Source organism: Saccopteryx leptura, chromosome 3 (genome assembly GCF_036850995.1).
Source record: "Saccopteryx leptura isolate mSacLep1 chromosome 3, mSacLep1_pri_phased_curated, whole genome shotgun sequence".
Taxonomy (NCBI): domain Eukaryota; kingdom Metazoa; phylum Chordata; class Mammalia; order Chiroptera; family Emballonuridae; genus Saccopteryx; species Saccopteryx leptura.
This window is the reverse complement of record NC_089505.1, coordinates 23,043,401-23,187,579: the sequence shown is the minus strand read 5'-3', so window position 1 is coordinate 23,187,579 and position 144,179 is coordinate 23,043,401. Positions and strand designations below refer to the sequence as shown.

The window sequence follows — 144,179 nt, the reverse complement described above, 5'->3', positions numbered from 1 at the left end:
TTTCAAATCCCATTCTACCTTTTAGTTGCTAAATGTCTTAGGCAAAATATTTAACCCAACTAAGCCCCTATTTCCTCATCTGTAAAATGGGAATTGAAATAACAATTTCAAGAGGATACTATGAAGATTAAGTGATATAATATCTTTAAGCTTTTGGTGCATTTTCTAGATTATAATAAATACTCATAAGTATTAACTAATATTAATTCACTGTCCCGGACAAAATCTTTTCCCTCTCTAATGTTCTTTCCTGGCTTAAAAAATACAAATATATGTATAATGGCCAGAAATAAATACCCATGTTCTCATAATATAATAGAAAAAATTTCATAAATAATATCTGTCTGTAAATGTTTGCATATAAATGCAAATAAGCACTTATCTAGCTTCAACAGCCGGTGAATTTAAGCAAGAAGAACACAGCTAAATAACTGGGATTTTGTCCATTACAGCAATACATTTTGTAACATGTTGTTTGTATTTTAATTGCAACACCTGCTACTAATTTCTGAATAGAAAATTTTTGTTTACTTATGCTTTAATTAAGTTAAGCAGATAAATATTGCCATGTTGCTACCCATCATATTCTATAGTTAATTAGTATTTCTAGCAGAATATTTTTTATTTTAAGAAGATTAATAGAAAAATTTAACTCAGTAATTCAATCAAGCACCTTACTAGAGAAGTGGTTATCTAGTCCGTGTAAAGATACAGAAAAGTCATTGCCCTGTCCTAAACCTCAGGAGATATTAGCGTAAGGGAGACTAACCAAAAAGCTTTTGCAACAATTACTAAAGGAAGCTACATGGATGAACTAAGGAAGGACAAACTTAAGGAAAAAGGGGATATGGATGAAAAAATGTTGATAAAGTAAACCAAGGGAATTGAGAATCAACTGGGTGTATAGCATGAGGAAGAATAAGGAATAAAAATGCCTTTCTATTTTTCTTATCCAGGACCAATGAGTCAAGTCTATCAGTACAACTCTGAAATCAGATTTAAAAAAAGAACACAATCCTTTCTAAGTTAGACAAACATGTCTTTGCATCTCCGTACTACCATTTGTGATCATCACAACTGTGGGAAAACTTAATTTCCTTGATATTTGATTATGTGGATGGTACAATAGTGATGGTAATTGGATTTGGTTATCTCTATCTCTTAACTTGTTTGAAGCTCAAGTGAAAATATGCAAAAAGAACCACTTAGATTTTATTTTATTTTTTTAGAAAGATGGTGGTGGTCATTGGTTGCAAGTGTTATCAGAGGTAGGAAAGCAGATTTCTGGAGAGTTTTGAGGAAGGTGAGGAATTCAGATCATGGCATGTTGTACCCAAGAAAGCAGCTGTATGTGCAGGTGTAAATTTCAAAAAGAACATTTGGAGATAGCCTTGACACTCAAGAAAACAGTCATGGCTCACTAAACAAACCAAAATATAAAAAAACAAACAAACAAAAACAACAACAAGAGTTAAGAATCATCAATACAGCACTGCTGGTTGAAACTATAGAAGAATATAAGATGGTCAAAAAGTTTAAAGGATTTGTCTTAGATTTAAAAAGGAGAATAATGCAATGACTATTTCTTTACTCGTTAACTTCCATTTATTTATTAATTTTTTTAAAATTGAACATCTGCTAGATGTTAAACACAGAATTAAGCCCTGCCTACACAAACATAATTAGGACATATTATTTTCCTACAAGAATCTTATCTTTTAGCCTGACTACATAAGGACTTAAGTTAGAAACTCCAAGATTGCCAGCTTGAGCTCAGACTCATCAGCTTGAGTGTAGGTCACCAGCTTGAGCATTGGATTATAGACATGACCCCATGGTCACTAGTTTGAGCCCAAAGGTTGCTGGCTTGAACAAGGGGTCACTGGCTCAGTTGGAGGAGGACCCTGGTCAAGGCATGTGTGAGAAACTAGTCGATGAACAACTAAGGAGTTCCAGCGAAGAACTGATGCTTCTCACCTCTCTCGCTTTCTGTCTGTCTGTCCTTATCTGTCCCTTTCTCTGTTTCTCTTTCTCTCTCTCTCTCTCTCTCTCTCTCTCTCTGTCTCTCTCAAATAAAAAATTCCATGTGAATGTCAAGCATGTACCTTTTGCACTTCCACTTTCTCTGGGAATCCTGCTACCACTGTGTGAACAAGTTCAGGCTGGTCAACTGGAAGGTAAGAGACATGCAGAGAAGACATGTGTTGAATCCATCTTAGACCATCTGGCCTTCAACTAACCTGGCCACTGACCACAATCATATGAATGAGTTTAGCTAAGACCAGACTATCAAGCCAAAATTGCCAAGCCATAAAATTATGATCAAAATAAAAGATATTATTGTAAGCCACTAAATTTTGGAGTAACTTGTTATATAGCAAAGAAAGTAGAGACACAGCATGGCAATTCTATATCATTAAATGCAATGTTTTCATAAATAAATGTCTTCATTTATTGGTCTTTCTACAGAAAACTTGAATTGCACCATTTTGTAGTCAATCATTCATGTTTAGTTATTCATATACACAATGTATCAAATTTAGTTAAGTTAGAGTCCGGTCATTTGAAATTATATCATTCAAACATGGACAGTGCTTATTTTGACTTGATTTCAAGAAGCCAGTGAATAACATAAATAGGATTGAGATGCAAAATATATCCTACTTATTAAAATAGTTTTCAAGTACCTAGAACTTTTGTTAACATACAAATAGCAGAAAAACTAATGGGCTAAGTCAAATCATTCTTATCTTTAAAGCAGTTCATTAGAATAGAATGTATTATTTGTGCGATAAAGCAGTAGAATTACATTTGAGAAAATGTTCTGCTTCTTACTTTGTTGATTCAAGTGGATGTATCTCTCATCTGCTATTAAATTAGTGAAAGGTTTCTGATATTTGACAACCAATAATTCTACCACTGACAAGCAGACATGTACATATTTCATTCTTATGATAATTTATCTCTGTATCCACAAATCTAAATCAGTCTCCTGATGTGTGTTAAGCTCCTTGCATTTTTTAAAACTAAATACTCTAATGATTGTCTCCCAACAAAAAGCCCATGATTTAAGTTCACCATTCTGCGACCAAATTCTTTCATCTAACCCATTAAAAGGAAAGGATTGTGGTAATAATTATGAACTTTGATACCTCAATAAAAAGGAAAATAAGTATGGGAGGAAGTCTTTTTGAATATTTAACCATCTAACATGGAAGTGTTATTTATTGTTTTTAAATCATTCATACCTTCTTATAGAATGTATTTTTTTTTGTATTTTTCTGAAGCTGGAAACGGGGAGAGACAGTCAGACAGACTCCCGCATGTGCCTGACCGGGATCCACCCAGCACGCCCACCAGGGGGCTATGCTCTGCCCCTCCAGGGTGTCGCTCTGCCATGACCAGAGCCACTCTAGCGCCTGGGGCAGAGGCCAAGGAGCCATCCCCAGCGCCCGGGCCATCTTTGCTCCAATGGAGCCTTGGCTGCGGGAGAGGAAGAGAGAGACAGAGAGGAAGGAGGGGGGGGTAGAGAAGCAAATGGGCACTTCTCCTATGTGCCCTGGCCGGGAATCGAACCCAGGTCCCCCGCACGCCAGGCCGACGCTCTACAGCTGAGCCAACCGGCCAGGGCCTAGAATGTATTTTATCAGCAAAGTCTGAAATTTTCTATTGTGTTGTACCTTTTAAAATACCAGAAATCATGACTGTTAAAAACATTTTCAATTCTTAAGTAAAATGTGATATTTTAGTATTTCTTTAATTTGCAATCATTTTTTATCAGTGAGGTTGAATATATTTTCATTAGTTTATTTGAATTTTTTTTTAATGTTTTCCTAGTCACACCCTTTGATAATATCTCAAATAATTAGGTTTATTTTTGCCTCAAACTCTCTCATCTCTATTTTTCTCCCTTATCTCCTTTATCTTCTTATTTCTCACTTTTATTTTCCTTTAAATATTAGCTTTATAATAATAACTAAAAAGCATAAGTACAGAGCAGGTAACACTGGGGAGAAGATCTATACCAGGAACAGGAAATTTTGGAAAATTTCTTCTTCCAAGTTTTCTCTTCAGAAGACACTCAGTTTTGCCAAACCTCAAGAATGGATCACTCTTAACATTGATATATAAAGATAAATGTAGCCTCATGTTCATTGCAGCATTGTTCACAGTGGCCAAGACATGGAAACAACCAAAAAACCCTTCAATAGAAGACTGGATAAAGAAGATGTGGCACATATACACTATGGAATGCTACTCAGCCATAAGAAATGATGACATCGGATCATTTACAACAAAATGGTGGGATCTTGATAACATTATACGAAGTGAAGTAAGTAAATCAGAAAAAAACAAGAACTGCATTATTCCATACATAGGTGGGACATAAAAACGAGACTAAGAAACATGGTCAAGAGTGTGGTGGTTACCGGGGGGTAGGGGGAGGGGGCCGTGGGAGGGAAGGAGGGAGAGGGGAAGGGGGAGGGAGAGGGGCACAAAGAAAACTAGATAGAGGGTGACGGAGGACAATCTGACTTTGGGTGATGGGTATGCAACATAATTGAATGACAAGATATTCTTTGAATATATGTACCCTGATTTATTGATGTCACCCATTAACATTAATAAAAATTTATTTATAAAAAAAAAAAAGAAAAAAAGAATGGATTACTCTTAAGGAAGACTTTTCAAGAATCGTCATTCTGGAGACATCAGAGAACAATGAGAAATGACTTAGGATCCAAGATGGCCATGAAGTAGATGGAAGTTACACATACCTCCTAGCAGGACCAAACTATAATTACAACTAAAATATAAAATAATTAACCTGAATAACCAATTGAAGACTAGCTGAACAGAAGTGTAATAACCAAGGATTTACAGGAAAAGCCATATTGAGACTGTAAGAAGTGTGGATAGCTCAGCTGCAAAGGTCCTCCCCTCTGAGGGGCATTGAGCATCAATGTAACTAGGAATAAATATGCTATATAACTGATTTACTGATATTAGCCTGACTAGCCATAAAAAATAGCTAAATAAGAATGTACTAACAAAGTAAATTTACAAAAGAATTTCTGTAAAACGTTTAAACTAGCTTATTGTTCTTCTAACCATGATTCCATATTACCAGATTATTTATCACTGTTATATATTCTGTAACAAATCAAAAATATATATTCTGTCTTATGCTTTCACCTCTGGTTAAGTTCTTGTTACAATTAAAAGGCCCGTTCCCCTCTGGCTGACAAACATCAAGGGTTAACATCGGAACAGGAAGACTAAATCCTCAGGCCCCTTCCTCTCTCTCTCCCACCACACTGCCAATAAGGTCAAAAGAACAGCCTGACAATGGGAACGTGTGCAAACCAGTTACATAGAGCAACATCCGCTGCCTGCAGAGGAAAATGGGTTTTTGAGGACAGGAATCTCCCCATCTTCTGAGGTGGCTGGCACTTGAATAAACCTCTTTCCTTTTTCCTAGCACTTGTGTCATGTTATTTGTTTTCATGATGACAGGCAGCTAGACCTGAAGGTCATTTTTCCAGTTACATCAAGCCCATCCCAGCCCCTTTGCCCAGAGCACCAGAGCTGGGAAAATGAGCCCACATCGCATCTGACTGTGAAACTCAGCAGGGATTCTGTCTGCTAGAAAAAGACAGGAGTCTGCTAGAAAACCAGGGGCCTTTTAAACAGCCAGCACATGAAATCTCATTTGCAGCTATTCACCCTGGGCTCTCGCAGAGAGGACGCTGCTCAAATCAGAATAGATTTATGGGAGAAGAGACTAAATGCAGGGGTCCCCAAACTACGGCCCGCGGGCCGCATGCGGCCCCCTGAGGCCATTTATCTGGCTCCCACCGCACTTCTGGAAGGGGCACCTCTTTCATTGGTGGTCAGTGAGAGGAGCATAGTTCCATTGAAATTCTGGTCAGTTTGTTGATTTAAATTTACTTGTTCTTTATTTTAAATATTGTATTTATTTCAGTTTTGTCTTTTTACTTTAAAATAAGATATGTGCAGTGTGCATAGGGATTTTTTCATAGTTTTTTTTATAGTCCGGCCCTCCAACAGTCTGAGGCACAGTGAACTGGCCCCTTGTGAAAAAAGTTTGGGGAGCCCTGCTAAATGTGTGGGTCCAGAAAAGAGAACTAAAGGGACAGCCACCATGATTCATGTGCTGATTCATTTCCACACCACAGAGGTCATCTTTCTTGGGTGGGCACGCCCCTTGCATACAGCATCAGCCTGGAGAATGCAATGGCTCCACCCTCGCAACTCCCTGTAGCACTGTGCCCAGTGGAGCTCACACCAAGCAAAGGAGTCAGGTACCTGGGCCTGTGGTATGGTTATTAGCACCTCAGTGTAAATTGTCTTTGCAGTTCACTGGTTTTAGTGCAGTGAGACGATGAAGAACTTGAGTTGGAGAAAGAGCAGTTTTGAAAGAAACCTTAATAGAGAGATTTAGTGTGGGCAGAGAACTCATGAGAGAGGAGGAAGACAAAGAGAGGAGCAAATAAAAATCGGTGGAAGAGAGAAGACAGTGTACTTAGTTCAATTCACATTTTTATTGAGGCTGTCTACTTCTTCAAGGTGAAAACTGTAAGCTACGTCATGCCTAATAAATTTAAGCACCTAAAATTTTTTGTAACATCTTATGAAAATATTCAAATATGCAGCCTCATTGAAAGAATTTTAATATAAAACTGGTATACTCCCTTCACAGATTCTGCCATCAACATTTTACTTACATTTTTTTAATCATATATCTAGTCATCGACCTCGATAGAAATCTAATTTTTTTTTTTATGTATTTTTGAGTGTATTGCAGGATCTGTGCACTTAAACTTAAGTCCTTCAGAATGAATGTTATGAACTCCAGGTCAATATTTTTTTATATAGTTTCTTTTCTTTAAATGAAAATTTTATGTTGTAAGATACCTTTATCTGACAGCTAACCTGGACAGCTCTGTGTTTATTTCCAGAAATGCCAAGAAGTCTAGTACCAAGATAAGGAAAGGTAGGCTAACTAACAATTTATAATGTGTTGTTTAAGAGTCAAACTTTAAACTTTATATCCAGAACCAACTGGTTTATTGATTACTTACACCTAGTATAACAGGATAACCACCCTGGCTTGGCTATGGGGCTGGGGGACATAAAAGATTCTGCTGGTTATTTTTTTTCACGGACCCTAGAAACTAGGATTCCTTACTCACATGTCAGTGACTCACAATTCACAGGCTAATTGGCTTCTATGAGACTGAAGCGGACCCCTGGGGCTAAGCCTGAGAGTCTCTCTAGCCCCCACACTTGTCTATACTGGGAGCATGCCATACCATTCTCCTTGCTTTGACTAAAGCCTTAGGTGACTGTGCTCTGTGAAGTATCGTAAGTACTTCTGTTTATCTAACCCTGTGAAACTGTTACATTTATATACAATGAAATACATAAAATTTAAGTGACACTTACTGAGTTTTGACAAATGGATAGAGCAGTGTAACCCAAACTCCTATCACAACACAGTATAATATTATCTACCCCGGAATGTTCCCTCATGCTCCTCCCCAGTCAATCTATAGCCCACCCCGAGGGACACCTATTTTTTTGTTTGTTTTTTCCACTATGGATTAAATTTGCCTATTGCAAAAACTTTATATATATATGGAACCACACAATATGTGCTTTTATGACTGCCTTCTTTTCTTGGAAGTTAGAGTATACAATTAGAATATAATTGTAAGAGTCTTTTCTGTTTTCATAACTTTTAGATAATACCAAACATAGAAAGTACTGGCTCATAGGATAAGTGTATGTTTGGTTTCATAAGAAACTGCCATTACTTTCCCAAAGTGGCTATTGCATTGTTCGTTCCCATTAGTAATGTATGGGATTTTAGTTCATTCATATCATTGCCAACATTTGATGTTATCAGTTGTTTTGATTTATATTTTCCTGAAGACTAATTATGTCACTAGTTTTACACATGCTGAATGAACTTCTATAGATCTTCTTTTGTGAAGTGTGTTAAAATATCTTGCACAGTGTTTAATTGGATCATTTGTCTTTTTATTATTAATCATGAGAGTTCATTATATATTTGGGGTACCATTCTTTTTGCAGTTATATGTTTTACAAATATCATCATTGAAGCTATGGTTTGCCTGTTCATTTCTTTTATTAATGATGTCTTTTGATGAATAGAGGTGTTCAATTTTAAAGAAGTCTAGTTTATCAATTCAATCTGCAGAATCATGAAGAATAATAAATCATTGTGGTTTTAAATCATAAAATTTGGGGGGCAGTTTGCTATCCAATAATGTATAATTACTAGCCTATGTTTGCTATCCAATAATGTATAATTACTAGCCTATGTCCACAAATTAAAAGTGAAAATAGAGGTCTATGTCTCATTTATCCCCTAAAAATTACTGGACAGATACAAAACTGAACATATGTAATAGAATAAATATGGATCATGACTTTCTGGTCTATTCCCCTATCCATGCATGAATACTGAATACAAATCCTTCATGCATTATGCAAAGGCTGTCACAGAAACACTTAAAACCTCACAATAATGGAGCTCCACTTAATAATTTTGATTAGTACTTTTTTTAAGTGCTGGCTCTTGATAATTTACTTGACATAACCAACAACAGCTCTTCAAGATGGAAAAGCAGTTGACTAAAATTATGTGAACCACAAAAAACTGAGACTAAAGTTATATAATTATGGTTGTCCTAGCTATAATGAAAAACAATCAATTATAAAGATTGTAAGAGTGTCTTTCTTCATACACACCAGGGGGTAATACTTAATGATATGATAGGCTCTTACTGAAGGTATTAACTAATGTCAATGAGAAGTGTGATTTTTTTTCCCCTAAGATGACAATTACAAACTATAAAGATGTCTTTGACTCATTATATTTTAATACAGAGATTAACATAAGAAAACATTCAGTACATAAATTATATTATTTTGATTTTTTTAAAGCTCCATGACTTTTAGTTAAAAAGAAATAAGTGATCTTAAAAACAGGAAGGCCCTGACCAGTTGGCTCAGCAGTAGAGCATCAGCCTGCATGCGAAAGTCCCGGGTTTGATTCCTGGTCAGGGCACACAAGAGAAGCAACCATCTGCCTCTCCAATGCTCCATCTTCTTTCTTTCTCTTCTCCTCCTGTAGCCATGGTTCGAATGGTTTGAGCAAGTAGGCCCCGCGCACTGAGGATGGCTCCATGGGATCTCTTCAGGAGCTAAAATGTGTCAGTTGCCAAGCAATAGAGCAGCAGCCTCAGCTAGGCAGAGCATCGCCGCCTATTGGGCTTGCCAGATCTGGTCAAGCGCATGCGGGAGCCTGTCTGTCTGTCTCTCTGCCTCTCACTTTAAAAAATAAAAAGAATAAGAACAGAATGACAGTCTAACTTTTAGGGAGAGAAGAAAAGGAAGCAATTTTCTTTCAAACTCAAAAATTACAAAAACATATAATATAATTAAGAAATAATTATTTTTCCCTGGCCAGTTGGCTCAGTGGTAGAGCGTCGGCTTGGTGTGCAGGAGTCCCAGGTTCGATTCCCTGCCAGGGCACACAGGAGGAGCGCCCATCTGCTTCTCCACCCCTCCCCTTCTCATTCCTCTCTGTCTCTCTTTTCCCTTCCCGTAGCCAAGGCTCCATTGGAGCAAAGTTGGTCCGGGCACTGGGGATGGCTCTGTGGCCTCTGCCTCAGGTGCAAGAATGGATCTGGTTGCAACAGAGCGACACCCCGGACCAGCAGAGCATCACCCCCTGGTGGGCATGCCGGGTGGATACCTGTCGGGTGCATGCGGGAGTCTGTCTGACTGCCTCCCCATTTCCAACTTCAGAAAAATAAAAAAAGAAATAAAATAAAAAAGAAATAATTATTTTATAAAGAGGCTAAATTTCTAAAAAGTATTCCTTTATTCAGGCTAGATTGGATCCTTTAAGACTTGGTTTTTTATCTTGAAGAGATAGCCTAGGATCTCTGTCCATTCTTTCATTCCACAAATATTTACTAGATACCAGCTACATATTACATATTGTCGAAAGCTCTGAAAATATAATAATAAGAAAATTGAGAAAAGGGTGTGAAAAATTAATTAATTTAGCTTGCTTGAGAAAGGTGATCTAAGAAAAGGAAGAGAAAGGGTAAATTCTGTGGTGAGGTTATGCTCCATCTTCTAGGAATCCAATCAGGCTGCAGCAGAGTTCATTAGGAGCATGTAGTTGGCGCCAGCTCAGCTAATGTCTTTAAGGTTACTGTAGACTTCTGTTTTTTTCTCTGATTGAGAAAAAAAGCCATTCCATGATTCTGAGCAGAGGAGCGATATGATATGTTTGATAATTCACTCTATCTGGTTGACTGGAAAGATCATTGAGGGTAAGAGTAAAAGAACTGACAATAGTTTGAGGACAAAACAAACCAGTTGAGAGATCATTTTGCCTTGGACTCAGAGGGAGAAACATTGGACATGATCAATAGACAGCTGAATAATTAAATCAGAACTTCAAAGGAGAAGACTAGATTACAGGTACAAATTTGAAGGATTATAGCCATGTAAGTGATATTTAAATCTTCAAAAAGGTGGATAAAATGACTTTCTAAATGAGTGTAGATAGAACAGAAAGAGTTGAGAAAGACAAAGAAAGGACTAATTAAGATATTAAGAAGTAAAACCAGGTTGTAGGTAAACTAGAAAAAAATGTTGTTTTTCAACAAGGAAAGTTTATCAGGAAGAAAGAATAGAGAGTTCAACCATGTCAAATGCTAGGTTAAGCAAAGTAATGACTAAGAAATGACCACTGGATGTGTTAATATGAAGGTCACGGGTGACAGGAACAATAATGATGGCTTGATAGGGGCAAACACCTAAAAAATAGGATTAGAGGTAGCAAATAGACATAATTCTTTCTTGAACAAGAAAAGAAAATATAGTTATTTGTTAGGAAATTCTGAAATCAATTGGACAGTCTTTGGGAAGACACACTAGATATCTCACTTTTCCTAGACACAGTCTCTTCAACAGGAGGTGATCATTCTCCTCAGAAGCAGCACACACTAATCTCCATAGTATCATTATTCCACTCATTTTCCTAACACCTTTCTCTTCCTCATATGTTCCTTTTGGAAAAAAGGGGGAGGGGAAGCTTCTCTGAGAACAAAATAAATGTACCTTCTCTGTGGAAAAAAAATATGCTAAAGAATCATAGTGGGGGAAAACAAAAAGAAATTACTCAAATTTTTATCTCTCAACAGTTTGGATTCACTTTGCTATTGCTATGCAAACTATTTGACAAACACATAAAAATTGAATTTAAAATGATGCAGCCATGATTTCCTAATGATAATAAAATACTAAAACTATTTTATATGTGACATATTTTTTCACTGTATAGATACATGGTAGTTGAGTTTGAAGCATTCAAGTATTGGCTGACTTTGTGCCATTTAAAAACAGGTGTTTTTAACTCTTATTCTATAAATCTTTATCTTCTTTTAGGAATGTACCTTAGAGTATACACTCAGATATAGTATTTTTGGGTCAAAGCAGGTGAACATAGGCTCTGAGTCATAGTAACAGTTTCCAAAAAAATTATTTCCTAGTTTATACAACCCCAGCACTAAATAGTAGGGTATTTATTATATCTTTCATAATTGCTGAAAATGGAATATCATAATTATAATTTATTAACTCACTATCATTACCAGTAATCTCTTTTAATTATTAATTAACCATTTGCTTTTTTATTTTTGTAAATAGTCCGTGTGCCTTGTTCAATTATCTGTAGCTTACCTTTGTGCATTTTCCCCATTGCAAAGTGGGTTAATGTCTTTATAAATTAAGACTACTAATAATGTCACATTTTATTTCAAATACATTTTTTAGTTTTTTATTTAATTTAGTTTTGTGGTTTTTTAATTTTTACTTTATTGACTTAAAAGAGTTTACCTACTGTAAGATGTGTTGATTACTCATTGGTACTTGATTTTATTCAGATTCAAAAAGCTTGTCCACATTCACAAATTAGATGAATAGTCACCGATATTTTCTAGTAATTTTTAGTTTTAATTTCTTTGTTTAGCTCTTTCATCATTTTATATTTTATTTTGATGAAATAGAGTGAAGCATAATGAAAATGGATTTTTTAAATTAGCTCCTCAGTACTCTCAGCAATACATTTGAACAATTCATCTCTTTCACCTGGTCCATCAGGACTTATCTATCATGCATTACATTATAGGATCTGGTTCTGTGATAGCTACTCTGTTCCATTTATCTGTCAGTCTGTTTTCCACCTACTAATTATATAGTTTAATCATTTCAATTGCACACTCAATTATTTTAGTCTTATAGAAAATCTCACCTTGTAAGACTAGTCCCATGTACTACTCTTTCTTTCCAAACATTTTTAAATGCTACACATCTGCTTGCTCTTTGGGATAAGATTAAAGTACCCTTTTTTGTTGTAGTGACTTAAGAGCATTGACACTAAACCTAGTCTCCATAGGTTCAAAATCCCAGCCCAAACACAATGATTAAATATCTATAAAGTGCTTGGAATAGTACCTAGCGACATACTGTAGAATAATATAACAAAGTGTTTCCTATTATTGTTTAGTAACAACCACTTATCTAAGCTTTATATGAATTCTATCATTGAATCCCTGCTTGGGCTTAACTATCTCCTGAGTTAATGATCCTACAAAAATCAATCAAGGTGAAACAATTTCATGTTTGGTTGTGAGCAAACAGTCTCATAGGGGAAAAAGAATCCAAGAATTATATTTCCATTTCTTTTTAAATTATTTTCGTAAGTATTGTCTCACTTGAGTTTACGGAATCTCTTGATTTTCTAACCAACAGGATGGGAAGAAAATGACAAATGCAAGTGTTTCTATGTATTTTTAAAATCATTCTTAACTTATTTTTGTTGAAATATTTTAAGAAAGACCCTTTTCTGTTAATAGCTTGTCCCAAATGCACACCTATATATACATGATATGATCTTAGTCAGGCCTGTGACACGGGCCCAATAGTGTGGGCATCCAGTTACTGAGAGAGAGAGAAAAAGTTTATCAAGAGTGCAGGTTAAAATGAAAGATTCCAGAGGTACTCACTTAATAAATTTATACATTTAATAAGTGCTCCCCCTCCCCCAAGTGATAGAATACAGATGGTCCCAAGGAGGCATATTTTGAGAATTTTACCCAAAGGAGGGACACAAAGGGAAGCATCGGACAAGACAGACAGCATTGCCTCTAATTGTGGATACTTATGAACACACAAAACCAACTTCTCAGATTCAGAGAGATGTTAACAGATCACAGTGTGAAGTCGAATGAGTCCAGAATAAAAACAAGATCTAGACACACCTGGATATGCTGCTGGTGTTGTGAAAACAGCTTCTGAAATCAACAGCTGCATTGTCAAGAGGGTCTTGAGATCAATTCTCATTTTCTTTTCCAAAATGTAAAATTCCTTCCTCAATGTCACTTCTCTGGTTTAAAAAAAAAAAAATCCTGAGACAGTGGCCTGGGAGGAAAAGTTCAGAGAAGGTCTCAACACATCCCCTGTTTGGATTGCATCTTTCCATATTGACCTCAAAATTTGGGATGCAGCTTCTGTGTTTTCACTTCCTATAGCTGACTGCTCACTATGGCCAGTTAGGGGGAGAAGGGGAAATCATTAAATTCTCCTATACGTCAACATAAATACATGACATAAGAATTTCTCTTCCAAAACGTCTCTCTTACTTCTCTAGGATCATTCATTCAATGATTTTACACCGATTGAGATTTTAACTCTATAAGCATCATCACCAACATACTATGTATTATGAATTAGACCGTCCACTTTTCCAATTGGCCAGTAAATATCTTCTCTTGTATCTATTACCTTCCTCTCACCAGTCGCTTCTCCCGCTGTCAGCACTTTATTGTGATGAATTCTGCACGTTAGTTAGATCCGTGGTATTTTAAGATCCATTCTAAAGATTAATGTTTCAGAAAGTTCAGAAAAAGTACAAAATTTGAGTAAGAAGTATGAGAGAAATGAGTTCCCAGAGAAGTATTAATCATCTTTAACTTGCAAAAAGTTAATATTTCTATGGTTTAACATGCTTTGATTATATGATAAACTTTTACAGACAGAAAATTAAGCCCGGTTTCTTTTTTCCTAAAATTGGTTATAATTCACTGAGTTTCTTTTATAGCTTAATATTTGCTTAGAGTTTTACACACCATTCATTGGTTTCTGTTAGAAATATTCATCTTCAAATGATGCTTAAGGATGGTAGCAGTTAATACAATCAGTTATCTGGACAGTAATAAAACAGTCTTAGCTAATAACATTCATCATCCTCAATTCACTGAAGGCAGTTGGTTTTGGTGAATGAGTTGTACATTTCACTGACCAATTTGCTTCACTTAGGGGACAATCTCATTGGTAACATAAAGCCTATGAAGCACACCTTTAAAGAAATACCAAATTGGAAAAAAAAGAATGGCATGAAATGACAATGAACCAATATCTAAGAACAAAAAAAATAAAGAAAGAAAGTAGGATTCAGTGAACATTAAAAATCTGAGCTGTGAAAATAATTGGCTCCTAGTAAGAATAAAAAAGACATAGAATCTCTTTTTCCTAAGTAATTTCAAAAATATTTTTATGATACTAACTATATCTGAGAATAATTTTCACCATGGCAAATAAACAATTAGGAACCAATAATTGACAACATTTTTAGATGACTGTAGTACCATTTAGGGAGCATAATGTGACATTTTAATATCCTGAAAGCTGTTCTTATAAGCAGGAACCATTCCTTGGATGCTGCCATAGCCTAGTCATTCATATATATGATAATCTTTTACTCTCAGTGACCATGATGTTCCTTACCCCTGTCCTCATCTCACAGAATGGATTAATGCAAATGGATACTATGAGACTACAAGGCTACTACCCTAGACCTCCAGGGGAACTTTAGAGTTGAAACACGAAGAAGTTAGCCCAGAAACACCACATGGTGACATTGGAACACCATATTCTGGCACAAGCAGAATAACCCCAGACGTGGGGTCAGAAGGTCCAGGTTTAAATTCAGGTTCTTGTGTGCAGTCTTGAGCAAATCACTCTACCCTCTAAGCCAGGGGTCCCCAAACTACGGCCCGCGGGACGCATGCGGCCCCCTGAGGCCATTTATCCGGCCCCCGCCACACTTCCAGAAGGAGCACTTCTTTCATTGGTGGTCAGTGAGAGGAGCATAGTTCCCATTAAAATACTGGTCAGTTTGTTGATTTAAATTTACTTGTTCTTTATTTTAAATATTGTATTTGTTCCCGTTTTGTTTTTTTACTTTAAAATAAGATATGTGCAGTGTGCATAGGGATTTGTTCATAGTTTTTTTTTTTATAGTCCGGCCCTCCAACAGTCTGAGGGACAGTGAACTGGCCCCCTGTGTAAAAAGTTTGGGGACCCCTGCAAGTCTAAGCCTTAGTTTCATCACTGTGGAACAATGATAATTATAACCAAATCATAAGAATAAATGTGGCAATGCATGTGAAACTGTCTAGCACTTGACTCTAGCAAGTATTCCGAATTGCAGCTGGACCTAAATATCAGTGTTGAGGCAACCCAGAACCCCACACTTCATTTCTGCTTTCACTCAGGTAAGGTCAAGATGGCAGCAGAGATAAATGTGGTATGCCAATCCTCTCACATCCACATCAAAATCACAGCTTAACTACAGAACAATCATTATTCAGAACTGCCTGAAACCTCACTGAACGGAAGTCTTATAACTAAGGATATAAAGAAGCGGCCCCAGCCAGTTGGCTCAGGGGTAGAATGTTGGCCCAGTATGTGGACGTTCCCGGTCAGGGCACAGAGGAGAGGCCACCGTCTGCTTCTCCACCCCTCACTCTCCCCCTTCTCTCTCTCTCTCTCTCTCTCTCTCTCTCTCTCTCTCTCTCTCTCTGGCTCCTTGAAACCTTCTTCTCAGGCACTAAAAATAGCTCGATTGGGAGCATGGCCCCAAATGGTCAGAGGATCAGTCCCAGACAGGGGTTTCTGAATGGTTCCTAGTAGGGGCATATGTGGGAGCCTGTCTCTCTATCTCCCACCTTTCACTTGAAAAAGAAGAAGAAGAAACAAAGATATAAAGGAGTCACGTTGAGACTGGTAGAGTAATGGGGAGATGAGGAATTATTGGGCCCATACTCACATATGAGAGATAAAAATAGGGAAAGAGCCTGAAAGAGCCTGACCAGGCAGTGGTGCAGTGGATAGAGCGTTGGACTGGGAGGCAGAGGACCCAGGTTCGAAACCCCGAGGTCACCAGCTTGAGTGCAGGCTCATCTGGTTTGAGCAAGGCGAAGAGGTGAAGGGATTAAAAAGCTTGGGCCCAAGGTCGCTGGCTTGAGCAAGGGGCCACTTGGTCTGCTGTAACCCCCCGGTGATTCTCCTCTCTCTCTCTTCCTGTCTGTCTGTCCCTTTCTGTCCCTCTCTCTGACTCTGTCTCTCTCTCTCTCTCTCTCTCTCTCTCTCTCACACACACACACACACACACACACACACACACACACACAAAATTGGGAAAGATATCTCAGCTGCAGAGGTCCCCCTGAGGAGCAAGGAGTCCCAGAACCACACCAGACCCCGCAGCCTCAGTTCCACCGCCAGGAAGATCTGACCCCATACTTGCAAGTATCGGAGATCGTGGCTACGTAACACGGAGGGCTCCTAGAGTCCCAGGCGTTCCTTTTAAAGGGTCTGGGCACAGACCTGCTCAGACTCACTTCCTCAGAGGGAGCTCCAGCGCTGGGGCAGCAATTTCAAAGGTGCCAGGGACACAAGGAGACGAACTGAGTTGTCTGACATGGGACCAGAGCTAAACGGGAAGCTTTTTCCCAGACAGAAGTGCTGGCAGAGGCCGTTGTTCCTTTTCTGAGCCCTCCCCCTACAGAGTGGCCGGTGGGCCCCGTATCTGAGTCTCCATCAACCTGGCTAACACTGTTTGCCACACCCTGCTGGTTTCTTAAGACTCCTCTCCACCCAACTTACAGGCCCAACCCGAGACATTTCCAGTCGCTTTTCTATATAAATGGCCCATCCTGGCTCATACTTCAGACTTTCCTAAAATCTCTCAAACAAGCAGCATCTGGCCTCTGCAGGCCATATATCTCTCACTAAGTGGCCCCAGGCTCAGCACTAGCAGCAGCCAGCCTTGGTTCACAGCTTGGCCTCTTTGAGACAATTTAAGCCCAGCACAGGGAGCAGCAATGTGTAGGTTGCTCTATGACTCATGCTGGGTGGCCCGGGGCAAGGCACAGTTGGGGCTAACCTTGGCCTGCACCTCCCTGGCACCTCCTGGGCCAGGGCAACCAGTACAGCTTCAGACCACATCAAAACACTACCCGACCTCCTCCACAAGGGACACTGAAGGGGAGGCAGATTCCACAGGCTCCAGAGCTCCTTCCTGAGCCCCAGAGTAAGTGCTGCCCATGGACTCAGCATGTGCTATCTACAAAAGACTCAAAGACTCACTTCAGCTCAAAAGACACCACAGACTAAAAGTAAAGGAATGGAAAAAGTTATTTCATGAAAAATGGAAAAAATAAAAAGCTGGTGTAGCAATACTGATACCAGATAGAATAGACTTTAAACAAAGGCTATGTAACAAGAGACAAAGAAGGATCCAGAAATTCCACTTCCAGGTATTTATTTGAAGAAACCCAAAACACTAAATCAAAAAGTCATGCGTTCGGCCCTGGCTGGTTGGTTCAGTGCTACAGCGTCAGCCTGGCGTGTGAAAGTCCCGGGTTCGATTCCTGGCCAGGGCACATAGGAGAAGTGCCCATCAGCTTCTCCACCCTTCCCCCTCTCCTTTCTTTTTGTCTCTCTCTTCCGCTCCTGCAGCCAAGGCTCCACTGAAGCAAAGTTGGCCCGGGCCTGGGTGCTGAGGATGGTTCCATGGCCTCCGCCTCAGGCGCTGAGGATGGCTCTGATTGCAGTGGAGCAATGCCTCAGATAGACTGAGCATCACCCCTTAGTGGGCATGCTGGGTGGATCCCAGTTGGGCATATTCAGGAGTTCGTCTGTCTCCCTCCCCCTGCCCTGACCTACTTCTCACTTTGGAAAAATTAAAAAAAAAGACATATGTTCATTGCAGCATTATTTACAATAGCCAAGATATAGAAGGAACCAAAGCGTTCATCAATAGATAAATGGGTAAAGAAGAAATGGTGCACATATACAATGGAATATGACTCAACCATAAAAAAAGAATAAAATCTTACCATCTGCAACAACATTGATGAACCTAGAGGATATTGTTTTGAGTGAAATAAGTTAGACAAAGAAAGACAAAAGCCATATGATTTAATATCAATGTGGAATCTAAAAAACCAAAATAAATAAAAATGCAGAACAGAAACCGACTCATAGATACAGATATTTTGATGGCTCCCAGATGGAAGGGGGTTTGGGGGTGGTTCAAAAAGCTGAAGGGATTAATAAGTACACACTGGTAGAGCCTAGTCATGGGGATGTAAAGTACAGAATAGGGAATACGGTCAGTAATATTGTAACTATGTATGTTGCCAGGTAAGCACTAGATTTATCAGAATGATCCCTTAGTAAGTTATACAGTGTCTAATCACTAGGTTCTATACCTGAAACTAATATAATATTTTATGTCAAAAAAAGTAATTCAAACAAAGAATACACTTGTAAATGTTTAGTGGCTGGAAGCTGCAGGCTATAGGCTGAGATGCAATAGAACAGAAATCTTAAAAAAACAAAACCCTATGAGTTTATTTCTACACCAACTGTGGGTACTGCTTCTCCAGTGCAAACACAGCTTTAGTGATAGTTATACATCAGGGGTCTGTGCAGTCCATTTAGTGGCAGGAGAAGTAATTTCATTAATGTTCCTGACTTGAAGAGTATAAGCAACAAAGAGAATAGAATCCTTTATGTCTTAGAAATGTTTCTAAATAATGAGAAGCCTGATTTTGTGCAGCTGTTGTTTGGATTTGCTTTGGTCCAGGTATTGTTTTTTATTTATTTTATTTTATTTTTAGATTTCAGGCATCACTCAAAATCCAGGAGGCAGAATTCCATAAAAATGATCCAGGTGGCTGGCTTAAGAAAGGTGCATACAAGCCTGACCAGGTGGTGGCGTAGTAGATAGAGCGTTGGACTGGGAAGCGGAAGGACCCAGGTTCGAGGCCCCGAGGTTGCCAGCTTGAGCACAGGCTTATCTAGTTTGAGCAAAAAGCTCACCAGCTTGGACCCAAGGTCGCTGGCTTGAGCAAGGGGTTACTGGATCTGCTGAAGGCCCACGCTCAAGGCACATATGAGGAATGCAATCAATGAACAACTAAGGTGTCACCAATGAAAACCTGATGATTGATGCTTCTCATCTCTCTCCGTTCCTGTCTGTCTGTCCCTATTTATTCCTTTCTCTGACTCTCTCTATCTCTGAAAAAAAAAAAAAAAAAAAGAAAGGTGCATACAGAACAGCTAGAATTATAAACTGTTGGAGCTAAAGAGGAAAGGTCAACCTAATTCAATCATAATACCATTAATCGAAACAATTTTTCCATAAATCACCAGGGATTAACAAGGTTAAAAAATTTTTTTTTACCTTTCACTTTTTACTCTTTCTTGATTTTTTGATGCTCAATATCAAGAACTTTTTTTTTAAATCCCATTAATGGCTGGTATAGTCTTTCCTCAGATTCTAGCAGATGGTTGAAATTATTTTTAAAATCTCATTCTAAGGCCCTGGCTGGTTGGCTCAGTGGTAGAGCGTCAGCCTGGCGTGCAGAAGTCCCGGGTTTGATTCCCGGCCAGGGCACACAAGATAGCGCCCATCTGCTTCTCCACCCCCCCCCTCCTTCCTCTCTCTCTCTCTCTTCCCCTCCCGCAGCCGAGGCTCCATTGGAGCAAAGTTGGCCCGGGCGCTGGGGATGGCTCTGTGGCCTCTGCCTCAGGCGCTAGAGTGGCTCTGGTCGCAACAGAGCTATGCCCCAGATGGGCAGAGCATCGCCCCCTGGTGGGCGTGCCAGATGGATCCTGGTCGGGCACATGCAGGAGTCTATCTGACTGCCTCCCGTTTTCAACTTTAGAAAAATACAAAAAAAAAAAAAATCTCATTCTAAGATGTCAAAGAAAAAGACAGGCTTATGTGGAGACTATTCAGCTGCATTTAGTACATTTTCACCTTTGAAAAGCCTGTGCTTCTTGTTTTCTTTTTTCCACTAAACTTGCAGGTGTGATATAAATGTTTGCTGGGGTTCAAAATTTTTTTTTTAATTTTTTTTTTCTTTTTTCTTTTTCTGAAGCTGGAAACGGGGAGAGACAGCCAGACAGACTCCCGCATGCACCCGACCGGGATCCACCCGGCACGCTCACCAGGGGGCGATGCGCTACGACCAGAGCGACACTCTAGCGCCTGGGGCAGAGGCCAAGGAGCCATCCCCAGCGCCCGGGCCATCTTTGCTCCAATGGAGCCTTGGCTGCAGGAGGGGAAGAGAGAGACAGAGAGGAAGGAGGGGGTGGGGGTGGAGAAGCAAATGGGCACTTCTCCTATGTGCCCTGGCCGGGAATCGAACCTGGGTCCCCCGCACGCCAGGCCAATGCTCTACCGCTGAGCCAACCGGCCAGGGCCTCAAAATTTTGCTTTAAAGTGTAATTTTTTTAAATTATTGAATCATCTTCAAGCAATAAGCAAGACTTATTATATTTATACATTTTTAAAACAAGCACTTCAAAACAGACATAAGGCAAAGACATTCACCAGAATATATAGGTACAATGATTTTAGAAATCAACATATTTTGAAAGGCTGACTATATTAACTTTTCCAGTATGACAAGGTGACAGTGTTTCTTCTTCTCTTATATCTCTTTTTTTATATGAAAATTTCAGTATATGATTTTTCTATTTTCAAAAATACAAAGTTGCCCTGGTCGGTTGGCTCAGTGGTAGAGCATTGGCCTGGCGAGCAGGAGTCCCGGGTTCGATTCCCGGCCAGGGCACACAGGAGAAGCACCCATCTGCTTCTCCACCCCTCCCCCTCTCCGTCTCTCTCTTCCCCTCCCGCAGCCAAGGCTCCACTGAAGCAAAGTTTGCCGGGGCGCTGAGGATGGCTCTGTGGCCTCTCCCTCAGGCGCTAGAATGGCCCTGATTGTGGCAGAGCGACGCCCCAAGATGGGCAGAGCATCACCCCCTGGTGGGTGTTCCGGGTGGATCCAGGTCGGGCGCATGCAGGAGTCTGTCTGACTGCCTCCCCGTTTCCAACTTCAGAAAAAAATACAAAAAAAAAAAAAAGAAAGAAAATACAAAGTTCATTTTTTAGTTGTTTTCTTTTTCATTGCATTACCCTAATACAAATCCAATAACTATGTTACTAGGTTGCCAATGCCCGTGTTTCTACCTCAGTTGGGTTCTCATTCATTACATAATCAATTTTTAAAAGGGAAAGTGTGTTCTTGCATCTGTAAGTTGATCTGGTATTACTAAAGATTTTGTCAGCCCTATAATTTAAAGTAATTTAGGGAGGAAATATCATTTTGACATTAAGAATAAAGTGATTTTAATTGCTTAAATTATTCTGAATCAATATGATATATAATTATATTTACAAGTCACTTGAAATATAACAAGTTAAGAATTTTAAGATTATGCTAAATAAAATAAAACAGGGTCATATTCCACCCTGGACATGCAATTGTCTTTAAAATTCTGAATTATAAAAATGATTATGCCTCACTCTGATTTAAAAGAGGGACATTAAAATTTGAAGAAATAAATGTTTAGGCAGAGGAAGACAAAGAAAAGAGAGAAAACCTCAAGTGCTGGCATGTGCAAAGGGCCAATTACTGAATAAAACATGACTACAAGTAGAAAAACAGAGTATTTTTTTTTTTAATTTACTTATTGATTTTAGAGAGAGGAAGGGAGAGAGTAACAGAAACATCAATCTGTTCCTGTATGTGCCCTGACTGGGGATTGAACCCACAACCTTTTGCATGTAAGGAAGGTGCTCTAACCAAATGAGCTATCCAGCCAGAACTGAAAGTATTTTTATACTGCAAAAGCAGAAAATTCAAGTTGGAGAAAGATAAAAGAAACATAGGGAAGAGGTAAATCAGCACAGGTTTTTAAAGACTATAACTATTAAAGGAGTTTGAAAGCCGTATTAAGTCAATGGGTCTCGGCCCTGGCCGGTTGGCTCAGCGGTAGAGCGTCGGCCTAGCGTGCGGAGGACTCGGGTTCGATTCCCGGCCAGGGCACATAGGAGAAGCGCCCATTTGCTTCTCCACCCCTCCGCCGCACTTTCCTCTCTGTCTCTCTCTTCCCCTCCCGCAGCCGAGGCTCCATTGGAGCAAAGATGGCCCAGGCGCTGGGGATGGCTCTGTGGCCTCTGCCCCAGGCGCTGGAGTGGCTCTGGTCGCGGCATGGCGACGCCCAGGATGGGCAGAGCATCGCCCCCTGGTGGGCAGAGCGTCGCCCCCTGGTGGGCGTGCCGGGTGGATCCCGGTCGGGCGCATGCAGGAGTCTGTCTGACTGTCTCTCCCTGTTTCCAGCTTCAGAAAAATGAAAAAAAAAAAAAAAAAAAGTCAGTGGGTCTCAAGCTTGGGTGTAAATTGGAATTACCTAGAGAGCTTGAGTTTCCAATATAAATAGGTCTGGGATTAAACTTGAGAATTTGCATTTTTAGCAAGTTCCCTGGAATTCTTAATGTCTATGATCTACACTTGCACTATGAGAACCTCTGTTTTGAGAAAAACCATTGAAGGACTGTCAACAGGGGAGAGACTTGCTTCTAGAAAATTCACTTTTACTCTAGAGTGGAAAATGGACTCCAGAGCGGGAGGTGTGTGGTATATCATGAAGCTGTTGCTACGTGATGGGCAAGGCAGCAGAGAAGGAAAATGGCAGTCAGTCAGCAGCTTTCAAAGGTAAGTGTTAAAGATCATTCTTGAGGTTCTGACTTGAACCTCTGGGTGAATCTGATATTTTCTGCAATAATATTAGCAAAGTATCACTTTGGGGGAAAGGTCAATACTGGTCATGTGAGAGTTGAGGAATAGTAACATTCTGGTAATTGTTTAACACCCGATCTTCTGGGGTTATGGGGAGAAAGCCTGGTTTTTAGGGCTCCCCAATTCACATGGGTAAGTTCTGCCACCAGCACTGATTTCAAGCTACCAATGTAATATCACAGAATATGGAAGAAATGTATAATAACATTATGTAGCATTTCCACTTATAGCCACAAAGTCAAGTTCTGGAACTAAAAGTGCTGCATAGGAGTTGTGGGCACAACTTAGGAGCACATTAAGTTGCAAGTACAACAATAAGATTCTATTAGACAAACAAGACACAGGCAAGGATCTGTTTGTGACATCAAATCAGAGTCTAAGTGAACCCTAGAGTGACCATGGCAGTGGGGCATGGATCTAAAGAGAATGGGAAGAGAGTTATGGAAGGGGGGATAGTCCTCGAAGAAGAGGCAGAATCACTGTAAGTGTAGAAGGGGTCAGCCATTAAATAGCAGGCCATTACCAGTGACCCAACTGTGATTCAAGACCAGGGTTCTTGTCTCCCCAGAAGAGCAATAGCTAGAATAAAGCAGTGATTTAGTATTAATAAATAAAAATATTAGATTACCTAAACAAGGGTTATGATATGAGGCAGGAAGGATCCAGATAATAGATGAGGGACACTCCATAGGAAAGATTTTAGAGAAAGCAAAAAACAAACAAACAAAATCTAGTTATCCAGAGTGGTGCTCAAAGTAAGAGGCATGCCATCAGCAAAGGGAAAAATGCTGAGCTATACAACACTGGGCTCAATCTGGACCTTGGATCATGATAAATTAGGGTCCTAAAACATTTAGAAGAGGGTTATACCTCCCAGGTAAGAGAGGGTTTTAGAGGCTGGGAGTCTATCAGAGTTAAATAGTTTTGTTTTCACTAGCGCCTCTTCATTGTTCTATACATCTCTTCCTCATGGATTGTCACTGTCATGGATGACGTGACAATTGTTATGATGTTTTTTATTGGTAGTACAATCATGTGATTGTTTACTCCCAAAATGTAGAAAAAAGTTGCTTTATTAAAATGTAGGTTTTTATATGTAGTGTTTATGATCACTTGTTAGTTGCTTCCATGTGAAATTTAAATATAATAAGACAGAGGCCCCAGCAAATCCTAAATAAAAGGAGAGTTCTTGAGTGTCCTAATGTTAAATGTTCTAATTAAAGTAGTCAAAAATGATCTTTGCCCCTTGTAGATCATATAGTAAATAAACTCAATGAAAGCAATTGCAATACTATCTGAATTATTAATAACTTTAGGAGGAAGAAGAAACAGGACAATTTTGTTTTCTAAATTTAACACTCTTTTAGATTCTTCTTTTATTGAGATCTCTATACGCAACTAAAAAGCATGAAGAGTATCCTGGTCTATTTCCTGTAGTGAAACAATTCATTTCAGTTTTCTGCTCATATATTTATTGCACTTCACAGCACTACAAATTAACTTAAAATATTTTAAAGAAATAGACACCCTCAAAAGCTAAATTGAATATACTTTTTAAAAAATAATAAAAAAAAAGAAAATACATCTCCAAGAGAACTTTTAAGGACCAAGGATTTCACAGTGCTGCTATAAGAGGTAAACATTTATTTGTTTTTCCTGGTACCTTTTATTCTAGTAGTGTACTCTATTATTTTTACCTGATTTTTGAGACTGTTTCTTTAAAAAAAAAATCATACATTCCACTTGGTTTCTATAGTAACAAAAACTAATTTCTGGGTTCCTTCATGAGCTATAATCATGTTGAAACCAAAGAGGACTCGTGGGTCTTGCAAAATTCATAAAGTCCTGAACAAATAGGACTGCCATCTTCCGGCATTTGTCTGAAATGACAGCTAATTGTATCAGTTTTGCATGAAAACCATGAGATGCCCTCACCCCATATTTCCTCCTGCTGTTTCTAACAGCATAATGACATGGCACACATTCAGACAGAGCCTGGGTGACCTCATCAAGTTGCAAATAAGCCTTTTGTCCCAAAGTGAACATGAAAAAATGACTATGTCATAATGCAAATATTTGTTCCAGAAAGTTGAAAGATGACTACACCGGGGACAGAAAGGAGCAGAATCTTCCCACTTCTTTCAAGAGGCTATTTAACTGTATTCATTAGAGAAGAAAATTTAAAGCATAGAAGCCATGTAGTTCAAAGGAAAATTCTACCAGTGATTACTATGACAGAGTTTTTCTGTTTAAGAAAATAATGGAAGGAGCAGTAATAGAAGAGGGCATTTGGATCTGAGGACTTCCTCCCACCCTTTGCAGCTGACAGCAGTGAGTTATGAGGTGTTACAGAGTAAAGCCGAGTTACCGTAAGAGCTGTCCAAATAACTTATGGCAGGGAATCACAACACCATCTCTCGGAGATAATTCATGTCACCAGTGAACGTTTAGTAATATGGATTTTCTCCAAAACACCATATTTAATAAACAACACTATTGAGAGGTGAATTAAGTGGCAAATTAAATTATTTAATAGAACTGAACTATATTTCAACATGGAACAAGAGCTGATTAAAATGTATGCAAAGTTGATAAAGTCACTGAAACTAAATACTGCTTGTGCGTAACAAATAATAATCAGTCCAAAACATTAAGATGCCAGCAAAACCAAAGATTAAAAGAGTAAAAAGTAATTTAATTAGTGTTTATATATATTTCAACACTGAATTTTCATTATTACAGACATAATAGTAAATTAAAATTTTAATGCATAAGGTAGATATTCTATCAGAATACTTATTATTGCAATATCTGCTCTTTACAATATTAAGCACAAGAAATAATTACTTGAATAAATGATTTACTTATTATAATATTGATATTTCCATTTCTACAAGAAAATATTTCTCCATGATTAAGACCAGTGCAGTTGTGGGATTTCAGACTCACAAAATAAAAATGGTTCCATGAAATCTTTCATTTATAAATTGAAAAATTATATGTAGGCTGTCCTGAATGTGAGCTAGAGTGTGCTTTTCAATAAGAGATTAACAGAGATAACTATGGGGCACTATAATATGCAGTGATAGTAGTAAAATGTTATCCATTTTATTTGAACACAATCACTAACACTTGCATTAAGTAAAACTAGCTTACAAACACCAAAATGGGACTTTAAAGCAATTATGCCCAATCATAACTCAATGAGAAGAATTGAAATATTATAGTTAGCCCTTGGTTTTGGCTGCATGGTCCCAGCCTGAATCCCCAACTCTGATCCATTTCTGATTGTATCTGATTTGTCTACCAAGCAGATCTTCAGACATTTCTCTGCATTTGGTAACGCTATGGGATTTCTCTGCACCGTGTAGACTTCAGGTTTCTCTGAAAGTTGAGTCTCAGGCAAGGTGCCCTTGCTCTCTTTCCCAATCAAGAATTCCACATCACACATTCCCTGTGTAACAGAGCTAATTGTACCAGTCAGATATCTTATATACAGACAATTATTAAAGTAAAAAACTAGTACCTAGTACAACTCTATATACACTATTGAATTCCCAATGGGCTCAGTTCATCTTGAAATAATTTTTGACACTCGCCATCTTCATTCTAGTCCTACTTCCAAGACCCTAGCTTAGGCTTTCCCAGTTTTATTCTGCACTACTCTAAGCAATCATCTCCAACTTGTTCCCTAACAATTTATCGCCTCTGCACCTAAAGGAACAACTCTGGTTAAAACATTCCTTTTCTCCATGTCCATAATTGTCCTTAACTCCCAACACAAAATTCAGTTGTGCCGTGCCTCTCACTCTGTGCAGTCTGACACCAATTTACTTTCCTAACTCCTGCCTCTACGCTTCCATTTGGGAAGCTCATCCTCATAAGTATTTAGCAGGATTTCAGTTTTAGGTTGAAAATTATATAATTATCTTAACCTAAAATTATACACATAGTGATATTTAGATTTTGAATAATTTAAGGAAATGTTAGTAAAAGAAAGCATATAATTATGAGGTAATTTAAATATAAAGTTCCTACTTGGCACCAAAATAATGTTCTAAGAAGACTGTAGAACTTGATGCCAGAACATTGTGATTTTTTTTCTATAAATGTGTACCTTTTCCATCCTGGTTTTATTAAGTAGTATTTTATTCTAAAGAGAAGCTAATCTGGTATTCTAAAACTGAGGCCAATATAAACTAAAAAATGAAAACACATTAAAATTGTTCAAATATTTCTCTTTATTTTCTATTTCATTCACATAATATTTTTTTCTAAAGAATGCATCCTCCTATCCTATGCAATGAGATAGGCCAGATCTTTTTTTGTTTTTTTTTTTTTTTCCTTTCAAAGACTGATACACTTCATTAATATACTTCTTGGAAAACTGCCTGGAAAGGAAAACCGATTCTAATTTTTAAATACTCTTGACAGCTTGTTATAGTTTTGGCTGAAATACAAAACTAATGCTGGCAGTAAGCACACCTGAAATCCAGTGTGCTTTTTTTTATATGGTCCTTGATGATTCCAAGAGATTTATTTGATTAAACACATAAGCTGAAATAATACTAATCTTGGTAATTCGTATTTGGGTAAATTTGTGTTCTTAAAATAAATTAGAAGTGTACACTAAATTCCACTCCCCATTGAATTGTACTAAGTATCTGCAAGATATCATAGTGCTGTTTAACAAAACTCTTCTTGCATTGCCATGAAGAAGCCTTACCCATTGAAACCAAGGAATTTGGGAGGATAAAATAAGTCCAGTTCAGACAACATAATCATATTAAAATAAGTCATGGGTTTTCCTTTTCTCCTACTTCTGCACTCTGATAGGACCATTTTTATATACTCTTTTTCCTTTTATACATGCACCTACAATAAATAAGCATGAGCAAATTGTAAAAGCTGAGTCACACTTCTAAGGGCCTACAATTTTTTATTTAAAGAACATAGCAAAATACCACACACTCACAGCAAATAGATACATTTCTAACATTCATCAGAAAATAGAAGTTTGAAACAAAAACTCATGTTTCCCAATTAAATTTTTGCAACTTTTACAAATAATATGATTATTCAAATATTTGATTTTCAGATTTGATTATCTACAATGTCAAAATATGTCAAATCATTTTTGGTTTCTCATTTTACATAGTTCTGTTAAGTACCATTAAACATTTTGTAAAATAAATTTTTAAGTCCCAAAGTTGGTTAAATTTATATATATATATATTAGTTTTTACTATGAGAAATAATGACTGACTATTATCTGCTTATTGCCCAAGAAGAGAGTTATTTCCTTGAAATGAAAACTTGCTTAAATTTTTCTGAACACTACTTCAAACACAAAGTACCCACCACAGAATAAGAATTGGCTCTGTATATTTCTGTTCAAATTTTTGATAAAGACATAATATTTGGGGGGGGGGGGAATAGAGCTCTTAGAATAACTTTGTAAAATTATTTAGAAAATAAATTGGTGGAAAACGCTACAACCAGATAATGTTTTTCCAATAATCACTGAAGATGCAGTTACACCAGACTTTCTTTAGCACTCTTCTTTTTATTCCGTTATAACTTTTAAAAATGGCTTTCTGCACCAAAACCTACCATATTTATTCACATTTTTCCCCCTTATTTTGAAAAAGTATGAGAAAAATAGTCACACCTGTTAATTTATTTGAAGTAGAAATGCATATGCTAGCTCTATTTTAAGAGAAGCTTGATGGTTGAAACATTTCATTTGTTAGCAGCTTAATAGAGATATTTCTTAAGTGTGCAATGAAGCCAGTAATAAAATATTAGTAAATGGAATATCTGCTGTAATGGAGGAAAATATCACCATATTATTATTTTTAAGGTAAGAATAAGATATATCCTTTAATGTCAATCTTCTCTTTAAAGTGGGCATAGTGCAGAACTACAAAAGGTTCTTGTTGGAAAGCTTGAACCAGAGAATGTTGCTCCTAATTGTTTGTAAAATGGACTAATAACATTTTGTGTTAAATTAGATAAATATTCATTTACTGCCTAGCACGTCAGTAAGTTTCCAGTGAAGTAAGCTTTTACCATTGTTTTAAAGTTGTTTTTTCCTCATGTAGCAAAATAGTAATAAATTTTATTGAACGTTTACTCTGTGCCGATTCCTGTGTTATGTCCTCTACAAGAACACCACTTCTCAGTTTACAAGGCAGGCATTATCCTGACTCCCATTCTATGAATAAAGAAACTGAAGGCAATAAGCATATAATATAAAGATGGGAGAACTTGTGGTTGAACTCTTGTTTATCTGAATTTAAATTAATATATTGCATCTATAGTCAAAACTTCCAGGAATCTGGAATTTATATAATTCATTGGAAGATAGAAATAAGCATGTCAACAATTTCCTCCCTGAAATGTAAACGTTACCTGATGAAAAAGAACAAAAAAGAAAGGTTCTTTGAGATTATTTTTATCATTATTAGGGTAAGAATAATAGCTTAAATTCTGGGTCACCCATGAGCATAGTAAGAAGAGGGAATCAAATTTTAAGATTAATAAAACTGGGAAACCTGCTTCAGTAGAAAGCTACATTATACCATTTACAAAGAAACTAGAGGCATATTCACACACACTCCAGGAAACCACCATGCCCTCCACCCTTAGGACTTAATCCTTGATTAGCAAGCAAACTTGTTTCAAAGGAACCTTTGGCAAAGCCAGCCCAGGACTTTAATCACTGAGCTGTTTAGGAAGAATTTCCTCAGGGTACAAGCGATTCATCCTGAGACTATGTGATGTGAGTTGCATCCACTTTGAGGCATGCATAGTAAAAAGCAAGATGGCAGCCATAGAAGCCTGTCAGTCTAGCTTAGAAGAAGGATCTGATTGCTTAGTGGGAGAGACCATGAGAAGCCTGCAGTAGCTTGAAAAACTGGTTGATTTAAAGAAAACTAGTCATTCCCATCCCAAAATATAAACACTGGCCTAACAAAAAAACCTTACCCTCTCTTCTCTTGTTTGGAGGTTCACATTAGCTCCGCTCATTTGTGAGTTCTCCATGCAGCCATGCTGTGTGGACCAGAAGCCCACCTGTGGGCAGGCAGCCTCACAGTCTCCCAAGTACAGGTCTTCTGTATGCCCTGGATTCAGCAATACAGTGCCTGGACTGGACTAAGCTTTGCTATGGATTGAACCTGGGCACAGAATCTCTGGACTCTGATATTTATGTTGGGCTTAATGAAGACTAGGCTGGACTTCAGTGACAGAATGGACAGGGATACGACTCCAGTAACCTGTGGGAAGCCTTATACTTCAACTTTGAATAAATCTTACTGTAAAAACCTTTTTCCCTGCATGTTTGAGTCCAGTAGAATGACTTCTCTGTGAGTGTAAAAAGAATACCATTGCTACCAGAAATATCAGAACTATATATTTAAATTAAGTTGTACTTATTATGTTCCTTAGCTTCATATATATGTTTATGTATGTATATGAAAAAATGTACATTTATATACACTGTACATGAAACTAAAAACTAAAAAGATCTTGCAAGATGTATATATCTTGCAACCTTTCATATGTATGTTTCTACCATAATCTTAACACCTGCAAGAAAAAAGGTTCTGCATTTTCCAAAGATTACTTTGGTTCATTAAATTTTAATGAATGAGTCTTAAAAGATTTATAAAACACCCCAAATCAATACGAAATGTGACTGTATTACCTTGCACCTTTCTGATGAGTGGATTTATAACATTCCCAACAAATGAGAACTATTCAAGATCAAAGAAAGCCACAACTGAGTGGTGGTGAGTAGTGGGTGCAGGCGCCGTGGTGTGGTATCCAGTTTTAAATCCTAACTTGTCATGGCTGTGGAATCCTCATTAAGGTTTGGAATATATTTGAGTCTCAGTTTTCTCATTTTAAAAATAAAGACAATAACAAGACATATTTTAGAGGTGTATTTACCACAAGGTCTATAAAGCTTAAGTTCAGGGCCCTGGCACTGTGCTTATGTCAGCAGACTTTTTCTGAAAATTTGCAGCATTGTGTATTTTTTTTATTTGAGACATCCCTAATTGTGTAACTTCATACCCTATCAAAATTGGATCCTTCTCTTTTTCATCTCAAGGGTTTTGCTGAGGATTAAGTTAGATAGTACATGGAAAGCTTAAGGATTATGCCTAGAATATAGAAAACATTTGATTAATGTTCATTATCATTATTATCACCAACTATTGCAAGCCATTTTCTTATGTTTATTCTTCCCATTGCTACATACAATTGAGAATTTCATATCTTAAATAATATATATAGGTTAGATATATTTAAGAAAAAGCTTAGTATGTATACTGAGTTTCTTTTTTTTAAGTTTCTTTTTTTATTATTTATTCATTTTATAAAGGAGAGAGAGAGGGAGGAAGAGAGAGAGAGAGAGAGAGGAGAGAGAGAGAGAGAGAGAAGGGGGGAGGAGCAGGAAGCATCAACTCCCATATGTGCATTGACCAGGCAAGCCCAGGGTTTCGAACCAACGACCTCAGCATTTCCAGGTCGACGCTTTATCTACTGCGCCACCACAGGTCAAGCACTGAGTTTCTTTTTATTCAGCAAATTTAGAAAGAGAAATACTATGAAATATATTAATTCAAATATTAGGTTTATTAACCATACTTAAGAAGGGGTGGCTTCAGGATTTAATCAAGACCATCTTTTTATTTTGTTGAAAAAAATCCAAGATACTTATACACAAGAAACTATGGTACTAAGCAGAGTAAACTTGCCTTAGAAGGTGGATGTTACAAGAAAGGATGAGTAGGTGGTTGAACTCACCAGAATCACACAAATCTTATCGTATCTATACAGAATTATCCAAAGTTTTTTAAGTCTCATTTTGAGTTCATGAATCTCAACAGGAAAATTTACAAAAACAAAGCAGAGATTTAACAATGCATTCAAAAATGGCCATGTCAATTTCTGAATCACAGTTTTACAATTTGGAATATATGATACCTATTTTACAATTATAATGTAAAACATATTCAGATCAATATCTATTTTACTATTTATAAATATTGTCAAAGCAAGTTACAGATATGTTATTTCTAGAAATTATGGTTAATCACACAAAGAATCACAATAAATATTGGCATTTGATTAAGCTCCACCTTTATTTTTATTTATTTTTTTAAGTGAGAGGAGGGGAAATAGAGAGACAGACTCCTACATGAGCCCTAACTAGGATCCACCTGGTAACTCCTGTCTGGTGCTGATGCTTGAGTCAACCAAGCTATCCTCAGTGCCTGAGGCTGACATTCAGACAAATCGAACTATCCTCAGTACCCAAGCTGACCCTCAAGAGAGGAAGAGAGAGAGAAGAAGGAAAGAAAAGGGAAGAGAAGCAGATGGTCACTTCTCATGTGTACCCTGACTGTTGATGAAACCAGAAACTTTTGCATGCTAGGCTGATGCTCTACCCACTGAACCAACCAGCCATGACCTAAGCTCAACCTTTAGATTTTCTGTTATCTTATTCAAACAAAGAAGATATATATGTGCACTAAGTATGAATAAAATTCACCAGGAAAATGTGACTTGCATTTTAATTATTAAAGTTTGAATATTACCCTCTTCAAGTTAAATCAAATTTAAGATAACACTAACATTGGTTCTAACAACTCATTTTCTGAAGCAGTGCTGATTTATATACATGTAGAATCACTTTTAATGTTAGCAAACTGTATATACATATATATTTATGTAATTTAAAGTTCTATTCAGAGAAAAATGCTAGCTATGTTTGTCTTGCTTTTTCTAATCAATCATGAAATTGTCCAATGAATTAGCTCAGAAATATTAAGAAAGAGAAAATTGCTTAGTTTGTTCTGCTCAATAGAAATAGAGAAGTAAGTTATTTCCAGGTAGTACATTGAATAGCCAAAATTACAGTGCTATTTCTTGCTTCATGCTGTGCCCATTTAGCACAACAGAATTGGTCACTACATTCTTAGTACTGCTTTTGAGAGATGTCATACGTACTGCAGAAGAGCTGACTAAGTAGCTGGTTGACCTCTCTGGATTGGACTTCCTCCCACAACAGAGCTGGCTATTGAAATGCCTCCTGAAGCTCTCACTGAATAGATAAAGAGCAAATGGATTGACACAAGAATTGCAAAAGCTCAGAATCCGGGAAACTAATGTGACAATCATGTGGCCTAGAGATGGGTCAATCTTGTTATAGTTGAAAGACCTATACATGTAGAGGACGTGATTTGGAAACCAACAGAAGACAAAGCAACCCACGAAGACCAGCACAATTTTAGCCAGGCGTTTCCGAGTTTCCATCTGTAAATACAAAGAAATAGTCTCACTGGTTAAAATGAAAGTGGAGCCAGCCACATCCAAAACATCATGATATAAAAGGACTAAATTTATAGCATGCAAATGCATCAAAAAATACAGAGTATTTATTTTATTCAAGACGTGATTTTAACAGTTTGATGAAGCCTACTGTAGTCATTACACTATATCCATTCATAATATTTGACTGCTTTTACAAAACTAGATGATATATTTTTAAGAAATGACTATGTCTCTAGGTGAAAACTGTGATTTTAAAAAATTCCATTTAAAAATATTTTCCTTTAGCTTAAAATTGTTGTATTCACTTTAATTACAAATCAGTTGTTTGTATCAAATTACTGAATTAATAAATCATAAAATATATTCAATTTTAGATTTTTTAAATTAGAAAATTTTGTATAAAAATAATAGATCTACTAAAAATAAGGTATAACTTTTTTAACCCTTACTACACACACATGCACACACACACACAAACCCTTAAGATTAAAATTTCACTCACATAAATCAAAGCACCTAACAAAACTGTCAGTTTTTATAAGTATTACTCTTTTAGTTACATATAAATATAAAAATATTTTTCATAAAATTTTATTATGTTTATTTGTTTATAGAAAGGGCTTTAGGAATAAAATAAATAAGCACAAATTGAACACTGAACATTGATCTTTTTAAATCTAAAAATTTTTTTTAAACAGAATCTATTTATTTATTTATTTACAGAGACAGAGAGAGAGTCAGAGAGAGGGATAGAAAGGGACAGACAGGAATAGAGAGAGATGAGAAGCATCAATCACCAGTTTTGGGTTGCGACACCTTAGCTGTTCATTGATTGCTTTCTCAAATGTGCCTTGACTGTGGGCCTTCAGCAGACCAAGTAACCCCTTGCTCAAGCCAGCAACCTTGGGTCCAAGCTGGTGAGCTTTTGCTCAAACCAGATGAACCCGCGCTCAAGCTGGTGACCTCGGGGTCTCGAACCTGGGTCCTTCCGCATCCCAGTCTGATGCTCTATCCACTGCGCCACTGCCTGGTCAGGCTAAAAATCATTTTCTAATATCTATAATCCAAGGATAGGTGATATTTGATTTGTTTAAATATTTAAATAACATCATGAATATAAAAACAATTTATCAAAAGACATTGATAGTAAAAGGCATGATATGCTCTGAGTTAAAACTAATGGGAGTCACCTCAAATATGCCAGAGGAGACTGGAAATGTTTAGGAATCAAACAGGTCTGACATTGGGGAGCAGTAGTGAATCATGACAGCCAAGGAATAGGGAAATGAAAAGGAGTCTAGCTCAGGAAGTAAAATGGGGTACTCCAGATGTTTCCTCATGCCATAAATTAGGCAATCTGGTAATTTTAAGAAGGCCAAAGTGCGCAGTGGATAAAGCATCGACCTGGAAATGCTGAGGTCGCCAGTTCGAAACCCTGGGCTTGCCTGGTCAAGGCCCATATGGGAGTTGATGCTTCCAGCTCCTCCCCCCTCTCTCTCTGTCTCTCCTCTCTCTTTCTCTCTCTGTCTGTCTCTCCCTCTCCTATCTAAAATGAATAAATAAATAAATAAAAGAAGGCCAAAGTGAAATTTATGTTACTAAGTAGTATCGTTCCTAGCAGGTGGAACATGGGTGCAAGAATTTCATGGCAATGTATACTTGGCTATTCAAATGCCCAGGCAGGCAGTAGGCATTGACATGACTTCTCAGCAGATGTCAAGCACAATTACCTAGCCTGAGTTTTTAAGTCTCAATAGAACAATTTACTAAAACAAGGCAGAACTAAGGCCATTAAAAAGAATGAGGATGGTGGGGAGGGTAAGAGAAACTCAACTTTGAAAACCAGATCAAAAACTCAACTATCCAAACTCAGATAAAAATTAGATCACAAGTCTCTGAATTAAAGGATTATATAAAAAGTAAAAAGAACTTGACCTGGACATTGTTACTTCAGTGATGCCAGAGAGTTAGAAAATAAATCTATTAATTTATCTAACAATTACTTTAATAATTGATTGCTTTTTTGAAGACTGAAGCAGACATGGATCTCTAATGGTGATGGTCATCAGTAGAGGTTACCATGCAAGCAAGAAAACTTTATGAGATTCCGCTATTGCTAAAGTGCCCAAAGCCCCAGGCTGTGCCTGTAGCTACAGCACAACAAATTTTAATAACCTGAAATTCAATTTTGTTTTTATGCAAATTACAGAAGAGTCACCCATAACCTCCCCATACCCTTTGAAAAAAGTTCCTCGCTAGGAGCGCACAAATATACAACTTGAAACTTTGTCCTGTAAATACAGTATTTCCATCTCTTTGTGGATGAACATAGGTTTTTTTTTCTTAAATTCATGCTGCATATTCTTTAAGAAAGAAAGACTATGTAAGGTGCATGTTGCAATTTTTAAATTAGTATGCAATCTTTATAGGAAAATCAATAAAGTTGAGTTAGAACAAGGATGACTTCAGCATCAGCCGATATTTGATCACTCTCTTGTTCTGCTGCCCTGTTCCCAGAGCCTCCTATTCTAGTGTCCCACCCAAACCTCATCCCCAGACCCCAGGCAGTGTCCTATAGCCTGTTCCTGATGCAGCCTTCTCCCAGACTTCCTGTCATCCATAGTAGACTAATGGGAGAATAAAAAATTAAATACATTTATACTTAAACTGAGAAACTTTTCTGGTTCATTATGTAGTTATTATGTAGTTCTTTGCATAAACATTTGCAGGTAAAAATAATTCTTCCAAGGCATTAAATTTGAATGGTCATAAAGCCCAGAGATCAAAGAAGCAGGACCTCAGTAGGTCTTTACAGAACTAATACATGGCTACATATTAGAGACCCCCAATGCCCCTTTTAATTCAGGCCGGTGCACGTCTCAGGGCCCTCTGACCGAGTCCTCATCATTCCTGGTGTTGAAAGTCCATAAACTGAACACATAATAGCATTACTGCAGCTGACCAGGGCACCCACAACACATACCATACACACACAAACACACACATACACACACACCTCTTAAGCTTACCTGTTTTTTGGTATGTTCATTGTATTCTCCAGGAAGATTATGTGCACTTTTAATTAAGGTCTTTGCAATATGATAATAGTAAACACTAATAATAGTGAGGGGTATGAGGAAATAAACCAAGAAAATGAGCACTGAATGAATCTTTGGATGTAATTCATCAGTCTGAGGGTAGGGTATACACGCCGTAAAGCTGCCATTATCCAAGCTGTCCATTTGCACCACTTCTGAAAACACTGCTTCGGGAACAGCTAACAGCACGGAAACTGTCCAGATACCCAGGGCCTTCACACAGGTCCACAGCACTGCCCCTGACGTCTGGATGTCCATGGGGTTTACAATAGCTCTGTACCTAGAAAGACAGTATCTCCAATTACTCTTACGAAAGTAAGTGAAAGAGAAGAGAGGAAGGGAGGAAGAAAGATGGAAAGGAAAGAGGGAAGGAAGAAAGAATGGGAGGAAGGGAGATAGGAAGGGAGGGAGGTAGAAGGGAAAGAAGCCACTGAGAAGTGTACAAATGGAACCAGCATAAATGACTAATGAGGAGCTTGCCTGGGATGTGGAAACATGGAATAGTGCAACAGGCATAGCCTTGGAGGACTGAATAAGCATCTAGTTGTCAGCGTCTCTTGTTCTCTTTGATTCATTCAATGCTCAATACTCAGGAGGGAATAGGATCCCATCTTAGGACCCTCAGCTCTACAGTTAAAGATGTTATTTTAATTTTGCAAATAAGGAAAATGCTGATTTGTGGACATGTCTTTTGCATCGTTCTATCATTTTCTCCACTTGAGTATTTGGACATAACAGATGAAGGACTGGCACCCAGATACCATAAGACCCAACCTGGTGTTTTCTCTTTATTCATATAGCATGTCCCAAAGTTTCAGATCAAGGTGGATAAATAATCTTCAAAATTAATATCTAATATATAAATAGTGGCAATAGTGTGAGTATTGCAAGGATTATACAGCATCTGATTTAATGTGTGAATTAGAAGAGAAAAGAAAAGAAGTTTGTATTTAAGAATAATGAATAAAATGAATCTGACTACTGGAGTTGAATATAACATTTATTTAACAAAAACCATATAAATTCAAATTAACTAACAAATCAAGTGCAGATTACAATTCATTCTGTATCCATGGTTATGTAAAAATAACTGAGCACTTGTTATGCGAAACAAATTGTCCTTTGGAACTGGCAGTTAGAAAGCTCTCAGACAAATGCACTACTACAGGACTCACATTTTGTGAAAGCACGGATCACTTTGTATTTTTCAACTCTTATTTTCCTATACTTGATTTTACTCCCTTTTAAATTACTATTGCATGTTATTTGTATCTTTATCTTTAAGACTCCTTAAATTATTTTGGAACAAGTTGAAAATAAATGTCATCACTCTGGAAATATGGGTTATCTGTAGGGTGGGTGTAAACTGTAATCTTAGGTATGTATGGCCAGCCCGAACTCTTCAAAAGAGGTTAGAAACACACTCTGGGAACTAATCTCAGCATCCATTGAGAGACAGGGTTTCTCAGCATCCTGCCCAGGACTGTGGACCAAAGAAGAAAGGAAAAGCAGCTGTTCAGTCAGTATGCTTTAGTCAGGATTTGTTGAAAACTAGCAAACAGATAACGGCATGCCTTTTCATCACTGGACAAAGACCAATTTAAAAAAGCTTCTTAAGGTCTAAGCATGGTTAGAACTAAAGTGCACATTTAATCTGTTTCAATATTTTAATAAATAATTATAGTAAATAAATTATGTTTACATTGCTATAATATGTAAATAACCTTAATAATTCAACAACCATACCTAAAACCCTAATGCAGTTATGGAATCACATAAATATGTTTATCCTAACTAGCAAACAAAAGTTTGAAATTATTAACACATTAATACTTTAATCTGATTAGGTACAATATTATTTTTGCATTCAATCTAATAATATTGGCTACCTAACATCAGATAAGCAACATAGCCTGGTATTTTAAATTAATATTAATTTCATTTTTATCGTTTTATAGACTTTTAGAATTTAACTTATAAATGTATTATGGTTAATGTTATATAAAAAACAGAATAAGGAATTAATATCTACTTTTACATTTGTAAATACACAAAATAATAAAGTTTATCACTAGGCATCTGTGGAAATGCTTTGCTATAGAGGAAAAAGGAGAACTCACTCTTAAAAGTTACTTGTATTTAAGGCCCTGGCCGGTTGGCTCAGTGGTAAAGCATCGGCCTGGCGTGCAGAAGTCCCGGGTTCGATTCCCGGCCAGGGCACACAGGAGAAGCGCCCATCTGCTTCTCCGCCCCTCCCCTTCTCCTTCCTCTCTGTCTCTCTCTTCCCCTCCCGCAGCGAGGTTCCATTGGAGCAACGCCCCGGAGGGGCAGAGCATCGCCCCCTGGTAGGCAGAGCATCGCCTCCTGGTGGGCGTGCCGGGTGGATCCCGGTGGGGCGCATGTGGGTGTCTGACTGTCTCTCCCCGTTTCCAGCTTCAGAAAAATACAACAACAACAAAAAAAAGTTACTTGCCTTTCAATTATGGGATTTTAGAGACCAAAAGGTCTTCAAGCGCCAAAGAAATAATGTTCTAGGTTTGCGATGCAGCTACTATAGTAGATAATGAATAATTTGCCTACAATGCCAACCATAAGCAAAGGGAGGCTTACGGGGCTCCTCTTACCCAGTAGCACAGCACAGCTGTCTTAAGTGTGGGGGAGAGTAGAGTGTGTGTGTGTGTGTGTGTGTGTGTGTGTGTGTGTGTGTGTGTGTAAAACTGTCAGAATGCTGCAACACATAATATGAAAATACTTTTAATTAATTAGCTATTTAATGTGAGCAAGCAAAAGAAGGATACATTTGATAAGCAACAATAAAACCCAACAACATAAAAGTGTAAAGTAATCGGGTAACACCACTATCACTATCTCAGATTATGTCCTGTCCTTCCTCCCACTCTGGTTATAAAATGTTTCAGAGGTACATCTCCAGTGGACACAAATGATCTTGCCTAACGGTGAATAAACTCCTCAAAAAATTTTGAAATGTCAAAGACTGATAACCACAACTACCACACGGTGTCACCCATCCCACCCATAGCAAATAAAGTGATTCAGCCTCAAGGTAGAGTTATCAATATTGTACTTCTGACTTCAGTTCCTGCTATCTGATGATGCTGTCATCAGTGACACATAACTTCAACTTTCTACTTCCCAATAAGATATGCTTTCCAAAATTTAATTATCTGCCTGTTTGTTTTTTTCTGCATTACTGTGATCTCTATTTCTAAACTCTCTGCCTTTATTTAAGCCGTCTCATGAAAATAAAATACGCAGTTTGGTTTAACAAACAATTGAACTTGTTTAAAAATTCTAATAACAGCTTTTCTTTTGTGTTCCTCTTGCTACAAGTACTACTTAATTTTGAATTCAAGGTGTTTTTTTTAATTTTGTAGTTTACATTTAAAACATTTTTAGTTCTATTGAATCTAATGAATAAGCTTTTGCAATCATTTATTTTTACTCTTGGTGTTATGTTTGAAATGTGAATTTTTAGTCTGCCATTAAATAGGCAAAAAGATATTGGTAATTTCTTATACCTACGAAAGTAATAACGTGGCTTAATGACAAAGCCTGGAGGCTCTGAACTGGTTTCAAATGTTGGCACCACTGTAAGATCAGAAAAATGTTGCTTAATTTCAAGGCTTAGTTTTCTTCACTTCACTTTAAAATGGTATTAATCATAGTGCTTACATTGTAGTATTATGAAAATAATAAACTCACACAAAATACTTAGCACAGTGCCGTGCGCAGTCACTCTGATTCGTTTCCAAATAAAGAGATTGAAAGAAACATTTGGTGAGATCAAGTACAAATTGACACTTAGATTACTATGTTCTGGAAGAACAACAGAGGTGTAGACAATGTAAAATAAAACATTTCCAAAACATTTAAGTGAATATTGGATAGTATTGTGTGAATCTAGTTCCTCAATTTACTCATCCGAAACACACACTGGTAGGCAAGAGTAGCCTCTGGACCAAGTAGAAGAGGCAAACCACTTTTTTTTTTTATTATGAACATTAAATATCCATGCTTTATTTATAAAGTACATGATGCACATATCAAACCGAAAAAGTCAGTAAATATGTGAAGAAGAGCATTTTCTCTGACCTTTGTCTTGGCCAATTGACCTGTGTGTCTCCATGACAATAGAGAAAAATGTTGTGAAATAAACTCAATCCCTGGGTCTTGTTATTAATGTTACCTTTAAAAATAAATGCTAAATGATAGTAATTTGAACTATTGTAATGATAATTATTTATTGTTTTATTTTAATCCTTATCTAGAATTTTTAAAATAATTCTATTTGAAATGAGTTTCTTCAGAAGGCCAGTTAAACTAAAACTTCACATTTTAACTATGGAATTCAAAGAAATTATTTTTAAAAAATAGAAACTGTGTCAAATAAAATAAGGTGGGTAATTTATTGAAAGACACCTATTTGTATAGAAATGTGCTTTTAAAGGAAATATCACACAAACTAAAAAGACCGTTAATATTAGGTTTAAAATGATAATAGCTTTCAACTCTCTACTGACTATTGTCTTACTTTGATGAAAATTAACTCTTAATGCCAAAGCGATGTAAGGGTATTATTGCAAATACCAGGAAATTTAGATGGATTTGTTTTTTCATTAATAACCTGGTATGAGAATTAAAGAGGAGGAGAATGAAAAACCACCTTAATCACTCAAGTTAAATAGTTTATCTAAGTAGCTTAAGTCAACACCCTATTTCCAAGGGAATTAGACTACAGCTTCATTCAATGATCCCCAACTGAACATCACTCTAACTTTGGACAGAGCCAAATTTGCCTCACTCCCATCTAGTCATCCTTCCTGCTTAAATACCCAGAAGCACTACAATAGAGAGCCTGCAGAAGTAGCACTGGACCCAAGGTCAGCACACTTGAATTATCCCTCCCAGCTCTGCCAGAGAGAACTTCCATTCCTTGGACCTCAGTATCCTTACCTGGAAAAACGATACCATTAAACTAGATGATCTGCAAGGTAGAGTAATAAATACTTCCCACGCTTCAAATATATGAAAAATAGATTTGATATTTAAAATGTAGTTTCACAACACTGTTATAAGATAGAAATATTTGGTACCCACCTGTTTGTATAAAAACAACCAATATATAACTTGATCTGAGGTATTAAAACAAGAAAAAAATGTGTAGTCATCTGTCAGAAGAACATTTATTTTTCTAGTTGTTTTTGCTTCCAATAAATAGCAGAATTTAGTTGTTAAGTATAAATATTGCTTCCCCTTATTTGGAAAAAGTCAAAATGAAACATTTCCCTAATATTAAGACAGGCATTCTTACCTGTCAGGTTGTTTAAGCTACCGAATACGAAAACTGCACGTCTAAGGTTTCAAGCACACAGGGAAAGCTTATACAAGAGAAGCTACACTGTTGCCCATTTATTCCATAGCTTTTCTATAAAACAGAATAGATTCCCAAAGTGTGTGGAAGGGAAGAGGAAGACTAAGATATGTCATTTTAAAACTGCTTTCAAACTAATGCAATGTTAAAAGTATAATTTTTCGTATATTATTTTCAAACTTCACATCTCAGTCGGTGTTATCTTCTTTTATTCTAAATCCTCGCTCCACTCTCTCCCTTTCCTCCTCCTCCCAGCCTTTCCTTTCTGCCCTCTTCTCCGCAGGTGCACTCCGGGCCCCTCTGCACCACTTCTCAGGCCACGCCACCTCCACCTGGGCCCTTACCTGTCGGCGCTGAGGGCGGTGAGAGTGAACACCGACACCCCCACGGAGGTGAGCTGGATGAGCGGGATCAGCTTGCAGCCCACCTTCCCGAACATCCACTCGTCGAAGAAGTAGCGCGAGGCGTCCACCGGGACGCAGGTGAGCAGCAGCAGCACGTCCCCGGCCGCCAGGTTGGAAATGAAGATGTTGGGCGCGCTCCGCATGGCGCTGTTGGTGATGAAGACCTTCACCAGCAGGACGTTGCCCAGCAAGCCCACCGCGATGATGAGCAGGTAGAGGGACGGGATCACGCAGCGAATCACCAACTCGGCGGGGGTCCCCTCGGGGGCCGGCAGGAAGTCCCCGTTCCACAGCCCAGGAAAGAAACCGCTCTGATTCTCGCCGCCGTTCTGGGAGAGGTTGCAGAGAGACCCCGGGGGCATGGTCCCCTTTCCAGGAGAGCCCGTGGGGGTCTCCGTGCGCCCAGGTGCCCTGAGGAGTGGGCTTCCGTGACAAGTTTGCTGCGCGTGGTGAACGCGGCCACCGCGCGTCCCAGCAGGGACCGGCCGGGCAGAAGTCTATCTGCACATTCCGGCGCTTCACTTCTGAAGGGGGCACTTTGGCTCCCGCTGGCTTTGAATTTAAAAAAAAAAAAAAAAAAAGGCAAAGCAGTTGCGTCTTTGTTTCAGTCTTCACTGGCTTGCTCTAGAGGAGAATGGCTCTTTTGTGAACAAAGATTTATCCCTCTGGGATTAGTAAAAGTACCTGACAGGCTGTCCTTTGGGAGGGGAGGAAGTGGTCCGGTCGCTGCCCATTCTGTCGCTGTCCAGCCGCGGCTGAGACACTGGGAACGAGCGTGGGGTGGCTGGGACTGCGCTCATCCCACGGTTCTGCTCTTGCTTCTGCAGTTCCTGTTGTGTGGTGTGGGCTTGGAGGCCATCGGAGACTCCCTCACACTGTGCCCCTTCATACAGTCTTCCGCACCGGCCCCGGGGCAGGAGGAGCCCCAGGACAGAAGTCTGTGAACCTCTGAGGATTTGGAGGCTGGCAAGTCTCTGATACTGGAACATTGAATTCAGAAAAGAGAACCAGTGGCAAAGGATGAACTAGATGGATGGAATTCCCGCCCCACACTTCTTCCTAGACCCATTTCTTTCACTCCAAATAGGAAAACTCTTTTCTACAGCTCATATATTATTTTAAAACTATATTTCATTAAAGTACAGTATGCATAAAATACACAATGCTTAATTGTACAGCTCAAACTAACCACTGTGCAGAATCTACAAGCTAACCACTGTCTCTAAGGTAACCAATATTGGTTCTCTTTTTCCATCTAAGGTTAGTTTGTCTGCTCTTGAGCATTAACACAAATTGACTTATAAAGTATGTAGTTTCAGGTCCAGCTTCTTTCACTCAACACTACCTTTGTGAGATCCACCCGTACTTTTGTATGTAGAGTTTTTCACTGCTTTATAGTATCCCAGTATAAATATATCATACCACTGTTTATTTATCCCATTTAAGTCAGTTGACATTTGGATTCTTTATAGTTTCAGCTAATTTGGATAGTGTTTCTATAAATATTCTTGTACTGGTCTTCTGGTGCATAGCTGGGTTTCAGATGTAGATTTTCTAGTTATCAATGATTATGTTCAACTTCAGCAAAATTGACAATTTTTCAAAGCCCAGTTTTCAACTTTTGGAGACTTGCTTGACAACATCTTTTAAGGCTAATATATGCCTATGACTTTGTAATGTCAGCCCTTAGTATACATTCAATATATATATGATACACTATTTTAAATAGAATATCCCTAAGAACAAAATAACTACCCAAATTAAGAGCACTTGAGTGTAATACAAAATGCTCAATAACGGAACAGGTTGGAAATTAGCCAAATAACACTTTTTTATTAGAAAAACAATTGGTTAGTTCTTGGTTATTAAAGAATAAAATTGTGGCATAATAAGGACATTAGTCGAGGACTACCTATAATAATCTAACAACAAGCTGATGAATGTGCCAAACCATTTGAAATGTTTAAGAAAATTTTTCAGATATTGCCAACCAAGAACATCATTTGTTTATCATAATTGAATTAGAGATGGTAAACATTCATATTGTAAACAATTTTATGTTTTCTAACTCAATCTACTCTTCCATACTTGTCTTGATGCAGTTTTTAAAAATTTTATTACTTAATGTTACTTAGTGAAAACTGGCTAAGTAGAAGGTTCATATACATAAAGTTGACTATATATAAGCACTATATTTATGTCATATATAAATTTTAATGACTCAAAATGACAAGTGATTTGATGTCATTTAAGTTTTTTATTTTAATAGACAATCTTATTATGCAATAAATATTACTAAATCAATCTTCTAAATGTTGAAATCTCTCCAACTTTCAGATTATAACTGTCTCACTTTAATGTATTTTATATGCATGCATACTGCAGTCTAAATTGCTGTATGGAAATCTATATTTTCTTCAGATGTTTTCTGTATGATGTTAATTGCTTAGTTTAGATGAGAATAAAAAGTTGATTCTAAAAACTGAATTAATAAACATTCAATTTCCTGGCATTGTAGAAATAGGTATCTGAATTATTGAATTTTTTCCATTTCAAGTGAATTCATATGTATTTACTCAAAATTTTGGATTAATAGAAATACAGAGTATAATGAATATTTTAGTAACAATGGCCTTACAAATACTTTATTAAAATAAGTTATAAAGTTATTATAATTATGTACATATTACCTAGATCTATTATCAAATTATGAATCAGTCATGGATCTTGTGTCAATCTAATAAGATCAAAACACATCAGAAATAAACATCCACTGAAGAAATAAACTGTTTCATTATAATTAATGTGCCATGTATCACATTATGTTCATATAATAATATATATAACATATATTTATATACAGTATTCAACACTTGATAATAATAAACTACTATGAAACTGGTTTATGTATTTACTATTCTATACTTTGTATCACTATTTTAAAGTGTACATTTTCTACTTATAAAAAGAAAGTTTGTTGTGAAACACTATAGTATGTGATGCTGGACCAGCCAGCAGCTTCATACATCATCTCTTGTTTACCACATCTTCTGTGCCTTATTCAATCTTGTGTTGTTACATTATCATGGCCCCTAAGCATACAAAATCCATTGCTAATGTTTTCAGTAGGAGGCCACATTGAGCAGTTGTTCTGGAAATAAAATTAAAAGTGGCTAAGGATCAAGAAGTTGGAAAATCAGTGATGGTTCTTGCTTACCAGTCAGGCATGAGCACTCCATCACAACTATGGTCTTGAAAGCAAGAAGAAAGTAAGGAAAGCTGTTAATGGCTCTGCTTCATTGAAGGCATTAAGACTAACAAACTTTAGAAAGATCCTATAACAAACTTAGAGAAAATGCTATGACCTGGACTGAAGACCTGACACAGAAATGCAATCTTCACAGCACCAGGGCCATCACAACGTAAGCGAAAAGTTTGTTTCTGTGATATTAAAAAAAAAAAGTCTAGGCCCTGGCCGGTTGGCTCGGCGGTAGAGCATCGGCCAGGCGTGCGGGGGACCCGGGTTCGATTCCCGGCCAGGGCACATAGGAGAGGTGCCCATTTCCTTCTCCACCCCCCCCCCCTCCTTCCTCTCTGTCTCTCTCTTCCCCTCGGGCAGCCAAGGCTCCATTGGAGCAGGGATGGCCCGGTCGCTGGGGATGGCTCCTTGGCCTCTGCCCCAGGCGCTAGAGTGGCTCTGGTCATGGTAGAGCAACGCCCCGGAGGAGCAGAGCGTCGCCACCTGGTGGGCAGAGCGTCGCCCCTGGTGGGCGTGCCGGGTGGATCCCGGTTGGGCACATGCAGGAGTCTGTCTGACTGTCTCTCCCCGTTTCCAGCTTCAGAAAAATACAAAAAAAAAAAAGTCTAGATTTAGCTACAATGCTGAAATTACTGCTAACTGAATGGTATAAATAATTCAAGAATTATTATTTGTTACATAAAGTGGTGAGTCTGTGAGTGCTGATGTAAAGGCAGCTAAAGAATTTTTGGAAACAAGGTAAGCTGATTATGGAGGAAAACTACTCACCAGCGCAAATATTTAGTACAGATGCAAACCTCCTGTTTTAGAAATGGGTGCTATACCATCTAACTTTGTGCAGGTGTACACTGTAAGGTTCACACAATGAAATCACTTAACAATGCATTTCCTAAAATGTATCCTCTTTGTTAAGCATTGCATGTCTGCACAATACCAAGAGCACAATCCGTGAAAAAAAGAATTGATATGCTTGATTTAATGAGCTAACCAAAATTAAATGCTTCTTTTCAAAAGATACTATAAAGAGAATGAGAAGACAAATCACAAACTGGGATAAAATTTTATTACGAACAGTTAAAACAAGCCTGACCAAGTAGTGGCACAGTAGATAGAACGTCAAACTGGGACGTGGAGGACCCAGGTTGGAGACCCCGAGGTCGCTGGCTTGAGCGCGGGCTCATCTGATTTGAGCAAGGCTCACCAGCTTGAGCCCAAGGTTGCTAGCTTGAGTAAAGGGTCACTTGGTCTGCTGTAGCCCCCAGTCAAGGCACGTATAAGAAAGCAATCAATGAACAACTAACGAGCCCCAATGAAGAATTGATGCTTCTCATCCCTCTTCCTTCCTGTCTGTCTGTCCCTATTTGTCCCTAACTCTGTCTCTCTCTCTGTCTTTTTCACAAAAAAAGAATAGTTAAAACATAACAATATGAAAACAAACAAATGAATTAAAAATTAGGCAAAAGACCTGAACAGACACCTTAACAAAGAACAAAGTAAAAATGGCAAAAAAGCATATGAAAAACTGTTCACTATCATATTAGTGAATTGTAAATTAAAACAACAATGTCATAGCACTATACACCTATTAGAATGGCCCAGATCCCAAACAGTGATGATACCAAATGCTATTGAGGATGTGAAACAACAGAGACTCTCATTTATTGCTCGTTCAAATGCTACAGTCACTTTAGAATATAGTTTGGCAGTTTCTTGCAAAAATAAATATACTCTTACCTTACAGTCCAGTAATTGTGCTCTTTGATATGTACTCAAATGATTTGAAAACTTACTTCACACAAAGCACTGCACTGCACATAGATAGTTATAGAAATTTAATTCAAAATTGCCATAACATGAAAGTAACCAAGATTTCCTTTAGTGGGTGAATGTACAAACTGTAGTATATACAGACACTGGAATATTATTTAGCTCTCAAATATTAGTTAACAAACCATGACAAGACAAGGAAGAAATATAAACACATATTACTAAGTAAAGGAAGCCAATCTTAAAAGGTTATATCCTATTTGATATCAACTATATGACATTCTGGAAAAGGCACAACAATGGAGAGAGTAAAGGGAACAATGGTTGCCAAGGGTTATCCTAGAGAGGATGGAGAGAAGAGCAGTGCACGGAAAACTCCAAGAGCAGTGAAACTACTCTGTAGGGTATTGTAAGGGTAGATGCAAGTCACTGTACATTTGTCCAAATCCATAGACTACAACAGCAAAGGTGAACCCCAGTTCAAATTATGGACACTTGGCGATGATGCTGTGTTAATGGAGGTCCATTAATTATAACAAATGCAGCACTCTGTGCAGGATAGTGATAGTGGGGAGGCTGTGTATGAATGAGGAAAGACGGCAGATAGAAAATATTTGTAATATTCACTCCTTTTTTTGTGAACCTAAAACTGATTTTGAGATTGCTCTACAATAATAAAGTCTGACTTTTAAAAAGATAATTTATAAAAGTTATATTTACCGTCCTGGCCGGTTGGCTCAGCGGTAGAGCGTCGGCCTGGCGTGCGGGGGACCTGGGTTCGATTCCCCGCCAGGGCACATAGGAGAAGCGCCCATTTGCTTCTCCACCCCCCCCCCTCCTTCCTCTCTGTCTCTCTCTTCCCCTCCCGCAGCCAAGGCTCCATTGGAGCAAAGATGGCCTGGGTGCTGGGGATGGCTCCTTGGCCTCTGCCCCAGGCGCTAGAGTGGCTCTGGTCGCGGCAGAGCGACGCCCGAAGGGGCAGAGCGTCGCCCCCTGGTGGGCACAGCGCCCCCCTCCCTGGTGGGCGTGCCGGGTGGATCCCGGCCAGGCGCATGCGGGAGTCTGTCTGTCTCTCCCCGTTTCCACCTTCAGAAAAATACAAAAAAAAAAAAAAAGTTATATTTACCTAATAAGGTGCTAAATTTTACCTAGATACTTAAATCTATGAAAACTACTTGATAAGATTATCTGCTTTATATTTTGTTGTCAAAAGAAGTCTTACTTGAGGTCTTTTTTTTTTAAATAAATTACACTTGTGACTTAAAAAAATTATACCAAGGTACATAATAATCATATCACAAAGACAAAGAAAAATATTAATATCAACCAGTAGTATAAATGAAATAATAAACAAACAAACACAAAGACACAAATAAAACAATAAAAGGTACATTTTACTAGAAACAATGCAAACCCAAAGAGAGTGGAGTAGTATGTTTCAAATACTAAAATAAAATAAAATATTATTTAAAATTTTATACTTGAGAAAATATCTTTAAAAAACTGAGGTTAGACACATAATTTTTCTTTTTCTTTTTTTAATTTTTTGTATTTTTTTTTTGTATTTTTCTGAAGTTGGAAATGGGGAGGCAGTCAGACAGACTCCCGCATGCGCCCGACCGGGATCCACCTGGCATGCGCACCAGGGGGCGATGCTCTGCCCATCTGGGGCTTTGCTCTGCTGCAACCAGAGCCATTCTAGGACCTGAGGCAGAGGCCACAGAGCCATCCTCAGCACCCGGGCCAACTTTGCTCCAATGGAGCCTTGGCTGCAGGAGGGGAAGAGAGAGACAGAGAGGAAAAAGAGGGGGAGGGGTGGGGAAGCAGATGGGTGCTTCTCCTGTGTGCCATGGCCAGGAATCGAACCCGGGACTCCCGCACGCCAGGCCACGCTCTACCACTGAGCCAACCGGCCAGGGCCCATAATTTTTCACAAATACAAAAGCTCAAAGATTTATCACCAGTAGGCTCACACTAAAAAGTTTGTTAGACATAAGTAAAATGATTTTATCTTTATCTGCAAATATAAATACAATCATATAAATGGTAAATATATAAATTAATTTCTTGTAAATATCCTTAAAAATAATTGAATAAGCAAAACTAATTATATATAGTGTGTGTGAATTATAAGACTGGTAAAAAATATGATAACAGACAAAGAAATGGAGAGGGGAAGTACAAGTATACTGTTATAAGGTTCTTATCTATACATGAGGTGGTATATTACTTGAATGTGGACTGGGATAATAAGGCTATGTAGGTTTATAACAATACTATCAACCCACTTGAACTAATTGCATTTATAAAATACTTTGCCAAACAACAGCAGTATGTGCATTCTTTTTTACTGCATACAGAGCATTTACAATGATAAAACATATTCTGGGTCATAAAAAAAAGTTTCAGTAAATATGAAAGAATTCAAGCCTAAAACTATGTTAAATGACTGCAAAGGGATTAAATTAGAACTCAATAGTGAAAGATGACTTGGAAAATTTTTTAAATCTAAGACCTATAAATAAAACATTTCTAAATCACTTATTCAAAGAATAAATCAAAAGGTAAATTAGAATGCAATTTCCAGATAATAAGAACAAAAGTGTAATCTATGTAAATTTGTATGCTATAGATAAAGGACTGATTAGAGGAAAATTTATGGCATTAAATGCCCATAATAGATAGAGCAGAATCAATGACTTTAGCTTATTTTTTAAAAGTCTAGGAGAAGAATAGTAAATTAAATCCCAAGGAAGCAGGAATAAAAAGATATAAAGTAAAAACAAATTCAGGCCTGACCTGCGGTGGCGCAGTGGATAAAGCGTTGACCTGGAATGCTGAGGTCGCCGGTTCAAAACCCTGGGCTTGCCTGGTCAAGGCACATATGGGAGTTGATGCTTTCTGCTCCTCCCCCCTTTCTCTCTCTCTCTCTCTCTCTCTCTCCTCTAAAATGAATAATAATAAAAAAAAAAAAATTCAGTGAAATAGAAAACATAAGAACAGTAGACAATTAAATCAAAAGCTAATTATTTGAGATCAATAAAGTTGATATGCAACTAGACAGACTTATCAGAATAAAGAGAGAAGACACAAATGAGAAATGCCAGTAATGAAAGATATGAAGTCAACACAGTCTCTAGATATTTTTAAAATAATACAATATAAAGAATTACCTTATAAAAATAAATTTAACACCTGAAATGAAATGAACAAATTCCTTTAAAAATAAACCTATTACCAAAGCAAATATAAAAAGAAATTAATAACCTAAATAATATTATATTAAAAAGACTATTAAATTTGAAAACATTCCCACAAAGAAAGGCCTATGTACAGATGACACTACTGATGAATTCTCCCAAATATTTGTGAAAGAAATAATGCCAATTTAAAACAAAGATCATACAAATGTATGGAATGGTTTGATTTTAAACAAATACTTTATAAAATGGAAGAGAAAGGAATATTTTCTAACTCATTCCATAAGGCTGGCATTACTTTGATAATAAAATTAGATGCAAACATTATAAGGGGAAAAAAAACTATAGACCAAAATTTCTCATGAACATAGATATGAAAATTCTTAACAAAATTTTAGCAAATAAAATCCAAAGTTCTGTTTTTATGAAAAGAAAATATACCATGACCAAGTCAAGTTTATCCTTGGATTGCAACTTATCACTTTAAAAATCAGTATAATTTATTATATTAACAGCCTAAAAAAGAAAACCATATTAACATCTCAATAGATGCAGAAAAAGTATTGGAAATGATCTAATATCTATTCATAATAAACGTTCCTGCAAACAAAAAATAGAAAGGGACTTTGTAAATACAATTTTAAAATTCTAGCAAAAATCCTGTAATGAGCACTATACTTATGGGTGGAAGACTAAATGCTTTTTTTCTGAGATAAAAAAAAAGGCAAGATATCAGATTTTACCAAATCTACTTAATGTCATTACAGAGATGTTACCTAGTACACTAAGGCAAGAATATCAATTAAAGGACATACAAATTTGTTACCCCATAAGACTAGAAATGTATAGGGGTTGGGGGACCAGACATAATGGTAGTTTAATTGCCAAATAAATCTACCTATCAAACTAGACCTATTTTGGGAGAAAATGTTTAGGTAAATAAATGAAAAAAATTAATGAAAGTGAATTAATATTTGGAAAAGGGAGCTAACATTTATTTTTTTAATTAAGTGGGAATTGGGGAGGCAGAGAGACAGACTCCCTGCACCCTGGCCAGAATCCACCAGGCAAGCTTCCACCAGAGATGCTCTGCCCATCTGGGGCTTTTGTTCTGTTGCTCAGCAACCAAGCTATTTTAACATCTGAGGCACAGTCATGGAGCCATCTTCAGTGCCTGGGGCCAACTTGCTGGAACCATTCAAGCCATGGCAAAAGGGGCAGGACAGAGAGAGAAATGAGAGGAGGACGGGTGGAAAAGCAGATGGGCACTTCTCCTTTGTGCCCTGACCAGGAATCAAACCTGGGACTTTCACATGCCAGACCAACGCTCTACCACTGAGCCAACTGTCCAGGGTCCATATTAATTATTCAAAAGGAAAAAGAAAATATAACTTTGGTGCCTTGTGAGATACATATGGGAAGATAACTTTGTCTCTTACCTTTGCATTATATTCCTCAAGGGCAAATCACTTGGTTGGCTGAAACCTTCACTATTACTAAGTTTACAACTGCACAAAAATAGCTAAAAAGAACACTTGGGGATAGAACAAACATAAAAGGCTTTAAAGAATGCTCTTGCAAAGAGGCCTGAATTTAATTGGAACATACTATGGAGGAATTTATGGCTCCAAGGAATTACTAAAAACAATACAGTGATCAGCCAGCAACTAGTGGAGGTTAACAGCTCATTGTTGTGCCTACAGAGGAAGACAGCTTAATAGAAGGTCCAGGAAAAGAGAAAGTCAAAGGGAGCACTGCTAAAACTACTTCATCCCAAGGTGACTGTATATATATACCCAAGGTTGTGCCTTGTGATGGGTGACATCTGAGCTGCACTATGTAGAGAAAATAGATAACATTAAAAATAGCCCAACCTAGTCCCTAAAAAAATAAATAAGAAAAAAGTAACAAGTAAGGAGAAAGAATCAGTATCTGAAATGTCCAGTTTTCTACAAAATTATGAGAAATGCAAAATAATCAGAAAAGTGTGACTAATACAAAAAAAGAAAATCAGACAACAAAACCTACCTTTTAGAGTACCCAGAGGTCAGATTTAGGTGACAAAGAATTCAAAACAATTACTATAAATATGTTTAAAGAACACTGCAGTTAAATAAATGAGGGAAGATATGATAATAAGTCTCAGTCACATAAAGAATATCAATAAAAAAAAATAAAAAATATTTTAAAAGAGCCTTATGGAAAATCTGGAGTTAAATAGTACTATAATTAAAATGATAGTCACTAGAGTATTCAAAAATAAATTTGAACTGACAGAAGAGTCACTTAAACTAAGGATAAACTAACAGAGATTATGCAATCTGAAGAAGAATGAGTGAAAAAAAATGAACCGAGACTCAGAGAAATGTGGGACATCAGTAAACAAAATAGAATACGCGTAATAGAAGTCAGTAATAGAAGACAATGTATGGAGCAGAAAAATATTTAAATAATTGCTAAAAACTTCCCAAATTTGATGAAAACATTAATCTACATATCAAATGGCTTTAATGGACTCCAAATAAGCACAGAGACCTATACCCAGATACATCAAAGTAAAAAAGATTCAGACAAAGATAAAATCTTGAAAGCACCAAAGAAAAAGAATTGTCAGCCAAGAATCTTACATCCAATAAAACTTATTTAAAAATGAAGACAAAAAATATATCCAGAAAACCAAAAACTGAATTTTTGTAGAGTCCCACCTTACAAGAAATACTGAAGCAAGATTTTCAGCCAAAAAGTGAATGACCCTAACAGCAGCTCACATCCACATGAAAAAAAAAGCGAGTAAGTGTAATTATAAAAGACATTATTTGCACATTTTCCTTTTCTTCTCTTTAATTTTTTTAAAAAATTAACTGTATAAAATAATCTGTATATGATTGAATTGTTGGGCTCATAATATGTAAAAATGCAGTGATATTTGACAATAGATGCACTAAATTGGTGAATGGGAGCAAAGCTATATAGGAGTAAGAAAAAGACACCAGATGAATCCATGAGAATAAATGAAGTGAACCCACAAGAAGAAATAAAAATGTTAAACAAGAAGTTTAATATTAAAAACTATAAGTACGCCTTTGTTCTCTTTTCTCCTCCTGGCTTCTTATATAAAATAAAAATTATAACAATGTATTACTGGGTTTGTAACAGACATAAAAGTAACATATATAATAATATTAGCACATAAAGCAAAAAGAGAATAAAGCTATGTGGGAATAATGTTTTTATATATCACTGGTGTGAAGTTAGTAGAAGTCTGAAGTATATTCTGATAGATTATGATGTATATGGTAAGCCCTAGAGCTCCTACTAATAAAATACCACAAAACATACAGTAAAAAAGTTATTAAAAAATTAAAATGTGAAACTGGAAAGTATTTAATACTAAAGAATAGAAAAAATATAAGAACAAAAAAAGATTGGAGATATACAAAAAGTCCCACAAAATTCTACTATATCAATAATAATATAAAATAAGAATAAATAAAATAATTCAATTAAAAAATAAAAAAGTTGGCCCTGGCGGGTTGGCTCAGTGGTAGAGCGTCGGCCTGGCATGCAGGAGTCCCGGGTTCAATTTCCGGCCAGGGCACACAGGAGAGGTGCCCATCTGCTTCTCCACCCCTCCCCCTCTCCTTCCTCTCTGTCTCTCTCTTCCCCTCCCGCAGCCAAGGCTCCATTGGAGCAAAGTCTGCCCGGGCACTGAGGATGGCTCTATGGCCTCCTCCTCAGGCACTAGAATGGCCCTGATTGCAACAGAGCAATGCCCCAGATGGGCAGAGCATTGCCCCCTGGTGGGGATGCCGGGTGGATCCCGTACGGACGCATGCGGGAGTCTGTCTGACTGCCTCCCTGTTTCCAACTTTGGAAAGATACAAAAAATAAATAAATAAATAACCAAGTACCAAAATATATGAAGCTAATATTGACAGAACTTAATGAAGAGATAGATAATTCGACAATAATTGGATGCTTTAATACCTAACTTTCTATAATGGCCAGTATACAACACAAAAGAGCAGCAACAAACTAGAAGACATAAAACTATAAACCAATCAGACAATTTACTCATCAACTGCAAAATATATATTTTTCTCAAGTACACATGAAACATTCTCTAGTCTGGACAATGAGCTAGACCATAAAACAACCTTTAATACATTTAAATTTATTAAAATCACAAACAAAGTATGTTTCTGAACACAATGGAATAAAATTCACAAGTAATAAAGAAATTGGAAAATTAACTAATATAGAGAAATTAAAACTACTCCTTAATAAACTATCTGTCAAAAAAATTACAAGGTAAATTAGAAAGTATTTTGAAATAAAAACATATGATACAGCACAGCAAACTTATAAAAATGTAACTATTATAAATCAGTGCTTAGAGAGAAATTTATAGTTCTAAACACCCACATTTAAAAGAAGAAAAAATCTCAATTTGATACCTTAACCTTTTACTTTAAAACAATAAAAAGGGAAGAAAAAAGTAAAATTAATAAATCAAGCAGGTGGAAGGAAATAATAAAGATTAGAGCAGTGATTAATGAAATAAAGAATAGAAAGTGAATAGCAAAAATTAATAAAAGCAAAAGTTTGATTTGAAGAAATCAGCAAATTGATAAAATTTTAGCTACACTGACCAAAAGAAAAAGAGAATCAAATTCCTAATGTCAGATATGAAAGAGGAGCTACTTTTGTGTTTTTCAGTATACTATCAAGACAATCCACAGAATGGAATTGATAAGTCACATATCTGAAAAAAAGCTTCTATCTAGACTACATAAAGAACTTTTACAACTCAATAATAAAAAGAAAAATAACTCAATTTAGAAATGCACAAAGAATCTGTATAAGTTCACAGAAGATATATAAATCCAAAAGAATTTTCAAAGAAGATTTAAATGGCCCATCAGCACATGAAAAGATGTTTAGCATTTCCATCAGGAAAATGCAAATCAAAACCATTCTATACCCACTGGGATAGCTATAATGAAAAAGACAGACAAAATAAGTAGAAACAATTCAAATGCCTACTGACTGATGAATAGATAAGTGAAATGTGATGTATCCACACAATGGAGTATAATCTGAAATTTAAAATAAATCAAGTACTGATACATGCTACAATATGGAGAAACCTTGAAAATACGCACTAAGAAGACAGTCATAAAGACAACATAGGTCATATTGTATGGCTCCATTTATATGAAATGTAATGCATAAAATTTATGCAAACGCCTAGAATGAGAAAATATCTAGAGACAAAATATTTTAGTGGTTGCCTCAAACTGGGGAGTTGAGGGGAAATGGGAATAAATGCTAATGTATATGAGTTTTGTTTGGGGAACTAATGAAATAATTTTTAATTGATTTTAAAGGGGTAGAGAGAGAGAGAGAGAGAGAGAGAAAGAGAGAAACATTGATTTGTTGTTCTACTTAATTTATAAATTCATGGTTGATTTTTGTGTTTGCCCTGACCAGGGATCAATACCGCAACCTTGGCCTATCAGGACAATGTTCTAACTGAGCTACCTGGTCAGAGCTGAAATATTTTTAAATTTATTGTGGTGATGGTTAAACAAGTGTGAATATACAGTGTGTCCATAAAGTCATGGTGCACTTTTGACCGGTTACAGGAAAGCAACAAAAGACAATAAAAATGTGAAATCTGCACCAAATAAAAGAAAAACCCTCCCAGTTTCTGTAGGATGAGTGGCATCATGTGCGCATGTGCAGATGATGACTTAACATCGTGTATACAGCGGAGCAACCCACGGCCATGCCAATCGAGATGTAGATGGTACAGAGGAAAGTTCAGTGTGTTCTGTGGCTCACTAAATTCAAATCCTCCACGACCAAAGTGCAACGTGAATATCGGCGCGTTTATAACGAAGCGCCACCACATAGGAATAACATGACTCGGTGGGATAAGCAGTTGAAGGAAACCAGCAGTTTGGTGGAGAAACCCCATTCTGGTAGGCCATCAGTCAGTGACGAGTCTGTAGAGGCTATACGGGATAGCTACCTAAGGAGCCCTAAAAAATCTGTGCGTGAGCCCACATCGAACTGCACTGAATAGGTATGAAACTGGGAGAGTTTTCCTTTTATTTGGTGCACATTTCACATTTCTATCGTCTTTTGTTGCTTTCCTGTGACCGGTCAAAAGTGCACCATGACTTTACGGACACAGTGTATTATAAATCATTTAATTATATACTTTAAATGGGTAAATGGTATGGTCTGTGAATTATATATCAATAAAGGTGTAAAGAGACAAAAGAAAGAAGGAGGACAAATAAGAGGGTCATTAGCTTACCATATTTACTGCTTAATCTATTTATAGAACATTTTTAAACCTCTTAAGTTATAGAAGTTTCTAATAGAGGATATATTTTACATCATTCCCCTTGTCACCTTGGTTCCATGTTAAGATACAAATAAGTCACACTTAATTGTTGACCATGTGGAAGCATGAAGTTCAGTAACTTCATTGGTTTTTTTAGAAGACTCCACCCAATGGGAAACCATTTCAACTCATTTCTATAAAATGATAAAAGATCTGTGGCTGTGCCCAGAATTATTGCTACTCTAAACTCACTGATGCATGGTTTTTGGTTTACTCACTGTATAGAACAAAATCCGGTACCTTGGAAGAGGTCATTTCTGCTGGAAGGAGCAATAAAGACAACACTCCTAATTTCTGACAGGTTGATAAAAAACAAAAAATTAAATACTTTTTTATAATAAGGAAAAGGTGCCTTGGTTACCGAATAATGCAATTTTTGTAAGTTTTTTTTTTTTTTTTTTTGACTGAGAAAGAGAGAGAGACAGAGAGAGGGACAGACAGAGACAGAGATGGGAAGCATCAACTCTTTGTTGCAACATCCTAACTGCTCATTAATTGCCCTCTCATTATGTGCGTTGACCAGGGGGCTACAGCAGAGTGAGAGACCCCTTGCTTAAACCAGTGACCCTGGGCTCAAGCCAATGACTTTGGGCTCAAACCAGCGACCTCGGGCTTCAAGTCAGTGACCTTTGGGCTCAAGCCAGTGACCATGGGGTCACATTCATGATCCCATGCTCAAGCCAGAGGCCCACGCTCAAGCTGGCGACTTTGGGGTTTCAAACCTGGGTCCTCTGCATCCCAGTTCAATGCTCGATCTACAGCTCCACCACCTGGTCAGACTCTATAAGTTTCTTAATTGTTAATTGCCGCGGACCAGCGCGGCTCCAAATAACGGTGCGGAATTGAGGAAACACACTTGTCAGAACAAAACCGATGGGACCGGGAGGACTCCTCAAACTGCCTGGCAGCATCTGAGTGCCTCATAGCCCCAGTTCGCTTTATTATATAGACCTATGCAAATCAAGGACCCTGATACAAAGTTGCACATCAAAGGCTAAGACAGGAACTCTCCCAAGGCAAAAACAGGATACGTTAGTGAAATTTACACAGGATACATTAGTGAAATTTACAAACATCTGAAACAAACAAAGAGTCAGAGGAAGGGCATGTATATTGCTTCCTGTAACCCAAGGAAGGAAGTGGAGTGGGTGCAAACACTCAGCATCAAAGCCAAATATGGAGATGGAGGGGGTAGAACTTAGCCCCCTGCCAAGCCTCGAATCTATAATGGCTTTTTGCCATTAACGGTCCACAACTGTTAATGTTACTTGTAGAAAAATTAACTAAACTTTCACTTATATAGCAATCTCTTTTTCTTTTTGATTCATTCACATCATATTTATTAATTTTAGAGACAGAGGAAGGGGACAGAGAGAGAAAGAGTCAGGAACAATGAGGTGTTCCTGTATGTGCCCTGACTGGGAATAGAACCAGCATCTTTTATGCACCGACTGACACTCTTAAAACCAAGTTAGCAATTTTTTAACTTTGTCATTTAGGAAGAATCTTCTTTGAAATAGTTTCATTCATCTACTAGTTTAAGTTAGGATTCAAAAAAAGTGAAATAAATCACTTCATGAAAATTAGAGCACAGAATTAGAATGACATTGGGTTTTATTAGAAAGAAAATTAAATGCTGAAAATTTTAGGATACCAGAAATGTCAATGATAATTTAATCCACGTAGAAATGTGCCTTCAGAAAACATGCCTTAGTATGTTCTTAGAAAATTCCACTGAATTCCCATTTAAAATGAAGTTCTTTCTCTCTTAGTGGGATATCTCCCAAAGAACATGCTCAGAAACCACAAAGGCAATTTCTAACACAAAAAGCAAATGTTATTCGTGTTGTTAGATTGACAAAGTAAGCAAATACCTCAATCCTTTCTCATTAAATTGTGTTTTCTTATTAAGAAAGGTTCATTTAATTGTCACAATACATCTGGTTTTTATTCTGAATATTAGGTGGAGCCAAAACCAAAAAGAAAGTTTCCAACTTGAATCCTTCGGCCTAAAACACCTGCTAAGCATCTCTCAAAAGATAAACAAGATTATAATTTATTGTGAGTTAGTAGCTCTAAAAATCTCATTTGAATTCCACATTTGTGTTTCATGAAATCACCACAACATGATCAATTATTTCCCCCTTTTCAGCACATAATTGAAAGGCAGTTCCTGTAAGCAAACAACCAAGCTTAGTTTTCAGTGGAAGAAGGTGCTTTATTTTTTTTTCAAATATTATGAAGCAAACAAGAAAGATTAAACATTATCTTCAAATCCAGTATAAAGTAGGAATTGAATGAATCTGTAAAGTAATGTGATGTGACATCAGCACTCTTCAAATGGAAGACATTACAATCAGGCTATCTTTACCCCTAACATAATAATAAATCTTTGGCAATAAAAGGTGACAATTCAATATTTTATGTCTCATTAGCGCCATCTACCGAGTGCTGGTTGCATTTCATAACTCTCAGTTAAAGTCAACTTGCTGTAAACCAAGGGTCGAGAACCTATGGCTCGCGAGCCAAATGTGGCTCTTTTGATGGCTGCACCTGGCTCGCAGACAAATCTTTAATAAAAATAATAATAACGTTAAAATATAAAACATTCTCATGTATTGCAATCCATTAATTTCCTACCGCTCATGTCCATGGTTGCGGGTGGCTGAAGCCAATCACAGCTGTCCTCTAGGACAACATCAAATTTTTAGTGGATGATGTGTAACGTACACGGGTCGTTGTATGGCTTTCATGGAATTGCATTTTAAAATATGTGTCGTTCATGGCTCTCTCAGCCAAAAAGCTTCCCGACCCCTGCTGTAAACCAAGGAACCAATTGAAGTAACAAAAGGATGATAATAGAATGATTTTATCTCCAGCATTTTCTTTTCCTCCAAGTTATTTGAGTACAGGTGCAGTAACTAGAGCAATGAATATCAAGAAAAAATAGTTTTAAACATTATTTATATTATACTTCATTTGATTAAAAGAGGCTGTTCCTTGATAAAAAAAAAAAACAAATATTAAGCCTTAAACCACACACCTGCCTTACCTATATTACAGATTTATAATAATAATTATATAAAATAGCGCATGCCAAAAATATTTGATAACCATGAAAATTTTTAAATGTAAAACATTCTATATGATTTAATCCATAATAAAATGGTATTTTCAGTTTAACTTTTTTTCAAACATTTTTAAAATATTATAACTGAAAAAAAATATTATAACTGAATTTTTTATCCAAACTAGACTACTATTTTAGGTTTGACTGATCTAAGCATTTTGAAAAGCTGAAATATTTTACTTCACTGGAAAGAGATTTTCTACATTTGGTGATTTGGAACAGTTTTCTTAGTATCTCTTTGCTTTTAACTAAAATAAAGAAGTTATTTTTATAGCTTTATAGCTTAGTCACTTATTTTTCAGTTCTAAAGATGCATTGACTCATATACACTGAATATAATCTAAGTAAAGCTGCCAATTCAAACTTCTAAATTTGTAAAACAGTTGAATAGTCATGAAATACATAAAGAACTTCATGTGGTTAAGTATTAAGTTCACTGTTATTCAACTATTGTTGTTTTACAAAACTAAATGATTCTATATAAAAAAATTACTTTTACAAACTTGACCTCTTTCAATAACTACCTATATTAGATTGTATCTAAAGTAATAATATAATAATAATAAAACAATATAAACTATAATTAATGAGAAAATAAAAATAATATAATTCCATATATCTGATTCAATTCATTCATCACACTCATTTTATTTTTTTTACCATATACCTAATGCAGGTAGGACACCAGGATTGAGGAATCAAGCAATCTCACATGCTTATTTTCTTATCTGTAGTCTCCAACTATATAACAAGCAGTTTACCCACTTAGAAACATTTAAATATCTGTAAACATGTAAATATTTGTCATTTTTGCCTGAATTTTCAATTTTGCCCAAATGTTTCTTTTTCTCATAAGGACTTTTCTATACTGTAAATATAAGCCTAGACAAAATACCAATGTCAATCACAGTCTGCGTGTGCAAATATATTAATGTTTAACAGAAAATTTCTTATTTCCAATTCCGTTCTACATTCACATTTGCCTAGCTGTCCCTCCTAATCCCCCAGAGGTTACTCAGCATGAACAGACCAATTATAAAAAGCTCTACTCAAAGCCAATAAATGTAGTTACAAAGTGGTCTGGAGAGGTTCAAAGATTCATATAAATTTGGTCTACTGAATATAACCTGCAGCGATATTACCAGAGAAAACAAGAATTTGAATGAGTCTAGGGTGAAAAAATAAATGACCTTATTGTCTTGAAGACAATCTCCATGGGTCAAGGCTAAGTAAGGACTTTTCCTTTGGTATTATGTGGAGAAGCATCTCTATTGCCTTTTTGCCCCTAAATAACTAGGGGCTTTTGATATTTTTTTGTGGCCAGTGATCTGATATTGTTTCACAAATTATCTTTCAGAAAAACGAAAGTATTCTCATTAGTTGAATGTGGACAATTGATCATTCTAACAAATGACTTTTTAAAAATCCATCATAATTTTAAGTCAAGGTCACGGTATTAATAAGACTATTATCTTCCTCATATTTATTTTCCCTCTCTGGATTCATATGTTGGTATGTATCCAACTAATGTCAACAGCAGATAAAAATGCATCCTGGTTCAAAAAAATGTAGTCTTGTAAATATTTATTTAAGAGGCACTGGCCTAATAATGGTCATCAGTAAAAATTTCAGACAAAAAATGCATTTGTGTCTACAGATATATTGAATTCCAGATCAGAAAGCTCAATTCAATAAGAAAAACATACTGGCTCTGAAACTAAAGGGTAGTAACATAAAACATAATAATTGTAACAGTCACTACTATTTACTGATTAGGATTTCTATATCAAATATCCAGTTAAATGATTTACATTCATTATCTCATGTCATATTCTTACCAACACTATGAAACTCCGTATTATCTCTATTTTACAAAGGATAAAACTAAATCTAGAGAGGAAAAGTAATATATCCAAGGTCACAGAACCAGACAGTGACAAAAAAGAGAACTGAAGTCTAGTGAGTCTCCTTTTGCTAATCCATGCATCCTGGCAAGAAGTTATATCTGCAAGGATTAAGAGTTCCTTTTCTTCACATATAAGTGAAATTGTATGGTATTTGTCTCTCTCTGACTTGCTTATTCTGTTAGCATAATACTCTCCAGGTCCATCCATGCTATTGCAAAAATCATAATATTTCCTTCTTTTTATTTATTTATTTATTTATTTATTTATTTATTTATTTTTTTTTTGTATTTTTCTGAAGCTGGAAACGGGGAGAGACACTCAGACAGACTCCCGCATGCGCCCGACCGGGATCCACCCGGCACGCCCACCAGGGGCGATGCTCTGCCCACCAGGGGGCAATTCTCTGCCCCTCTGGGGCATCGCTCTGCCGCGACCAGAGCCACTCTAGCGCCTGGGGCAGAGGCCAAGGAGCCATCCCCAGCGCACAGGACATCTTTGCTCCAATGGAGCTTTGGCTGCGGGAGGGGAAGACAGAGACAGAGAGGAAGGGGTGTGGGCGTGGAGAAGCAAATGGGCGCCTCTCCTATGTGCCCTGGCCGGAAATCGACCCCGGGTCCCCCGCACACCAGGCCGACGCTCTACCGCTGAGCCAACCGGCCAGGGCCTATTTCCTTCTTTTTAATGGCCAAGTACTATTCCGTTTTGTAAGTATACCACAGTTATTTTTTTATCCACTCATCTACAAAATAAATTTAAAAATAACTTCTTTTTCCTAATACACTTAGAGTCAATCTGTTCACTAAGCTGTATGCCAGTGGGACTGTCTGTTCAAATAGGGTGTGCTTTTCAAACTTACACCAAGATGTCGAATGCTTGTTAGCAAGCCCTGCATATTGTAAAATGTTCTAAAATTTCAGAGAGAAAAGTTTGTGATTAGCTCAGTTGATCAGGCATGGGATCACAGACATAAGAAATTTAAATTTAGCCTGAATAACAAATGTGATTTTAGTGGAGAAGATGAAGACTGTGGAGTGGAAGGAGGGGGTGTAATGTAGGGAGTTTTGGAAAATACAAAGGAATCTATGTGTGGGAAAAAATAAGAGATATTTGAGGTATAGGAAGTAGTTGAAGTGGAGGAAGCATAGATTTTTCTGGAAGGATCAGAGGCCAGATGGCAAAAAGCCAACCTGTGAAATACTCAAAATGCTAAATTAAGGTGTGTAGCCTGTAGTGACTAAGATTTGGAGAGCAATAGAGAATTTTGAAGGGGAACAATAAAGCCAGATATATGATAATTATTCTAGATTGGGTGTAGAAGTTTTTGAGCAGGTTATATGGCAATAAGAAGACACTTCAGAAATTATTATACAAAGACCCTAATGACACTCGTGAAAAGTAATGGAAGTGGAGAGATAATCTATACTAGAAATGCAGTTTTGTTTTGTCTTGCTGTGAATATTAGTTTTAAAAAAAAATTCTTAGTTCTAATATACGTCCTGGTGGGCATCAAGTTAAAACATTAAATCTTTTCTAATTTGGCATTAGGATAACAGTTGTGAAAAACTATTTGAAAATCTTGAGTTGTCATTTAATAGTGTTATTAAATCAAAGAAAAAACTTTGATATCCACGTTCTCTGCATCCTCTTAATCAGACAAAAAGATATACCCAGTCAAACACACAGACCCACCCCTACACACAAATATATCTTCAATTCACAATTACAATGGGAAGCTGTACATAGAATATTGGGTAAGGGGATGTTCACAGTTATTAAAATCTTGTGTAGATGCAGATAAATGTCTTCAAGGTGTTTCATTTTTAGAACCATTTATGAAGGACTTATCTTCAAACCATACTTTCACCAGTAGTCTTGAAATCCATAGGTTTTGAGTAGACATTGAAATGCTAGTGCTTTTAGGTTCTGACCTATCAGGAATCAGTGAGATGTCTCTATATCATGTTTGTGATAGCAGTTGATTCCAAATTACTCTCTTTACCAACTAAAGAGAATTCATTCCAGTAGGAATTTGCTTTTTCACAAGATATGTGTCATCTGACAATTGACAAGCAATTTTCAATCATGTATGATTTAGATTTTTTAAAATTTTCTTATCCATTCAACTTTTCATTTATAATTCAGTGTTACATATCTTTTACGGATCTAGTGGCACAAATCATCTTTCATATTATTACTACTATAAATTTTATTCACTGTTATCCAAATAACCCCGTAATAATTACCTTTATTGCTAGCATAATTACCTTTAACAAATTATTAATTTCTGACATCATGGTTAATAGTACTAGAACCTGCTACCACACCCCAAATAAGTTAAGAAGTCTTGCATATATCTTATAGATTAAAAAATGCTATTAGAAACCTGCAACAGGGCCCTGGCCAGTTGGCTTAGTGGTAGAGCATCAACCAGGTGTGCAGATGTACCAGTTTCAATTATCAGTCAGGCACACACAAAAAAGGGACCATCTGCTTCTCCACCTTCTCTTCCTTCTCTCTCTTTATTTTATTCTTACCCTTCTGCAGCCATGGCTCCCTTAGAGCAAGTTGGCCCCAGGTTCAGAGGATGGCTCCATGGCCTCGTCTCAGACACTAATAAATGGCTTTGGTTGCAATGAAGCAATCACCCCAGATGGGCAGAGCATCGCCCCCTAGTGGGCTTGCTGGGTGGATCCCTGTCCAAAGCATCCCAGTCAGGCACATGTGGGAGTCTGTCTCTCTGCCTTCTCGCTTCTCACTTAAAAAAAAATACAAAAAGGAAAAAAGAAAGAAAGAAAGAAGAAAGAAAGAAAGAGAAAGAAACCTGCAGCACATAAATTCATCTTAAATCATTTGTATCACAATAACATAAATACTGGGATTGATTTCCATTCATTGTTGTGTACAAGAATGCTTTTAATGATAACGTCACTAAATGTCACAAAACCTTTCATTACACCTTGAAAAATATATGCCCTTAACATATACAGCTGGAAAAATTATTCTTTCTGCAACTATCAGAGAATATGTGGCAGTTTGAGTTCATATGACTCATAAAACTCAAATAATTATAGTCAGTAGCATGTTAATATAATCATTTCACATATGGTTTCATATTTCACCAGCTCCAGTACATTTGCATCTTAAGATCAGATCTATATTAACATTTTAAAGATAAATTAGCACATCTTAATACACAAGAAGTAGAAATTCATAGAAAAATGGACATTAAATTTTTCTTGTAAAAGGAAGCAAAGGTGGTTTTATGTTAGGTGTTCATAACAAGGGAACACATTAATCAGCTTCCAAAAGCTAAATTTGTCTCAAGCTCATTATTATTCAGAAGCAATGAATTTTCCCTGGTAACATGTCACAAAGGGAATAAGGAACGGAAGTTCTAATGATAGCCCAGCAACTTAGCACAGAATTTTAATTCAGTAATATAGAGTTTGTGCATATAAAACTAATTATATACACTAACATTCAATTCTGTAAGCACTTCATAAATTAAAAAAATGCTATGTACTTCAATAATACAAAATTTGACTCACCATATACTGAAATTAATAAGCAGTTAGAATATACTACTTTGCCAAACATAAAACGATTATTAATTTTCCACATGCTAAGGCATGCAGAAAAAATTTTTTATACTTTCTCATTATGTTCAACATTGAAAAATTACAACAAACGGATGCTTATAGAACTTACATTGATAAAAACAGGGTGGAGTCAGAAACAAGCACTTGACAAAAAAATAAGCATGAGCTTTTGAGTTTGACGGTATAGCAAATAATTTCACAGAAACCATTGATTGTCAGATGTTTATCTCCCTACAGATACCTGGTTCACAGAAAAAAAAAAACATAAAACTGGACAATCACAAATTAAAACTTCAGTATTTTTCAGAAAGATGAATATAATCTCCCAACCTACAAATTAAAAGGATCCTGTTCCAGTGTGTAATGCTCACTAACTCTTAGAAATATATTGAAATAAACTGAAAATGTGAGCATATTGAAGGGTATACGCTAATGTACTCATATTTGTAGTCATCACTGAGCTGTTAGTAAAAATATTAACCCAGTTCATGTAGCCAAATTTACTACCCTCGTGTCTCATTTGCTAATGGCAATTTGTAATAACTTCAGATATTAGCCTCCAAAGTCAGGTTTATACGAAGCAAATTGTCTCATATTAGAAGAATCTGTTAATTGAAAAAGAATTATCTTCAAACTTTTTCAGGTTTCTTTAAGAATCACTCTTAGGAGAAAAGTTCATGTCTAAAGATATTTTGAAAGATGTGGATTATTCGCAGAGTGTCAGGAGACCGAGAGGTTTTTGCAGAAAGGATGGTAGTTGTTCTAATTATTGCCTCTCTTTCTCCATATTCTCATTCCTTTTTAAACTCACATGCAGCAGGCTTGAAATGTATTTAGGAGCATGTATATTATAAAAGCTTTTAGTTTAAAAAGACAAAATATTTCCAGGTTCATTTGGGTGGTAAAATTTGTTGAAAACAAATTCACGGATTCAGAAAGCTCAACAGATTCCGAGTAGATAAGAAAACTGAGGCTTAGAGTTGTTATTTTCCAGAGGCATTTTCATACACTATGATTCAAATCTTTCTACTGATTTTTACCTATTTGGTATACTTCCTCTCAAGCTTGATAGGAGGAACCTGGTCTTCATAACAACAACGAAAATCATATTTATTGAGAAATGAGTTATATATCAAGTCTTGTGCTAGGTGTTACCTTATTCAGTCTCATATTTAATTACAATATCTCGGCCCAGCTCAGTGGTAGAGCATTGGCCTGGCGTGCGGAAGTCCAGGATTCTAACTCATCTCTTTTCCATCCCTCACATCTATTCACTCAATAAATACTTATTAAGCATCTATGTGCTTGGTATGGTAATGAGTACAGGGAATACAGTCATGGTCAAGATATGATCTGGGCCCTGGCGGTTGGCTCAGCAGTAGAGCGTCGGCTTGGCGTGCGGGGGACCCGGGTTCGATTCCCGGCCAGGGCACATAGGAGAAGCGCCCATTTGCTTCTCCACCCCCACCCCCTCCTTCCTCTCTGTCTCTCTCTTCCCCTCCCGCAGCCGAGGCTCCATTGGAGCAAGGATGGCCCGGGCGCTGGGGATGGCTCCTTGGCCTCTGCCCCAGGTGCTGGAGTGGCTCTGGTCACGGCAGAGAGACGCCCCGGAGGGGCAGAGCATCGCCCCCTGGTGGGCAGAGCGTCGCCCCTGGTGGGCGTGCCGGGTGGATCCCGGTCGGTCGCATGCGGGAGTCTGTCTGACTGTCTCTCCTTGTTTCCAGCTTCAGAAAAATACAAAATAATAATAATAATAATAATAATAATAATAATTACAATATCTCCATTAGGTAAGAATAATTTTCTCCATTTTACAAATGGAAAAGTTTCAAGTCACAGAGTTAACACAGAATGCTTAAATAACAACCAGTAATGGTAGAAAAAGACAGAAACTCAGGTCTTCTGGATTTACAGACTGTGTTCTCCTATGGACCTTGGCCATATGGATAGCATATCTGAAAAAGAAATAAGGCATATGCATCCCATAAGTAGAAATTATGTAGTTTAGAAGTATCTGATATAACTTAAAAATAAAGAAGAAAAATGAGCCCTTTGATTTTACCATTAGTTCAAGCAGTTACTGGCACAATACAAGTTACTGACAATACATATCAGAGCTAGTCCAGTAGCGCCTGGTATGGTTATAATACCTAGAATCATAAAATCATAGAATTGTGAAATTATTTACAGATTGTAGAATCTATTCGATTTCTTTTGGAGAAATGGAAATGCAACCTAGAAACTATATCATTTGCCTAAAATAACATCATCGGTTATTGAACCTTTCTTCTAAGCAGTCCCCAATTTCATTCCAGAAATATATAAATTATTCATGTAGAGAGACAAACCCAATTTTGGCAGATCAGAAATTTCAATGAGATGTGAATTGGTGAAAGATTGTGATTTATGAATTGAGGCAGTTTTCCAGATTGCCTTATCTCAGCTGTCCTTCTGTGAAACATACTATTTTGAATACCTAAATTGACCTCTATACCATCCCGCTCAGCAGGCATTGGCTACCTCACGAAGAAGGTAAATTACTGTAACAAAATGCAACATTCTGAAAATCAAAGGATGTTAAAATGACAACTCATATAGAGATAATTTTCCCTTTTTTTGCCAGATGTGAAATAAGCTAAAATAGTTTGTGACTATATTCTGAAGGATTAAATATAAATGCTTCATTTAAAGCAAATTCTCAACACTGTAAATAGCAACCATATATATGCATGCATACATACAGGCACACATGCTTTTCTATAAGCCCCATGAAGACAGGGGATACATTATTTTCACACATTGCCAACACTTTACACAGCAGCTAAGCAGCTGGTACTGTAGGTGCTCAGTATCTATTTGGTGACTAAAAAGAAATGAGTGAAAAAGTGCAAACACATAGACAAGCATAGCCCCAAAGCAGTACATGTCAATAGATGTCAAAGTTCTAATTAGAGTGAATAATAACAAATAACATTTGTGGATTGATTTTCATTTTGTTAGCCATCATGTGTAGTGCTTTACTTTTATTTTATTCAGTCCTGTCTTGGGTTCTGCATTAAATTAGAGGATTATCACCTTTCGGGCTAGATAACACAAGTCTTAAATGTTTTTAAGCTCAGAAATTTTAGGACACCAAGAGTATCTATCTATTCAAAGACTATGTGTGACTTTCAGGATTTAGAGTAGTGCTGGAATATAGTGATGATCTATGACGGTCAGGAATTTGTGCATGTGTGTGTTTGTGTGCGTGTGTGTGTGTTCATAGTAGCAGTGGTAGGGCTGAGCTTGCCTTCACTCCTCTATCTGAAATTCAAAGCCTTTAACAAGTTTGAATAAGCAAGCTTAGATATAGTTGCCTCAAATTTTAGATCACTTACTCAGAAAATTACTGGAAATATTATGATATTTTCTTGAATCTTTGGAGCTGGGAGAAAGAAGTAGTTTTAATGATTAAATTTACTCAAAGCATCTCTGAGGTTCAACCACACTAATTCTTGCTAAGTGGAAATGTATGTCTTGGCATCTTAATAGACTCTAGAGGAAGGGACACTCCCTTCCCAAAAGATTAAACAGAGATATAAAGAAATGAGAGAGCCCTGGCCAGTTCGCTCAGCAGTAGAGCGTCGGCCTGGCGTGCCGGGGACCCGGGTTTGATTCCCGGCCAGGGCACATAGGAGAAGCGCCCATTTGCTTTTCCACCCTCACCCCCTCCTTCCTCTCTGTCTCTCTCTTCCCCTCCTGCAGCCAAGGCTCCATTGGAGCAAAGATGGCCCGCGCTCTGGGGATGGCTCCTTGGCCTCTGCCTCAGGCGCTAGAGTGGCTCTGGTCACGGCAGAGCATCACCCCCTGGTGGGCAGAGCATCGCCCCTGGTGGGCGTGCCGGGTGGATCCCGGTCTGGCGCATGCGGGAGTCTGTCTGACTGTCTCTCCTCGTTTCCAGCTTCAGAAAAATACAAGAAAAAAAAAAAAAAAGAAAAGAAATGAGAGAGACATTGTAAAAAGACATAAAATGCTCATACTCTGGCCAACACAAAGGTGCTACTACATTGAAGAAGTCATAAGTCTTCCTACTTAAGAAAAATCATTACTTTTTAAATTTTCTGTAGTCTACATAAAAAGGGAAAATTAAAAGAAAATAATAGATGATTCAGGTTCTCATTAAAGACAGGAGGAATGTCCCCCAAATGCTCTAAAAATCTGCATACAACAACCCTATGAGGTAAATACAATTTTCATCCCCACTTAGAGAAACAGATTCAGAAATGGTAAATCATTGTCTTGAGACCTCAAATCAAGCCAAGTGGTAAAACCAGGGTTCAAACATAATGTCTCTGATTCCAGGTCCCATGATCTCCTCTTTCCTCACACTGATGCCATGTGAAAAAGAAACATTAGCTGAATGCATTTCTGTGAGTCCTCCCTGTTCCTCTAGCACTCCCCTGGCACGTGTTCCAGTTGGTTAGTTCTCCACGTGGCCTTTCCTCTTTGCATGAGGTCTAACCAGGAGCATGAAGTAGAGCCAAGCTCTGTAGCACTCTCCAGCTTTTATGTACCTCCTTAACCCCTTAAGCCAGGGGTCCCCAAACTATGGCCTGCAGGCCGCATGCGGCCCCCTGAGGCCATTTATCCGGCCCCCGCAGCACTTCCGGAAGGGGCACCTCTTCCATTGGTGGTCAGTGAGAGGAGCATAGTTCCCATGGAAATACTGGTCAGTTTATTGATTTAAATTTACTTGTTCTTTATTTTAAATATTGTATTTATTTCAGTTTTGTTTTTTTACTTTAAAATAAGATATGTGCAGTGTGTATAGGGATTTGTTCATAGTTTTTTTTATAGTCCGGCCCTCCAACAGTCTGAGGCACAGTGAACTGGCCCCCTGTGAAAAAAGTTTGGGGACCCCTGCCTTAAGCCTTTCCCAAAAGAAAAGAAAGTCTGAGCTTATTTCCCATTAATTTCTCATGTTTTAGGGCTCCAGCAACCAAAAATAGTAATTTTCTATATAGCCTATCAGTTAACAACAAGCAACTCATTAGCTGTCACTACCTGGTTTTGCCACTTGCTAACTATTGATATAACTTTGGATAAATCATTTAAACCCTGTAAACCTTGTCTGCAAAATAGATCTATAATAGTGCATGCTTCACGGAATTGTAAAAATTCAGGGTGGTAATTTGTTTAAAACAATTATTATAGAATGCAAGCCATTCAATAAGCATAATGCAATATTAGATTTTTCTTGTAGAAAAGTTTGTTTTTATTTTTTTTCCCATCTGCTCTAATAGAGTACAGTAGAATAGAGAGCATCACTCAGGGAATAGTACTATACTTCATTCATGGAACACTCCTCTCCCTCCAGAGTAGGAAGAACTGGTAAGATCTTCCCTGCAAGACTTCAGAATTATTATCACCTAGAGACAGCAATGAGTCTCCTGCTCTTCTATTTTTGGAGTGGAAATGTCTTTTGAAACCATCCTACCCCTGTATCAACATTGTACAGTGATCCTGTGTGGAAGATAACTTTTCCTTTTGTTTTGTTAGATTCTGGATGACAAGAAGTAACATCTGAGTCATATTCAGATTTACATATGATGCAAATTATAAAATCCTGGACTTTAATCCTAATGCTATAATTAGATGAGAGTTTTGACAACTTGGGGTGAAGGTAAAGACATGTAGGAGAAATATAAATATATGTGATCAGAGGACACACTGGGGTTAAATATAAAATTAATTACATGTGTTTTAGTCCAGAACCCACACCCCCACAATGTGACTGCAGTTCCTTTAAAAGGCAGAAGCTATTTCTTAAATCTGAGTTGGCATTAACTTGCTTTGCCTGATGTAGCAAAAATGAAGCAGGCAGAGGAATAAATAATGCTTGCACATTAGAGACTGCCTTCTTTTTCTGCTTTTAGACCTTTCAACTGATAGCATATAAGGAAGCTCAGGTTGTTACCCTAATTAACAGCCCTACCAACTGTGATATATGTGAGGCCAGCCTCACTATTAATTACTGTCTTCTATGGTGAGTTTATGGGAAGGTAAAACTGACCATACATCATTTATTTCTTAGAAATTTCCCCTTAGGAGCAAGTTAGCCACAAAGATCATCAGTTCTACTTTGTTTCTCTCCTGCATAAATCTGACAGAGTCGGAAAGGCACTACATGAAAGAAAAGAAGACATGATATGACATTGACCAGTAGTGCATTACATCTAAGAATAATGCTTTACCAAAGTTCTAAGACATATCTCTCCTCCAATCTAATCATTAAGACACTGAGTGTAATGGGGTGAAATTTTAGCCTCTATCTGCCATATTTCTTTGTCTTATGACTCAGTTGGATCATAACCTGTAAGGAGAAGACTGGTATTATTTACTTGAGACTTTACAGATACCAACAATGAAAATGCTCTTGCTTTTTTCTCTTCTACACGTGCAATTATTGATCAAGTTTATTTTGTTTATCTCTGAAAAACACAGGAAGACTGATGATTTTCTTATATGTCTGACATTAGTAATATATTTTTTTAACAAAAAAATATTCATTACACAATAGTAGAAGTCAAGGCAGAATTCTCCCCCCCCCCATGCAAATGTTTGTTTTGGTTTTTGAATGCCCCTTTGAAGGGATCAATCAGCACATAGCAAACCTATAATTCTTTTTGAGATGAAAAAAAATACTCAAACTCTCTTATCCAACATCTCTGAAGGATCATTAAGTTGCTCATTTTTATTTTTTCCTATCCAGAACACTAATTTAACAAGGCCACTGTACTTTACCCACTGGTTCCAGTTACATGTGTTATGCAGTCACTTCTCCATTATCTTAGGAGAGTAATGAAGTTGTCTGTAGTCACAACTCTCAAAGATCACAAACAAAACAAAGATGAGAAAAGCAGGCGAAAAGAGTAGATTTGATCCACCATTGGCTCTATGACATTCTGGGTGGATAGAAGATATTCATCTGAAAGCAACTACTTGTCCATCTTGGTCCCTGTTCACCATCAATGTCCAGAACAATATCTAGCAGATGATGTGGATCTACTGAAAGTAGAGGAGGAACTGTTCACACAATTTGTATTAGACTTTGGTCTCATCTTGGTTAGCAGTACCTTATCTTTTCCTTTAAAACAGAGTTCTAACTGCAGATTATTCCATGTTTCAGTAAACATGAACCAAAAGACTATATAGCAACACATCAGTAATATTTACTGATGTAGTAATTACTATAGCCTGTGTTACAATTTCTGTTAGTTCTATTCTATGGAAGTAAACAAGAATCAGGAATATTTTCCATGAAGTTATTTGTTCAAACAACCGTAAATGGAAGCCAGTTAACAAATACAGTCATGACATTTTTGAGAAAACTTGAAGTCAGAGTCGTTGATTTACACGCAGGCAATTCTCAGGTCACGGGGAGGCACTGGGTGCTCAGAGCCCTTGTCAGGCTGGCCTCTGGCTTTGCTGGCACCCATCCGGCTGGCTCTGCTGACAGTGTAGGATTAGTAGATTGACCACATGCCCTCGGCTTTTGTTTCTTTGTGTTTGTTTTGTTTTGGGACAGAGATAGGAAAGTTGACTGGGGCCCCAGAGATCTATGAAAAAAAAAAAAAGAAAGAAAAAAAGAAAAAGAGGAGGGGAGAAAAATTTGCAGGGATAAGTGATTTCTGCTGTAAAAGTCATGACACAATTTGAGTTTGAGTCTGGCAGAAGCAAGCTGGCCATGTGGGCCCAAATTAAGAATTAACCTACAGGGATGCCAGGATAACATCTCCTGAGACATGTCTCTAAATTACATCAAAAACTTCTATGAAGGATGTGTAAGTATTATACAAATAATGAACACATTGTATGTGTCCTGTCTGTGTATTTTAAACTGGTTTTTGGGTTGATGAATAAATTCCATCAGAAGTGTGAAAAATAATATAAATATTAACCATATATTTTAAAGTTTCTGAATTTAAAACTATAACTAAAATAATTCAGGAAGTACTTTTAGCTGTTGGTGTTTTAAAGTAGCTCACTCTTTTGCAATTCAACAAAGAAGTAGAAGATAAACTACAATGATAACTAACTAAACATTATTTGGTTTTTAAGATAGTGTGTACACTATGAGTTTAATATTGGATTTGTTATTTAATTTTCTAACAGAGGTCCTGGATATTGTAAGTTTTTCTTGATTTTATTTCAGAGGATTAGGGATATTAATTGAACTTAAAGCATTTTAACTATTTCCAAATGTATACATTTGATTAGCAACAAGTCACTATTTGACTATTGTACTTCATATTTTCAGAGTAAAAAGGGGTGAGAAATCTCATAATGCAAGATTATTATTTGGGTTTGATATGATCTCTAAGGTTCTTTCTTGACTCAAAACTTTATGAATCTTAATTTAAAAATGTGACATTAAAAAATGCCTTTAGCCTGACCAGGCAGTGGCACAGTGGATAGAGCATCGGACTAGGATGCGGAGGATCCAGGTTCAAGACCCCGAGGTTGCCAGCTTGAGTGCGGGCTCATGTGGTTTGAGCAAAACTCACCAGCTTGGACCCAAGGTCGCTGGCTCAAGCAAGGGGTTACTCGGTCTGCTGTAGCCCCACGGTCAAGGCATATATGAAAACGCAATCAATGAAGAACTAAGGTGTCTCAACGAAAAACTGATGATTGATGCTTCTCATCTCTCTCCGTTCCTGTCTGTCCCTATCTATCCCTCTCTCTGACTCTGTCTCCATAAAAAAAGAAAAAGAAAAAAGAGAAAAAAAGCCTTTAAAATGTCCTTCTTAATATTTGTTTTCAAATATTATTTTCTTCTAAAACTATACCAGGTAAAGCCTCCAACTGTGATCGGTCAGTTCCACACCCTTTTCTTTGGATCCATCCGAATGTTCTTTCTTGGGGTATTAGGCTTTGCAGTCTACGGAAACGAGGCTTTGCACTTCAGCTGTGATCCAGACAAGAGAGAAATAAACCTCTTCTGTTACAATCAGTTCAGGCCAATCACTCCACAAGTAAGTTTTTCTGTGTACCCATAAACCTTACTCTATACCAGAGAAAAAAAAAATTTTTTTAACTGTCAACTAATGTCATAATAAGATAAAGAATACCTTAACAGGTATTATTCCTAGATTTTTTTTACTCTTTTTTAACTAGCTGTTTACTTCAGGTACATTAAATTGAGTTGGTTGAAGATTTTCTTCCATCTCCAACATTCTACTGATGTTAGAATTACACTCTAGGCCTATAAATAGAAAATGGAAATTAGGTAGCTACTAAAATAAAGTACTTCATTATTAGTAATTGGTAGGCAATGACAGTAAAATATGACTACATTTTCACAATTAATTAAGAGATATGCTCACATTATTGCCTTCGTTATATTATTTTTATTGCTTATAAGACTGACGAAACTCAAAATTCTAAAGTTAGCCCCTCTTGAAAATCTTGAAAATTTCTTTAGTGTATTTTAGTTTATATGTTGATTGATTTGACTAAGATATTTCTGACATACTTTAGGTGTTCTGGGCCTTACAACTGGTGATTGTCCTGGTTCCTGGTGCTACTTTCCATCTTTACGCTGCATGTAAAAGCATTAATCAAGAATGTATTCTTCAAAAGCCCATCTACACAGTGATTTATATCCTCTCCGTTGTATTAAGAATTAGTCTAGAGGTGATAGCATTTTGGCTTCAGATTCACCTCTTTGGTTTGCAAGTCAAGCCTCTCTACCTGTGTGATGCTGGATCTCTTGAGAAAAAATATACTTTCATCAAATGCATGGTACCAGAACACTTTGAGAAGACCATTTTTCTCATCGCAATGTATACATTTACTGTAATTACAATGGTATTATGTGTTGCTGAGGTTTTTGAGATCATATTTAGAAGACTATGTTTTCTAATTAAGCCGTGACCCAAAGGTTAATTACTTACTGTCATGCCACAGTTATTTACCAATCACTTTATTTTTACCTTATTCAAGATTATCTCTGTTTTAAACAAATATTTATTCTTTAAAGTTACCTCAGTGTGTCTAAAATATATGTCTAACATAAAATACAATGCTCAGTTAGTTTTAAGCCAGGGAGTCTTGAGCAAATGTTTCATTTTATTTTTGTTTTGTCATGATTAGAAATACATAGAGAATTAAAGTTAACTCATGTTTAAATAGTACTTTTACTGAGTTCCCTCACATGCAGTATCTTTATCAATCACAGTGTTTTGTGAACAGAGACACATTTATTATTCTTTTTATACAGGGTGGGCAATTGAGGCTCAGGGAAGGTAATACGTGGGCCTACAATTAGACAAGGACCCTGATCTCCTAGCTCATTTCCCTTTTCACTGAACCATGTAGCTTAAGCTTTGAGAATATAATTATATTCGCAGTCATGCGAAGTATAACTTATTAAGGACAAAAGTGGTAAGTTAATTATTCAGAGTCATTCCATATTTTCATCACTAACTTAAAATGGAGCGATTATACTTTTAATACTTATACTCTACTGTGTTTTTGACATTTTAAATATTAAATGATATGGCAATATGTGCGCTTGATAAATAAAAAATGGTATAAAAATATTGTGCAAAATTTTCTTGTTTCTTGTTGAAAAAATAAAACCTCCGTGCTCATAGATATATATTATTGCTTCTATATTGAAGATTATTGAATGGAAAATTACATTCATAGTAAGTTAGACTTTCTAAATAACCATGAAATTATTTCAAAGACAATGTTATATCAATTCAATACGTTTCTTCTTATCTGCCTGCCTTTCCAATAATCATCTTCATTCAATGTCATTTAAAATCTTTATGTATGCCTGCCTTAAACTAGTGTCTTTTTAGGAAAATGAGTAGAGTCGGTCAAATATGGAGTCTTTTCCTCATTATTAGTCAACCTATGTTTAATATCATGAATTTCTAGATTTAGGGTTTTTAAATTATTGAGGCTTTCTCCATATGAGTACACAGGAGAAAATTCAGCTTGCCTTCATTCAAAAATAGTAGCTGAGTATCTATTATTTATCATTTACTGCATTAAAAATTTATATACAATGATAACTCAGATTTAGTATCTTTATGAGATTATATTCCAATGGGTGGTTCAGTGGCATTACAAGAGGGTGGGGTAGTGGAAATAGGCCACCCTGAAGGAAGGAACATTTATTATTTATTCACTCATTTTGTCTAGAATCAGTAACCCCTACTTCTAATAATAAAGAGTAACAATGTTTAGTCCATCTTATTCTTATTTTTTAATTCTTTATAGATAATGCACACTTTATTGTTAGCACAGCTCTCTGTTCCCACCAACCCTCACACATAACGCATAATACTTCCCTGCACCTTTTTGAAGGCTGGTAATTTTTTACTGGATGCCGGAATGGGTGTTTTACCGTGTGGGATGTTGGATATTTTTATCTTCCCGTAAGTGCACTTAAACTTTTTTCTGAGGCATAGTTAAATTACTTGGACACAGTTGACCCTTTCTGGTTTCTTTTAAGATGTGTTAGGTAGGACCAGTGTAGCCCTCCCTGAAGGGTTAATTGTGCCCCATTACTAAAGCAATGCTCTATCCGAGTGCACTATCAGATCCTCCTTTGGTGTTGCAGAAATATTATTCTTCCACCATTCTGACAATCTTGAATTCCATCTTCAAACTGGTAGAGTTTTTGTCTCAGGGCATTTGGGTTGCTATAACAAAATTCCCAGATTGAATGGCGTATAAACAAAAGAAACTTATTTCTCATAGTTCTGAAGTCTGGATCTCTGCAGTCAAGGTGCCAGCATGGGCAGGTTCTGGTGAGAACTATCTTCTGGGTTACACATCTGTCACTGTATCTTCGCTTGGTGGAAAGAAAGTAAGAGAGCTCTCTAGGTTCTCTTTTATAAGAACACCAAAGGCATTCATAAGTGCTCCACCTTGGTGCCTAATCACCTCCCAAAGGTCCCGGTTCCCAGTATTATCACATTGCAGGTTAGGATTTCAAAATACGAATTTGAGGGGAATGCAATCATTCGGTGCAGTGCACTCATGGTTACAATGTAAATTAGTGTAGCTACAGGAAGCAGGTCTTTTCTGCACCCAAGCAAAGAAGGAAAAGGGGGCACCAGATATTCTCCTAGTTTACCTTTCAGGATTTTTCTCAGCAATTACTCCTTCAAAAATTCACAATAAACCCTCCTTTAATGTCATTGCTCACTCATTGATGAACACTTTGAATTATTCTTATTCTGATTCACACTTTAGAATATTGACAAATTACACTCTTTTGTAAGATATTTTTATCCTAGCTGTTGGGAACAGCAACTTTTTCAGTCCTACGTGCATCTGGCTTTTTTCCCCTTTTAATCCTTTCCACTATTCCTTTTCCTGGAAAGATGTTTAAAGTGTTACATTGAATAAGACTTAGTTAAAGACCTTGTATACATCTCTAAAGCTCCCTTCTTTTGCAGTGCACCCCTCTTTAGTAGTCTGTCTTGCAAAATCTAGCCTCCATGGCTTTACTGGACTTTAATTCAACTGACAGGCAGAAGGATGACATTTGTAAGCCACAAAACAAACCCTCATACATTTGTTTCTTTAAAGTAAAAATATATACCACTATGTTTAAAGATATACACAGAATGGAAAGGTGTAGTTGGACAATCTTTTAAATTATTTACTGATGTATTATTCTATGATTTCATTACATTAGTAACTATCTGAGGATTGGTAGCACACAGCTCTGAATTTCTGAATAATACATACTATATAGAACTATAGCATGAAGATGTGTTCTCACTTTGACACATTTAAGGAGCAGGTATGTGGCTTATTCAGAAGGTAGCATGATCCTCAAATGAGTTATTGGTATTTTATATCCACAAAAGAACTTAATTTTATAAATTTCAAGAGAAAATAAAAGCTATTTCTGTTTATGCATTTTATTCTTTTAGAATAAAATGAGTATGTGCTGTTGTAATAAAATCATCTTTAATCACTTATTAAGCCTGACCTTGACTCAAGCAGTGAATGCCTATAAACATAATAATTAATGAAAAAAGCTAGTATTTTTAGGACATAAAACAATATAACTTATAGCTTATCAATAGTACATTGTTCAGCAAAACAAAAAGCCTAATGGAGAATTAAGTTATTTTCTTATATATTATTGAACAGCAAATGATGGAGGGTATTTTTGTTTAAGACTGTCGTAATTTAGTAATCAAAATGAAAATCTATTGTATTGATTGACTAAACAATAACTCATATAGAATATCCTAAAAAAAAGAAATGTGGGCTCTCTCTTTGGAGTCTGGCTGGCGGCTCTGAGTATTGCCACTAACGGCTTGACTCACCCTGCTTCTGCTGCCTCTCTCAGAGGCCTCATTTCTGTGCACAGCTTCATTAGCAGAAGCCTGAGAACAACCTGGGGTTGAATGTTGTATTTTGCCAGGGTCTTTGGAACAGTAATGACCCAATAAAGTGCTAAATATTAGTTATGCAAGAATGAGCTCTTTTTAAAAAAAAAATTTAATTTATTGGGGTGACATTGGTTAATAAAAATACAAAGGTTTTAGGTGTACTATTCCATAATACATCATCTTTATACTGTATTGGGTGTTCATCACTCCAAGTCAAATCCCTGTATCACCACTTGTCCCTTTTTACCCTCTTCTACCTCCCCACCCCCCTTTCCCTCCCATAAACATTCATAGCTTATCAATAGTACATTGTTCACAAAACAAAAAGCCCAATGAAAAATTGTTATCATTTTTTTTCTTATTAAATTAAATGTGGGGAGGCAGAGACAGATTCCCACATGCGCCCCAACTGGGATCCACCTGTCAAGCCCCTACCAGGCAATGCTCTACCACGATCCACCACTGGGTCGCTGTTCCATTGCTCAGCAATGGAGCTATTTTAGCACCTGAGGCTGAGACCATGGAACCATCCTGAGTGCCCAGGGCAACTTTGCTTGAACCATTCAAGCCATGGCTGCAGGAGGAAAAGAGGGAGAGAAAAAAAGAAAGAGATAGAGGGGGTGAGGGGTGGAGAAGCAAATGGTCACCTCTCCTGTGTACCCTGACCGGGAATTGAACCCAGGACTTCCACATGCTGGCCGACACTCTACTGCTGAGCCAACTGGTCAGGGCCTAAGTTATCTTCTTACATATTATTGAATAGCAAATGATGGAGGCTATTTTTGCTTAAGACTGCCATAATTTATTAACCAAAATATGACATTTGATCTGTAGTTGCAATACAATTCCAGACAGAATCTCAGCAAGCTTTTGAAGAAATTAACAAGATGTTTTAACAACATATATGAAAATATAGAAGACCTAGAATAGCTAACACAATTTTGAAAAAGCAAAATAAAATTAGAGGAATCAAAGTACATACATACTTTCAAGACTTACTATAAAGGTACAGTAACTGAAACAGTGTGAGGTTGGTGTAGCTTGGGTATGTTGATTACAGAAACACTATATTAGAAAGACTATTTCAAAAATAGCTTTACAAATATGTAGTTTTTTTTTTAAATTCACCAAACTAATTAATGGTGCTAGAAAAACAAGATACCTATGTTGAAAAAATAAACTGAAATTTTTACCTCCAAACTTGTCCCAGCCATGAATGTGTAAACAGAACTGGCCAAGTCACTAGGGTCTTCTCTTTCAGTGTTCTGCAGGAACTATTAAGGAAAAACCATCTTTATTTTAGGGGATGTTACACCAATAGAATATGAGTCTAATTATACTGAAAACCAAATTTCTACCATATACAGTATACCCAAAATATACAGCAATTGATATGTATTACCATGATCACATTGGTTGAGCCCTGTCATTTGCCATCGTATTTTTAATTAAATAATTGTGGCTACAATTGCAACAGAAAGTTTGACTGTGAGATGATCATATACTGCAATCCAGGGAGTGGTGCAAAGGATATAACTTTTTCCATCAAAACACTTGTCAGTTCTGGTTTCTCCCCCTTTTCTTCTTCCTACCCTCTATCTCTACCTTTTCCTCAGTGGCCAAGATTCTAGCTCCATCCTCAAGAATAATGATAGCCTGACCAGGTAGTGGTGTAGTGGATAGAGCATTGAACTGGGATTAGGAGGACCTAGGTTCAAGACCCCAAGGTCGCCAGCTTGAGCACGAGTTCATCTGGTTTGAGCAAGGCTCACCAGCTTGGACCCAAGGTCACTGGCTTGAGCAAGGGGTTACTCGGTCTGCTGTAGCCCCATGGTCAAGGCACATATGAGAAAGCAATCAATGAACAACTAAGGTGTCGCAACAAAAACTGATGATTGATGCTTCTTATCTCTCTCCCTTCCTGGCTGTTTGTCCCTATCTATCCTCCCCTCATCTCACAAAATAAATAAATAAATAAATAATAACTTCTGAGGTGATTTTTAAGACAATGGCAGTTGAGAATTAAAAAGTAATACAAAGAGAATAAACAAGAAGTCATAAGGACAGAGAAAAGACATTTATGGTTACCCCACTGAGCTTTGTTTCATTAATTTCTCTACCAATCCAGCAACTGTCGACTAGAAAGTCAGGATAACGGGATTAAGAGCAAGAAATCATACTTGTTCAGGGCTGCTACAACAAAATACCACAGACTGGGTAGCATATAAACAGTAGAAATGTATCACCTCCCAAAGGCCCCATCTCCTTACACTATCACTTTGGGGAATAAGTTTCAACATAAGAATTTGGTGGTAGGGAAAGGAAAAATATTCATTCATAGCAAATACATCCTCACATCATAGGAAACATGTTGCTGATGTTGGGGAGACTACAGAACTGCTTCTTGCTGGGTGAAAAAAAACAGACCCAGAGTAAGGTAGGGGACTCTGTCAACAAGAATAGACAAATGATGTAGAGCAAGGGTAATATAAGGACATAGAGCAGCTTCGTCAGGGGTTGGAGACAGTTTAGTCTTGATTAGAGAATAGTAGATTGATGAAAATTTCAGAGTTTGAGATCTTGCTTCTTGGAAATTGTGTGATTTCAATAAAAATATAGTTAAGATGACCTGTCAAAAGTGTGGGGTTATATGAAACTAATAAATAAGGAAGGTTATTGTTGGGCAGATAAAATATATTATGCTCACTTTGTTAAAGATGACGCTGCCCACATGGAAACCCGTCGCCAGGTGATGGTATTGGTTGCCCTTCCTGCTTGAGATGGGTGTGCTTATATTGTGTGTTGGGGCCAGGCTGTGGGCAGGCAGGATCCTTGTAGCCTGGGGCTTGGTTTTGGGACTAAGCCTTTCACACACTTTTTGATGTGAGGTGGTGTACTCTCATGAGGAATCCCATTATGCCTCAGATACGTGACTTTGTATCAGAGACTTCCTTGTTTATATTATATATTGGATTAAAGGTTTTTGTTTCTACACTATAAAGTGGGGCAACCAGGAGCTTGCTCTCTCTTGGTTTCTGAAATTAGCATTAGAGAGGAGAGCAGAGAAAGGCCACGTGAAGGAGAGGAGAGGTAGCCAAGATGGCAGAGTGCTGAAGGAGAAGCCAGTTTGTGCAGAGAGCAAGCTCCTGGTCTACCCCACTTTATAGTGTAGAAATCCAAACCTTTAGTCCAATATACAAACAAGGAAGTCTCTGATACAAAGTCACTTATCTGAGGCATAATGGGATTCCTCATGAGAATGCACCACCCTACATCATGCAATCAGTCAAGGGTGTGGAGAAAAGCTTAGTTTTAAAACTAAGCCTTAGGCTATAACGACCTGGTCTGTTTACAGCCTGTCCCCCCTCACAATGCAAACTATAAGCGAGCAAACATACATATCATATTTACAAACTTATTTGACCAACAGATGTCCAAAGACTTTGTAAATTATTCATTTGTCAAAAATAAATGACCTACAGATCATTTATTCACTAGAGTATACACTATCCAATTCAGAACGAAAGGTCAGTTTTCTTTAAGTTGAAGAAAATTGCCGGTTACTTTATCCAATGTGTCAATATAGAAGATTGAAATTGAAAAGTTTAAACACATCATCTTTCATCTTATGCAAAAACTGAATGTACAGTTATAAGATCAGAAAATCTTCTATGAACACTATAAAACCTGAGGAATTGGAAGTGATAATTCCTGAATGATTCCAAGGCAATTCACAACTTTATCCTGTTTTCTAATCAACAATAATTATTTTCTTTTTGTTTTTCCTTTTCTATTCTTCCTTTTGCCACAAAAAGGGTAAAGGGGGTTGGTGACCAAAGAAAAAAAAAGGAAAACAAAAACTCTCCTTTTTACCAGCAGAGAGTGCTGGTGTCTCTCAGACTCACAGGAGCCAAGAACACTGATGTTGTTCCTGCTAGGAATCCGTAGTTGACTTGCTGTTGCTGAGCAACGGAAGAGTAGGCGGGATTCGTCCTGCGCACTCTTGCGCATGACCTACCGGCGGAAGCGGAAGTGTCGGTGGCGCGGGAGTAGGAAGTGGTGAGTCTCGGAGTGGAGATGGCTGCGCTTGCCCCGCTGCCTCCGCTTCCCCCACAGTTCAAGAGCATACAGCATCATCTGAGGACGGCTCAGGAGCATGACAAGCGGGACCCTGTTGTGGCCTATTACTGTGAGTCTTTCCGAGTCGCCGCGGCCTCCCTTTGGTTCCGGGGCCCACACACCACTCTTGGGTCCTGGGGCAGGCCCCGCCCCCGTGGCTTTAGACGTGAGCTCTAACCTCTGGCCTGCCCGGTGCAAGGGTAGGGCCCCGCCCCCCTTAGGGATCATGACCTCCTCTCAGGGTCCCGTCGCGGGTCCCAGAAAGACAGAATTCCAAAAGCACCATGGTGTCCACTTACATATTCCTAAACATACTACCTGGCCTCATTATCACACTGACCTAAGGTGGGTTTTGTCTTTGCTTTTGTTTTGTCTTTTTGTGTCAACACACAAGAGCCTCTTATCTCCAATACTTGAAAATAACCTGAGTAGTTGAGTAATTGAATTGGAGCATCGAAGGTGAGCATCTCAAAGACAGTAGTGATAAGGACAGAAGGAATAGAGACTTTTTGTAAACATACTAATAAGTGCAGGTTGATTATGACAAATACAGGGCAGTTTAAAAGCTCATAAATGGTTAAATGGAGAGGGTCTGCGACAAAAATAAGCATTGAAATTTGACCGGTCCTACTTATGCATTCAACTGCTCTCCCATCAGTAAGAATTTTAGTCTTGACCTAATGCCTGGGGTTGACAGTTTGGTAGCAGTGTTCTCAAGTAGATTGTGCTGTTTGTAATCGTACTTTTTCTCTTTGCAGTGGAGAGTTGTTCCAGTAGTGTTATGTCAACTTTATTTTATACTCCATACTCAAACTGTACTGCAAAAAAGTAACCCAGCAAGTAGGAAGCTTCTAAAAAGGATTTTTAGAGTTAAGCCGAACATATTGTGTCCTCTGTTGTGAATAAGGTCAGCTAATATCTTTGATCCACTGTCATCCCTGCCATACTCCATGTGTACCCATTTTCAGTTCTCACATGTGCAAGACCATTTCCAACCTCCCTGTTCTCACCTTGGAATCTCTACCTTTTTTCCTCCGTTTGGTAGAGTCCTCATGATTAAAGACCTTGCTCAAATGTCACCTCTTCTGTAGTCAGTAAGTTGAGTACTTCCTACGCTTTACCTCATTTTGTTCAAATCTTACAACATTATTTCTGTTGTACTTGTTTTCAGATTCCTCAAACAGGACCATTTATCATTCTTTCAGCGTGTATTTATTGAGCTTCTACCTATATCAATCATCACCGGGCATTCATGGCGTTTACATAAAATAGGGTGGGAAGATGAAACAGTAAGATGAGTCTGTTGTGTAGAATATTAGAAGGTTATGGAGAAAAATAGCGCAGGGAAAGGGAATAGACAATACCGGGAACAGGGTGCTAGGGAGCAAGGAGGCAATTTCACTTTAAAATAGTCTGGTAACTGCTTCACTGAATTCATGTCTAAGAAAATACTTGAGAGAAATGAAAAGCAGGCTTTGCTGCATCCGAGAAAGAGGATTTTCTTTTCTCCATACACAGAATAACAAGCACAAATGTCCTTAGGCTGCTTGAAGTCAGATCAAGGAAGCCATTGTAAATGGAGTGGTTAGAGCAAGGAGAAAAATGATAGGATATGGACAAATTGCTAATCTCTTATAATAATTAAGTAGGAGCTCTGATTCCTGTCTAAAACTAATCCTTATTCATGGGCTCTGTATTGTATACCTTTGTGAGTTCCCAGGGACCCTTTATTTCCACGTCATTATCCTTGAGCCCTCTCCCTTTTGTCATTTCTTTCTAAACTTGCCCCAGTCCCTTGTATTTAAAATAACATAAAGACTGTGACATTCTCCTGTAGTTGCTGCCTGTCTGTCCTACCACAAAGATGAACTTGAAGTAGCTACCTGTAGTTGTTTTTACATCCTTATGGCATAGATCTTTTTAGCTCATTGAGGTCTGATTTTCATGCTGAATCTGCTCGCAGCAGGGTCACGAAGAAACACTTTCATTGCTAAATTTAGTTGCTGCTCAAAAACATTTTGTTATAAAATGTGCATGTTGAAGAACATATATAATATGTGTACACAGTTGAAGGAATAATAAAGTGAACATTAATGTGCCCACTATGTTTGATGTTATTAGACTTTTTAATTTTTGCCAATCTGGTGGTCGTGAAATGATGTCTCATAGGAGCAAAATTTGCAATTCATTGAGTCTTAATGAGAGTGAGCATCTTTTCACATGTTAATTAACCATTTGTGATTCCCTGTTGAAGTGCTATTTATTGCTTTTGACCATTCTTCTATTTCACCATTTTTTCTTAATAATCTAGATGCTATATACCTTTGTTGTATGCATTGCAAATGTCTATGGCTTTATAGGTTGACTTTTCACTCTGTGAAGTCTTTTGATGTTCAAAAGTTCTTAATTTTCAGATATAGCCAGTTTATCAATCTCTTCCCTATGATTTGTATTCTGATTTTCTAGTCCTTGATTTCCTTTTGTAAAAGTAGTACCTTGTTTGGGACTTTGTCATGTATCCTTTCCTCTGTTCTCTACTGAATTTTTTTTTTTTTTTTTTGTATTTTTCTGAAGCTGGAAACAGGGAGAGACAGTCAGACAGACTCCCGCATGCGCCCGACCGGGATCCACCCGGCACGCCCACCAGGGGGCGATGCTCTGCCCATCTGGGCATCGCTCTGTTGCAATCAGAGCCATTCTAGCGCCTGAGGCAGTGGCCTCGGAGCAATCCTCAGCGCCCGGGCCATCTTTGCTCCAATGGAGCCTTGGCTGCAGGAGGGGAAGAGAGAGACAGAGAGGAAGGAGGGGGGAGGGGTGGAGAAGCAGATGGACGCTTCTTCTGTGTGCCCTGGCCGGGAATTGAACCCGGGACTCCTGCACGCCAGGCCGACGCTCTACCACTGAGCCAACCGGCCAGGGCCTCTCTACTGAAATTTTGGTTACACACGTTGCACTTTTCTTCTCTATTTTTATGTCTTTAAATATTTTCATAGTTTGTATACCTTTGTCTCTATTTCTTTAAGTCTGTGTTCATCTCCGTGTAGGTAGGTATCCTATTGTATAACCCTTTTATCAAGTTTCTGCTTTCATTTTTTATTTGTAAATGTTGTTACTTTTTGTTTTCAAATTGTCCTGTTTCCAGTAGTCGTTTGCTGTATTTTAAACACTGATTTCTTTAAATGCTTTAAATATATTTATATTCATATGTGCTGTCTGATTATTCCTGTAGCTGCTGTATTTGTGGGTATGAATCTGCTGTTTAACAGAAGACTGCTCATGGTGACTTCTTTTTGTAACTTGTGTTTTAGACATACTAAACCAGTGCTCCTCAAACTTCTCTATGCAAGTAAATCTCCAGGACTCATTTTCCCAGTTCTCAACTTCCCGTGTTTCTTTCGTGACAAAGCTCCTTTGGTAGTAGCAAAGTAGTATGCTGATTCTCTTTTCCCGTATCCTGTTCACAACTGCCCATCTACTTCATAGAAGAAAGACATACTCGTATGCATTATGAGTATTTTTTACAGGTGTGTTGCCCTAGGGAAGAAGATGGAAAACCTCCAGGGTCCAGAAACACAGTACAACTCGAATGACTAGTGTTAGTGAAGCCTCCATTAATTAAGATATTAGGTAGAGCTTCTTGTCTTTCCCTGTGTTACATGGAAGAAAATCAATGGGAGCTTGTGATTCTTAAAAGCTCTTCTCTTTTACCTCTGAAATTGTGTGTGCTGCTCTGCCTGGAACCTCCTGACTTCCTCTTATGCTGAGTAACTTACCGATTAAGTACAAGTATTACTTTTTGTAGGTTGCTTTTCCTGACCTCAGAAAGATGGTCTAGAAATTGCTCCAATGTGCCCGTCATCTTGATCACTGTGTAATAAACAGCTATTTACCTTCAGTCTTCTGGATTCTACTGGAAGATAGGCATTTATATATTGTTTTCTTTTACCCCCTGGCACATATGTCTCTATTTTTCTTTTCTTTTCTTTTTTTTTCTTTAATGAAACCAGAAATTTAGCATCTCTACTAAATAAACGTGGATACTGAATGATAACTATTTGGACTCTGTCAGGTTTGATGTTGTGGATAATACTAAACCCAGAAAGACTCCCTTTTTTTTTAAATTTGCTTAATTAACTAAACATATAAAACAAGGTTTGTTAAAGTTTCCTCTAGGTGGTGACATTGTACAATTTATAAGCTTTTAGTGACCTTGTATAAATACTCTTTGTGAGCCATTTGTGTATATGATCATAGAAAAAGTAAAATAGTTTTCATGAAGTTGTAAGTATGTATGGTTATTTCAATTCTGGACAAGTGTAAAATAATAGTTTAGTTTAAATAAAGGCTAAACAATATTAGATTTCTTTATTGATGGTGTTAAGCCATATGGATATTAGGATTAATAATTAGTTGCCTAATATCTTTGTTGTTAAATATAAAGAAATTTGATTTTCTAAAGCCAGAGAGAAAAGCTTAACCAAGCCAATAAAAAATAAGCAAATTATCTTTTTTGCTGATTTCTAAAACTGTAATATTAATTGGAACCCATAGTCCTGTTATCCAAGTAGTTATCAAGTTTTATTAGCTGATTAAGGATACTTCACTATAGCAATGACGGGTTAATAATAAAAAAACTAGAGCACTGACTTATCCATTCACATCTTGTTTGTTTATCTTGTATTTGTTTTTGCAAATGTACGTGCAAACACGAATTTCATTTTGTAAATATAGTAATTAAAAATTTTTTTTTAATTTGTTGATCTCATAGAGAGACATTGATTTGTTCTACTTACGCATTCATTGGTTGATTCGGTATATGCTTTGGCTGGAGATCAAACTAACAACCTTGGCAAAATAGTCATTTTAATAGTTACTCCTTTTTGAGTAAATTATTTCATTATTAAATTCTTTTAACCTGTCCTTAAGATTGAAGAGACAGTGTCAGTGGAATCAAGTAACTTGTTCTTAACTGTCATTGTCTATTCTTTTGGCACTTGTGCAAGTTTAAGCATCTGTAATGTGGTTCGTTTTTTTATGACAGTTGTGTTTGATTGTTCATAGTGAAAGCTTACATACTCTTAAGCAGTACAGGATTATATTTAAAAAGGTTCAATACTTGATAATTTCCTGCTTTTGCTCAATTGGTCGTTTATTTTCCTGTAGCTCGTCAAGGTTTTTTGGTTTTTAAATGATTTTTTTAACCTCAGTTAATTATTATTTCTTTTGGAAGCCCTTGAATTCCACTATACTTCCATACTTTCACTGTGGGGTTATTGGTTATGCTTTGTTTTATTTTTTTTAGTGGTTGCTCTAGTGTTTACAATAACTTATCACAGCCTACTGTGATAAGTATACCATAACATACCACCTCACACATTAAATTACGTTTTATTTTCTCTTCTCTTCTCTTATTCTTTGGTGATAGTTGTCATACTTTTTACCCATATGTATGCCAAATACCCAAGAATACATTTTTATTTTTTTAACATATGTTTTAAAGAAATGTTTAAAAATGAGAATAAAAATTTTAAATATTTTTGTCACATAAATATGTGACTCTTCATTGCTTTTTTTTTTTTTTTTTTTTTGTATTTTTCTGAAGCTGGAAACGGGGAGAAACAGTCAGACAGACTCCCGCATGCGCCCGACCGGGATCCACCCGGCACGCCCACCAGGGTCGAGCTCTGCCCACCAGGGGGCGATGCTCTGCCCCTCCGGGGGGTCACTCTGCTGTGACTAGAGCCACTCTAGCGCCTGGGGCAGAGGCCAAGGAGCCATCCCCAGCACCCGGGCCATCTTTGCTCCAATGGAGCCTTGCTGCGGGAGGGGAAGAGAGAGACAGAGAGGAAGGAGGGAAGGGGGTGGAGAAGCAAATGGGCACTTCTCCTATGTGCCCTGGCCGGGAATCGAACCCTGGTCCCCCGCAAGCCAGGCCGACGCTCTACCGCTGAGCCAACCGGCCAGGGCCTTCTTCATTGCTTTTTATAGATCCAAGTATTAAAATCCTGTTACCATTTTCTTTGGCTTTGAAAAACTGTATCATTTCTTTTTCTTTTCTCTTTCTTTTTCTATTTTTTTTCTTTCACAGAGACAGAGTCAGAACAAGGGACAGACAGACAGGAAGGGAGAGAGATGAGAAGCATCAATTCTTCATTGTGACACCTTAGTTGTTCATTGATTGCTTTCTCATATGTGCCTTGACTGAGGGGCTATAGCAGAGCGAGTGACCCCTTGCTCAAGCCAGCGATGTTGAACCTGCATCCTCTGAGTCCCAATCCGACGGTCTATCCACTGTGCCACCGCCTGGTCAGGCAAACTGTATCATTTCTTATGAGGCTTGCCGACAATGAATTCTTTTTATCTTCTATGGTGTGAAATAAACTTTTATTTCATTTTTATTTTTGAAATATTTTTACAAGGGAAAGATTTTATTGTCTATTTTTTTCTTCCTGTACTTTATTTTCTTTTTGCCATATTTTACACCCTTTTCTAGGGGGTATCCAGTTAACATGTTTTAGAACACGATATATTCCCACACCTTAGTGAGACTCTAGTTTTGCTTTTGATTTTTTAAATTGAATTTATTAGAGTAACATTGGTTGATAAAATTATATGGGTTTTAGGTGTACAGTTCTATAATTCATCATGTGTATACTGTACTGTGTTTACCACACCAACTCAAGTCTCCTTCCATCACCATTGTTCTCCCCTTTGTGTTTTTCAGTTCCTCTCACCTGCTTTTCCTCCGGTCCTCACCACACTGTTAGCAGTGTCTGAGTTTTTGGGGGGTTGTTTGTTTGTTTGTTTGTTTTTATTTTTATACAACTTTAAAGTGTTTTACTCTTTCATGGGCTGGCACATAATTTCTGGCAGACCAGTAGCAGTCTACAGACTGGCTGTTGGAAATTACTGCCTTAAACTAGCATCATTTATTAAAATTCTTTTTTGCTACTCTAATTGGGTGTTTATTTCTACCTTGTATTCCAAAGTACTGATTCAGACCTCTGCTTTATCCACCCTCTGGTTTATTCCGTCTGGTGTATTCTTAATGTCAGATATTGTATTCTTCATTTCTAAGTGGTCCTTTTTTATGATTTGTATGTTCTTTTTCATGCTGTTGTAGTTCTGAGTTCCGTGAGCATCCTTATAACCATTACTATGAATTCTGTATCTGATAAATTGCTTGCCTCCATTTCATTTAGCTCTTTTTCTGGAGACTTCTCCTGTTCTTTTATTTGGGGCCTGTTTTTTGTCTCCCTGTTTTGGCTGTCCTTTTTTTGCCTTTGTTTTTTTATGTATTACATATCGGCTATGACTTTCAGTCTTCGTACGGTGGCCTGATGGAGTCGGTATCCTGTGGGAACCAGGGGCACAGTGTCCTCGACCTTGATCAGCTGAGCTGGGTGTGCCAGGAATGACCCTTGTGTGGGTTCTGTGGGCCCTCTTATAATTGAGTCTTGGTTGCTACTGACCCATTCATGTGTAGGATCAACCCTTAGGTTGGCTGTCTGTGAGGCTTAACCCCATCCAAGGCATATGAGTTGCTGTGCAGTTGGTGACCACACAAAGCCGAATTTGCCACACTTGGTTTGAGGCCTGCCAATCTCTCCCTTTGGATATGCTGCTTGTGAAGCTTAATGGATCCTATTGTGATGTTGTGTGAGTCTGGCTATCACGTGTGTTGGTTCTGGGCCTCTTAGAATGGATCTTGGTGCAGGCCAGTGTGAGATGCCTTCTGTGCCTGGCCCCCGGCAACCTGTGTGGAGTTACAAGTGATTCACAATTTGTGGCTGCCTTTGCTGGGTTGTGTGCATGCACAAAGGACCAAGCTGTGCAACGTGGCTGGCTTTCACCAGCACCAGGCCCAGGGGTAGGTCAACAAAAGTTTGAAGGCACCTGAAACTTTCCTGCTGCCTCAGCCTGCTGGCTGCTTGTTAGGCACAGTCCCTGAAAGAGCCTCTGGTGGAGTGAATAGGATGGCGCTAGTGGATCCCCCATGAGGGAGGGGTGCTAGTCAGGCTTCTGGAAGGTGGTGGGAGTGGGAAAGTGGCTCACTCCAGAGCCACAGGACTCACTATGTCCTGGATTTTGCCCTGACTTCTGCAGAGTGGAGCCAATAGATTTTGGGTAGGTGTGGCTCTGGACCCAGGAATATGGGCCTGCTGAGAGCCAGGAAGATAATCCTATTGGATCTCCTGTAAGGGGGAATTGTTAGTCCGGTTCACAGCAAAGTGGAATGACACTTGCCTCAAAGCCAGGCAATTCAGTCATCAGCACTCCCTGAGCCTATCCAGAGATCTACACCCAGGTCAAGGCAGCTGGCTCCTTAGCAGGGCTTAAGTTCTGCAAGATGGGGCAAGAGGGAGTTTGGAGGGTCGGACTATTGCTTTCCCCCAAGCTGATGCCATACAAGGGGAGTGCTCCATCAAGAAAGATGGCCCCTGGCCAGTTGGCTCAGTGGTAGAGCATCGGCCTGGCGTGTGGAAGTCCCGGGTTCGATTCCCAGCCAAGGCACACAGGAGAGGCACCATCTGCTTCTCCACCCCTCCCCCTCTCCTTCCTCTCTGTCTCTCTTCCCCTCCCACAGCCGAGGCTCCATTGGAGCAGAGATGGCCCGGCACTGAGGATGGTTCTGTGGCCTCTGCCTCAGGCGCTAGAATGGCTCTGGTCGCAATAGAGCGATGCCCCAGATGGGCAGAGCATTGCCCCCTGGTGGGCGTGCCTGGTGGATCCCGGTCAGGCGCATGCGGGAGTCTGTCTGACTGCCTCCCCGTTTCCAGCTTCAGAATAAAAAAAAAAAAAAAAAAAAGAAGGCATCTGTGTGTGGGAGAGTGACTCAGCACTGGTGTCCTGGTGGCTGTCCCTTCAGCTGTCTCCCCAGAGCCACAAACTCCAGATTCTTTTTAGGCAACTCCAGTCCACTCTGCCTTCCCTCTGCCAAGGCCCAGGGTGAGTGGCTCTGAAGTAATTTTGTGCACTGGCCCTTTATGAGGGTGCTTGTGTCTCTGTGAAGTCCCATCTCTTTCTAGCTGACAGAAACCCTGCTGCTTTTCCCAGCCGGATGTTATATAGGGACCTCTTTCTAACTCTGGTGCTCTAGGCTGGGGAGCCTGGCCTGGGGTTGAGAAACCACACTTCTCAGGGAGAGCCTTGGCTGCTGAGATCTTCCTTCAGAACTTTAGTCACCAGCCATGGGAGCGGGGCCAGCTTGTTGCATATCTGCATCCTTCCTTCCAGCCTTGGTGTGGCTTCTGTGACAACTCCTTGGTTATAAGACTTCTTCAGTTAGTCTTCAGTTGGTTATTCAGGATGATTGTTCTTAAATTTAGTTCTAACTCCAGTTTGGTCCTCGGAGATGAGTGTGACATCAGCTACTCAGCCGCCATCTTGGATCTCTCTGCTCTTGTTTTCAACCCTTTTACTCCCTGCTCTGTTTGAGTAGTTTCTATTTTTGTGTTCTGAAGTTTATTAACCTTTTCTTCTGTGCTGTTTAAACTGCTGTTAATCTTATCCAGTAAGTTTATTTCAGATAGTATATTTTTCATATCTAGAAATTTAATTTATATTCCTTTGTGTATTTTATTTATCTTCCTATTTTATTCATGATTTCTTTAAAATACTTTATAATGGCTTCCTAGTATTTGCTTTTAGACATCAGTATATATCATCATAATTCCTACTTGAGTGCCACATTTATTAACCTATTAAAGTGTCAGTTTTCACAGTTGCTTTTAATGTACCTTTCTTGTGTATTTATATCATGCATTTCATATTTTTATGTTGCTCATGTATGAACAGGAGTGTATTAGAATTTAATGTATAGATTTTATGGAATTTTATACATACCTTCAGGGTTGGTAAATATTTGTCTACAAGTGCCTCAAGTTAAATTAAAATGGAGTCAGAAAGTATGTTATCCATTAGTCATCTTTAAATAATGATTTATTAAAAAACACATTTCCTTGATGAAATGAATCAAATATATTTTCTTACAGATTACTTTAACTACATATTTATGCTGTTTTAATAGGTAATTTCTATGTTGGACATTAAGATTTCATCACACTGCTGCTGCTAAAATAAGTTGCTTGTGTTAGAGTTTTATATGAATGTTACCCTTTTTTTCCCATTATTTATTGCATAAAGATTGTTATATTCATCAGTGGGTTTAATTTCTTTTCACTTTTATTAATAATACAAAATGTATATCTTGTGATACATTTTCTGTACTTAAGAGCTGCAAACCACATAAGATATTTACAAGTGTAAAAACCAGGTCAACTTTTATCCTAAATCTTTCTGGTTCTGAGATGATCCAGTTCTCCAACTTAAAGTGTATAGTAATGTCTTCGAAATTGCAATAACTAATTATGCATGTAAACCAAGAAAAAATGCATTTGGACAAACCAGTAAACTATATTGTCATTACACTGTATTTTCGGAATCAGCCATTCTTATTGATGTTAACTTTTAAAGGCCAAAAAGTTGATACATGTTTATATTTGTTATGTGAGGGAGGATGATAATAATGGTGTGGTGATAGTGAAGTGGGAGTAATTTGATTTTTGCTTCAAAGGTGATAGATAGATGATAGATAGATAGATGATAGATACAAATTTTTGCTTCAAATAGACAGACTGACTCTATTTTATTGTAAGCAATAAAAGGAAGTACAGTAACAGATTTGAAACTGAAAATTGTACTTTTTAAATTGCTTTCACGTGCTAACAAGTAAATGGTGGATTAATTTTCTGCATGTCTGCTTAATGGTTAAGTTCAGATATGGCAGCCACTAAAGCCAAGGTGAATCTTAGAATAAACCTCATTTCATATTATCTGGGCTGTTACCTGTGCTTGATAGCCGTTTATCCCCAAAGTTGGTTGGTCTACCATGTAGCTTACTATACTCTGGATGGTAGGATTCACCTAGTATTCACTACTGTAGATAGAAAATAAGGAGAAAGACCTGGGAAATGAAACTGTCAGTACTGTATCTCATGTGAGTACAGTATTTAATAGTATGTTTTATCATGTTGGTCAATATTATACATAGATAGCAAATAATATCTTAAAATTTTTGTATTTCTTTTTCAATGAGGCTGTTTTAATGAAATTCAGGTTGCTTGGAATAGTCATTTGGGGACTTGGAAGGCAGGTATTAAGTTTATTTGATAATTATGATCTTTATAATGATGTGAAATGCCAGTGGTCTCTGCTGCTTGTATGTAGGTACAGAAAAAGAGAACAGATGGCTTTATGTATTGGTGTGCTTCTTCCAGAGGGATATAAAAAATATTCAGGGGTAGCAAGGAGATAGGGCAGTAATGTTCTTGGAAAATATATTGTGAAGTCAAAGCTGCTTGCAGAGGGACATTGAAGGAGAGAAGACTGTCATGAAGAACTAAGGAGACACCAGTGAGTTGGAAGCCTGTTGTAATGTTGAGAATGGAGAGAAGACTGTCATGAAGAACTAAGGAGACACCAGTGAGTTGGAAGCCTGTTGTAATGTTGAGAATATAGTTGAATGTTAGGAAAAAAGAACGTTGTGTTTAGAGTGAATGCTTGATATACTGATTTTGGAAGTTTGTGATTGTAAATTAATTATGGAAGGACTGGCTTGTAAGGGAGAGTACATACAGTTATTGGAGGTCAGGGTCGATAAGAATTGAGGATATGGCACTGCATATGCATGAGAATTAGATTTGCTTTCTAATCAGAAAATTCAAAATCAAAATGACAGCAAAATACAATTGACTCCCTCATTTAAAAGGAAGTTTGATACTGGCAATATCCAGCCAGTATGCGAATTCCATAAAGTCATTAGAGACTCACAGTCCTTCCAATTTCAGATCTACAAACCAGCACATAATTACAGTTTCCAAGTTGCTTGTGTCCAAGATGTCCACAAGAATTTCAGTCATCCCATTTTTATTCTAGGCAAAGGAAAGAGAAAAGAGAAGGGTCAGTCAAATCTTTTCCCTGCTATCATTTCCCGTTTTAAGGTGACTTTCCAGAAAACTTTCTCAACAATTTCTGGTTGGATGATATTAGTCTTAGTTACATGGCCATAGTTTGTTTTGAGTAATACTAGGAGCTGTACTCTTTTGGCTGGATACATTACAACCTCCTGATAATGTAGGGGTCTTGTTAGTAAGGAAGATGGGAAGAATTGCTGTGGAAAGGCAGCAAGCAGTCTCGGCCACAAATACTGATTTTCTCTGTGATTAGGCATCATTGATGGAAGAACAAGGAGGTGCATGGGTGATTATGAGCATGATAAGAGCACGTGGAAGAGGGTGGCGTGAGCCCTAGACCCAGCGTGTTTAGAGAACATTGAGAAAATCCTGGGATGTAATAGCAGTGGGGAACAAAGACAGCCAGTCCTACTTTCCAATCCGGAGACAGAAGGAATGTAAGAGAACTAAAAATTACTGCTCTAGAGGTCTGCAGATGATTTCTTCAAGTGACATCTGGTTTTAGTTAGGACAGAGAGAAGGAACTTGAAGAGATGATTATGAAGCAGTAGTTCAGGGGATACAGTAGAAGGATTGGAGTCATGGGAAGAGGCATAGGCTGAGTTGGATCAAGAAGGTAGTTTAGACTGGAGAGGAATGACAATGCAGTGAACAGTGAGTCTTATTAACCTTTTGGTCACCTATCCACATGAGTTAAAAAAAATTAAATACGAATTTCCAATATATTGTATAAATTATTTGTAAATGATATTTATGTTCTGATGTATTAATACTCTGTGTTACAAAAGGTATAAAAAATAAAAAGTTTTAAAAATTGAGATAAAAAATATCAATAGGATTGCTAATATTTTTTCCCCACACCCCAGCCAGTTGTTTTGCCAATTCTGGGACCAATGGTTCTTAAAGGCTTGAGGCCCAGTATAGCTTAGGGCAGTGTCTCTATTAGGGGAAATATGAGCAACCTGGCATGAAATTAATTAAACAAGGAGGCCATTAGACCTATGTGGCTCTAATGCTGTGGCAGCCTATGTAAGTAAACTGAACTCTAACCTGAAACGCCAGTTACTAAATCAAAATGCTAACAACCAAATACAGGCAGCTAAGGAGGCTTTCAGGAGTCTTCAAACTTTTTATAAAAACCACCCACTTTTGCAGTGCTGGTCAACCTGGTCCCTACCGCGCAAGCAAACAGTGCTGCTATTGGCCCACCATGAAAGCTGGACTGCCCACTAGTGGGGGTAGGGACCAGGTTAACGGGCACTGCAAAAGTGGGCGGTTTTTATAAAAAGTTTGACGACCCGCGCAAGCTCTATAGCTCCTGTTTGCTTCTGCACTTTCTTTGTGTAAATCTTTCTCCAACTTCTGTTCGTGGAGCACTCCTAACCACTCTTAGTTTGGCACAAGCCTGTTTGAATTGATTTTTGCTCAAATAACTAAATATTTTTGATATGCTTCAATTTATATTTTAACAATCCCACTCTTAACTAAAAGGCTTTCTCTCAAAAATAAGAATAACACTTAAAATTCCTTGTATGTATGAAAGAAGGAATCACAGATCATTAGAAAGAAAGGATTTATTGGTTTTTGAGTCAGGTGCCAATAACTTGGGGAGAAGTGCAATTAGATTCAGGAGTTAAATTTGAAAAATTAAATCGTAAGAACAAATAGAAAATTTTTATAACTAAATAACTAAGTCTTCCCTAGAGATAAAAGAATTTTCAAAGCTTAGAACTAATAGGGAAAAAATAATAATAGCTTTGAGTACATAAGCCTCTGTGTTTTAAAATAACATTTAAAAATTGAAATGACATAGTATTTGTAACCGTGTTTATTTAAAGAACTCATGATTTACTGTAAAAAAAAATGCTGAAATAAAAGACCTAACAATTGACAAAGTCAGTGTTAAGGTGGGAAAAAAAGCTGACTGAAAAAAAAGGCATACCTTGAACAGTTCAAAAGAAATATGACTGGTTTAAAAAGAGGAGGGTGCTCAACCATGCTTTGTAAGACCTGGCGGGATTGATGTGGAAAACCTAACAAGGAAATGGGAAATGGACCAAGAGAGGCTGTTAAATATGACTAGTTAAAAGAAAGAAAAAGATAAGATTTAGTCATATTTGTGATCAAAGTAATGGATATTTAAATAAAATAAATGGCCTGACCGGGCGGTGGCGCAGTGGATAGAGCGTCGGACTGGGATGTGGAAGACCAGGTTTGAGACCCCAAGGTCTCCAGCTTGAGCAAGGGCTCATCTGATTTGAGCAAAAGCTCACCAGCTTGAGCCCAAGGTCACTGGCTCGAGCCAGGGGTTACTCAGTCTGCTGAAGGCCCGCGGTCAAGGCACGTATGAGAAAGCAATCAATGAACAATGCGCAAGGAAAAACTGATGATTGATGCTTCTCATCTCTCTGTTCCTGTCTGTCTGTCCCTGTCTATCCCTCACTCTGACTCTCTCTCTGTCTCTGTAAAAATAAATAAATAAATAAATAAATAAATAAATAAATAAATGCTTTCTTGCTTTTCAGTTAGCATATGTCAGTCAGTTTGAGTGTCAGAGTGATCCCTGGCGCTGGGCACTGCAGTGCACGTGAAGCACCATGTTTTTTACACTGTGTGGCAGAGTGCACCTGCACAGTGCTTGTAGACTTCATTTTCTTTCCTTTCATTAATCCCTAGGTGGATCAAACCCTTAAATTTGATTTGTGGCAATAGAATAAGTTAAACCTTAAATTCTAAAACATGAGATAGTCCTAAAAGCCTAATAAGCATTAAAAGAGTAGTTCCTTCTGATAAAGTTATTAAAATTAAAAAGATGCACAGAATAAACACAGTGTTATACATGTATCAATGCATTTTTAGAGAAGATAGGATCAAGTGGACATAATTGAATTGGAAATCCTGAGAGTAACTAACGGGTACCAAGTCATGTTACAGACTAGTAAATAAAGCAGTGATAGACCCAGTAGACCAGGGGTCCCCAAACTTTTTACACAGGGGGCCAGTTCACTGTCCCTCAGACCGTTGGAGGGCCGGACTATAAAAAAAACTATGAACAAATTCCTATGCACACTGCACATATCTTATTTTAAAGTAAAAAAACAAAACGGGAACAAATACAATATTTAAAATAAAGAACAAGTAAATTTAAATCAACAAACTGACCAATATTTCAATGGGAACTATGCTCCTCTCACTGACCACCAATGGAAGAGGTACCCTTCCAGAAGTGCGGCGGGGGCCGGATAAATGGCCTCAGGGGGCCGCATGTGGCCCGCGGGCCGTAGTTTGGGGACCCCTGCAGTAGACTAAGGAAACAGGATGAACAATACATAGACTTGGGCTCTTTTATCCCATGGAAACTTAAATATGATAATAAGAGTGGTATTTAAATTAGTGGGGCAGAATGAACTATTCTTGCATTCATGTATTTTATCTATCGATATTCAGAAAATGTTTATCGAAGGCCAAGCACTATATTAGATTCCAGCGTACATCAGAGAACCAAATAGATTAAAATTGCAGTCATCATGCAGTTAAAATTCTAGTTGTAGTAGAGACAGGATAAATAGATAGAAGATGATTACATCCTAAGAAAAAAAGGAAAAAGGAATGAGGATACTGTTCCAAAGATTCCATTTGGAGGAAAATAACTTTATATTCCTTACTTCATACTGTATAAAGAACAGTCACAGCCAATTTGTTAGAAAAGCAAATAACCCAGTAGAAAATTTGGCAGATTCTCTCTTATTTTGATAGATATTTTTCATTCACAAAGGAGGTTATATAGGGCTACTCAGTAAATATCTAACTATTTCGTAGTCAGGAAAATGCAAAACGAAAGAGTGAAATACTTAACCCTGAGATTGACAGGAAGTTTAGTAATAATGAATTTGGGGGCAATGGGTTCTTTTGTATGTTGCAAATATAACTCCTATGTTAGTACAGAAACCTGTTTTTGAGGACAGTTTAAGAGTAGCTCTCAAAGTGAAAAAGGTACACATACTATGACCCAGGAATTCCACTTCTGGATATTTACTTCAGAGAACTCCCGAATGTATGCACAGGAAGGTATGGTCAGGCAGCAGGATTTGGAATAATGAAATCTGAGAACTACGTAAATATGCTTTAGTTAGAGTGATGTACTGTATCTATACTGTGGAGCACTGTAGCACAGACACAGACCTCCAAAACATACTGTTGAGTGTAACAGGTAAGTTACAGATGATATACATACACAACAGTGACAACAACAGTTAACCACCAAACTCTTCACAGCTCTTATTTTTGGAAAAGCTATTTTCAGAGAGGTCCTTAGCTTCATTCAGCCTTATCTCTAATGTTTTCATTAATTTTTTGAGAGAGCATAGTTTTGTGTACATAAAAATGTTTAAAACAATTCTTCCCATTAGCCTCAGTGCAAATCACATCTCCCATTATTCCAGCCCATATGGTCTTCATGTGGGCATTTTTCTGAGTGCCCCAACTCACCAATTAAATTATAGGGATTTTTTGACTGCTTACGAACCTAGTCCTTCTTTATAATATACTAGAAAGCCCGGCGGTCATACGAAATGACCGCTGTTCTAGATATTATAAATTGTAATTAAAATGATTTGTGCAAAGGTGTCTGCTAATTCAAACTGAATTACCCAGGGCAGGCGGCGAGGACGCCCCTTTGCTTAGTGCCCCACGGGGTTTCCACCTTCTACTTGCTTAATTGCTTAAAGTAGAGTGCAATGAAGAAAACCACTGGCAGTACATTTCTTAAGAGCCACCGCTAGCTCAATAAATAAAGGTGACTTAAATATGTTTTAATCCTTTTTGCGTTTCGGTCAGCATTACTCTGTCGTTTTTTTGCATTTCTCTGCTGCCTTTGTTCAAGGGACTCATTTTGTCGAGACAGGCTTTTTTGTCTTGCATCTGAGGCAAGCCTTGTTTCTCTATGCTCATCAGTCTCATTTTGCCGAGAAAGACGCATTTGCTCTACAACTGAAGCAAGCCTTGTCTTTCTCTGCTCAGTGGTTTCTTTTTGTCGAGAAAGCCGTTTTTGTGCAGCTTTAGCTCCTTTTCTCTTCAGTGCTGTATTTTCTAGGAGGCATTCTTAAAAGAAATTACGTTAAGACGTAGTTTTTATGTAAAACAGATGATTGCCAATGCAAACAAATGTTCACCTTCCCCCTGACACTCTCAATTTGCGTTCAGCCTTAAATTGTTTCAAAAGCAGATGATTGCCAATGCAAACAAATGTTCACCTTCCCCCTGACCTGCTCAATTTGCGTACAGCTGTGGCAACTTCACCCCATTGGCTAGTACAGTTATGCAAGCAACCAATAAGCTATTGGCGACAAACAGACACTTAAGCCGCATATAATAAAGATATGCCAAAAGGGAATGCCTTACTTGGTAAAAATTTGTTGTCATCATCTTGAAACTTTTTCATTTTTAGCATAATATTTTGTGTTCTTTATATTTGTAAATAAGATTCATGGTAAATTAAGAGTTTTAAATGATTTATTAGATAAAATGTATTTTAAAAATTCAGTCAACAAAAATGTTAAAAAATTTAGTTGTTCAAATTATTTTTTTTGTAGGTCGTTTATACGCGATGCAGACTGGAATGAAGATTGATAGTAAAACTCCTGAATGCCGTAAATTTTTATCAAAGCTAATGGATCAGTTAGAAGCTGTAAGTTAGAGTGATAATTTATTTTCTGATTAATGTTTAAAATGCTATTTTATTTCATTTCTGTTTATGTGTTGTTTTAGTTTTTTCTCTTGACAGCAATCAGCTATGTTGTTATAGCTGAGGAAAAATAGTTTTGGGAGCTTTTTTATTTATATCATACTGCTAAGGGAGTTGTAAGCAAAATTCAAAATAGGTCCCATTATCATTGCATATACCACTATATCTTGTTGCATATTATTACAGATGGTCTTTGAGTCATCTTTGATAAGTGATGAACCCTTTCTAACCTTCCCTCATGGCAGTAGCAAGGATGATTGAAATGGGGTCTTTACTTAGTGAAAGGAACAATGAAGGAAATGATACCAGTTGCCTCTCCTCTCTTCCTCCCACTTGTGGTCCCAGGGTAAGATATTCTTAGGGTCCAGGCACTCTCCCTGCTAGAAGAAATGGGGAAAGTGACTAATGAGTCACCTTGAATTTCACAGGTTATGGAGGGGTACCAATGTATAATTTCACAGGTTATTTATAAATGTTGAAAATTATTCTGATCCAAGTCTAGTTGTATTAAACAGCCATGGGCAGTAGTGTTTACTATAACTTGGTATAGGTGTCTGGCCTTCTGACCCAAAGCCCCTGCCCTCTGCTACTGTTAACTACTCAAGGTGGTTCTGGTGTCACCACTGATGGGAACTCGGCTGTCCCTGGAGCCTGTCTGGCCTTACACCTCTAACACTCTTTCCTTTTGGAGGGTGCGGTTAGATGGCAGGAAGAAGGTGTCTTACACATAGCAGTATACTTATAAAATCCATCTCTTGACAGACATTTTATATAGAATATATATCTATTAATTTCACAGTATAATGATAATAGGTAAAATAATCGCTTATGGATAAGACAAATTCATTTTTTATAGTAAAATATAAAATCACATTTATCAAGGGCTCATCAGGAGTTTATTTTTATCTAAATTGAACAAGTAGAGTAAGGTTATTCCATGTTGAGAGTACATCTGCCTAATATAATGTTTATATTATATTTGTAAACTTTTTATATATTAAATATTTGCTGCCAGATATTTTATATTAAAGATAAGATGATACATTCTTGAATTTTTTTTAGAATTAAATATAGAATTAAATTATATGTAGGCTTTTTTTCCTGCTTTTGTTCAGGATAAGTATCACAAAAAATGTCCCTACATTCCAACTTTAAAGCTCTTTGGACATTAAATTTTTCAGTTGTAATTATAAGAATATTTACTTTGTTGATTTTATAAAAACTCCTGAGGCCTTTTTTTATATTTTTATTTGATGTCTTTGAGAAAAGCAGTTTAAAACAGGAGTATGGTGCTAAGATGTAATATTCCAGAAGTTCATTTATTTCAAAGTGACAGTCTAAGTAAAATGTAGGAATTTTGTTTTTAAAATACTTTCAATTATTGTATGTGTAGGAAAAGGATATACGGACTGGAAATTTGCATAGTTTTAAATTGTGTTGATTTGAGGTATATGTTTGTCTACATTTTTAAAACTTTCTCACTCCAATTCTTAGTTTGTCATCTTTTCCTTACTTAGTTAGATCTCTTTTTTTGCACGTTCTCTGAGAGTTGCAATTTTAAATTATAATGATCCTTTAGTCTTTTTTTTATTATGAATATATTGCAATGGAGATAAATTAATAATTTTAATTATATATGACTAGAAAAGAATTTTCTATTTTTAGGATACCTGATAGTACATTGGATAATATATTATTTTGAAATACTGTGATGCTCTAAAGTAGATAGTTGAATGTTATCTTTTTATTCTTATTTTTATTTTTGAGCTAATTATACTTTCAGGTTATCTTACGTGTGCTTCTTCAAAATTTCATGAGCATTGGATTCTGTTTTAAATACTTGTGCTGAGGCAGAGCAGTTTGTCTTGCAAGATTTCTAATAACGTCTTTTATTAAACTGAATATAAAATAATTTACTCAAAATGATTATTAGGATAATTTGTACTTAAGTATACATTTCTAAAAGTCCAATATTGTAAGCTTTGTATTTGATTTTCTTTTAGCTTAAAAAACAGTTGGGTGATAATGAAGCTATTACTCAAGAAATAGTTGGTTGTGCCCATTTGGAGAATTATGCTTTGAAAATGTTTTTGTATGCCGATAATGAAGATCGGGCAGCACGATTTCACAAGTAGGTAAAGAAAGAGGAAGATAAAAATGGTCATTTTAATTAAACCAGAAATGTCTATTTATGTGTTGAACACTTGCTGAAATTCCTGATTAATTATATAAATTTTAAATAATTACTGTAGAATCTCAGAATGATTTTTAGTATCAAGTTAAATCTTGTCTTTTTCGAGAGAATGGCTGAAAGAAGAATACCCAGGGCAGATGTATTTTTTCGATAAATATATTCTAGTAATCCCTGAACATCTCTCAAAATCTAAGAGTTAATTTTAGCCAAAAACAGCCTGGTTCAATGATGCTGACTGTAAAATCTCCCACTCCACTAATTCAAATGATTTGTCATTATTATAATATTTAAATGCAAAGAAATGCACGTGGCTTGATATGCATTTATATAATACTATTATTACATTATCTAAGATCAAACATATACTTTAAAACCTTACTGTACCATATTTACCTGTAGTATGAGTATTGTTACTTTCTTTTAACAGATTATGAGAGGAGCTCCATTGTTTCTCTCAAAGTCTGATTTTATTTAAATAACTAATTTCAGAATGTTATTATAAATATTGGAATATTTTTCTTATAGCTACATGACTAATTCTGCATCTTAATTTTTTTTCCTTTAAACTAGACTAGCTCTCTTTTCTCTTCCAGAAACATGATCAAGTCCTTCTATACTGCAAGCCTTTTAATAGATGTCATAACAGTGTTTGGAGAACTCACTGATGAAGTGAGTGTATAATCTTTATTGTCTTAATAGCTAAGATCAATATTGTTATTGTTCATCAGTTTTATTATGATAATGTTTATGTAGAGCAGTGTATTCAGAATTGTAATGTAATCAAAAAGTTGATTTTAAATTTACTACACATTTTAAAAAGTAAGTTCTCTAAATTCAATATGTATTTTATGCTTTAGCAAATGCATGACCACTATATTGGGCATCCCCAGTTTTGAGTTTGATTTTATTAAGTGTTTAAATATTACTAATTCTGTATGCTGTTAAATTTGTTCACTGTTACTTGGTGAACATACTGGAGGCAACAACTTTAAGGACATTTTCTATTTCATTTCTCAGAAATATTATTATGATTTGTTTCTATTGTAAAATATATATGGAACATATTTTACAAGGTACTTCATATTTATTCACTTGCTTCTCAATCACTCTTAGGGTAAGCAGAGTACATACCTGTTGTATACCTGAGCACATTGAGACTTAATGCTTTGGTGTTTCCACTGTTGCCAAAAATGTGCTTTTTGAGAAGGGAGTTATTAATCTAGAAAGAGACAGAAGAAAAAGGGAGAGCCCTAATGAGACTAATAAAGTCATGTTATACCGGTGATTTGAAATCTATGAAGAACATTGCTCTCTGTGATTATTTTTTTTCAAAATGATGAACAGCTCACAGTACTATTCTAACCAAAACAAAGTGTAGCCTATGAGATATTTGCATTTTTGTAAAACTGTATCAAAACTGTAAAAGTTCTTTATGTTTGTATGTAAAATGAACTCAAGTTCTAGGCTTGGTGATTATAAGCTAGGTTTTACATTGGTAGAGTTGTGCAGGACACTTTAAAATTGTGTGGAATGAGGGACATTTTTTGTGTGATTGTTCTTTTTATTTCAAAACACCAAGCATCCTGGCTGGTGCCTGTGTAGCATTCCCCAGTCATTCAGATAACCAGAAACCACCCCCCAGATATTTCCAAACACCTACTGATGTGACAGTGCCCATTGAGGGCCACTAGTGTCCCGTTTTCCTGAGATAAAGTAGTGTGAGAGGAACCCGAGACCTGTCATGTGGAAAACTGAAATGCTGCTTTGTGGGTGGCACGTTTCGTGTGGAAGGCCCAGGGAGTCCACTCCGTTTAGCTTCCGTTCTACTCTCATCTCCTCTTACTGACTGGATTTCTTTTCCACTCTGTTGTATCAGTATGGGGCACTATCATAGATACTTGAGGATACTGAGGTGATGAAGTATAACATGGAGAGCTTTAGATAGTTCACTATGGTTTTGGAGAGTACCAACCAGGTAGGCAAAGGAGAGTAATGGACCCCAGATTAGTAAAGTAAATCATAAACCAGGTCAGAACAAATTCTAGAAGGGAGAAGAAAGTTTGCATAGCAGTATGGGGGTAGTTAGTGTCAGAGCAAGCAAGCCAAACAGCTGAGGCATTCTGTATGACGGTACATAAGGGTGTTTAGTCTTCTGTTACATTCTTTTTGCTGTACTTTTTAAAAAATAGAGTGTTTTGAAAAGACCACTGGTTCACGAGCTAGATTACTCCAATTTACATAATTTCCACTTCTCTTGCTGTTTAACCTACTCTTCGCTGTTCTTGTTTTGCTGAGCAGCCTCTAGGAACTTCATTTCCTGGCGTTGCAAGTTCGTCTTGCTCAGGAAACCACTTACCAATCCCATTCCATGTTTGTCAGGCCAGTCTGCTGACCACCATCCCAGCTTCCAGCACTGGGAACTTGGTATTTTTAACCTGCTTTACTTAGTTAGGTTTTACCTTCTCTTTGAGTCTTAGCTATATTGTTTTACCCCGTATATGAATTTCTCCTTTCTCTCTACTCTTCCACCTTCAGAGACTCAACTGTGTGAATATTACACTATAAGTGTATCGACTTGAGTTATGTATTCTGTTTGGGAAGATACACTGCAAATCCTTAGAGGGGGTTGTCTTATTCTACTCTTCTTCTTTGGCAGTAAGTGCAGTTTGAACACTGAATAAATATGGTGGCTAACGAGTATTTTAAAAGTTTTTATAGTTTAGCTTTTTTATTTTTCTATCAGTAGATGGAAATAATGTTCAGACCTTTTTAACATAGAACTTCTTTCATAACTCTTCTGAAATGGGATAGATCTCAATTACTCACAGCATTTTGGTCTATTTCCTGATATTTTTTCCCCTTTAATTTCATGTCATTAGTCATAGTTACACAAAACTAAATAAAGTCTGTATTTTCTTTAGTTTTCACTGTTTATGTATGTGTGTTTTATCTGCCAGTATTCTGTTTCTCAGCTCCCCGACCTCTGTCTTAGGTGCATGGGTTGAACTGTTACCTGTGCCTTACATCATTCCAGCTCTGATAAATAAAACATTTTATTTTTTATTTTCCTACTGTAGCCTCTATTATTTACTTACTTTTTTTTATTTTATTTTTTGAGAGAAAAAGGCAGGGAGAGAGAGGAGACAGGAACAGCGAACTGCTCCTCTATGTGCCTTGATAGGACAATCCAAGCACCACCCTCCATGCACCAGGCGCTCCCACCGAGCCATCCATCCAGGACGTAACTTTTATTGACTAAATTAATTTATATTTTCTAGAGACAGAGAGAAGGGAGAGGGAAGGGAAGCATTCATTTGTTTCTCGACTCAGTTGTGCATTCTTTGGTTGCTTCCCCTATGTGCCCAGACCAGGGACTGAACACACAACCTCTCCTTTTTGGGTCAACGCTCTGAACTGACTGAGGTAACCAGCCAGGGCTGTATCCTCTTGATTATTCTATTTATGTCAATATTATTAATAGGTCTCTTTTTTCTTTGTATTTTAGATTTATTTCACTTCTAGCAATGTCTAAGGAACAGATATCATTTTACCTTTCTTCCCTTATGGTCTTTGGTTTAGGTTTAATACTGCTCACCTAGGAAGAATGTGAAAATCATTTAGAAAGTATAATAATACTGCTGTTATCTGTTGAGTGTCTGTTAATTTGAAGGAACCAAATGAATATGCCATGTTTTCTGCCCTCACAGATCATGTGTACTAACTTGGAAAGAGAAGCAAAAGAACTAATGATATGTGGTCTCTTCAGGATAAAATTCAGGAAGAGACCCGTGTCTTCCACTTGCCAGGCCTTGCACTTAGATGCTTTAGATACATTTACTTTCATCTTTCGCAACTGACTTACAGTGGAGACCTGAGGGTCAGAGGGGAAGTGCCTTGTCCTCGGATGTTGTCCCCCAGAACCGTTCTCAGGCTGTCGTACAGTTCCAGCTTTTTGTTTTCTTAATTGGCCATTTATTGTACACTGTTTTGTAAAATACGAGTAATATTTGAATTACTAGAAAAATGAAACAAAAAAGGACATGTATAATACAATTTCTGTACTTTTTATAGTCTGGGTACTAGCACTAGCCTGGGACCGTATTTTGTTTAGCACTGATCTAGATCCCTCTGTGGAAGACCCCAGTGAATCTTGTTTGTATCCTAATCAGGGACTCTTGGACTGCAGCATGACTGGGCAATTATATAATAATGTAGCCATCTGGAAGGAGGCAGTCTATAAGGTTTCCATCTGCCCTGGAAGTTCCTGAGTTAGCAATATCGTAATGCTGGCCTATAAAACCATGGTAGAATGAGAGAGATTTACTGGTATCTAATTACAAAAACATGTGTTCCCTATAGACACCTGCACCTAATATTTACTTAATTGTGAATGGAGTGGTTTTTGTATGCAGTGTTAGTAAAATGTGGTTAAGAATACTACAAGGCTTTAGCTTCAAATTCCACATGACACTTCATTACTGGGTGACTTTGAGTAAGTTATTCAACTTATGTAAGCCTGTTCCCACATCTGTAAGATAAGAAAATTATAATACCTATTTCATCAAGTTGTCCTGGGCATAAAATGAGAAAATGCATGAAAGCCTTTAGCAAAGTACCTAGCAGTAGTAAATGCTTAAAAATCCTTGGTTCCTGCCTTTATTAGTTGATGGATAATGTTCCAGTATACTACATTTACAGAGACTATCAGCATGTACCTGAAAATGTAATGGAAACTGTACAAAACAGCTCAGTGTTATATATTTACTTAAGAAGAATGTATTTAGAAATAGATAGGCGTTATGTATTGCTGCTAACTATATGTGGAGGACTAACGTGTAATTGGAGTCTCAAAAAAGAGGGTAGAGAGAAAATGCAGAAGAAAAGATTTTGAAGGAATTGTGACCATAGGTTTTCTACATTGTGTGAAAAAACAGTTATGGATCCAAGAAGTTCAGTGAACCCCAAATAAAATAAATACAAAGAAAACCGTACCTGAGAACCTCATAGGCAAAGCAGTGAAGTTCGGTGATAAAAGTGCAGTCTTAGACGACAACACATTATACACAAGGTGACAATGCTTTGAAGGATGGTTGACTTCTCATTTTTATAAAAAACTGTTGGCAAGAAGATAATGAAATTGACACATCTAAAGTACTGAAAGATAAAACTAACAAGTGAATAAACCCTGTTAACTCAGAATTCTGTAAGGAGCAAAAGTAACCTTCAAAAAACATCAAGGTAAATTAAAAGACATTTTTCAGGCACATTACTTCATTATTAACAAATCTGCACTAAAGATCTAAAGAATTAAACAGCAGTGTAGGAAATTTTTTAGTCTGAAGGATAATAATACCAGGTGGCAACTTGGATTTACAGGGAGGAATGCATTTTAAATTGGAAGTAGTATGTAGGTAAATAAATATATACTGCTCACAAAAATTAGGAGATATTTCAAAATGAATATGAAGTGATAAAATATCCCATAATTTTTGTGAGCAGGGTATGTATGTATTTAAAGATACATACCTATTAAAGTAAATATTATAACCATACATATATATTTGGCCAACCCAAAAGAAGGCAGAGAAAGGAGAGAGAAACAAAAACAGATGGGATTAATATAAAACAGCAAATTTTAATCCTTAAAACAGCTATATTAGTAAGCACTATAAATGTAAATAGACTAACATTACAATTTAAAAGTAGGTATCTTCAGAATACCTAGAAAAAAAAAACAAGCTCTAACTTTGTTGTCTGCGAGAGACACACTTTAAATACTGAGACGCAGGTTTTGTTAGTGAAAGAATGGAACAAATATTCAATGCAAATACTAAGTAAAATAATTACAAGTGGCTATATTAATATTAGACAAAGTGAACTTTAAGAAGATGTGTTACTAGAAGTAAAATGGGGCCTTTTGTAATGTTAAAGTATTTAGTTCAAGAAGATGTTACAGTTAAAAATGCTGAAACAAAAATTGATAGAAATAAAAGGAAAATATACATAAATTTATAGTCAGACTTGGAGATTTAACACCCCTTCTCAGTCATCAGTAAAATAAGTTGTTTAAAACAGAAAAATTAACTAAAATGAATAGACTGGCCACATCAAATATTAGCTAGAATGTGGAAAAACAAGAGCTTTCATCCACTGCTTGGCGAAATGTTAGACATTATAACCACTTTGGGAAAAGATTTGGCAGAATTTTATAAAGTTAAACATACACCTACCCTTTACCCAGTAATTCCTTCTTGGTATTTATCCAGGAGAAATGAAAACATATGTCCAGAATAAGACTTGTTCAAGAGTATTCATAGAAACTTTATTCATAATAGCCCAAAGCTGGCAACAACCCAAATGTTCACCAACAGAGGATCTGATAAATAAATTATGCTGTTACTGAAATGTAAAAAAGGACTACTGATACATCTTACAACATGAATGGCTGTTGTAGTATTATATAGAGCAAAAGAAAACTCAAAAGAATGTAAATTATATGACTCCCTTCATATAAAGACAAATTCATTGTGAAAATATTAGGTTGTTTGTGGTGGGGGCAGGGGATCATTGATCTGGAACGGGATATAAAGGAACTTTCTGGGAAACTAGAAGTGTTATATTTTGATAGGAGTGTGTTTTACACAGGCATATCTAATTGTCAAAGCTCATCAGATTTTGTATTTAATATTTACGCATCTCAAGGTGTGTCAATTTTACCACCAAAAATAAATATTGAACTCTTGTAGGTTTGTTTTTTGTTTATGGTATTAGGTTGTCAATTCTAAAACTACTTACTCTGTATTCTAGGATTGAGCAAATGCATAAATATGTTGAGGGAGCCAGGCTTCTCACATCTGGGAAAAGAACTTAAAATGTGGGCTAGGAAAAGACTATGTTGTGTTATGTTGGATTGAGATTGGAGATATCCATATTAACTTATGCTTTTAAATATATTAGCGAAATAGAGCAAAATTAATATATATATAAATAGTATATATATATATGTACTATAAAGTGTGTGTATATACAATGTATGCGTGCATTTGTGTGTATACAGTATATATCACAGCTGTGTTTATACCTGTGCATGAAAGGTCCTATTTCTCTATACTGAAAGGACCTGGAAGCAGTGTTGCATCAATAGTAGTGAGCATCTCTAATGCCTGATTTGGGGTTCTAAATACTGTCATCTATAAAAGGAGCCAGGATTCATATAAAAGAGCTCAATCTAGGGCTGGGTCAGAGAAAGTACTAAATTAAGTTGGACCTTCTTATACCAAAAAGTAGAGAAGTGTCCACATAATCATGGGAACATGTCGAAAGGATCCAGAAACCACTTTAGAAGGTTTTCCACTGTCCAAGTCAGGGACAATTTGAGCATCAAAATAAGAATGATATTAACAGATGATAACCATTCAATAAAATAAGAATCTATGGGTCTGTGCTGAAACATACAGTAAAATAAATAAAGTAATTAATGAATGAGTAATGGAATAACAGAAGGTTCTTTACAGTAGAATTCTAACTAATGGGTATAGAAATGAAGATGAAGTTAGAAATCATTAATGGAGTTTAAAACTAGTGGGTGGATAGTTTGATGACTCAGGGTATTTACATTGGTCTCTAAATATCTTCCCTCAAATTTCTTATTAATTTTAAGGGGAAAATAGTGGAAAATGGAGAAACCTGTCTGACACCACTTTAACCAACTCATCAGACCTAGCACAACCAATATTGGGACCAACTGATGCCAAGGTCTCCTAATAAGATGAAGTGAGAAAGACAAACATCACTTCAGTGCTAATCCTGCTAAAAACGCATGAGGAACATCAGAGAAATCCAAAGTGACAGACATTTACAAATAGGCTGGTATTTATTTTTAATGTCAAGGTCAAGAAACAATAATGCTGTTCCAGATTAAAACTAAGAAGACATATCAACTAAATAATGCATGCTTCTTAAATTAGACCCAGGGAAGGAGTAACTACCAAGGGCGTTATTTGAACAATTGACAGAATTTATTGGAATGATGAATCAGACCATAATTGTGTATAAGTATTAAATTTTCTGACTTTAATAACCATTGTGTTTGAAATTGTGCTTAATCTTAGAAAATGCATAATGAAAGCATTAGGTTCACAGTAATGTCCACTCTTACATGGTACAGAAAAAAATGCATACATATAACGAAACAGATTGGATATTAATATATCATAATAAGTAATATGCTTAGATGTACAAGGTGCGACAAAAGTAGGTTTATGGAAAGTAATACAAAAATTAAAAATAATACAAGAATAAACTTTTGCATACTCACAACTCACAACCTACTTTTGCCTGCCACACACTATATATATAAATTGATAGATTGATAAATCAAAGAAAGGTGTAAACAGTTGGGGAACCTGCGTGAAAAGTATATGGGAGTATCTTTTACTACTAAATTTTTCTCTAAAGAGTTCTTTCACAAAACTATTTTTTTCTATTTGTGCCAAAAGATAAAGTTGGTTCTTTTTCTTACCCCAGTACATTTTGTATTAACAGTTACTATTTATACCATCTTTGGAAATACTTTGGCTAATTGGAATGTACATTCCAAATACTATTACAAAAATAAAGTAGTTCAATTTAAGTATTTATGTATTGGGGTAATATATATTTATATATTTATACTTATGTGAATTTAGGTATTTTTCTTGCATTTAGGATTTTTTGGTACAATTTTACTCTTATATTTAAACTTGTTTTATAAAATTTTAGTTGCTTTGAAAAATATAAAAATCTAAATATGTTGAATAAATCTCCATTAGGAAATACATGTAATTTGTGATTATAAATACTTCAGTATTTGAATCATGATAATCATCATTATAAAAATTTGTTGAAAATGTGTTTTTCAAGCATTTATCATTATATTATATTCAGTGTTCCTGGGAGTTGTATAGAGGCCTTGTTGTTTGCTTAATAGAGTTGGCAGAATTGAGGGACTAAGCATTGAAGATCCTGTATTTTTAACAGGCTCCCAGTTGATACCATCCCCCCAGTTGGATCAGTACCACTGAGCCAGGAGTATCATAAAGGTCCATTAATTATATGAACTAAAAATCACTAGTTAATTCAAAATTTTGACAGATTTTACCCTTGTGGTTTTAAAAACAAAATGTTGTCTTTAAATACTTTGTTGTATATAGCATAAATTGTTAAGTCAGGGAAGAAAGAGAGGCAACCTAGCAGGTTTTTCACTGATATTTTCAGTTTTTACAACAGTCCCATGAGGTATTAGCTTCTTCTTTCTGGAATTGAAATAGCTGTGACTCCGAGGTGGTGAATAGTCTACTACAGGTTAAAGTGAAGTCTTCCCCGTTTCCGTCTAGTGTGTGTTTGCTTGCTTTAACCACTACATCGTCTTAGTTTTCTTAGATCTGTACAGATCAGTTCTTTCCTCTTAATAAAATGTTCAATTTATTGTCTTTTATATTTAATTTTAGAATTTTATCTAGCCTAGTTCTCCTCTGTGCATAAAAGTTGCAAGTTTTGCTCAAAGGATGTGCTCATATTTCCATTGGCAGACCTCTTCTAAATTTCAAAACAGTAAAAGAGGACTGGGCATCTGTTTTGAGGAAGATAGCTTTTAATGAAGCTTGTCAAGCCCTAGATAGTTGGTAGAATCCAGTGGTAGGACGGGCAGATGCCAGACCATTTCTGAGCTACACAATGCAAAAGTGGGCTTTATCTCAAAAATGTGGTATAGGTTATTACAAATGTATTTTTACTGCTGTCTAATAACAATATAAAATATTTCTTTTAGAATGTGAAACACAGAAAGTATGCAAGGTGGAAGGCAACATACATCCATAATTGTTTAAAGAATGGAGAGACTCCTGAAGCAGGGCCGGTGGGAATTGAAGAAGATAATGGTATGTATTTATTTATCTAAGTAAAATGATTTAGTAGAATCATAATTGTTCAGTATATAAAGTTTTCTGAAGGAACTATACAAGTTTGTTTTCCCCATCAGTTCCAAATTCATGAAAGCTGGATGTAAACTCATACATTATGTCTAACTTTGTCAACAAAATGGCTTGGCTATCTCTTACCTCTAATGAGATTTTCATTTCTATATGAATAAGACAATCCATTTGTAATTTAAAAAATATTTCCAAACCAAAGAAAACATTATGTTTTTCTGTATCTGGTTGAGCTTTTTGTTAGGGGGGAAAGGGTAAGTTGATAATACATTCACATAGTTCAAAATTTATAGAATATATAAAAAAATATGAGGTGAATTTCTCATTTCCACCACATTCCTAATCTTCCCGTATCTTATCAAAACCCCAAGGGCACATATGAGAAAGCAATCAATGAACAACTAAAGTGCCACAACAAAGAATTGATGTTGTGGAGTAAATTTTGTTTTTAGTTGTTTGTGTATCTTTAGTTTTTGAGATTTCTTTTTATGAATTACAAGTAAGAATGTATATCTTTTTTTCCACACTCTTGGTAATATACACACTGTTCTGCACCTGGTCTTTCTGTTGTATTATTTTTTTTCAGTTATATGTACAGGAACATTTCACCATTACATAATAAGTGGTTTTATAAAATTGAATCATGAAAAAATAAGGTTTTCATTATTTCATTGGCCTTTCACTTAATGAGCAATGGAAAAGAAAAAGAAAAACATTTTATACTTGCTTTTATTGATTAGACATAAAAATTGACTATTACAACAGGAATATCACTTTTCTGAATTAAAAAAATTCAAATGATTCTTGTATTTGCTATATAACTTGTAGACATCTATGAAGATGATTCTTGAATACATGTGTTGGTGAACTTGTTTTGAAAGGGCCAGACAACGGATATTTTAGACTTATATATGATATAATCTTTGTTGCAGCTGCGCGACTCTGCTCTTATCATGCAGAAGTAGCCACAGACAATATGTATTTAAGTGAACACGTCTGTGTTTAGTGAAACTTGATTTACAGAAACTGGCAGCCTTCCCACTGGCCACAGTGGTCAACTTCAGTCTAATCCGTCTCCATAGACCTATTATTATAGTGAATTCTACTACAAGATTACCTTATATTGAACCACCTTTTTTTTTTTTTTTTTTTTTTTACAGAGACAGAGAGTGAGTCAGAGAGAGGGACAGATAGGGACAGACAGGAAGGGAGAGATGAGAAACATCAATTCTTTGTTGTGGCACTTTAGTTCCTTGATTGCTTTCTCATATGTGCCCTGACTGTAAGCCTTCAGCAAACCGAGTAACCCCTTGCTCAAGTCAGCGACCTTGGGTCCAAGCTGGTGAGCTTTGCTCAAACCAGATAAGCCCACGATCAAGCTGGTGACCTCAGGGTCTCGAACCTGGATCTTCTGCATCCCAGTCCGATGCTCTATCCACTGCGTCACCGCCTGGTCAGGCTATTTTTTTATTTTTTTATTCATGAGGGGAGGCGAGAGACAATGTCCTGCATGCGCCCCGACTGGGATTCACCCGGCAAGCCCACTAGGGCGTTGCTCCGTTGCTCAGCAGCCGTTCAGCAGCCGAGCTGTTCTTAGTGCCTGACACAGAGGCCCTGGAGCTTTCCTCGGTGCCTGGGGCCAACTTGCTCCTATGAAGCTGTGACAGCAGGAGGGGAAAAGAGAGAGATAGAAGGAAAGGCAAGAGCGGGAACGGTGGAGAGGCAAATGGGTGCTTCTCCTGTGTGCCCTGACTGGGAATTGAACCCAACGTATCCATACACCATGCCAACACTCTACCACTGAGCCAACCAGCCATTCCATTTCTTTATTTAATATTCTGGCAAAGGCAGTGTTCTAATCAGATTAGTCAGTGCCAGGGGTGAGGAGATAGGATTTAGTAGAAAGGAACATAGGAAAACATTTTGGGGTAACAGGAATTTTGCAATTTTAGCTGTGGTGATGGTTACACATAGTATAAGTTTGTCAATACAATTTTAAGGTCTGTCTTACCTGTATAGCAAAATAAGAATATTCAGCATTTTATTTCAAAATATGTAGTTTGACATTGCATATATATTCTATAATAGATGTTGAAGAAAATGAAGACGTTGGTGCAACCTCTCTGCCCACTCAGCCACCTCAGCCATCATCATCCACTTATGACCCTAGCAGCATGCCGTCGAGCAGCTATACTGGAATACAGATTCCTCCCGGTGCGCATGCTCCAGCGAATACACCCGCGGAAGTGCCGCACGGCACAGGTAGGAGATTCAAGCTCAGCGAGTTTGGAACTTCTCTTTCATAAATAAGAACTGCACTTCTTATATCTCTGCCTCATGATGGTCATAAAGCATGATAAGATCTTTAAATTTCATTTGGACCCACACAAAAAATATTAAATTTTTTTGAAGTTTTAATATTGTATTTTAGTTTTATGAAAATGATAGAACATTTACATATATTATTATTAACTTTATATTTTATTAATAGTAATAGCTTCTGTGCTTTTCATGTGTGTTGCTTATTCCATTTTCCTCTCCTCCCATTCCTTCCCCTTCACTGTTCAAGAATAGCATTGAGCTGAAGGGGGTTTTATAGCAGATGCGTCAGTCAGTGTCCCACTGCGACAGCAGGTTTGGAGTTTCTTAGGACCCAGCCTTGCCCTCAACGTGGGTGTTATTAATGAGGGGAGGCACCGAAAAGTTAGTATCAGCAGATAGAGAACAAGTTGCAAAGAGAGGCTCTTCCCTGTACTTGTGTTGTTAACATAGTATCATCCCTACTTCCAAACAAAAGGAAGAGTATTAAACCATAATTTAAATCGTTAATTTTTTAGTAAAAATTATTCCTAAAAATATAGTTTTATTTCACCAAAAATAAATCTGTGGTAGTAAACTAGAAAAACATTTCAAAACATTTCACTGATAAAATGAGTCATCCTTTGAGTCCTGATTTCTACCATTTCTATTATAGGGCACACCATTGACTTTCACTGTCAGCCTCAGTTTACTCAGACCATTAAGCTTATTGTACACAAGTAGAATGACATTTATTTAAGTTTTCCATTTTACCATTTTAGCTTCAATTATGATTAGTCTCTGTTTTAAAAGTTTCAACTTTATATTATCTACAAATATTGCTAACATTTTTTCTTTAACAATATAAATGAAAGTAATTTTAACACTGATCTCTTTTGTGTCATTATTCTGTATATTTTATACTGCTTTTTCATTGTTTTATTGTCTATGCAATGACTTTAATAGGCAAACCAATTTGAATTAGTTTGTAAGTAAAATTTTATAGAATACTTTTAAGTATTTTATCTTTTAGATATATTGAAATTTTCTGTAGATTAATATTAGCAAAACCAGCTACTTAGATATAATAGTCTTACATGAATAATGTTTGAATTATACTACTGAATTTAAATATTAATCAAGAGCTGCAAACACAAACATCCCTATAAAGAGAGAAATGAGAATAAAATACATTTTGAAGTAAAATAGTGTTGTTGATTAGCTTCTCTCCTTTGCTAAACCACAAACTCAACTGTTATTCAGCTTTTTTTGACCTAGGTTTTTCCTCTTTCTAAAATGAAATTAATCTTACTTATTTCTCATGGTTGTTTTAATTATTAAAGGGAAAAAGGAATGAAAATTGACAAGTACTATGCCTAACACAAAATCAGTCTTTGCAAATTAGCTTCCTGTCCTTTCTTTTCCTTCCTATTTCTATGCCAAAGAAAGACAGTGTATTTAATAGAAGCTAATGAACACTTAAAATCATTTTATGAATCAAAGGAAGTGTCATATTTGGGGATAGGATATGCCTTTAAAAAGATGCCCAAGGATATTACTTTAGACAGTATATCTTAGGGCAGAGTACTGGGATAGCCATCTATACATATTTTATAGAGAGATATCTTATATGTCCATATGCGAGGGAACATATACTTCTAGTAGAAGGGCTTGATCACGTCGAACCCTATGAAATTGCTATTTGGTACAACAAAAGTAATAGAATATTGGTAGTTTCATATGTTTAAGCTAACAGACAGTATTTCCTGCTTAGAATGTGCATCACATAAGATAGATGTCAGTAGTCTTCTATTAGGAAATGTTCTGGCACAAACAGTCATTGATCCAGTTAACTTCTGACCTTTTTCTTTCTTCCTTTTGTTCCTCAGAATGGGCATAAAACTAAGTCTGTAAACTTTCTTGGGATAAGGTCCTATCTTATTACTTTATATATTCTTAGCATTTAAGTAATTACAGCTATTTTACAAATCTATTCTTTCAGTAACTGTATTAGATACAGTTGTTCTTAATTTACAAACAGGAAAGAAATTAAGTAGTTATCCCAAGAAAATTAAAACACAAACATGCCTAATTAATAACAGAACTAGAGCTTGGACTCAAGTCGTTCGGATTTTGTGTTTTGGCACCGTCTTTTTTTGTCCCTTTCTCCAAGGAGCGAGCTAATCTATCAAATCAAAACCTACTTTTCTGATACATATTTTCCCCTAAGATTGACTTGAGATGTTGGAATCTTCTCTTAGCTGGTAGAATTCTTTTCTATTATATTTTAAATGTTTTTTTTAATCAGTTTATAGTTGCCATAGAAAATGAAATAAGATTTTTAGTTTATAAATATAGCAGATGTTTCCCCTCTTGCTCACTTTAAGAATGATTTACTTTCTCTCATATAAAGGGCCAGGATGCACTTTTATCAAAGGGAAATCCTTAAGATAGCTGAAAAGAATAGTACGTACTATTATACAGTGTTTAGTTCTTCCTCAAGAAAGGAATGGGAGTGCAATGAGAACAGGGATCGTGATTGTTTAAAGGGGCCATGAGTTTGTCTTTTGTGCTTGAACCACTGTAGTATCAGATGTGGGCAATACGGTGTACTGTTTTTCTTCTCTTAAAACATTTATGTTTTATGGTTGGAAAATATAGAGGAAGATCTCAGTGAAAAATCTAAATAGGTTAAGTAATTTTCTAATTACTGTTAGCCGTTCAACTGTAAATGCAGTTCACCTCATCTCTAGATCAAAAACTTAGCTCTTTTATTGCTCTGAATGTCAACAGTACAACATGTCAGTTCTTCTGTACAGTTTTCAAAGTTGTTCATATTTGGCCTAATCATTTGTACCAATGCCATTTCCACAGTTATGCTGAAGTTGTACTTGACCCAGTCCTCCCATTTTCTTACCTTTACTTATACTGTTCCTCATAGACAGCGTCTTTTTACCTTTTCTTCTGCCTCTCCAAATGCTACCACCTTTCACGGTTCTGTTTAATTATAACTTTTAGATAGTCTTCTCCGATTTTCTAACCACCACCCATTTTTCTCATTCTTATAGTCAGTAGAGCAATTTAGTACTTAATTAGAAATCTTGTCATGTTTAATTCTGTATTAATCCTATCTAACAGGACATAACCATCTACTTAAATATTAACCAAAATTTACTTTTATTAAAAAGTAACTTTTTTTGTATTAAATATTAGAAAGAGGCCCTGGCCGGTTGGCTCAGTGGTAGAGCATCGGCCTGGTGTGCAGAAGTCCCGGGTTCGATTCCCAGCCAGGGCACACAGGAGAAGCGCCCATCTGCTTCTCCACCCCTCCCCCTCTCCTTCCTCTCTGTCTCTCTTCCCCTCCCACAATGAGGCTCCATTGGAGCAAAGATGGCCCGGGCGCTGGGGATGGCTCCTTGGCCTCTGCCCCAGGCGCTGGAGTGGCTCTGGTCACGGCAGAGCATCGCCCCCTGGTGGGCGTGCGGGGTGGATCCCGGTCTGGCGCATGCGGGAGTCAGTCTGACTGTCTCTTCCCGTTTCCAGCTTCAGAAAAATACCAAAAAAAGAGAAAGAAAGACATTTTCAACATCTCTCAGGAATGTTTCCTTCAACATACTGCAGTCCAGGGGGCTGCAACCCATTTACAAATTAATGAATGAGACCTTTCAAAATCAGAAGAGGAAAAAAACACTAGATTTGGGAATATCAAAAAATAATTAACATAAATTTAAAACAGTTTGGACTAATTTGACTGGTATTTATGCACTTGCATTGACCAGTATACTGAGCCCGTGACAGCATGTTGTGATGGCTGCCAAGAGGTCAGGCCTTGGCCGTGTGTGTCAGGACGAACGGGAAGCCGCATCTTTGACTGCTGGGTGAGGCTTGTTGGGCGGCCTGTTCTGTTAGTTCACGTCTTAGCTGAATGACTGTGACCTGAAGTTCTTAATAAAATGCAAATTGCCTTTTTTTAATATTGCTGAAAGAAAATTTTACTACATAACTATATTTTCTCCCTGTAAAATCTGTCTCTTTCTCTTTAATATTGCCTACCTGATCATATGGAGATATACAAATATGTATTTAAAAATTAATGCAGAATGCGGACCATAAAAAGGATGCCTTCTCCATAGAGAAAGGTATCTGTTTGGATTTTAATTTGAGCCAACACAAGTTACTTAGCAAGGAATAGCATTAACACCTGGATGGGTCTGTGAGAGGGTTGTCGAGCATTTCTTTTTCTATGCGCGTGCATTGGACTGGGCAGACACGTGCTGTATGTGCGTGAGAGGGCGCCGTGGAAAGCCCGAGGTGGCCTGGAGCAGGGAGAGGAAGGAAGTTCGCTGTTCATATACATTGTGTGTATATATATATTTACCATTTAAAAACTAGACTCACTTTTTATCTGTATCTCTTTGTACTCTTAAATGTTTTATTTCAATTTTTAGTTAAAAAGTAATATTTTCATAACTTGAGTTCCAAAGGTATAAAATGAAGTTAATTTGCCCTAAAGTAGAAGTAAATAAGATAAAGTAGTATGTATTTAAGCCAGTTTTTCTTCTGGGTTGGTCATCAGAAGGTTCTTCAAAGTTAAAACTCCAACTGCAGACTGGACGTTAGAATTTAAGTTAGCCTTTTGGAAACCATTACGCTAGAGCTCTCACTGGTATGTCTTTATTTTCTTATAAATGTCTGAATTTGTTTTTTCCTTTCACTTCCTTCTTTTTATTCCATGGCCTTTCCAACTTTACCCCTGCTACAAATTGCTTATTGGAATTTAACCTATTAGCTTCAGGCTAATGAATCCTGTTTTCTAATTTGAACTCACTGATTTAGAGTAATGAATTCTTTTCTTCATTTGCTGATTGAATCATTTACGTCTCTCTGGGAAGTTTCCACAGTTTGTGTTAATTTTTTAGATATTTAGTAATCTTCTACTCTATTATATTTCTTAGCATTAATCAAGAATGCTAGTTATTCACTGAATAAGACAGTCATAACAAGTTCTAATACAAAGTCAAAACTAAACACTTATTGGATATGCTAACTGGAAAATTTGGAATCTATGATTTTTAATTTCATAGAGAGTGCTGAAATGGGACTTAATCCTGTAAATGAAATTAAATCATAATTATTGATATACCTCACTTTGTCCCCAAGTTATTTAATTGACTAAGAAATTAAAAGGTAGGAATGGAGTCTGTTCCTTCCGCAGATACTTGGTGAGATTTGAGAAGCCTGTTGAAGCATTGGACATGACAAACAAAGTACATAATAGCAAATATGCATCTCGTGCATATATGTAAACACTCAGAATGTATTTTCTGAATATTTTCTCTGCCAGCCTTCAAATTCAACATCAATAACTATATCAAATTATAATTCATTAAGGTTTGAAGGAAGGAAGGAAAGTGATGTAGTGACTCCATGATGTTTTTAAGTGCTTTCCTACTGTACAGTTAAGAGGTGTAACACTTGAATAGCCATTTGTGGTTTCTGCTTTGCAGGTGTAACAAGTAATACTATTCAGCCTACTCCACAGACTATTCCAGCCATTGATCCTGCACTTTTCAGCACAGTTTCCCAGGGTAAGTCAGCAGTGTTATATGAAATATAGTGTATCTTTTGTTTTGGGGTGTTGTTTTGTACTTTTATTTTCGGAAATCCATGTAATTTGAAACACATTTCTTTGAATGCCCATGTTCACTATATCCTCCAGTGAACTGAGGTGTTTTATCAAAAATCCTTGATCTAAAGGCATTTCCTTTTTTAATTTTTTTATTTTTTTTTTCACAGTTCCTTTTGTCATATACTACTGTATTTATATAGTGGCACAGACATGTAGCCAAAGATATCATGGAAGCTTAGATTAGTTCAAGATTACCATGTGTTATGATTATGGTGCTTCTCATCTACACTGAGTAGTTAGATTATCTAAAAAAGAAAGAACCGACTGTAATTAAAAATAAAATTCTTCAGAGGATAATTATTTTGATTGGTTAGTTCATAGACTACGAGATTGGTTTGTTGATTTTCTTTTCTTTTTATTTTTTGTATTTTTCTGAAGTTAGAAGCAGGGAAGCAGTCAGACTCCCGCATGTGGCCAACTGGCATCCACCCAGCATGCCCACCAGGGGCAATGCTCTGCCCGTTTGGGACATCGCTCTGTTGCTGCCAGAGCCATTCTAGCACCTGAAGCAGAGGCCATGGAGCCATCCTCAGTGCCCCGGCCAACTTTGCTCCAGTGGAGCCTTGGCTGCGGGAGGGGAAGAGAGAGATAAAGAGAAAGGAGAGGGGGAGGGGTGGAGAAGCAGATGGGCACCTCTCCTGTGTGCCCTGACCAGGAATCAAACCCGGGATTTTCACATGCCGGGCCGACACTCATACCACTGAGCCAACTGGCCAGGGCCTGGTTTGTTGATTTTACTCTTTCCCTCTTTTCTTACTTCTCTTGTTATTTTTCCCCAAGTCATTGTTGTGTTTATTTTGGTCTTAGTTTTCTTCATATGTCCAATGGCATTTAGTCCTTTTTATTTAGAATGAAAACCTTGCTCTATTGTTTTCAGTTGTGTTACTGGGTTTCCCTTGATACTGTGTATGCAGGTCTGTTTCCCACATGCTCTTTAAGTTCTCCCTGTGTTAATTAGATCTGGCCTCTCAGTCATGGAATAAGGAGGGCTTCTTTTTGAAGGGGGATGAGAAGAGGTGTCATATCTACCTTGTTGATATCATTATGAACACAGCATGAATTGCTAAATTGTGTTTCTTTAATTCTGCATTCTGTTGGCTTACTTAGGACAGCAAAAAGAGTTTTTTGAGTTGGTTCAGAATATAATGAACATGCTCTGACCAGTGGCTCCATGGATAGTATCGGCCTGGTATATTGATGTCCTGGGTTCAGTTCCCGGTCAGGGCACACAGAAGAAGCAACATCTGCTTCTCCCCCCCTTCCCCTCCTACAGTCAGTGGCTTGATTTGTTCGAGTATCACCCGGCACTGAGGATAGAGCTTGGTTGGTCCGAGGGTCAGCCTCAAGTGCTAAAAATAACTCAATACCTGCCTATCGGCCCCAGATGGAGTTGCCGGTATACCCAGTCTGGGTGCATGTGGGAATCTGCCGCACAGTCCCCCTTCCTCTCACCTAAAAAAAAAAATTAATTAATTAATGAACGTTAGGGGAGATGAGAGGTTGGGATTATGTGCTTATCTGACACGGAACACATTGCACTTTGCTTAAGATAATGGTGTCTCCACCAATACCGAGGTGTCACCAGTACCAAGGACTATGTTAGTGACTCTACATTCAAATAGATGCAAAAATATTTTAAAAGACTTATAAGCTAGAACATTCATGAAAACAGGAAATGACTTGTGTGCTGTTGCTGGTACTGTAAATTGGTCAAGCTCTCTTCAGTAGCATTATGTCAATATCAGAATTGCATATATAATTTTTTTCACCCAACTATTATACTTTTAACAATCTATCCTTTAAAAATACTCAGATACAGGCTTCTGTATTTACATAGATATTTATGTCAGCATCATTTGTAGGAATAGAAAACAATCTTAAATGCTTATTAATGGCAAAGTAGTTAATTATAATCTATACTAAAGAATACTGGCCCTGGCCAGTTGGCTCAGTGGTAGAGCGTCAGCCTGGCGTGCAGAAGTTCCAGGTTCGATTCCTGGCAGGGCACACAGGAGAGGCGCCCATCTGCTTCTCCACCACTCCCCCTCTCCTTCTTCTCTCTCTCTTCCCCTCCCGCAGCCGAGGCTCCATTGGAGCAAAGATGGCCCCGGGCGCTGGGGATGGCTCCTTGGCCTCTGCCCCAGGCGCTAGAGTGTCTCTGGTTGCAACAGAACGACGTCCCGGAGGGACAGAGCATCGCCCCCTCGTGGGCGTGCCAGGTGGATCCCGTCCGGCGCATGCGGGAGTCTGTCTGTCTCTCCCCATTTCCAGCTTCAGAAAAAAAAAATACAAAAAAAAATAAAAATAAAAAGAATACTGTGCACATATTCAAAAAGAATGTGATAACTTTCATGTGAAAAGATCTGTACACAGTAAGTAAAAATCAAGTTGCAGAACATTATAGATGGTCCTGGTTAGGAAAAGTAATTTAAAGCAAAACTCTATCCTCCTCTCTGTACATATGTTTATAAAGGCATGGAAAGTCCAGAGAGTTCACAGAAATAAATAGTGGTTTCATAACCACCATCGCTACCATACCCCTTCCTATTATCCTTTTCTCCTAGGTGTTTAGTACTTACTACCTATTAATACATACATGTGTATATTGTTATTTTAAATACTTTTATAATGAATCTTTGGCTGTCTCTGGAGACTAGAATTGGAAAGGTAGGTATTTAAAGCACAGTGCCTTTTTTTTTTTTTTTTTTTTTTTTTTTTTTTTTGCTAAAGAGAGAGGAGGAGGTGGATGAGACAGGAAGGGAGAGAGAAATGAGAAACATCAACTCTTTGTTGTGGCACCTTAGTTCATTAATTGCTTTCTCATTTGTGCCTTGATTGGGAGGCTGAGCCAGTGACCCCTTACTCAAACCAGCGACTCTGGGCTCAAGCTAGCGCGACCATGGGGTCAAGTCTATAATCCCATGCTTAAGCTGGCAACCCTGCACCCAAGCTGGTGAGCCTGTGCTCAAGCCGGCGACCTCACAGTTCAAGCCTGGGTCCTCAGCGTCCCAGGCCAACACTCTATCCACTGTGCCATTGCCTGGTCATGCTAAAAGCACAGTATATATATTTTACATATTAGAATAGGAATAACAACTTACCTTGTAAAGTTTTTTGATAAGTAAATAGAATATCTAAAAGTATTTAGCGTAGTACCTAATTTAATAATATTCTGCCTCTAATTATTGCTATTATTGCCTTTATTAAGGGACATATCTTGGTAGTGCCTAGATATAAGGTAACCTTATAGTACTGTGCTCCACATTTATTTCCAAGACTTACTGTAAGTTAGATGGTTCCTCTGCAATTCTCCCTGTGCATCCTTTAAGTCAGAGAATAATAAAATACTTAGGATCAGATTATCTAAAGTGTTTGACGTGAATTTCTAGAACTACCTAGTTAAATAGGAAAGAATCTCTAAAGACCCATTTTGAAATGCTTACAATTGTTATTCCTTGGAATAACAAGTGTTATAATGAAATGCTTACAAGTGTTATTTATTGGAAACTTGATAAGTCAACCTTAGAAATGAATGTTTATGCCAACTAAGCAGGCAAGGATTTCTCTTTCCACCAAGTACTGTTACCTTTGATCCAGTGCTGACCAACGCTCTCTCCACTCTAATAGAGAACTTGATGAATAGCTCTAGCTGTTTCCTGTCCTTGTTCCTGTCCTGCCCTGTGAGGGGAGAATCGGTCCTATGATACAGACATCTTGCTCAGCTGTAGCGCTCTGGAAGATTTCAGAAAAGAGATAATATGTTAAACAACCTCTCTCGTCTTTAAACTCTTTTTAGGACCACAATATTCTCTTCTTACCTCTAGTTTTGATTATGGGTTCTGGTAAATTTTAAAGATAGAAAAAAAACCTTTTATTTTGGTGCATTAAGCAGTATTTACTATTTATTCTGAATATAATATTAGATAAAATGAAATTGACTTTTTTCCCTTTCTGTATCTTTTTCACTTTAGTTTTAAATTGCTAATTTAAAAGAATCATAAATAGGAGTTTTGATTTTTATTTAAAATTTTAATTAAAACATTTTATTTTAATGATTTATACAATAGTTTTTAAATGAAAGAAAGCCTGAACTGTTACAAAATACCAGAAGTAACCAACATGCATAAGTTTTTTATATATATTTCTGATTGTTGGAAATAAATTATATCTATTAAGTCTATAGACACAAACTTACATTTGTATCTAAATCATAAGTTGGTTATAGTCTGGTTATTTTTTTGAGTTACATAATTTCTCGAACCTATTATAATACTGACATTCACATTTTATAAATATAGAAATATTTATTTTATAAGAAAATTCAGGATTTTTGTTTTAAAGTAGTTTTATTATTGGTGGATAAGTTTAGTTTATAAAACTAAAATAGTAACTGAGTTCTTGCCACTATACACATTTTATCTGATTAATAAATAAGTGAGATGTCAGCAAAACAGGGCTGAAGCTAATGCTGTAATAATAAGATTAGTCCTGACTATCAGGGCTTTCTTCCAGCAAGTCCAGGAAGTTCTGGATGCATGCCATATCTATAAAGATGGCCCTGAGATAGGAAGATAGAATATTAAAACAGAAAATGAGCAGTGTTAAAGTAAACTCGATTTTTAACGGTGTCTCACTTACCTAGATAATATATATATCTCGGTGACCAGAGCCTGTTAATGTATGTTGAAAAACCATTAAAGAATCCAGTAGGTATTTTCAAGTTAATAATACAACTGAAGCATGCCTGACTAAATTGTTTGCAGAACTGCAGGATAATTGTTTTTTATGCTTAATGGTTAATAAAATATATTATTTGTTCTTTAAAGTACGTGCCCCTAGCCTTCTGATCGGTTCTCCTAGAATCCTCTTAAAATTTCTAAGATAAATGGTATTTATTTCAAAAGACAAAATACAAAGTCAGTATTTAATTTCATATTTAGAAATATATATTCAAGTATATTCAAAACTTAGATTGAATTAAATGTTTTTATTGTGGTTTGTTTACTGAAATCATTTAGTTGGGCTTTACACATATTAGTCACATGTGTGAGTGGAAAACTTGCTGGGAAAATACATTTTGGAGAAATAATTTGTAAGGGTGGTTTACATGCTTAATTGTATAGTTTAATGATATAAAACCTCTGTTAAATCTTAGAGTTTTTTATATGGATAGCACAAAAATATAAAGTCATTTTATGCTTCAAAGAAGTTTAAACAACTTATGTAATATTTTCACATAAAATTTGTTTTTTTAAGTTGCAGATTATATTTCCAGTTCAAATGAGGGCTGAAAGGCTTAGTCTGTGTGAGTTGTTCCATAAAAAGAGTGGCAGAGTGATCCTAGCATAAACGCCACAGCTACTATCCTTGCTTTCAAGAGTATAGTTTTTGTAATTATTTTGCCACAACACATGTAGTTTATTACATCTGAAAGAAAATCTTGCTTATATAAGTTATTGTGTATTGGTTTATGTAAGGTTTATACTAGTAATAAAATAACTGATAGCCCAAGAAAATTTATTTAAATTAACTGGGGTTGAAAAAACCCTTTATGTTTTTTTATAACCTCTAATATTTTCTATAATCTTGAATTTAAGCATTTACTTAACCTAAACAGAACACCTTCTATGCTTATAGATATCTTAATCTTTTGCTTCTAGGGGATATCCGCCTAACACCAGAGGACTTTGCTCGAGCTCAGAAATACTGCAAATATGCAGGCAGTGCTTTGCAGTATGAAGATGTCAGCACTGCTGTGCAGAATCTACAGAAGGCCCTCAAGTTACTGACCACAGGCCGAGAGTAAAGCCTTTGGACAGCAGATCCACGCGTTTTTGGCTTAAAGAACTAACAGTCCCTCTCTCTGTATCTTCAGCATATCAGGAGCACAGTTTTATGAAGACTTCAGTTCCATTGGCTCTAACAATGAAATCTGTGTCTGTATCAGATTCCTGTTGAAGCACTCAGCATCCACAGCCAGCGTTCAATGCCCAGTTAGTGGATCCAGTAATTGCTGGGTATAGAGGGCTAATGTTAGCAAGGCCCACAAAACGCCCATGAACCCTGCTTCAAAAATTGGAAGTACAGTTCTATAAAACATATTGGGAATAAGCTTTGTATCTTAATTTACATAAATTAAGGAATATTTTGACCTATAATTTGGACAAATCATACTACTTTGCTATAAAGTCTAAATTTAACTTTTAATAAAAAGTGCCAGAATATTCCAACTTAAAGATCATGTTATTTGTTTTCCTTACAATTTATAAAACAAATAGGAACATCCTAAACTGTTAGATGAATCTGAAGATTATGTTCAAAACTTGTTTTATATTCATGTTAAGTGTAACTACATTAAGTTAAAATTTTCTTGGAAAGAAGTAAGGTAAAAAGGTGGAATCATTTTTAGACTTAAGGATGATGTTGGTTTCCCAACTGCTTCTCCTTATCTATTGAAGCTTAAGGTGAATTGGTATTTGCTTCATAGGCAGTTTGACTGCATGTATTAGAGAATGAAAAAACATTTTTAGTAATGCCTGGAAACTTGGTGCTTTAAGTTAAGATTCTCCTCTGCTGCTATGGAATGGATTCTCTGTAGAGTGTATAGCTATGAATTATGCAGAAGATGATAAGAAATTAGGTTCTCAGTTATGTTTAGAAGTTTTGTGGAGAATTTTGGACTTACCCTGTCACCTGCCTTTATTTGTGTTGTATAAAAAATAAACACAAGGATTCTTTTCACTAGTTCAACTTGCTACAGCGCCAAATGTCTGTTTTGATTTGCATGCTAGAATTGTCATTTTTAAGTCATTTTTAGTTGCTAGAATATGATATTTCTGCAGTAAGACCCAATTTTCTTTAAAAGATAAATTTGACAAATTTACCTGTAATTTTATCTGGTCCATTTCATTTATTCCATTAAAATTGAAGTACATTAACATACGGATTAACAAACTGTGATGCATCAGTTGGAGAACTGCTGTGTAAATAAGGTTTTACTGAGTCAGCGGTTTTATTCATTCATTTGTCTTATCTGTGGTTGCTTTCCACGACTGCAGAATTGTCTTTCTTACAAGTCTAAAATATTTACTATTTGGCCCCCTAAGAAAAAGTTTTCTGACCCCTGATTTCATGGTTTACCTGAAAGAAAAGTTATTAACTCATAGTAATTTGTGTTTTTCAGTTTTTCTTTGTATAAATCTAATGCTGTTGTATAGGTTTGATAGAATATGTATTCAGACAGAAGAAACTGTTCTAAATTACCGCAAAAACAGCCCCCAAATAACATGCCTCCTGAAAAATGTCTCTTTCACAACCAAATTCCTACAGCATTTGCAGGCGTCAACATTTACATGCAGAAAGCCAGTGCTCTTAATATGCTTCTTCAGAACTTCACTGCAGTAGAAAAGTGGCTACAGTGATCATGCGTGTTATAAGAAGTAAAATTTTTCATTCATATCATATCTTAGCATGTCTGGACACTAGAAAGAAAGCTGTCACCTCTTATTTCACACCCTATTTTCTTGCTCCCAATTGGGAGGGCACATGGAGGGAAGAAGATAATGTGAGAACCCTGGAATCTACTGATAAGTGGGCAGTGGTATCACAGCCCTTGTCTGTCAAATGGAAGCTACACCACCAGCCACCTCAGAGTTTGTTCGGAGAGCTAAATGAGATAGTATTTTATACAGCACGTGGTCAGCACATACCAGTATCCCATAAAGGTTTATTACTGTTAACAGTAATATTAAATTAATAATGTAAATGTTAATAATTTTATTCCTGAACATCAGGAGATTCCCCAGTTGTCTCTGTGGCCTGTTGCTTAAAAATGGTATCATGCATGAGGGCTTAAACTAGATTTTTTTTTTTTTTTTGTATTTTTCTGAAGCTGGAAACGGGGAGAGACAGACAGACTCCAGCATGTGCCCGACCGAGATCCACCCGGCATGCCCACCAGGGGGCGATGCTCTGCCCCTCCGGGGTGTCGCTCTGTTGCGACCAGAGCCACTCCAGCGCCTGGGGCAGAGGCCAAGGAGCCATCCCCAGCGCCCGGGCCATCTTTGCTCCAATGGAGCCTCGGCTGCAGGAGGGGAAGAGAGAGACAGAGAGGAAGGAGAGGGGGAGGGGTGGAGAAGCAGATGGGCGCTTCTCCTGTGTGCCCTGGCCGGGAATCGAACCCGGGACTTCTGCACGCCAGGCCGTCGCTCTACCACTGAGCCAACCGGCCAGGGCCTAAACTAGATTTTTTAACTTTGTATTTCTTCATACAAAATCTGACAAGATGAAGTTAGAAATTTACTGATGTTACACTAGGATAGCAATTTTCATTTAGTCCTTCAACATGTATTTACTGAGCAGCTACTTCACGCCTAATACTTGTCTTTTGCATGAGAAACTGCAGAAAACAAGGGGCGGGAGATCCCTGCCTCACAGACTTTATATTTGAATGAGAGGAGACAAATTTTTTATTAAAAGGTATACCATGCATTCAACCAGTGGTTTTCAAAGGATATTGTTAGACATGCAGATCTCCGGCCCTACCTCCTAGTCCTACCTAATCAGAAACTCAAAGGATGGTGCCGAGACCTGTTTTTAAGAGACACTTTAGTCTAGGGGTCCCTCAAGTTGAGAAGTTTAATAATACTCAAATCAGAAACATCAAGAGTCTGGAAGAAGACAGATTGCCCTGAAGCAATGGTTCTCACAGCGTGGTCCCTGGACCCCAGCATCAGCATCACCTCAGGACCTGTTAGAAAGTTCTGGGGACCACACTTCAGGAACACCTGTGTTAGTGGTACATGCTGTGGAGGAAACTAGAATAGAGGATGAGAAATGCTTAGGTGTGTGTAGACGTGCATGTTTACATAGGATAGGATAGGCTTCACTGAAGGACATTCGAGCAAAGGGAAAGAGGGAGGGAAATACTCCTCGATGTCAGGAAGTCTTGTGAAGCGGTTGAAGGCTTAGGGCCATACAGGCTCTCTGTAAGAAACTTACTCTAAGCAAGAGGAGCAACTAAGAGGCTTCAATGCATCTTAACTTTAAAAGGATCATATTGGCTACTGTGAGAGACCAATTATAATATTGCAATAATTACGGTGCAATATTCTGATGGCTTAGGTCAGGAGAGGCAGTGGAGTAATAAGATGTAATTGGTTCCTGGCTTTTTTTTTTTTTTTTTTTTTCAGAAAAGCCACAGTATTTCAGATAAAGTGGACCTGAAGTAAGAGCATAGGAAGAGTGAAGGTTGACTCCCAAGTTTTAACCTGCTCACCAGGAAGGAATGAGTAGTCACTGGTTGCACTGGGAAAAGTTGCTAAAGTCTGCTGATACTTAGACTGCAGTGCAATGTTTCCAATTTCTTGTGACCATCCCTTGTTAAAACTATTTGATAAAATTGTTTTGTCAGTGCACACAGGAGGAAGAAAAAATAAGTTCTATCTACAGTGATTGTCAACAGATATGTCACCAAATCACTGCTGAACTGGAACTAGAAGCCAGCGACAGTTCCCATGGTTAGCATGGCCAAGGAAGTTGTGCAGACTTCAAGATTACACCACAAAAAAGACCCTAGTTACAGGTCTTGAAAGTTATCCTCATGTGTTCATAGAATTGACCAATATATGACTTATACTTCTGAGGATACCGTGTAAATGTTAAGGTTATATGCTCTTCTTTCTAAAGATATTTACACTTTCATAGTAGCATTGTCACAAATATCTTCAACTCTAAAGGAACAATAACTGAGTAGGGGTTGAAGGGTTTGCCTCTCTGCACAGCTTCCTCTACCCATCCCCCGCCCCTTTTATACCCTGACTCACATTATTACGTCCCAAAGCAACTGGATCAGATCCTCTAGTTTGGACCTTAAATAAACCACCAGTAGAAAAGTTCTGTTCTTAAAAGCGATCTCAAAATATTAAGACACACCTCATGGAGTTATGTGATCTTTGATGTTTGCATGGAACTTTGAAACTGAAAGCTCATTCATTGGAGTACATTTAAGTAGGACTAATTCCGAGTAACAGTACTTGAATCATAGTAAATATAATAGCTAACATTTGACTGCTTACTAAATACCAGGCACATTATTTTAAGTATTTTACATGTATTCATTTAATCCTGCCAATATCCCTGAGAGGTGGGTCTTACTGTTTCTGTTTTACATATGAGGAAACAGCCTATTTCAGACAATAAGCATTACCCATGTGGGTAAGTCATCAGTTAAATTGTTGTGAGTACAGTGAGATGTCTTAAGTGATTGCTACCTTGTCAAGGTCACAGGTCACAAGATCACAATTCATATTAACAGGAGGTGTAACATCTAGTTATTTTCATTATCGAGGCTCTGTGCCTCAGTGGACACTAGGCAGTAGATACAGGGCATGGACATAAGCTGGAACCTATGACCTGACAGCTAATGGGCTGCAAGACCAGGGAGAAAACAGTATTTGAATGGCTGGCACCATGGATTAATATGTCATCTTGGAGAGAAAGTACCAAATTGCTAGGAAGTCCCAAGGTTCCCAAACTTCTTGTGTTTCCTCTTCAAATAACACTACTATGTTTGTTTTAAACAATATTTATCTTAAGCATTTTTATTTTAAAAATGCATTAGATAGCCTTCACCTTCAAAAAAACAGATTAGAATGTAAACTTCAATATAAATTTGGTAATGTTTATATTTTGTTATTTCCTTAATTAAAATGTGACTAATATACTGGACCCTTAAAAATGGTTCTTATGACCCTGAATAAAACCAATCTATCTTTCCTTTACTGAATTTATTGGGGTAATATTGGTTCACAAAACCACACAGGTTTTGTGTATAACAGGTTTCAAGTGTATAACTCAAGAAAACATCTGTACACTGACTGTATCATGCACCACTCGCCCAAACAAGGTCTCCTTCTGTCCCCATTCCCACCTCCACCTACTTCCTCCCCCCCCCTGCTATCACCGCACTGTTGTCTGTGTCTATGTGTATCCCCCGACCTTTATCATTATTTCTTTCAGTAAAACATCTACTTTGTTGAAGTGTAATTGACATACCAGAAAAGTTATGTTTAGAGTATAAATTTGAGATTTTTGACTTAGACAGGGATGGGTAGAATTAGGACAGATTATCAGCCACTATTACCTTCAAGATAAATCATAACTAAGGATACAAAATAATAACAATAAAAAGAAGACAAATAATATAAATAAGTAATACAATATTAAGTTAATAAATAACTCACATACTACTGTAAACCTACTTTTGCCCACTCTATATGTATCAGTACTGCTCTTTTCTTTTTTTTGTTTGTATTTTTCTGAAGCTGGAAACGGGGAGAGACAGACAGACTCCCACATGCACCCGACCGGGATCCACCCAGCATGCCCACCAGGGGGCGACGCTCTGCCCACCAGGGGGCGATGCTCTGCCCCTCCAGGCCGTCGCTCTGTTGCGACCAGAGCCACTCGAGCGCCTGGAGCAGAGACCAAGGAGCCATCCCCAGCGCCCGGGTCATCTTTGCTCCAATGGAGCCTTGGCTGTGGGAGGGGAAGCGAGAGATAGAGAGGAAGGAGAGAGGGAGGGGTGGAGAAGCAGATGGGCGCTTCTCCTGTGTGCCCTGGCCAGGAATCGAATCCGGGACTTCTGCACGCCAGGCCGACGCTCTACCACTGAGCCAACCAGCCAGGGCAATACTGCTCTTAAAAATAATTTTAGAATTATACGGAACAAAAAGCAAGGGAAATCAGAAAATAATTTTCTACTCTAGTAACATAAAGGCACAAAGTTTCATTAGATGGCTCTGCTGCTCATGAGCTTGAAATCTCCTTAGGGATGGAAGATATGAACAAACATAATTGGAGCCATAGTTTTAAATACCAAAAAGAAAACATTCATAAACTGCTTTTGACAGTGATTCATTTTCTACAAACTGGGGAAGCTGGAGTAGGATTTTCCCTGTGATGGTGGCATTTGAGATGCACCTTATTCACATAGAATGAGGAGGGTAATTAAGATAAAAAGCAAGCATAAAAAGAAAATATATAACGAGTGTTGTTACCAATGAGTCTTTTGACAAGAAGGAATAAATCTTATGGGGAGTGAGTTTGATTTGGTCACTATTTACCTTGTCAGGAAAGTCTCAATGTTTGAGAATTAAAATTTTTAAACTACTCGGCGAAGCTAAATAATCCTGGAAACTTGAATTTAGTCCTAATGAAGTGTTAAAAACTTTATAAGTGCTGATGAAGGTGACATAAACTCTGGTTCATGAACTCTTCAAGGTGGAAGGGCCCTTAGAGATGATTTAATCCAATCCTTCCATTCCATAAAGGATAGAATTGAGGCCCAGGAGAGATGCAGTTCTTTGCACAGGATCTCAAAGTTGGTTACTGGAAGGAAAAGAAAAAAATTCCAACTCTCAGACCAAGAATCTTTTCTTAGAATGTATCTTGTTGTGAGACCTAGTTCAATAAGCCTCTCAGCTAAACAAGCACACTCTTGAAATTTACCATTTTACAAAAATCTATATTTAAGTCTAATGGGGATCATTTATTGGTTATCTAGTCAATCACATCATAAATATTCACTCATTATTATCATAAAAAGCCCTGAAAGCTTCACTAAAAAACAAAGATGCATATTATTTGTCCTTACAGAGATTCCAAGCTTTTCAGGATGGTAAGAAAAATTCACTCAAAAAGATCTATAATATCCCAGGACAGTGGATGATTAAATGTGAAGTAATTAAGAGCAAAGAGAACAAGGGTTTAGGCAGTTACTGGGTATGGAAAAAATGAAAATGTGCTTTGGAAAATCAGATTTGGGAAAGAGACCAAGAAGTGCTAGAAAGGCTTTGTTAAAAAAAAAAAGAGTTTGAAAAGATAGGATTTTTCTGGGATTGCTGAAACTCCCTCTTAATCTGCTACCTCCCTTCAGGCTTGCTGTCCGAAATAATTTGCCGGGCTGGTATGAAATCTTCTGTGTTCTTGCCACTGCTGGAATTTTTCATTTTGTGTTGTCTCCTTAAAAGAGAGGTTCTTAAGCCAGAGAAGGGTCTGCAATTTTGAATGAGAAAACACACACACATACACATCTTTACTTTTCTAATCTAATATTTTATATTTAGCATGTCCTACAATCATGGAAGTCAACAACAAAGCACAATTGCATTAGCAATACCTGTGATTCTGTCACCAATAAAAATTACAGATCTTTTCATACCTTATTACACTTTTTGCAGTTGTTACTTATATACAGAAAAGTCACTTATACTCAGCATTTTTTGAATGTATAAACATTATTAGAGCTGCTTTAGATATTAATGTGCTAATAAAAACAAACATACCACAAATTTGCATTTTAATATATTTTTATTACTGATTTCCACATAATAATTTTTTATCCATGATCTTAATTAGGTAGAAAAATGCCCCCCCCATAACTTAATCCCCAGAACCTGTGAATATGTTATCATACATAGCAACAAAGGCTTTGCAGATGTGATTAAGGTTAAGGACCATGAGGTGGGAAATCTTGGATTATCCAAGTGAGCTCTATCTAATCGCATCCACTCTTAGAAGCGGAGAACCCGTCCCAGTGTGGTCAGAAAAAGGTATGTGAGAAGGACTCAATCAGCCTTTGCAGACTTTGAAGCTGGAAAAAGGGAGTCACCAGCCAAGGAATAGATGGGTGGCCGCTCGAGAGTGGAAAGACGAGGAAACAGATTCTCCCTTACATCCTCCGAAAAGGAACGCAGCCCTGTCAACACCTCCGTGTCAGCCCAGCTGACACTTCTATCAGGCTTCTGACCTTCAAAACTAAGATAATAATTTGTGCCGTTTCAGCCAAGTTTGTGGTCATTTATTATGGAGCAATAGAAAACTAGTACACTATTTACTTTATGCATTTAAAAATATTATTTTGAGTAACTTCACCAAAGGTGTTCATTAAGTAAACAGGTTGAAAATTCCTGCCTCGTAGTGGCTGTTGCTATCGTTAAAAGGAAACATTTTAGAAAAGGTTTTAGTTAAAAGGAAAACTTAGGTACCATAGTTTGACATTGACACCAAGTGATGTATGTCTGTCTATTGGTGCTTCAGACGTTAATCTGACATCTCTTCTTCTTCTTCTTTTTTTTTTTTAACCATTGTCCAAATGTTCCAGTAAATTTTTTTTTTTTTCGGGGAGTAAAAATTTTTGTAGCAAAATCATAAATGCAGTTCTCATTCAACTTTGGCTTTTTCTCCTCGGTTTTCTCAGAGGTTCTTATTTTTCTGGCTTTCACCTTTTCTGAATCTGGATTACATTCATATATGCAATTCATTCATGAAGGAATGGGAGCCAAGGGAAGAGTGAGTTTAATCTTTTTAATCGACATTATTACTTTATTAGCTTCCAAATGAACTGAGCAGCTACTAAAATAACATGCGAGGAAATTGTAGGAAAAAGAAAACTCAATAAAAAGGACCATTGCCAAAGAAGATGTGTTTCCCATTACCATTGGTGAGAGTCAGTCTTTGGTGATTCTTTTATTGAAATTCTTGGGATCAATTCCTAATTTGTTAAAACACATTAATGCAAAAATAAAATGATTTTAAAAAGTCTTCGCATTTTCTTACCTGTTAAATGTAAGTAGCACATTTTGAAGTATCTGGTTAATTAAAATTGGTAACATCTGTAAAGTTCTAGGAAATGCCTTATATAACTTTATCAGTGCATTCTTATCTATTTGTTTGGAACCTTTCAGAAAAAAAAACTTTTTTTGTAATCCAAATGAGATGTTTCTTTACTCCTGGAAACTACAATCATGAAGTAACCAATGTGAGTCTGCCTTTGTCAACAGCAGTGTTACCTGTCTCTTAAGCACAGCTTACAACACACTTATCAACGTGTCCATATCCTCTTGGAACAAGCAGCCTTGTTAAATATGTACAAATAACAAAGTTTAAATGACCAAGGAAAACATTATAAAATTATAAGTTATCAACTAATATGCTTTTAATATATACATCAAATAATCTAATAGCTCTTTCCCAGGACTAGCTTCTTAAGGAAATAAAACACAGACATCCTGGTTTTGCGGAGATCAAGAACATACAAAATATAATAAAGTATGATATTTGGACTTTGGACGAAATGGAATGCCAAAACTATAATGTTGCCAGATTTCCACTCTACAAGGTCTAATTTTGTCGATACATCTGCTTTCCATACTTCATAAAACTCAATACATTTTCAGAAATTAAAAGCTAATACATCTTAATGTTTATGGGTTTTTCAGCTGAATTTTTGCATCACTTTTTTTTTTTTTTACATTTTTAGAAAACTCTCTGCAGGGCATTCTAAAAATATTCTATGTTAAGATACATGTCATTTGGCCCCGGCTGGTTGGCTCAGTGGTAGAGCATCAGCCTGGCTTGTGGAAGTCCCGGGTTCAATTCCCGGTCAGAAGCAATCATCTGCTTCTCTACACCCCCCCCCTTGTCTCTCTCTCTCTCTCTCTCTCTCTCTCTCTTCCCCGCCTGCAGCCATGGCTCGATTGGACTGAGTTGGCCTGGGCTCTGAGGATGGCTTTATGGCCTCTGCCTCAGATGCTAAGAAGAGCCCAGTTGCTGAGCAAGAGAGCAGTGCCTCAGGTGGGCAGAGTATTGCTACCTGGTGGGCTTGCCAGGTGGATCCCGTTTGGGGTGCATGCAGGACTCTGCCTCCCCTTCTCTCACTGAATAAAAAAAAGAGTCATTTATACAACTTTATGTACCCACTACCATATTTTTAAATATATTGTCTATCTGCTCCCCACCACATAACCCACTATGTATCCCATTCACCTTTCCCACCGGGGGCATGTGATGGAACTCATTTCCCAATGCCCTTTATATTTTAGCCCTTGGTGTTATTTCTATTCTAGAGTTACATATTTTATTTTTAATTGATATTTTTTATTATTAGTGAAGCTAACTATTTTCAGTTCTTGAGAACTGTTTGTCTTTCCTATCTAATTAATTCCATGTTACTGTTCATTGCAAGTGATCCGATGGAAATTTAGTTTTATTATATTTTATTACATTAATTTGCACATGTTCTTTGAATAGGGATATCAACTGTTCTCAAAGGGACAGTAGGAGGAGCCCCCCCCCCCCCGAGACATAGCTCACAGCTTCGATGGGACTTATAGTTTGAAAAAGAAAAGCTCTGCTCCTCAGCAAGCTCTTCTCTCACCCCAAGCATGCCCTCTTTGAGCATCCGTCTGTTTAAGAAGAGATGTTAATGTCAGTTGCATTTTTAAAGCTGTATCTAAAGAGAAACAAGGTGTGAAAAACTCCTGAGTAGCCTGACCAGGTGGTGGAGCAGTGGATAGGGCATCGTCCCAGGACACTGAGGACCCAGGTTTGAAACCCAGAAGTCAGCAGGCTTGAGTGCAGGCTCATCCAGCTTGAGCATGGGATTTCAGACATGACCCCGTAGTCACTGGCTTGAGCCCAAAGTTTGTGGGCTTGGAGCCCAAGGTCGTTGGCTTGAGCAAGGGGTCACTGGCTCAGCTGGAGACTCCTGTCAAGGCACACATGAGAAAGCAGTCAATGAACAACTAAAGTGCTGCAACTACAAGTTGATGCTTCTCATCTCTCTCCCTTCCTGTCTGTTTTCCCTGTCTCTCTCCGTCTCTCTCTCTCCAAAAAAACAAACAAACAAAAAAAACCAAACAGACAAAACACACACACACAACACAAAAACCTCTTACACTAGCCTGCTTTCTTAGGAAGTCTTTTCTTCTGCTCTGGTACCTTCACTCTCTGGCCCCCTGACACTGTGAATAGATGGGAATCATAAAAACTATAACCCCACTGTGCACTGCTACCCTGACTCATCCTCACTGAGTTTCCTCACCTGCCTACTGCATTGAACTTGGATGATGAAACACCCAGTCATGTCTGCTGTCTACTTTCTGCAATGCATTTGGGGAATTAAGATCTCTTACAGGACCTACAAGGAGAAGAAGCAATGTGACAAGGAGGCTAGCACTCCGGTGGCCTTCAGGAGTGATACCTGCTGAGCCAAGACAGAGAGGTTAGACTTTTGTTCATTGTTTATTGTAGATATCCTTATTATGTTTCCTTCATGGCTGTATCCCAAGCCCAAGATTGGTGCCTGACACATTTTAAGTACTTCAATATGTATTGAGTATATTATTTAGATTGTTTAGAAAGAAAATCAGGTACCCTTGATGGCATCCTCCTCAACAGTGGGGATCCCTTACCACAATGCCCTGGGCTTTTCTAACTCTTTCCATTCTGTTTAACCATCTCCTTTTTAATGGCTTCTAATTACTTAAACTCAGTTCTTTCCTCTGTATTCCAGACTTTACTTGCTATTTCTATGACTCTAAAGGTAAGCAAATTAAACATGTCCAAAACTGAACCTTCTCTCACATCCTGTATCATATGACCCTCCACTAAGGTCTCAAGAAATGCCCGCACCATTACTCAATTTATTCATTATGTAACGTAGAAGTCATAGCTGACTCTCACTTTCCATTATTCCCCACATTCAATCCACTAATCCCTGTAGCTTTGAATTTCAAATATCTAATTTGCGTATGGCATGTTCTTTGATCCCCACTGACACAACCCTAGTCCAAACTATCCGTCTCTTTTACCTGGACTTTTTAATAGCATCCAATGCTTTTCCCTGCATCCTCTCCTTCCTTCCCATGCTACTTTTCACCACAGCTAGAGTCATATTTTAAAACCTTAAGTCTGATTCTCCTGCACCACTGTTTAAACCCCTTGGCATGATTCCATTGCCCTCTAAATAAAGAACAAAATCCTTCACATCATCTGACCCACACCTGCCTCTCCAGCTGCCCTAATGTCACTCTCTTCCTTGTTCTTTGTGCCTCAGCAACCCTCAGTTTCTTACAGATCCCCCAGAGTCATTGCCCTCTCCTGCCCCAGGAGTTTTGCATAGGCTGAAGCTCTGCCCAGAATCACTCTCTTTCTCAACCTCATTTTATACTTTACTTAGTTCAATCTTACTTTTTTTTACTTCAGATCTAGTGCATATTGAGACATGTTTGATTTAACACATTTTTGCAAGAAGAGATCCCCAAAGTTTTAGATTTTATACTTATTTGAAAAGTTTCCATACAGCATACATATTTTATTGGTAGTCTAAGTATTTCTCATACTTTACTATGTACGTAATAAAGTTGACATTTATTTATGAGAATTAAAAATATTGAGGGAACATTTGCCTAGGGAGAATTCATCCACTGCTGCAAACGAGCACTAATTTATCAAGATCCTAGACAATGCTACACTTAGGAAGAGGCCTCAGGACTTTATATTATAGAACAGTGGTCAGCAAACTATGTCCCATAAACCCAATCTGGCCCACCACCAGTTTTTATCAATAAAGTTTTATTGAAACACAGCCATCCTCATTCATTTTTGTATTATCTATGGCTACTTTAATGGTGCAATGTGAGTAGTCCAGTAGTTGTGACAAAAAGCACGAAGTACTTTTTTTTTTCTGGCCTTTTACAAAATATAAAAGGATGTGTAAATCAGTGAGAGGTATAATTTATGAAAGAGAATGACATTTATGAAAATACAGTGTGTCTGTAAAGTCATGATGCACTTTTGACAGGTCACAGGAAAGCAACAAAAGACAATAGAAATGTGAAATCTGCACCAAAGAAAAGGAAAACCCTCCCAGTTTCTGTAGGATGATGTGGCAGCATGTGTGCATGCGCAGGTGATGACGTAACACCATGTATACAGTGGAGCAGCCCACGGCCATGCCAGTCGAGATGTGGATGGTATAGAGAAAAGTTCAGTGTGTTCTGTGGCTCGCTAAATTCAAATCCGTGACCAAGCAATGTGAATATCAGCGCGTTTATAATGAATGAAGCACCACCACATAGGAATAACATTACTCAGTGGGATAAGCAGTTGAAGGAAACCGGCAGTTTGGTGGAGAAACCCCGTTCTGGTAGGCCATCAGTCAGTGACGAGTCTGTAGAGGCAATACGGGATAGCTACCTAAGGAGCCCTAAAAAATCTGTGTGTGAGCCCACATCAAACTGCACTGAATAGGTATGAAACTGGGAGAGTTTTCCTTTTATTTGGTGCAGATTTCACATTTCTATCGTCTTTTGTTGCTTTCCTGTGACCGGTCAAAAGTGCACCATGACTTTATGGACACACTGTAAATTGATGTTTCTCAAACATTCTTCTCTAGAAGGCAAAGGAGAAGGACCAGACACCTGCCATGTGGTCTGGAGCAGAGCAGAAACACATAAATATTTCTGAAATCATGAGGTGCAATTTATGATTCATTGAAATGTTATATTCTGCATCTTATTTTTCATATTTGTTATCTAAAGTCTCAATAAAGAGATGTCCTTGTACATTTGAAGGCTTCCTGCCACACTGCTACTTATCAGTTAAGAAGCACAAATTCAATAGAGGCTTGTCTATGGTCTAAAGAATAAATTAATTTATGAAGGAAAAGAACACATCATCGTGAACAGCATCCAAGCAGTTAGTTATAATGATATTTTTCCCTCAAATCCTTTGAAGTTAAAGTGATATTGGAGAAACACTATTTCAATAATCCTTTAAGTGATAATCATTTTGCAATATATATATATGGGCAGCAAATCAACACTGTGTACACCTTAAACTCACACAATGTTATGCGTCAGTTATATCTCAGTAAAGCTGGAAAAAAGAAAAATATAATCCTTTGAAAATATTGTTAGGTTTTTTTTTTGTTTGTTTGTTTTTTGTATTTTTCTGAAGCTGGAAACAGGGAGAGACAGTCGACAGACTCCTGCATGCACCTGACCGGGATCCACCCGGCACGCCCACCAGGGAGCGATGTTCTGCCCACCAGGGGGCGATGCTCTGCCCCTCCGGGGCGTCGCTCTGCCGCGACCAGAGCCACTCTAGCGCCTGGGGCAGAGGCCAAGGAGCCATCCCCAGCGCCCGGGCCATCTTTGCTCCAATGGAGCCTCAGCTGCAGGAGGGGGAAGAGAGAGACAGAGAGGAAGGAGAGGGGGAGGGGTGGAGAAGCAGAAGGGCACTTCTCCTGTGTGCCCTGGCCGGGAATCAAACCTGGGACTTCTGCACGCCAGGCCGACGCTCTACCACTGAGCCAACCGGCCAGGGCCTATTGTTAGATTTTTATTCAAGTAAACCAGAAGCAATCTTGATCTTAGGAAACTATTTGTATTATGGAAGAAATGAAGACTTTGCAGTTAGTGTATTCAAAACCTGAGTCTGCCATTTACTGTCTGAAGTCTGCGTCTTGATTTCATCATTGGCAAAGGAGAATAACAATAAACTATTATCTAAACAATTAGAAATTATGTGTTTAAAATGCCCAGTTTATGTGAAGTAGATGCTCAGTGTAATAAAAGTGCTAGTACTTTATAAGGCTTTATTTTATACTTTATAAGGTTTTAGTCATTCATTTATACATTCACTTATTTCTTCTGATGAACTGTTGTGTTGCTGAGACAAGGTGAAGAGTAATGAACCGAATACTATTCTTGACACACATTTTATTGATGTGTACTGCAGCGGTTTCTCCAGAGGTAAGTATAGAACACCATGAGCACTGCTCACTAAATAGGCCAGAACAGCATGAACAATTTGTTTATCTAGAAAACAATGGAGTTACAATTCCAGTAGGGTGAGCGTGGACATAGGTACATCTAAAAATAGTTATTGAGCTTTTGCTATGCAAAAAAACATCAACATTGTACTAGCCATAAAATGCAAATGGCTGGCATAAAATGAAAGTATAAATTTTATAAAGAGAGTAAAAATTGCTGTTCTTAACATCTAAGAAGCTCACCTCCAAAGGAGAATAACATGATGAAATGCATTAAACTCAGAGTATTTGTTCTTTAACACAATACAATGAATCTGGGCTCTGGGAATATATTTTCTCAAAGCTCATGTATAAAATTGTAACATAATGGGATACTTGCTAAATTACTCTATATAAAATTGTAGCATAAATGGAAGTACCCAAATAAAACTCAGCAGTGTCGGCTCCAAACTTGCTGTGTAGTCGGGGCTTAGAGATCATCTGATTCTCTAAGCCCAAATTGCCTTGCAGATGGTTTATCTCTACTTGGATTTTATTTGGCAAACTTCTGGCAGTGGTGAAGAAGATTATGGAGCAGTTTTAACCACAACTCCTCCACGCATTTCCACCCTGTGACCCCTTAGCACCACCTCTGACATCTGCGTTTTAGAACTAATTTTATCCTCATGTTTGGAATCTAGATATAACTTTTGTCCTTTAAATATATAGCAAACACCTTAGAAGTGCTTACAAGCTCCAGGCAAAGTCTTTTCCCAAGGGGCTTGGAGACTGAATAGGGGACAGAGACTTGAGAATGGATATGCGGAGCTGATAAGTATCCACCTGTACTCCATTCTTTCCAGGGTGATACACATCAGATGGAATTCTGGCTTCTGTCCAGACAGAATAGGCAAGTGATCTTCACAGAACTGGGTTTGCTGGACATAAATCCTGAAGGAAATGTTTCTCCCCGGCACTGTTTCTATGAAATAAAATGTTTATTTTCAAAACACGTTTCCTACTAAATTTTTTAAATGGCTCAAAACACAAAGACATGCGTATGATTCCCCTGAGGAACCCACGAACCGAGAAGAACAAATTCATTGGTGCCTTACCGTTGCATTGGGAGAAGAAGAAAGGTACTCGGGCCGTTGCCAGCTCAGTCAGTCGGTGCCAACGAAAGCTGAGCTGTGTTTTATAAAAAATTGAAATTTTTGAGTGACTTCCATGACCCACAGAAATTGCTGGGTAATTTACATATATTATCTCTAACAAGATTCCTCAGAATAGTTCTTATACGAGTTAATATCTCAAAGCCCTGAATTACTCTTCCCAACAATAATTTTGACTTTGAGGAATAGCCTTACTTACCAAATATATCACTTCAAGGGCAGAGTTTGAAAAACATGGCCCAAAATCTCTATTTCCTTTGATTTTGGTGTATGTGGGATCACAAATATTTGATTTAGAATTGATAGCTTCTGTGGCACCTTAAAAGAGCTAAATTCTGATGTAGGTCTGACTGAAATATTTGCCAAAGGCTTGAAGCTCTCAGTATAATATTGACTTTATATATAAAAAAAAAAATAAGTTCTGCCAAGTACAAATGTGCGCTTCTCTTTTGCCTAAAAAGTAGTTAAGTTCAAGAGGAAAATGTTTAATATATTGAATGAAACATTTCTTTGTATCTCAGATTTTGCAACACCAAATCATGTGCACTTCAGATCATATAATGTGATGAACAGACAGACACCTCGGATGCAACTAGCCCAGCTGACTCACTTTGTAGAGGAAGAGGCCAACCCAGGAGACAGAGTGCCTCCCCTGACATCATGCAGCGTAAGGAGAAATGCAGATAAGGCTGAAGCACAGCTCTCCTCACTCCATTTCCATTTTCCTGCCGGTCCCACTGTCCCTCTGCATCTACTGTTGCCGGCCGGCTGAGGTGGTATCTCTGCACAGAATTCTCAACGAGCTCTCTATCAATGGGTCATGCTCATTATATGACTGCACTCTGTGCAACCCATTATTTTTCTCAAGGACCTCTGAACCTAAATGGTTGTCTTTCAAGAAGTAAGTCTTTCATAAAACAATACCCAACTGCAAAGTCAAAGAATGCTGACAGTTTTCTATGTCAGGTACCTCTAATCCCATTGGGTGTGGTGAAATGTAAATTTGTGGTGACCATAACAAATAATTCATTGGAAAACCAAGATAACACATGACTGGAGTTAAGTTGGGAGGAGACAGGTTTGTCAACTGTGGGAATGGCTGAGTTGATATCTGTTCTTTGACAGAGGCACACGATTAATAGATCATAAGTAATCAGTAGCTTTCTAGTTACCCAGTCCAATAGCTTATTTAGTTTTATGGTTCTTTTTGTGCCATTTTACATCCCTGATTGTCCTCCCCTTATTGAAACTGGTTTCCATTGGCTTCTGGGACTGTTCTATGCCCATCCTCCCTTAGCCCACTAATCGCTCCCTCTAAGACTTCCTTTCGGCCCCTGATTGTCTAGATACCTACTAAATATCATCCCTCTCTGACACTCTCATCTCTCTTCTTCCTATATCTCTCTCTCTCTCT

At 37.3% G+C, this 144,179-nt stretch overlaps 3 protein-coding genes across 3 annotated transcripts; 2 read left to right on the top strand and 1 right to left on the bottom strand.

Moving 5' to 3' along the window:
• Nucleotides 1–32,909: 32,909 nt before the first annotated feature.
• Nucleotides 32,910–42,678, bottom strand: NMBR (neuromedin B receptor). Its single transcript, XM_066371742.1, has 3 exons — nucleotides 42,257–42,678; nucleotides 36,452–36,800; nucleotides 32,910–33,404 (listed from the first exon to the last, which is right to left on the bottom strand). The coding sequence occupies exons 1-3, from the start codon at nucleotides 42,676–42,678 to the stop codon at nucleotides 33,003–33,005; spliced, it is 1,173 nt and encodes a 390-aa protein (XP_066227839.1). The 3' UTR covers nucleotides 32,910–33,002.
• A 30,558-nt stretch (nucleotides 42,679–73,236) lies between these two features.
• Nucleotides 73,237–75,544, top strand: GJE1 (gap junction protein epsilon 1). Its single transcript, XM_066371741.1, has 3 exons — nucleotides 73,237–73,419; nucleotides 74,428–74,610; nucleotides 75,116–75,544. The coding sequence occupies exons 1-3, from the start codon at nucleotides 73,381–73,383 to the stop codon at nucleotides 75,509–75,511; spliced, it is 618 nt and encodes a 205-aa protein (XP_066227838.1). The 5' UTR covers nucleotides 73,237–73,380; the 3' UTR covers nucleotides 75,512–75,544.
• A 7,498-nt stretch (nucleotides 75,545–83,042) lies between these two features.
• Nucleotides 83,043–127,744, top strand: VTA1 (vesicle trafficking 1). Its single transcript, XM_066373112.1, has 8 exons — nucleotides 83,043–83,197; nucleotides 100,694–100,788; nucleotides 102,849–102,976; nucleotides 103,633–103,708; nucleotides 112,848–112,956; nucleotides 115,096–115,269; nucleotides 120,813–120,893; nucleotides 126,655–127,744. The coding sequence occupies exons 1-8, from the start codon at nucleotides 83,086–83,088 to the stop codon at nucleotides 126,798–126,800; spliced, it is 921 nt and encodes a 306-aa protein (XP_066229209.1). The 5' UTR covers nucleotides 83,043–83,085; the 3' UTR covers nucleotides 126,801–127,744.
• The last annotated feature ends 16,435 nt before the right edge of the window (nucleotides 127,745–144,179 follow it).

Bases quoted from the DNA above. Each gene is read 5' to 3' on its own strand.
- NMBR (XM_066371742.1), bottom strand. From the start codon at position 42,678: ATGCCCCCGGGGTCTCTCTGCAACCTCTCCCAGAACGGCGGCGAGAAT. The intron at 36,801-42,256 runs GTAAGGGCCCAG...CTGTCTTTCTAG, and splicing joins ACCGCCCTCAGCGCCGACAG to GTACAGAGCTATTGTAAACC. The intron at 33,405-36,451 runs GTAAGCTTAAGA...TTGTATTTACAG, and splicing joins ATGAACATACCAAAAAACAG to ATGGAAACTCGGAAACGCCT.
- GJE1 (XM_066371741.1), top strand. From the start codon at position 73,381: ATGTCTCTAAATTACATCAAAAACTTCTATGAAGGATGT. The intron at 73,420-74,427 runs GTAAGTATTATA...AAACTATACCAG, and splicing joins AAAACTTCTATGAAGGATGT to GTAAAGCCTCCAACTGTGAT. The intron at 74,611-75,115 runs GTAAGTTTTTCT...GACATACTTTAG, and splicing joins TCAGGCCAATCACTCCACAA to GTGTTCTGGGCCTTACAACT.
- VTA1 (XM_066373112.1), top strand. From the start codon at position 83,086: ATGGCTGCGCTTGCCCCGCTGCCTCCGCTTCCCCCACAGTTCAAGAGC. The intron at 83,198-100,693 runs GTGAGTCTTTCC...TTTTTTTTGTAG, and splicing joins CCCTGTTGTGGCCTATTACT to GTCGTTTATACGCGATGCAG. The intron at 115,270-120,812 runs GTAGGAGATTCA...TCTGCTTTGCAG, and splicing joins GGAAGTGCCGCACGGCACAG to GTGTAACAAGTAATACTATT.